The 144,179-nt window shown below is 39.7% G+C and overlaps 2 protein-coding genes across 3 annotated transcripts; one reads left to right on the forward strand and one right to left on the reverse strand.

Annotated features, from left to right (window-relative positions):
• Nucleotides 1-68,462: 68,462 nt before the first annotated feature.
• On the forward strand, nt 68,463-74,060 carry LOC308697958 (uncharacterized protein). Its single transcript, XM_081377695.1, has 4 exons — nt 68,463-68,593; nt 68,666-68,935; nt 72,644-72,685; nt 73,593-74,060. Exons 1-4 carry the CDS (start codon nt 68,536-68,538, stop codon nt 73,793-73,795), a joined length of 573 nt encoding a protein of 190 aa, XP_081233821.1. The 5' UTR covers nt 68,463-68,535; the 3' UTR covers nt 73,796-74,060.
• Nucleotides 74,061-75,641: 1,581 nt separating this feature from the next.
• Nucleotides 75,642-118,265, reverse strand: slc39a7 (solute carrier family 39 member 7). 2 transcript variants are annotated; one of them, XM_081376737.1, is made up of 8 exons: nt 117,772-118,265; nt 96,126-96,463; nt 91,254-91,422; nt 83,119-83,208; nt 82,791-82,913; nt 82,021-82,125; nt 81,721-81,917; nt 75,642-77,036 (listed from the first exon to the last, which is right to left on the reverse strand). In XM_081376737.1, the coding sequence occupies exons 2-8, from the start codon at nt 96,456-96,458 to the stop codon at nt 76,782-76,784; spliced, it is 1,272 nt and encodes a 423-aa protein (XP_081232863.1). In that variant the 5' UTR covers nt 96,459-96,463; nt 117,772-118,265; the 3' UTR covers nt 75,642-76,781. The 2 variants fall into 2 exon arrangements, with proteins under 2 accessions (XP_081232863.1, XP_081232864.1); XM_081376738.1 differs by lacking the exons at nt 96,126-96,463; nt 117,772-118,265 and adding exons at nt 93,399-93,435; nt 93,956-94,009.
• Nucleotides 118,266-144,179: the final 25,914 nt, after the last annotated feature.

Consider the following 144,179-nt stretch of genomic DNA (forward strand, 5'->3'; position numbering starts at 1 on the left):
AGCAGCTCTTTGTTTCCTTCGGCGGACGCACCAAAGGTCTTGCCGCCTCGAAGCAGAGCTTGTCCAGGTGGATAGTGGACGCGATAGCAGCAGCTTATGCCTCCAAACACCTGCAGTGCCCTCTGGGCATCAGAGCCCATTCCACTAGAGGCATGGCCTCGTCGTGGGCCTGGTCCAGCGGAATTTCTATCCACGACATTTGTATGGCGGCGGGCTGGGCCTCCCCGTCTACATTCGTGAGGTTTTATAACCTGGAAGTTCCTGCCCTACAGGCAAAAATATTGTCGGTATAAGTGACATGTATGCTCTGCCCAGCTCCCGTGTGCAGACTACGTTCATATGCTGGCGCTATTCTGGTAACTACTCAGGGTGAAGTGTTTGACTCAGACCGGCTGTTCCGTTCTGTTTCCTATTTCCCGTTACGCGCTGTTATCGGTGCTGGCCCGCGCTGCTGGCCGCCCGCATTTATTTCTGCCGCACGGGAATTTTTCTCTTCATGTGAAACCGACTATGTCGTTTTCTCCTACCCTTATGAGTGCTTATGTACTGTATGGGCTCGCTCCGCCGGCCCTACTGTTTGTACTGCTATGTTTATAGACCGGCCGCGCCGCTCTATTTCATATGCTGCATGAAGTGCATGTACTACGCTAGCCCGTCTCTCCGACCGGCCACATTTCCCAGCAGAGTGTTTTCCCCGGTTCCCCTGGGATTCATGGGCTGGATGCTCGGCGCACACGGCGTTGACAAAGGGTTCCCGATGCGTAAGCTACTTACGCAATACGAGAGAACCTCTCGTAAGAGAACGTACTCGGTTACTAACGTAACCTCGGTTCTCTCTAGAAGAGGGCACGAGTATTGCGTAACCTGCCGTGTCGCGCCACGAGCTTTTGCGCTTCAGACTGCGAAAACCAGAATTTTAGCCTGTGAGCGCTGAATATATACACGCTGGCCACGCCCATTCTGACGGTTAGAAGGGTGTGGAGGGCGCGAAGCGCCCTCATTGGTTGCCGCGTTCAGAGCGCTCACCGATAGGCTTAAGCAGTTGCAGCCGAGCAGCCAATGAGCACGCTTATACAGCCTGCCTAGGTCTGTCGGCTGCTGCACTGCGTTGACAATGAATACAAAATTAAGGATAATTTTTTGGCTTCAGATCTCGAAGAAAGAAGACTTTCCCGATGCGTAAGCTACTTACGCAATACTCGTTCCCTCTTCTAGAGAGAACCGAGGTTACGTTAGTAACCGAGTACGATTTATCGTTTGCACTATATATTTTTACATTAAGCACCAACACTTCAAAAGAAGTATATTTAAAACTAGATTTCTTAGTGGTTTTGAAAATATTACTATAAATTACAGCAACACCTCCCCCTTTGCGTGTCAGACGAGGTTCATGTTTATAACAGTAATCTTGCAGGGTGGACTCATTTAAAGTAATGTAATCGTTTGGTTTTAGCCAGGTTTCTGTCAAACACAGCACATCTAGGTTATTATCTGAAATCATATCATTAACAATGAGTGCTTTTGGAGTAAGCGATCGAATATTCAGCAACCCAAGCTTTAGCATTTGCTCATCTGTATTATATCTGTTTTTTATTTGTTGAACATCAATTAAATTTCTAACCTTAGATGGGTTTGGATGTTTTTTGGATTTCCAAATTCGGGGAACAGACACAGTCTGTATATGATTATATCTAGGTGAAAGAGGCTCTATGTGATGGGATTTATCTGACCTTGGTGACGCGAGGCCGCTAGCAGACAGTCGGTTAAGCCAGTCTGTCTGCTTCCTGACCTGAGGCCCAGATTGTCATGTTTGTGCTCTAAGACTATGTGCCATATTACTAGAGAGAAGAGCAGCACCATCCCAGGAGGGATGAATACGATCTCTTTTCAACAGGTCAGGTCTGCCCAAAAAACTTTTCCAATTGTCTATGAATTCTATATTATTACGCGGACACCACCTCGACAACCAGCCATTGAGTGAACACAATCTACTAACTATCTCATCACTCCTACTAACAGGAAGGGGGCCAGAGCAAATTACAGTGCTTGACATCGTACTTGCGAGTTCACACACCTCTTTAATATTCATTTTGGTGATCTCCGACTGGCTGAGTCGAACATCATTAGTGCCGACGTGAATAATGATCTTAGAGAATTTACGATTAGCATTAGCCAGCACTTTTAAATTTGCTTTGATGTCAGGCGCTCTGGCTCCCGGCAAACATGTGACTATGGTGGCTGGTGTCTCTATTTTCACGTTCCGTGTAATAGAATCGCCAATAACTAGGGCACAATCATCCTCAGTGGGTGTTTCACTGAGCGGGGCAAATCGATTTGTTATGGTAATCAGAACAGAAGAGTGGTTTTGTGATCCGCGGCTAGAGCGATCCCTCACTGTCACCCATTTGCCTTGCTGCGCAGGCACTAACTCAGCCGGAACCGCATCGTGTAAAGAGTTAACTATGCTAGGCGCATCCAAAATAGTATCTAAAGCTCTAGCACTCTTACGATCCTCAATTAAAGTTTGGATGCGTGTCTCTAGTTCTGTCTCCTTGCATTTATCACATATAAATCCTATATTGCCGACAGAGAAGGCTATGCTAAACATGTGACATGAAGTGCAGGTGACAATAACAGGACAAGACATTACTCACCGTGTTTGTTAAACTGATTCTTACTCACTTGGGCTTTTTATGAACTCAAAGGTGCGGGTGCACGAGATAAAAAAAAATAAAATAAATAACTGAGCGCACGGGTGGCGCGTTAACAGGCTAGCGAATTACTAGTGTGTTGTGCTAATAATAACAGAAGATAGCAATGTCAGGTTAATCTGAGATGTTGGGTAAGCTGTATTTATAAACAACTAGAAATGATAGTAAATGATGGTTCAAAACAGAAAGAAATACGAGGCTAAGACGGAGCTTACAGCACCGAAGCAAACAAACTCACAGCAGGCAGCGAGGCAGACAGGAGCAATCGATCAGCGAATAGAACGACTTACAGTCATAAAACCAACTGTAAAGTGTTCATAGGTGTCAGACATAATGCGCACCCTTTGGATTTTTTATATTTATTCAAATAAATTGAAGTTTGCTATTGAAGTTAGAAACGTGTATGCCAATGTTGTATGCAACTTTAGAGACGGCCCCTAAATGTGCGAATGTCCATAGATTATACTCTTACTCATACTATATATGGGTCATTCTTCAATTGGGGTGGCAAATGAGAGGCAGAAATTGTAAAAATGCTTGTTTGTTTTCTTTTAATAAAATGTCTTGCCATGTATTTAAAATTAGTTTAATATTCTATATCCATTACAATTGAAGCTTAATAACATTTAGATTTTTAAATAATTTGAATCAAACACTGGTGAAACAACCACTTATGTCTATGGTGTTACCAATATTTGAAGAAAAATTTTGGTTTGTTCTGAAATGAGCAGGGATATCGTTAGCCTCATAGCATAATTGCCTAATTCATTTTTTAATTAATTATTTCTTAGGCAATTATGCTATGAGGCTAACGATATGCAACTTTAGGTAATAATTAATAAATACATAAATTACTTTAAGGACTCAGTTTCATTGATCATTTAAATTTTCATTTCAGATTATTTTCCATTTCCATAAATATGTATCTAGTAGTAAAGCTAATGCAAGGGCTAGAAATCTATTAATCTTTTGCTGATACTTCCTTAGCTGTGTCTGAAACCGCTCACTCGTTCACTAATCCCTACATAATGAATGGCAGTTGAGTGCACTACATCAGCAAAGAATTCGGACGCTGACATACTTATCACGCGCCAGAGAGCTCGGACAATTTGTCATAAACATTACCTACCCATCTTTAATATTTCCTTTTTTTGGCTGTATAAATTGTATGTAACAATTGTATGTATGAATTTTTCACGTTTATTGCGTTATTTGATTAAAAAAAGATAATAAAAACACTTGCTTGTCATATTTATTTACTTTTTACATTTATTTGTGAAAATAAAAGAGAACAAAACACTACACAACACATTTGTTTATTCAAATATAGATATAACGGTATATATAAATAAATAACCAGGCGTCTGGTCTTATAAATGATTGTTTTCTAACTCGCGTGCACCGTTGCCATGGTGACATTTTTGTTTATTTTTCATTCGCGCTCTATCGCCTTATCGTGTTGGATTGTGGGAAATAGTGTCTCAGCAAGTGTACATCCAAAGAGTATAGAGGTGCGTTCCATTTGACCGTAAGTGGACTGTGAAATGGACTTCACAGGGTATTCCGCCATCTTAAGTGAGATTCCAATCCGAAGGGAGCGAACATGTTCAGTTCGAAGGGCACTTCGCACGGCATAGGGAATAAGGGAACATCGATACATCACTTCACAGGAAGTGGAGAGCGATGATCACTCAACTGTCATTTCGCGCACCACGTCATCACCAGTCAGAACGGTCATAACTAACGATGGAGGAGTTTACGTATGTGTGTAAGTATTCATACATTTCGCCATTGTTCTACAAATGACAGTATTTTTAACGGCTATTGTTGTGAATATTACATATACTATTTTTGATGATTATAATTTACCTCAGTGAAACAGCTTAGCTAGTTTGTGAAGTAAAGTGATTTTATTTTAGGTAGTTGTAAAATAGTGCAATATAATTGTAAATATATAATATAATAATAAAAATTAAAATATGAATGTAGTCATATATATATTTATGTTATATCATAATCTGCGCGACCCCGTCGTTGACTTTCTTTGATGACATTTGCAGGGCGTTTCAAATGAGCGGTTATTGTCAGTGAAGTCCACTTCAACTGATATACCGTGCTCAGGGAGTAGGGGAGCAGTGAACACTGCGTATGGACCCTGTCGAATGGAACGTACCTTAGAAGTAACAAGAGGCGAAACTCCGTTGCAGTTTTGACAACAGCCACTAGGTGGCGCTTCGGTAGCGCGGCCGCCATTTTGGACTGAACCAACGGCTTTACTGGTAGCACAACTACTGTACAGCATTAACATTATGTCTGGAAATAATTGCAAACAAAGAAAACAGTGTTGTGCCATCAACTGCAACAACTACCAGTGTACAACCAATCAACTAGCATTTCATAGATTCCCCAAAGATCCAGAGAGGTAAAGTAGAAAAGGTTTTATTAACTTTAAAGTGAGCTAACGTCAACGATAACAGGTGTTGTAACGTTAATGTAAGCAATCCCATAACCGCAGTAACAGTTTGCTAACGTTATGTATTTGGTCGAAATTGTCAAGACTCGAAATGGGCTTTTTAAATCGCATACTTTCAGAGATATATGAACACCTAACCTGGCAAATGACCGCTTTATTAATTCATTGTTATCACTAAATTAACCCTTTAACTGTCACCTTTTTTTCGCATAAACATGAAAATCACTATCCAAACTTAAATGGTTGTAACGTTAATATGGTTGTAATACTATGGTTGGTCTTGTTTTAATTTGTCAGATTATTGTTGAAGTGAAATAAATTATGAAAGTGAAACAGAAAAAAGTTATATAAGTTTGAGTTTATTAAAATGTACAAATTTTAAAATATAATTATTTATATTTTATATAAAATATATATATTACAAAATATATTTTACTCTACAACTGCAAGAAAATGAAAGCAAAAAATCTGAACAAGTTGTGTTCCACATTTTAGGTTGATATGTTGATATCTCGCTTCCTCACCCTTTCTGCCGTGTGCTCTAACGTTACACGGTTTGGAGCTGCGCGCTCTTGCTCGCTCGCTATAGATTCCGGGTGATTTTAGCCAATTTGCGGGCATCAGGGAGCCGCTATCAATATGCGGGAGACTCCCGGATCTTCCGGGAGACATGGGATGTCTGCTCTAGAGATATTAAAAACTAGAAACTACTTTTTAGTTAATTTAACCGCTTTTGAATTTGAACCGGTATCGTTCAATCCTATGACAGCTGTGTTGCGTTCAGTCCAAGATGGCGGAGCTGCAGCTCTGCGCATGGGTGAGTTTGTTGCAATGGAACGTTCTATTGAGTTTCGCCTCTTGTTACTTCTATACTCGTATGCAGAGCCGTAGAGAGAGAGCATAGATATAAACACTAGATGTCGCCTGGGCTACGGCAGTTCATTGGAACGAATGCGTCAATAGAGCCGCCATCTTGGAACATCCTCTTTAATGCATCAGCGTCAATGTAGGCAAAGGTCTAACGGAAATAAAATCACCTATAAAACCTAATAAAATCACATTTGGTTCGTTCCAACAGTCAGACATGTATTTATCATTGAGTCCAGAGAAAATTTAAGGTTTTGCTATTAAGATAATCTATTTCTTTTTCAAAATATAATGCATAGTGCTAGTAGGTCTAAGTTTATTAGTCACATTCTTCAACTTGAGTAAACTTAGAATTAACTATGGCTACTTACCTTAGCCTACTGCATGCAAAATGACTACAATGGTGTGACTATACATGTTAATTTAAACATTTTCAAGCAGAGAAATGTACACTTGACTTATAAAAAACGACTACTACCATCCACACAGTAACTAGACTGATCATATTTCTTTAAGCCATGTTTTGCGTGAATGGGGTTACTTTAACTGTACAAAATCAATATTGTCAGAAATAAACATTTTGTCGACCTTGAAAAGAGACATTTTTTCAAATTTACATTTGACGTGTTTCATGGAAGTGGCTGGCCTGAGAAGTTTTGAGGTCTGCATCTGAAGCTTATTGCCAAAACCTGACTGGAACTACACAAATACGATATACATTATTGTGCATGTCCAGTTCTCTGAATTGTTTAAGTACAATCTGGATTAAAGTAACAATATCTAGTAATCACCATCACATGTTCCAATGTATTGGGAATAAAAATATTAGAACATGAGCTAGACAACTTGGCTTATATTAGTCTCTTAACTGTTGGTTTCCAGTCTTGTGAAACAGAATCACATTCATACAGAACCCTCCTCCCCCCCTTAAATCAGTGTAGTGTTTTCAGGGACTTGCCTTGTTTTCAAATGCTATACAGCGCATGTCTAAACTCAACACACTTCTATATTGATTTTAGTTGCACATAAAGTCAAACAAACAATACAATGCAGTTGTGGCATTAATACTGACAAGTTTTAATTAAAGTTTAGTTAAAGTTTTAATAACAAGCTAGTCAGTATTACAAAACAATGCACTCCCCAAACCTAATATCCATCGCCTAGTAAACACAATATACATATAACAATACACAATATACATAGTAAATATGGTTCTAACATGGTTAGCACCTGACCTGTTATTGTTCCGTTGAAAAGCTGAGGTGGCAGAGAAAGAAAAGGAGTTCGAGGATAGCATAGAAAAACCAAAGTTTGACTCTGAGGCTGGACTTGTGTGTTATACTACAAAGCTAACTGGTGACATCCTTCCAAGACTGTCAGCTGAGTTAACCATTCTTAAAACTAAGTGTTTAGTATCCCTGCAACAACACTACCTTACACAGTTTCTTCCTTAGACTTTTGCTCTGCAGTTGCAGAGTATGAACCTTTGCCACATGGTGTTGTCTCAGCTTATGAAAGGTACAGACAACCAGTGAAATTAAGCTAAAGTGGTGGTTGTCTATGCCATCTTGTGTCTCAACAATGTGATCACGAAGACCAAATATGTCCTCAGACCCTACTTTCATGACTCTGTTTAATAGAGACACTGGGCACTGACGGGCTGCTGAGTTGATGTTAGAGGCTCGTCGGATGCAGTGCTCAGCCGAGCGAATCACTTTAACGGTACCTTGACTTGGTATTACTAGGCCTCCGTTGTTTCTGAGGGTAAGCAGATGGTATGTATCGCCAAAAGATGGTATGGTCGAAGCTACCAGACTACTACGGCATTCATTGCATGCAAGTTTTCTCATGACTTGCCTAACTACAAATCCCGCAATGTAAACAAGCGCATTGTCAGTTAGGCACCCAAAGTTTGTTGCTAAATAGCTATGGTCCAACACAACACCAGTGACTTGCTCAAAGGTAGAGGATGCAATGTTGTCGTCATCATGGTCCTCAGCTGGCACCACAGATGACATGTCAACAGCTGAGAGACACATGGTGTCATCCTGTGGTTGAACGTTGCCTGTCGTCCCTGGAGCAATCATCATGGTGAAGGAGTCAATGTTGATGACAAAACCAGTCACAGATAGATACCTTTAAAATAAAGAAAAAAAACTTCAATATTCCAACACTGACTATACAAAACCATAAACTTAGTCTGTTAAAATTTACTTTAAATATGTTACATATCATTGTATTATTTGAACTGGGACATTCAAGGTAAGTGAGACAAATTAAAGGGAAAATGATCTAAATGCAAATGTCAGGTCAGAGTGAGTCTAATTAGTGTCTGACTCCTGTCTCTGCCTCAATCTGACTAATAAAACTGACTAATCAATATCAAAATAGTTGGCGATTAATTTAATTAAAATAATTTATAATCTTTGCAGTTCTAATGCAGTGCATGTGTAATCTCTTTACTCATTTATCCAAGGTTTCCCTTTCATTTCTCACCTATCTGTGCATGTAAAATGGATGCAACGTGACCTTGTTGAGAATTTTTTTTTTTAAAAGTCACAAGAACATTGAGTAGAAGGAAAGAGAAAGATAGCAATGCGGTAGACCTATGATGTGGAATGATGGAAATAACCTCTCAATACATTACCCAAAATTTTCTCTGCAATGAAGTCCACATATTTTTTACGTAAACACTTCGCTAAAGGAACCAAACAACACTGGAACAGCAAGCAGACGTTTTTTTGAACACAACGTCAAAGGAAAGGATATGAAGTGAACCAAAAACTTGATCAAGACGTTTTAAAGAGTAAATCTGTAAGTGATTGCTTTGGGTCAAAGACCATAGTTTGTAACAAATCCAGACTCTCAATCTACTCTATGGTTGTATTGTTACTCTTTAAAACTCTTGTTCTCTTACTCCTTATAATGCAAGTGAAGGTAAATACCTGGTATGCTAATGGTATGCTAATGTTTTGGGGGCAATGAGAAGCTTGGCTACCTCAATACTGCTTGCAGCTAGATTTGGCAATGTTTTCTTCTTAAATACTGACGTCCTATTAATAGTTTATTTACTCTATTTATATTACCCAGTGAGATGGTTGATGTTAAGATTAATATATATTAATAATAAAAAAATTACATAATTAATTATTAATCATATAATTAATATATATTTTCCCTTGCACTAACTGGTACTATTAGATTCTACTTTTACATAATGCTCAGACTTGCTGATAGCATCTTTAATTAGTATATCTAATGCAAAGTATACAATGATACACTCTTAAGGTATTTACCTTACTTGTGGAAAACAAAAACTAAACTAAACAAAAAAACCTCTTTGAGCGATGAAGTGGAGTGCCATCGTTCAGCCTCAACTTGGTCAAGTAAGCTCGGGCTTCAGTCGTAAAACCTAACGTGTCTTCCCAGTTGCGGAAACCTAGTGGAGCCTTGAAGCCTCCCGCACGTGGGTTTTTGCTGTTCATAATGTCGAACAATCTGTCAATCACCTTTAACACAAATATTCCTCATTACAGCTGGTTATGATTTACAGTTCAAAGATCTATAGAAGGTAGACCTGTTAGGATAGAGCAGATGTTAGCAGTTGGTTGCTTCTTCAGGAGAATGACAGGATATAACAACTCTGCGTTGGGGAAAACAGGCTTTAGGTCAGGAGGCATGATTGGCTAGCATCTCTGTGCTATTGTGGTAGCCTGGAAGAATCAGCTGCTGTTAGGTAAGGGAAAAGGTTGATTGAGCAAAGACCATGTTGATGCCACAGGCATTGGCAGAGAGGAAAGACTGTTCGAAAGGATTAAGTGCTTGAACCACCAGCTGAGGGATGGATGGCGCTGATGATTTAGGACAAGAGCAGAAATGTCCACTTTTAGAAAACAATTATTAATCAACTATCATACTTTTTGCACATTTCATTTCCAACTAAAAAAAAATAATTACCTGAAGAAATTCGATCGTAGGAGAACATTCTTCAAACTGCGGACATCCAGCTTCCATGAGCACGCGAAGAGCCATCGCCACCGATCGACTCAGTGTCTGGGCCGCCACTGACACCTTCATCTTCTGCCCCTCAAAGTTGATGTGTTTTCTGGTGATTTTGTTGGCCGCATGAAGACCCTCGTGTTCCTGAACATCATTCAACTCTGATATGTATTTCCATTTAACTGTTCCTGCGGGACTGACAATGGAGCTGTAAGCTTGCAACATGTTCCTAGCCAATTTTAACATATGGCAAGGGTCCATGATCACAAACACATTTTCCCCTGAAGAAGGGTGGGCAAAATATGTCTTGAGAGGCTGATTCAGCTTTAGCTGGCATCCGAGCATCGTACACATGTTAATGTTCGATATATGTCCATCCATTGTGACACACACAACTTTGATGCCACGTTCATGAAGTGCCTCCAAGGCGTGTAGAAGCACAATCCTTTGTGTATCTGGTCTAAGTGAGCTTATGAAATAAAAGGCAATGGGCATTTTCCAGTGACCTTGTAATCCAACTACCATGAGCACTAGGGCTTCACTTGCCACGCTGGTCTCATCTATCCCACTGCCAAGATCCAAAAAAACCAATCATTGTCTGTTTGTGTGGATCGTACTGCACTTGTCTCCTTATAGACATGCCATCCAAAACAAGACACACTCGACCATACCTAACAGGGTCTTCGTTTTTCCGTCTCTGTAGAATGTCTAACAGCGATGTGTTTAACCCAGGCTTGGCATCCACAGTCTGCAACCATCTGTTACAGGTAAAGCAATAAACAGAACACATATTGACATATCAGTTTCATCTATTTCTGACAAATGTGAAGTTGTAGAAAATATTATATTTACTTTAGAAGAGTGTGAGGATGTGGGAGTGGTATCTTCATGGTTTCCCTCAAGTAAGTGTAGGCTTTAGGTCCATGCAAATGCAGCGTTAAAGCAAATTCCCTTTGAGCTGGAGTGAAGGCATGGTCGTGCTTGAACAGTTCAACTGGAAGGTCTGGAAGGTTCAGGGAAATAATTTAATAATAATAAAATTATAGTTTCACAGAGACATATTTCAGATTGATTTAGAGACAACTTGATCATATGCATTGTTTTTTTATATGACCAACAGAAAAACATTTCACAGGTAACAATATTGAGACAGCAATCAAACTGTGTGAGATGAGACATACTACTAAAACAGGGCTCCAGACTAACTTTTTTGTATTGGTTGCACTGGTGCGCCAAACTTGTTTTATTTAGATGCACCAGCATAAAATTTAGGTGCACCAAAATTTGATGTAAAAGTTTGTAATCAGTTGTGTAGCTTATTTCTGAACAGTGAGCCTAAATTAACTAAATTCCATAGCCTAGGCAGGTTAGCAACACAAACTTGAGAGGTGCAATATAGCAAATCAACTCAACTTAACTTGTTGCTGCAAGGCACGCAGCTGCAGGTTAAAAATTGTAGTTGTACTGATAAAATTGGTCGCACTCTAGAGCCCTGCACACAATTAAAAATGCTACACATGCAAAAGAGAGAGGGAGAATCGAGTCAGCCAACCAGAGTAGAAATTCAGCTTTTGTTCCAGTTCCTCCGTCAGCATCTTGTTATTTTTCAAATCCTCCAACAAGGAGCCCACTGTCTTTTTTTTTTTCTTCTTTCCCTGTCCTTCGCATTTCTCAAGTCCAGTTGTAACTTCTCCACGTTCTCCTGAGACACAGCCAACTTCTCTTTTGCTTTAACTGGGTCAAAGGCATACTGATGATCCTGAAAAATATTTACAAAGTCAGTAACTTCAATCATGTATCCTAACTTCTGAAAATGTCACTGTTACATCCACCAAACATCCAAAGGTGTTTAAATAATTTCACTTACTAAGGACTGATCAAAGAGGTCTGGTCTTTCAAACCCCCTGACAGGTGTGTTGGACCATGGGTGTGGAGATTCTTCTGTTGCTTTGTTTGAAGTTCTGCTTAACCTGGATGAACTAGGCTGCTGGAGAAAAGGGAAATTGTTTGAGCTTTTATGAACACGTAATCAATTACAAAATGTTGTGTTAAAAAAATTGCTGTGACAAACTTTTGAAAGATGATCAGGAAAATTAAAAATGGATGAGGTCGCTCCTTGCCGTAAACGGATGGTCTGTCCAGTCCTGTCAAAATCTTCAGGCCGAAAATGACAGCTGCACAGTAAGGTGCGGTCTTTTGGCTCGAAGCCCTCTCTCCTGAGTGCTATTGTCCATAACTGACGTCTCTGTTTATCACTTGGGAATCTACAAACAAAACAAATCCATAAGCGTAGTAGAACGCTAACTTAGCTCGAAATAGACGGAGACTGAACTCGGCGACACAGCGCCAGTCGGAGAAACTATTGAATAGAGACCAAAACAACTGTCCACATTTCCAACATCTTACGATCATATTACATTGATATAAATACATTCTGTTCATTGTCGGGTTTCCTAACTGTCAAAAACTAATGGGTAAGTTAATAGAGACCAAAACAACTGTCCACATTTCCAACATCTTACGATCATATTACATTGATATAAATACATTCTGTTCATTGTCGGGTTTCCTAACTGTCAAAAACTAATGGGTAAGTTAACTAGATAGCTAACTAGCATGGATTAGGCTAGCTGCGGTCGTTAACCAAGGACTGAAACAAACCAACGTAAGTTAACCAGAAATATAATTTCGTATCATTCAATATCATAAAACACATTCTCACTTGTGAAATGTAATCCCTTGTTGTCTGGTTTTTAGATTTCTTTCGTGTGAACACCCATACGCAGCACAAAAGTCCGGCATCATTCATATCGATTCAAAGTACAGGCGGAGATAGCAGCGTTTGAGCGTTACCTAGCTACTTCCTATGACAAGACCCCTGTCCCAAGATGGCGGCGGTTTTGACGCATGCTTAGAACCCCCAGGCGACATCTAGTGTTTATATCTATGGAGAGAGAGAGTTGCGACAACGGAAGTTCGAAATGCTTAGTTGTCACGTGATTCGCGTAGACCTCAGATAGTTCCAGGAAGTGCTTCAGCGCCAATTCAAATCGATGGAGTTAGAGAGCAGAACTTTGATTTTTGGTAGTTCTATCTATCTATTCATCTATCTATCTATCTATCTATCTATCTATCTATCTATCTATCTATCTATCTATCTATCTTGATATTGGCTGTCTGATCGATTGCTCCTGTCTGCCTCGCTGCCTGCTGTGAGTGTGTTTGTTTGATTCGGTGCGATAAGCTCCGTCTTAGCCATATATTTCTTTGTTTTGAACCATCATTTTACTACCATTTCTAGTTGTTTATACTACTACATTTTACCCAACATCTCAGATTAACCTGACATCGCTAGCTTTTGTTATTAGTACTACTAGCACAAAACGCTAGTAATTCGCTAGCCTGTTAACGCGCCACCCGTGCGCTCAGCTATTTTATTTATTTATTTTTCTCTCGCGCGTCCGCGCCTTTGAGTTCATAAAAAGCTCAGGTGAGTAAGACTCACTCAACAAACACGGTGAGTAATGTCTTGTCCTGTTATTGTCACTTGCACTTCATGTCACATGTTTAGTATAGGCTTCTCTGTCGACAATATAGGATTTATATGCGATAAATGTAAGGAGAAGGTTAGGTTGACAGAGAAGATTTCAGAATTAGAAACACGCATCCAAACTTTAATTGAGGATAGTAAGAGTGCTAGTGCTTTAGATGTTTTGGATGCGCATAGAATAGTGCACACTTTACATGAGTCGGTTCTGGCTGAAGTAGAGCCCGTGCAGCCGGGCAAATGGGTGACAGTGAGGGATCGCTCTAGTCGCGGATCTAAAAACCACTCTTCCGTTCCGATTACCATAACAAATCGATTTGCCCCGCTCAGTGAAACACCCACTGAGAATGATTGTGCCCTAGTTATTGGCGATTCTATTACACGGAACGTGAAAATAGAGACACCAACCACCATAGTCACATGTTTGCCGGGAGCCAGAGCGCCTGACATCAAAGCAAATTTAAAAGTGCTGGCTAATGCTAATCGTAAATTCTCTAAGATCATTATTCATGTCGGCACTAATGATGTTCGACTCCGCCAGTCGGAGATCACCAAAATTAATATTAAAGAGGTGTGTGAACTTGCAAGTACGATGTCAAGGACTGTAATTTGCTCTGGCCCCCTTCCTGTTCGCAGGAGTGATGAGATAGTTAGTAGATTATGTTCGCTTAACGGTTGGCTGTCGAAGTGGTGTCCGCTTAATAATATAGAATTCATAGACAATTGGAAAAGTTTTTGGGGCAAACCTGACCTGTTGAAAAGAGATGGTATTCATCCCTCCTGGGATGGTGCTGCTCTTCTCTCTAGTAATATGGCTCATAGTCTTAGAGCTCAAACATGACAATCTGGGGCTCAGGTCAGGAAGCAGACAGACTGGCTTAACGGACTGTCTGCTAGCGGCCTCGCGTCACCAAGGTCAGATAAATCCCATCACATAGAGCCTCTCTCACCTAGCTATCATCATATAGAGACTGTGTCTGTTCCCCGAATTTGGAAATCCAAAAAACGTTTAAACCCAACTAAGGTTAAAAATTTAATTGATGTTCAACAAATAAAAAACAGCTATAATACAGATGAGCAAATGCTAAAGCTTGGGTTGCTGAATATTCGATCGCTTACTTCAAAAGCACTCGTTGTTAACGATATGATTTCAGATAATAACCTAGATGTGCTGTGTTTGACAGAAACCTGGCTAAAACCAAACGATTACATTACTTTAAATGAATCAACCCCACAAGATTACTGTTATAAACATGAGCCTCGTCTGAAACGCAAAGGGGGTGGTGTTGCTGTAATTTATAGTAATAGTTTCAAAACCACTAAGAAATCAAGTTTTAAATATAATTCTTTTGAAGCATTGGTGCTTAATGTAAAAATATATAGTGTAAACGATAAATCACGTTTGAGATTTGTGCTGGCTACTGTATACAGGCCACCAGGGCACCATACAGACTTTATCAAAGAATTTGCGGACTTTCTATCAGAATTAATATTGACTGCAGATAAAGTACTAATTGTTGGTGATTTTAATATAAACATCGATAATGAAAAAGATGCATTGGGATTGGCATTTAAAGACATTGTAAATTCAATTGGAGTTAGACAACACGTGTCAGGACCTACTCATCGTCGTAATCATACTCTAGATTTAATATTATCACACGGAATAGATGTGGATGCCGTTGAAATTCTGCAGCAGAGCGATGACATCTCAGATCATTATCTAGTCTTGTGTAATTTGCATTTAGCCAAGGCTGCAAAGCCGACTCCGTGTTTCAAATATGTGAGACCTATCACTTCTGCTACTAAAGATTGCTTTATTAATAATCTTCCTAATCAGTTTCATCATCTCAGCATCTCAGATAGCTTAGAAGAACTAGATATTACAACAGAAACGTTTAACTCTCTCTTTTCCAGCACTTTAGACACAGTTGCTCCGTTGCGCTTAAAGAAGATTAAAGAAAATAGTCCAACGCCGTGGTACAACGAGCACACTCGGGCCCTTAAGAGAGCAGCCAGAAAAATGGAGCGCAACTGGAATAAAACAAAACTAGAGGTATTTCGCATTTCATGGAAGGAGAGCTCAATTACTTATAGAGAGGCTTTAAGAGCTGCTAGATCTGCTTATTTTTCAACCCTATTAGAAGAAAATAAACATAATCCTAGGTATTTATTTGAAACGGTGGCTAAACTAACGAAAAATAAAGCTTCAAGCACCGAAGTTTCCAAGCAACACAGCAGTAATGACTTTATGAACTTCTTCACTTATAAGATTGATAATATCAGGGACAAAATTATAACTATGCAACCGTCTACTACAGTATCGCATCAGGCAGTGTATTGTAGTCTCCCTGAGGAAAAATTTGATTCATTCGTTGCTATAGGAGAGGAAGAATTTACTAAACTCATTAAATCATCTAAATCTACAACATGTATGTTAGACCCTATACCGACTAAGCTACTGAAAGAAATACTTCCAGAGGTCATAGATCCTCTTCTTAATATCATTAATTCATCTTTGTCTCTAGGATACGTACCAAAAAACTTTAAGCTGGCTTTGATTAAACCGCTTGTTAAAAAAACGCAACTTGATCCTTCAGAATTAGTCAATTACAGGCCGATCTCGAATCTACCTTTTCTGTCAAAGATATTAGAAAAAGCAGTATCCTCACAACTGTGTTCCTTTCTTGAAAGAAATGATATCTGCGAGGATTTCCAGTCCGGATTTAGACCGTACCATAGTACCGAAACAGCTCTCGTTAGAGTCACAAATGATTTGCTCTTATCATCCGATCGTGGTTGTATCTCTCTATTAGTGTTACTCGATCTTAGCGCTGCATTTGACACCATCGACCACAACGTTCTTTTAAATAGATTAGAACATTATGTTGGCATTACGGGAAATGCACTAGCATGGTTTAAATCATACTTATCTGACCGTTATCAGTTTGTAGCAGTAAATGATCAGATGTCTCATCGATCACAAGTTCAGTATGGCGTACCACAAGGCTCAGTACTAGGACCGCTGCTGTTCACTCTGTACATGCTACCCTTAGGAGATATCATTAGGAAACATGGCATTAGCTTTCACTGTTATGCCGATGATACTCAGCTCTATATTTCTTCAAAACCTAACGAAACTTATCAATTCACAAAATTAACGGAATGCATAGCGGATATAAAAAATTGGATGACTTGTAATTTCCTACTTCTAAATTCTGAAAAAACAGAGTTTCTAATTATTGGACAAAAAACTTCCTCACGTAATAACCTAGAATACTGTCTAACACTTGATGGCTGCTCTGTTAAGTCTTCGTCGTCGGTTAGGAACCTGGGTGTGCTCTTTGATACCAATCTTTCATTTGAAAGTCACGTGTCTAGTATCTGTAAAACTGCATTTTTCCATCTTAAAAATATATCTAAATTACGTCATATGCTCTCATTGACAAATGCGGAACAATTAGTTCATGCGTTCATGACCTCAAGGCTAGATTATTGTAATGCTCTACTAGGTGGTTGCCCTGCACGCTTAATAAACAAACTACAGCTGGTTCAAAACGCAGCAGCTCGAGTTCTTACCAGAACCAGGAAGTATGACCATATTAGCCCGGTTCTGTCAAAACTGCATTGGCTCCCTATTAAACATCGCATAAATTTTAAAATATTGCTGATTACTTACAAAGCACTGAATTGTTTAGCTCCGCAGTACTTGAGCGAGCTCTTAACACATTATAGTCCGTCACGTCTATTGCGATCTCAAAATTCCGGCCAGTTGATTATACCTAGAATATCAAAATCCACTGCTGGCGGTAGATCCTTTTCCTATTTAGCACCAAAACTCTGGAACAGTCTTCCTACCATTGTCCGGGAAGCAGACACACTCTGTCAGTTCAAAGCCAGATTAAAGACACATCTCTTTGACCTAGCTTTCACATAATACATTATAGACTTCTATAATTTAATATTATGCTGCATAGATTAGGTCAGCCGGAACCGGAAACACTTCCCAAAAATCCTGATGTACTCGTTACATCATGAGAAGAATGGCATCTACGCTAATTTTAGTGTCTGTGTTTATCCCAAGGTTTTTCCTGCAGCCTGCCGGATCCAGGCCGTATCCAGGTCTGACGAAGGACCTTCGCCTGGACCGATGACAACGCAGTGCTGAAGTGCCAACTAGTCTCTCCCTATGGAGGATCCCACTACCACTCTACAGATAAGGCGTTGTCGGGAAAATTCGTCTCACGGTCCTACCCCAAAGCAACAAATAAAATAAAATTCCTTATCAAAATTTATAAGGAAAGACAAGTATTTTGTTTAGGCTTGGCTTGTAGGGAATTCCAAACCTGCGTATATTCAAACGCACATAACTATAGAACCCATTCTAAATGCGCATGTGAACGCCATCAGCGTTTCTCACAGGTTCGCGTTTAAAGTCTGTGTAGAGAGAATGGTGTCGTCTTAGCGGCCCCTAAATTAATAACAAATGATCATTGCGACGGAACCAAATCAATTAAAACTAACTTTAGATGGAAATAACTTAACTCTGCTGTAAAGCCGAAACAATCTCTGTTACCTTAAATTATACGCTTATCTCTGTAAAGCTGCTTTGAGACAATCTACATTGTTAAAAGCGCTATATAAATGAAGATGACTTGACTTGACTTGACTAGTTTGTAGTCAATAAATTAATTGATTTACAATATTTATATAATACACTGATATGTGAATGTAGTATGTGTTTGTAGTTACAGTAATGTTATTTTTAAAAGATAAAAATCTGCTAGTATTTAATGTTTATAGTGGTCAACCAGCGTTGCCTGCCGTTTGTTAACATATTTCTGGCTAACGTTACCTTGGTTAAAAACCATGTTGCAGTTGTTTTGAAGTATTTCAAGTATTTCATTTAGGTTCGCGTTTAAAGTCTGTAGAGAGAATGGTGTCGTCTTAGCGGCCCCTAATTTAATAACAAATGATCATTCCGACGGAAGCGAATCAATGAACATTAACTTTAGCTGGAAAATAACTTTATTAAAGAACCGCTATAAAGCCAAAACAATCTCTGTTACCATTAATTATACGTTTATCTCTGTAAAGCTGCTTTGAAACAATCTACATTGTTAAAAGCGCTATATAAATGAAGATGACTTGACTTGACTGTTTTTTGTTCTTAAACTAGAATGTTATTTATCACGTAATGTTCACGTTTCACAAGGACAGAGACTTGCAGGTAACAGGTGATTGTCTTAAATCCATTGCAAACAAGTAAAATGTAGAATTTATTAAATGAAATTTCATTAATCTTAATGTTTACAATGCTTATGCACCCCATGCACTTATTACTGTATAAATGAATACATAATATATTAATGTATAATATTACATTTTCAAACAAAACATGATTATACACACACAAATTATTTCATTAGTGTCCATGTGCATTATTTACTTTTAACATAATTTGATAAATTCATGACCTACATTTCTTTAATCTATAAAACCTATTTATTTGGTTATTTTATTATAGTAATTACAGTATACATTATAAATAATGCATCGTCCAGAGGAGCCTTAATGATTAGTGAAAAGGGTTGTAGATCTCTCTCAAATACTGGTAAAAACTGCTTTCAAGTATCATGGGTAGGTTGGTACACTTTCCATGTCAGGTGAATTTAAACACTAGTTTAACAGTTTATATATATATATATATATATATATATATATATATATATATATATATATATATATATATATATATATATATATACGTTTGCATTGATTTAGCACAATGGGATTTATAAATGTCTAATAAACTGCACGTCAAGCGTGTTGTCTGTCATTTCCTCTATGTTGTTCTTGTGGTGTCTGACACAGAGAGGAGAAAATATGCTGAAACTGATGGTGAGGGTACAGCGTCAGTGCAGGGAGTCTTCATGATCCACTGAATCCCTTTGAGCTTCTTGTGTTGAAAGAGATAAAGGAGACAAAAACGGGACAAATTATATACAGTAGTAGTATATATTACATGTTGTGGTATTTAGTATTATTCCCCATTTAGTCTAGTGTGATTTGTTTTTTAAAATGGCTTGCTGATTTTAAGCATTGTTTTTAATCTCACAAATAAACTTGCATTTCCCTTTCCCATCAATCCAAAAATCAGCTGAGCTGAAACATAATATAGACAGCCTAAAAGTCAACAGAAACACAATGTCTAAAAAACTCCACCCATACGTTTTTGTTACTCAAAAATGCAATCTAAAATAAGGATTTTTTTGTTGTTGTTGTTATTGCGCATTTAATGGGGAATGAAACGGATATTCTCATTTTATCACTTCCAAATATCACACTCCCCAATGTTATATTTAACCCCTGTTTAGAAGCCTTTCCCTCTTATTACACAACAAAGGATAAAACTGCATTAAAAGAACGGGTTTAACCATTAATAGGCTGTTCGTGGTTTGTTATGCGCTACTAACTTTATCCAATGACCTATCTTTTATCTGATAACGTCCCCTAAAACTACTAATTTAGAGAGCAATAATCAACTAGCATGCTTTAATACAAGTTAATTTAATTCAGATGTACTGATAATATACAATCGTATTCTTTAAACGTCTCACCTTTTATAAAAGTCCATCACAAACGGTCTGTTCTACCGCGCTGCTGCTACTTCCGGGAACTATTGAGAGGCTCCACGAGCCGCCATTGCTGTAAAAAAAGCGTTCTATTGTAGTCAATGGAGTTGTCGCAACTCTCTCTCTCTATGGCTCTGATCGTATGTACACTCGAATTCAGAGAGGATTGTGGGTAAAAGTAGTGAAGAATATAGGGAATGATGTCGTTCACTCAGAATTCGGACACCACTACAAAATGGCCGACACCCTAAATAGTGCACTATATAGTGGATAGGGAGCGATTTCAGACACAGCTCTTGTCATCATGGAGAGCGCAGTTCATGGTTGCATAGCAACGACAGACGCCACAGGAGAAGAAGCGTTTGTGGAAAGGAGACAGCGGAGCGCCAGCGCTTTCCACTTGTTTTTACACATCTAAGGTGCGTTCCATTCGACAGGGTCCATACTCTCCATACAGGGTTCACTGCTCCCCTACTCCCTGACGGTATATCAGTTGAAGTGGACTTCACTGACAATAACCGCTCATTTGAAACGCCCTGCAAATGTCATCAAAGAAAGTCAACGACGGAGTCGCGCAGATTATGATATAACATAAATATATATAGGACTACATTCATATTTAAATTTTTATTATTATATTATATATTTACAATTATATTGCACTATTTTACAACTACCTAAAATAAAATCACTTTACTTCACAAACTAGCTAAGCTGGCTGCATTCACTGAGGTAAATTATAATCATCAAAAATAGTAGATGTAATATTCACAACAATAACCGTTAAAAATACTGTCATTTGTATAACAATGGCGAAATGTATGAATACTTACACACATACGTAAACTCATCCATCGTTAGTTATGACCGTTCTGACTGGTGATGACGTGGTGCGCGAAATGACAGTTGGGTGATCATCGCTCTCCACTTCCTGTGAAGTGATGTATCGATGTTCCCTTATTCCCCATGCCGTGCGCAGTGCCCTTCGAACTGAACATGTTCGCTCCCTTCGGATTAGAATCTAACTTAAGATGGCGGAAAACCCTGTGAAGTCCACTTCGCAGTCCACTTACGGTCAAATGGAACGCACCTCTAGAGCGACGTTGTTGATTGTTTGAGCATGTGACTGCGCGTTTCTCCTTGTTTTCTATTGTTATGCGCAGCATATTTCCCGTGCGCACAAACACAGCCACAGAGAATGAATTGTTTGTTCGGTTAGCGAAGAAGAGCATGATGTATTTTGTATAAAGTTTTTTTTTTTTTTTTTTTTATTAACTGCTTTGAGAACTGGAAATGCACAATTCATGCATACAAATATCTATATAAATAAATGAAAATTATTAAATTAGACCAATGCAAAAAACTAAATTCATGCCTGCATTTATTAAGACAAACCTAGTAAAAACGAATGCAGTCTATACTGACTTGGCAGCTCTGTGAAATGTAATACAACAGTGCCACCTACTGTCTAAATGCATTAACATTAAATCTAACTCTTGCATAGACATAGGTAAATGGGTTTGTCTATAAGCCTAAAATATATATATATATATTTTTTTAAAAATCAGATCTTGTGCTTCCTCACATTGGAGTGTCGAGTTCATGTACAAAGTTTGGTTTCTATACGTGACAGAGTTCCTGAGATATGGACGACTTCCTGTTTGGCGACTACGCCGCTGAATTCGTTTGGCTGTGACGGGAAAACGCTTCCGAAAATCTAAAATCCTTCTAATAACTTTTGTGAGGCTTGGTCCAAGGATCATGTACGTCCAGTTTCGTGAAGTTTGGACCAAATTTGTGACCTGTGAAAATTTAGTTTCGCTTTCTGTTCAATCCAATATTGCGGACAAACGACATGGACTCGTGATGTCATCTTCGCGAGCAACTTACACCGGTACTGACCGTACGTTTTAAAGTTGGAACGGTGTCTCTGTCTCAAAGGGCCTAGGCGCAGGAGCTGGCCAAACAGCTGGGTGGGGGGGTTGCCAAATAATGTAAAATTTTGTAATGTTTTTTTTTTATTTTTTATCTTGTACATCCTCACATTGGAGTCTCGAGTTAATGTACAAAGTTTGGTTTCGATACGTGACAGCGTTCCTGAAATATGAACTACTTCCTGTTTTGGCGACTACGCCGCTGATTTCGTTTGGCTGTGACGGGCAAACGCTTCCGAAAATGAAAAATCCTTCTAGTAACTTTTGTGAGGCTTGGTCCAAGGATCATGTACGTCTAGTTTCGTGAAGTTCGGACCAAATTTGTGACCTGTGAAACTTTAGTTTCGCTTTCTGTTCAATCCACTATGGCGGACAAACGACATGGACTCGTGATGTCATCTTCGCGAGCAACTTACACCGGTACTGACCGAACGTTTTAAAGTTGGAATGGTGTCTCTGCCTAAAAGGGCCTAGGCGCAGGAGCTGGCCAAAATTTTTCTCCCGGGAATAATAATAATGATAATAATAAGAAAACTTAAGAAGAACAATAAGTGTGCTGCTTTCAGCAAGCACACTTAATTATAAGATTAAATGGCTCTGAAGGAAAGAAATTTCAGATGAAGTAAGTAACACCACAGATGTAATATTTCATAAAAGGTTTAACAATTTAAAGTTTGAGCAAAATAATGAAATTCATCATGAGTAGGATTACAAGAACTATCTACTCTGATAAAAGAACATTTAGAGAAAAACTGAATAAAAAAAAAATTATTAAAACAACCTTTTTCTCACTCTCTCAAAAATTGTCTGCACAATGGATTGTGCTGCAATCACAATGTGTGATCTGTTTCAATAGAGAATAAAAAAAAACTGTCAACAGACTTATTTAACACAAAAATAAATAAATAAATAAATAAATAAATAAATAAATAAAATCAGAACATCTTCAGTGAATAAATATTCACTGAAGATGTTCTGATTTTTTTTTTTTTTTTTTTTTTAATTACATGAAATTTTTCATGATTTTTTTTTTTTTTTTTTTTTTTTTAATGTGAATTTATGTCATCTCTGGGGCTTGGCCCAGATTAAAAAGATTAATGGTCTGGCGTCGACTAATGAAAATCGCCCAGCTCAAGGGGCGGCACCAAGCATGCATTTGAAAATCTCACTGCACGCAATTGGATAACACTACGACCAATCACAACAATAAAGCCCATACGCTTAGCTACCAGCGGAGCTAACTGGTAGATTATACTCTTACCATATCCGGTCGGCAAAACAGCAAAAATGGCCTTCTTGCAAAGGAACGATTCGAGTGGCGTCTTCTGTTCCTGTTTTAGATAAAAAGCCAAGTCTAACTCGATCATTGTTGCGGCCAAAGCCGTGCATAAATTTGTTTGACCCTCTCTTTTTTTGCTGCAGAATATCTTGCCTTTATTTCACTTAAAAGAGAGAAGTGAAACCTAAGGGTTTTTTTGACCAGTGATGAGGCATTGCTTCCCTTAAAAATGTTTATTGTTTTGGTTGTGGGGCTCTGAGGATTCTTTTTCAGCATTTTCTTTAGACGGGCACACTTTGTTTTGTATTTTGCAGCTTTTTTTTCTCCATTTCAAGTTTATGTTGCAGTTTTTTCCAGTTGTCGGTAACATTGCCTTCTCTCTCTGTGTATTTTCTTTTTTCCATGGATTTTTTGCCTGAAATACGTCAAAATACGATTAAGCCACAAGCCATCACCTACAAATGGTTAAATATAATTTGAATTATTTACATACAAAATATGATTTACAGTTACAATCCCTTTTATTCGTCCTAAAACCTAACCTGGATGTGCTGGGTATCCTCCTTGGACTATCTGAACTTAATGGTGTGTCTGGTGGAGTCAAGGTGCCCTGTTGTGGCTCTGTGCTTTCTTGCCCTGTATTCTGCCTTATATATTCTCCAGTGCTTCCTTGCTGCTCTCTTTCCCCTCTCTGGGAGATCTCCTATTCTCAGTCTTTTTTTGCACTGAATGTTTTTAAGTAGGTCTGCTGTTTCTTTTGAAGGAACTCTGCTCTTCGGGTCTGCATCTGCAAACTGGGTCTGCATCTCTGCGCTGTCTATAAAGATGCTGCTTTTCAGCAGCAGTTAATTTTGCCATACCTGATCTGAGAGATGCAATTATATGATTATGGCTGTCCTATGTGTTTTATTAAAAATACAACATTTCTGGTTGTATATTGTCTGTGGAGTTACTATAGAGTATGTGGTGTTACCAGGAAATGCAGTAACACCACAGACAGTAACACCACAGACAAATTAGCCTAAATCCAAACTTTTCTAAAAATGGAGGCTGCCATCATGATGATTTAAAGATCAGGGGATATTTTGGAGATATGAATAGGTATGTATTTATCAAAATTTTGATTAAAATATGTAAAATCTGCAAGTTATCAGCATAACACCACAGACACTAATAAAGTGTGACACATGAAATTGTCAGGAATTTAGCTAACTTTAAGAAAATTAATAAGAAAGAATGTACTCACCATGCACCCCTCAGATCAAACAGCACCTGCAATGACCTTTACACACAGAAAGTAGTCCAAATAGATTTCCCCCTTTTCTTAAAGGGACGATATCCATTAATGTAACACCACAGACATGAATTTGTGGGACACTACTTTTTTCTTAGATATTACAAAATATTTATTTTTAAAAACAATTTAATAAAATTGTACATGTTAAATCAAATCTATATTCACAATATAACCACTTTATTTGTGTTAAAAAAATTATATTGTTGCAATTACATTCCATGATACCTCTCTGAGGTATGGCGGGAACATGCATATTTTGTTACAAATGCAATCTCTCAAACTCAATTAAATATGTATTTTAAAACAAAAATGTAATTATTAGTAGTGCACAAATTGTGTTTATCCTACAGAATACAAAAATGCAAAAAATGAACCACAACAAATGAAGAATGACCCACATATATATATATATATATATATATATATATATATATATAGAGAGAGAGAGAGAGAGAGAGAGAGAGAGAGAAAGAGAATAGAAGAGAAGAGAAAGTGTTAGTATTAATTGATCAAGTGTTGATTTTATGCCAGTATATCACAAAACACTCAGCATGAAACTTTGCACGTTAAGTTCATATTCTGAGTCCATCTGCTTGCCTGTAGCCTATAGCTTACAGCCTACATCCCCAATAAGGTGTGAGTTTGGTCTTTTATATCACCAGGGTCCCCGCGGATCCTTAAAAAGTCTTAAAAAGTCTTAAATTCAAATTTCAGTTTTTAAGGCCTAAAAAAGTCTTAAAATTTATGGAATGTCTTGAATTTTCGCAAGGGAGGTATTAAATTCCGTATATGGGACCGAGCGAGTGAAATGTCTCCGTCCAGATTCCTGTATTTTTTAGACGCAGTTTTATAACTGACCAGCGTACCTTGGGGGCAGTATTTGTTCTGTGCGGGTGTCATCTGCATTCCGTAGATAGAAGGCTACTGGAGGAAGTGTAGTGGTTGCAGAGTGAGAGATATGCAGGCTATGCAGGTACGCGAGTGAGTGGGAGGAGTTTGTAAGCCAGTTAGCGAAGCGTTTAGTGTGACATTATGGGCAAATGTATGTTTAACGACAAGTGGTTGGAGGATGATAAAAATAAGGGTTGGTTGAAGAAAACTGGCCAGTTGAAAGAGGCACGATGTGATCTCTGCAAAAAAAATATACAGTTGGGGACAATGGGTCAAACTGCCCTAGATTCCCACGCAAAAAGCGAGAAACACAAGCGCTACATTGCGGATCAGTCGGGTAGTTTACCTATTCAAATGTTTACAACGCCATCACCCAGTGCTCAGCCAAGTACATCTGCTACTAGTAGGCCTATTGCGTCTACCTCCGGTGCGTCTACCTCTGCCTTCACTACGTTCTCTAACACGGCCACGTTAAAGGCAGAAATACTCTGGGTTTTACGCACAGTTAGCCACCACCAATCTTACACGTCAAACGAGGACATTCACACCGTCTTCCAGGCGATGTTCCCGGACTCCGAGTGTGCGAGCGCGTTTAGTTGTGGCAGAGACAAGACGGCATATCTTGCGCGATTTGGCATTGCTCCATTTGTGAAAAAGGAGCTTATAGCACGGACAAATCAGGGAAACTTTGTCATCATGTTTGATGAAAGCATGAACAGAGCAACAAAGAGTAAACAGTTGGACCTGCATGTCAGACACTGGGTAACTGACCATACTGGCACTCACGTTCAGTCCCGTTATTTTGGGTCTCAATTCATGGGCCATTCTACGGCAGAGGATTTGTTGGAACATTTTAAGGTAAGCATTTCATCTACTAGCCTTTTACTAACCAAAATGTGTAGACATAGTGTTTTTATATAATTTTAATGCTCTAGTGTAGAAAAAAAAATCCCGCTGTAATCAAGCATTTTCCTTGCAATGAATTTGTGGTGGTGGGTAAGTGTGACATCTAGTGGATGAAGGGAAAATAACACTTGCCCTGGAAGTAAATAAGTAAAATGGTTTGTTTTATAAAAGTATACTTCTATTTTAGGAATCTCAAGTCATTTTGACACAAAAGCATATCAAATAGGCTAATATGTCTTACTCGTAATCTTAAGATAGTAATTCTCCTGTACTAACATATTGTAATATATTGTTAGAAACCATATCTGAGTGAACACATAAATGGAAACATTAATAAAATAACACAGCGATTAGTGTTAATAAAATTGGCTTTATTTCTATTGTGTTTTTATTTTTCGTGATTTCAGGAGTGTACCAAAGATCTCAACTTGAGGAACATGATCTCTTTGTCGATGGATGGACCCTCTGTTAATTGGAGATTTGTGAACCTCCTACAGCAGGAGCATGGCGTACAATTTGGGGGGGTTCAACTCATAATTGTTGGAAGTTGTGGTCTGCATACCCTCCATAACGCTTTCAAGAGTGGATTTGAGGTGTGGCAGATACAGAAGGTGCTTAAATCTCTGCACTATCTTTTTCACAATGCCCCAGCCAGGAGAGAGGATTTCACTTCATCAACGTCATCAACAACATTCCCTTTACCATTCTGTGGTCATCGGTGGCTTGAGAACTTGCCAGCTGTGCAAAGAGCAATAGATATTTGGCCCGCCATTGAGAAGTTTGTGGACCAGGTGAAGACAAAAGTGGTGAAGAACCCAGGGACATCATCATATGACACCCTCTCTGAGGCTCGACTGGATCCCCTTCTGCAGGCCAAGCTCCATTTTTTCATTGCCATATCAAGAGCTTTCCAACCTTTTCTGGAGAAATACCAGACTGATGCTCCAATGATGCCTTTTTTGTGGAAAGATCTGGAGGATTTGATCAGGGTAATTATTCATCGTAAAAATGCACAACACACTTAAATGGCCAGGACATAGGAAAGGTTTAACTTTAATTATTATCTTTAGAGTCTTCTCAAACGATTTATGAAGCGTGATGCACTGCCCAGTACTCCATATAAGCTGGTAAGGCTTGAAGTCACAAACCAGAAGCTTTGGCTTAGTCCAAATGATGTCGACATAGGCATGGGTGCAGCAGCTGTCATCAAGGTGAGACATCCAGTATATTGATTACATTAACCATTTAGAGAAATTCACTAATGACTCATCTTCAGATGTATGGAAATGTGAGGTCAAGTCGAATATGTCAGGCTATTTGAGAATGTTTTAGAGCTGTGTTTAGAATATCTTTCAAATAGTCTAATCTGGACAGTTCATGCTAACTTACTGTTGAGCATTTAGAGAAAGTTTGGAAATTTGACAAACCATTTTTCTTTGTCAGGAACTCACAAAAGCAGGGGCCAAAAGCTGTGTAAGCGAGCTTGGTGTCCTGCAGTTTAAGAAAGACTGCCAGATTGCACTTGAGAAGTGCCCCCTGAAGTACGCCATAGTCCACAACATGACATGCTTGGATCCAGGCAAAATGTGCACCAACCCTGACGAGTGCCTTCAGAAAATGAAGTGCCTCATTCAGAAGTTTGTGCAAGACAAACAACTGCCAGGCGGGATATCTGCTGGTAAATGATAGGAATAAGAATAGAATGGAATATAAGGGAATAGATTTTTATCTTAATATGACACCACCTCTCATTTGTATCAACATCATGAATGGTATATGAACATTAACACATGAACACTAGTCTAGTACATGGTTTGAAAGGGTGTAGATCAATACATTTATGTTGTGATTTCAGTGATCAGAGATACTTGATATGCTGTACACTGACTTCAAATTATGGTTCATTTCTGATACAATGGGACAGTTAAGTTGCATGTTATTTACAAGAAATTAACTTTGTCTTTCATATTTGATATCACTTTATAATAACGTTCGGTTGTAAAGTCATTTAAGAGTGGTTAGTTAATGATGAACTAATCATTTACAGAACATTCATAAATGATTAGCAAGTGATATACTACATTTTATGTATATTTTGTAAGTCATTTAGAAGTGATTAGTGGGGGGTCACGTGACGCACTCAATGGAGTAGACGTGTTGACGACGAGCTCCGGCAAAGCCTTCGAAAATCTCCCTCCTTAAACGCGATATAATTTTTGAGGGGGCTGAAATTGAATGTAGAAGTGACAAGATATGCCAAAGAAACAACTTAAATCCAGTCATAGACTTTGTAACAACGACGTAACGAATTCTAACACGCGCTCCTCTCCGAAAATGTCGGATGCTCCAATGAATCCTAGCGACATGGACGCACTTGTAAAGAAAATAACAGCAGAAGTCCTAGCTGGCGTCGATAAGGCCTTGGATAACAAGATTGACCCAGTGCTAGAGAAATTGTCTGCGGTAGCGACACATGTCGAGCAGATGGAGAACCGAGTCACTGAAGCTGAAACGCGTATTTCGGCGGTGGAAGACACGGTCTCAAGAGACAGCGCGGACGTAAACGATATGAAAAAAAAGCTCGACGCGGCCCTGGAAAAGATAGATGACCTGGAAAATAGGAGCAGGCGATGTAACTTACGAAATATAGGCCTACCTGAAGGAGAAGAAGGGACGAACCCGGTCGCGTTTCTCAGGACCTGGCTGCCTAATCTACTCAACGTCGAATTCAAGGACCATCAGGTAAAGATTGAACGCGCGCATCGTGTCCCTTCGCGCCCTCCAACATCAGGAGAAAGACCGAGGGCGTTGATGCTAAAACTGCATAATTTTCAAGACAAGGTGCGCATTCTACAGGCAGCGAGAGTTGCGAGGCAGCTGACCTTTAAACGCCACAACATCTCTATCTTTGAAGACTTTTCTGTGGCTATAGTGAGAAAAAGACAAGCCTTTGGAAATGTGAAGAAACGACTCCACGAACGAGGAATTCGCTTCGCTATGATATATCCAGCGACTCTTCGAGTACAGCACAACGGCGGCGAAAAGTTCTTCAAACAGCCGACAGAGGTTGAGTCTTTTCTGGACGGTCTGCCCGAGCCATCATCAACCACAACTATCTCAACCCCAAATCACCCCGGAGAGGCTAAATGATACGGTATTAGTTTGCTCATGTGCTCTATGACTTAACGTCACTTCTGCGTTCTTTTTTTTTCTCTTTTTTTTTTCTCTTTCTCTCTTGGTTTTTTCTCTCTTCTTTTATATTTTAAGGAGTGCAACTGGACTTAAGTATTGAGACTTAACTAAGCAGTAGCCCACTTGTAATAACTTTTTATTTAGGGCATACGTTTAAAGGAAAAATAAAAGAAGAATATAACGACGGTATGATTTAAACTATTGAATTAATAAGTATAGAAGGTTTGCTGTCTCAGCGATTTGATAATCATTATATCAAAGCTCTTTCATCTTGCGGTGTTCCTTTTGAATACCTTGCACTGTTTGTTTGTTCAATCTAAGCTTCGGTCATGTAATGTTTCCAAGGAGACAGAGTGTCGATCACTTTTGTTCTCAAATGTGAAACTGACCAGCGTCAGACTTCCCTTGTCTTTTTGTAAAAATGTCTGTAAGTTGGTAAATGTAAATAGTTCTATGTTTTATGTTCGACATGCAGGGCGACACAACATTTTAATTTATTTCTTTTTTAATTTATTTTTTTCTCATATCATACATGCTACCATTGTCTATTCAACTTCTATGGATATATCTTTCCTGTGTCTCATAATTGAGCGGACTAGATGCACTTCAAAATATGGTAGGACATCTCGCATATCGGTGCAGCTGGTATATTAAACTATCCTATGGCTATGTCAACAAATAAAACAATATTAAACATATGTAGTTGGAATGTAAAGGGTGTTAATAACCCAGTAAAAAGAAAAAAGATTCTAAATTACTTAAAAAAAGAACAAATTCATATTGCATTTCTGCAGGAGACGCACCTAACAGACAGTGAGCATGTCAAATTGAAGAGAGACTGGGTAGGACAAGTGTATGGCTCATCATTCACCAGTAAAAGTAGGGGAGTTGTCATTCTTGTAAATAAATGTATACCACTATCAGATATTAACACATATTCCGATAAATCAGGCCGGTATATCCTGCTTAAAGCAACACTATCTGGACAACCCATTACCCTTATGAATGTCTATATCCCCCTATTCAATCCAATGAATTAATTACACAGGTTTTTTCCAAATTTGCTGAATGGCAATGTGAACATAGTATAATTGCTGGTGATTTTAATTGTACACTCCTACCAAAACTTGACAAAACGATATCATCTAATGATAAGCCCTCAAACAGAGCACAAGCTCTGAATGAGATGTGTGAAGAAATTGGTCTGATAGATGTTTGGCGTGCTCTGCATCCCAGAGATAGAGAATACACATTCTTTTCTGGTGTCCATAAAACTGCAAGCAGAATAGACTACTTTTTCTCTCCCAAAACTTCACTTCAAAATGTAATTGACTGTAATATTGGCAACATTATAATCTCGGATCATGCTCCCGTTTTTCTTAGATTAGGCCTATCCAACCAAATATGTTATCCGGCTTCATGGAAATTCAAACCATGGCTCGTACATGACCCAAATTTTGAATCCTACCTGAAAGAACAAATTAAACTATTTATTATGGACAATAGAACCCCAGAAGTATCTCCCAACTTGCTCTGGGACACTGCTAAAGCATATATTAGGGGATTGATTATTTCCTATGTATCTAATCAGAAAAAAAGCAGCTGGCAGATCAGAGAAAATTAGAAATTATGCTCCATGATTTAAAAAAATAAATATAATATTTGCCCGTCAGATGTGCTACTGGCCGAGATAGAAACCATTAAAACCTCTCTTGAAGCAATTCTTACAAATAAAGCTGAAAAATCTGTGTTCTTTGCTAGACAGCGAATGTATGAATTTGCCAATAAACCTAACAAATATCTAGCTAATTTACTGCGGAGCCGATCCCAAGCCCAGGTTATATCCAGCATCAAAGATAAAGAAGGCAAGTGCCATCACGATAACAAAGTAATTAACAAAATCTTTAGGGCATTTTATAAAAGGCTTTATTCATCCCAATCAGGGTTTTTTTCTGGTAATGATATGGATAAATTCCTTGCAAACCTTAATCTACGTGAATCAACTGAGGAGCAAAGACAGATGTTAAACAAACCAATTGGAATTAGCGAAATTTTGAATTGTATTAATAGCCTTCCTAAAGGAAAAGCCCCAGGGCCTGATGGGTTTACAGTGGAATTTTTTCAGAAATTTAAAATGGAGCTAGGGAGCCTAATGCATGAAATGATACAGTATTCATTTGATTCTGATAGGCTTCCTGACTCCATGACAGAAGCCAACATATGTGTTTTTCTAAAAAAAGGCAAATGCCCTGAGGAGTGCGGTTCTTATCGCCCTATTTCTCTGCTTAATGTGGACACAAAAATTGTGGCGAAGATATTAGCCATTCGACTTGAGTCAATTCTTCCTAAAATAATTGATCCTGATCAGACAGGCTTTGTCAAAGGTAGATCCTCAGCCCATAATATTAGAAGGCTTTTTAATATAATTCAATATTCAAATCAATATGCAAATTCAGGATTAGTCATCTCATTAGATGCTGAGAAGGCATTCGATAGGGTCGAATGGCCATATTTATTTTCAGTACTCTCTAAATTTAAATTGGGTGATGCATTTATTAAATGGGTTAGGATATTGTACTCTTCCCCCACAGCGAGAGTCATTACTAATGGTCTTAAATCCCCTGGTTTTGCTCTAGCACGTAGTACTAGGCAAGGATGCCCAATGTCGCCACTGCTATTCGCACTGGCTATTGAACCGCTGGCTGCAGCCATTAGAGATAACCCATCCATTGAAGGACTTAGACTGGGAGAGAAAATGTATAAAATCTCGCTGTACGCGGATGACATCTTAATTTACCTCGCCTCTCCACAAGAATCAATTCCACATCTTATTGATACAATTTCTAATTTTGGCTCATTCTCTGGGTATAAAATTAATCTTTCAAAGTCAGAAGCAATGCCGTTAAGTAAATCACATTCCCACAATCCTACAGCCTCTCAACCATTTAAATGGTCTCCTGCAGGCTTTGTTTATTTGGGTATAAAAATTACACCGAAGCTAGAAAGTCTATATAAAAGCAATTTTGTCCCTATTTTAACTAAAATCAGATCAGATCTAGATAGATGGTGTAATCTTCCTTTATCCTTACTGGGTCGTGTTCACCTGGTCAAAATGAATATTTTACCCCGCCTTCTTTACCCATTTCAAATGCTACCAGTTCTTATTCCTAACAAAGCACTTAAACAGTTAGGTGGCTCCATTATTTCCTTTATCTGGCGAAAAAAAAGACCTAGATTGAGATACAGTTTCTTAACACTTTTGAGTAAATGTGGAGGACTAGCGGCCCCAGACATGAAGCTATATCAGCTTGCTACCCAACTTCGTTTTACACTGGAATGGCACTTGAATGATCCAAACTCAACTTGGATTAGTGCAGAGTCCACAACTCTCGGTCAAATCCCTCTACGAAATCTACTATATGTGTCTTCCAAAAATCAGAGAACTTTAACTAAAGATAATTTTATTCTTAAAAATATGATTAAAATGTGGAGATTAGTACGCAAAACAGAAGGGTTTAATTCTCACCTATCACTACTCACACCCTTGCATAACAACCCAGATTTCCCCCCGGGGATGAATGACGGTTTAATATATTTGAAAGACAAAGGAATACATGTCATAGGAGATCTGACAGAGAATAAACAGCTTATGACCTTTGAACAATTCACTGCAAAATATACTCTTAATAAGAAGTACTTTTTGGTTTACCACCAAATACGTAGTTTCATTAAAAAAAAATCTCAGAGTCTATTCAAATGGTCTCGGTGTATCCCCAATTGAGGAACACTTAAATAAACTTACATCATCTCGATCTGCATCAAAAAATTTCTATACTACTTTGATAAGGGCAAATACAGACAACTCAGATAAAACCAGGGTGTTATGGGAAAAGGACTTTGGGGAAGAAATTCAGACATCTGATTGGAAAGCCATATGTGAGATGCCCTCCTATCTTGCCAACAATTCAGCATGGGAAATGCAATTTAAAATTGTTCATCGTTTGCATGTGACTCCAGCCCAAAGACATAAAGTAAACCCAAAATTCTCTAACCTATGTAACAAATGTAAAAGGATAGAAGGGACCCTCTTTCACTGTTTCTGGAGCTGCTCGGCAATACAACAATTCTGGATGGGTGTCTTAAGGGAACTTGAAAGAATATTTCGCTGCTCATTACAATTAGGACCAAAGACATGTTTGCTTGGTATGAGCCAGGAACTCCCATCCAAATTCCAAGGGACCCACCTCCTTCAAATTCTACTACACTGTGCCCGCAAATGCATACTTGTGTGTTGGATAACAGACCAAGCCCCATCAATAGCACAGTGGATGAATAATGCTAAAGGCCTTATTCCATATGAAGCTTTTTCAACAGCATTAAAAGATAAACCTTTTAAATTTTATAAAATATGGGACCCCTTACTTAATTATCTTGGGGAGGAGGAGACACATATGCTAGCGCTGGGAATGCAGAACCTGGCATGGAAGGACTGAATAACCACCCAATGATGATGTAATATATTGATATGCTTATTATTATTATTCTCTTTTATATATTTTTATTTATTATTATTATTTTATTTTTGTTAATGTACTGTAATGTGTACTTTGTAGAAAATGCAAATGTATAGCCACCTGGGCATGTTGTATTAGCTCAAATGTGGCAAATGTGTTTAAACCCTGTTAATGTCAAAACTTGAAAAAAAAAAAAAAAAAAAAGTCACTGGGAAAAAAAAAAAAAAAAGTGATTAGTAAGTGATTAACTAATTATTTACGAAACATGACAATGCGTTCATAAATAAATTATTATTAAGTGATATGTTAATTATTGTATGTATGTTTTGTAGATTCAGTTAGAAGTCATTACAATTGATTAGTAAATTATTAACTAATCATTTACAAAACATAAATATGCGTTTCATAAATTGTTTTTTTTGTATGTAACTATTAAAGGGTGCAGAAAGTGTTGTAAATACCTTGTATACACGTACAGATCATTTGTAACAGGCAAGTAACAGTGTTCAACACAATGATGTGTAAACGCATGAGTAAATCATTTACAGCACTTGAAGTCTTGAAGTGTAAACTATTCTTCACATACATACAAAAAATAATTTATTAAACCTTGTATGAAATGCATATTCATGTTTTGTAAATGATTAGTTAATCATTTACTAATAAATTGTAAATTAATTGTAACGGAATTTACAAAACATACATAAAATGTTAGTATATCACTTGCTAATCATTTATGAATGTTCTGTAAATGATTAGTTCATCATTAAATAACCACTTAAAAATGACTTGTGTTACCTGTGTATCATATACTTTTCTTCAAATGTACTGAAAATATTTTTTTGTGCATTATTACAGGTGATGTGATTGCACAGCAATTTGAAAAGGTCCTTTTCAATGAGGCCAAAGCTGCTGAATTCATGTCCTTCAGGCCCTCGGAGAAGTCCAGAGTGGATGTATTTTTGCGACAATATCTTCAGTCCTACCCTGAACTCTGGACATTTTGTCAGTCACTTCTTCTTCTGTCCCATGGACAGGCAGAAGTTGAGCGTGGGTTTTTCACCAATAAAGAGGTGGAAACATGTAATATGGCAGAGGACACAGTGATCACCCAGAGGCTGATTTGTGACCACGTTAAAGTTTGTGGGGGGGTAGCGGCAGTGCCTCTGACCAAGGAGCTCATCAGTTACTGTGCTTCGGCACGCAGTCGCTACAGGGAGCACTTAGAGGAGGAAAGACGCAAAAAGGAAAAAGAGGAACAGTCCAAGAAGAGGAAAAACATTGAAGAGGATCTGGAAGGGCTGAAGAAAAAGAAGAGGTCCATTGAGGAGGTTTGTAAGTCACTTGAAAGTGATGCAGACCGAATGGCAGAACAGGCAGAAAATTCTGCAGGCTCCAAAATGGCCACACTGATTACAAAGTCTAACACAATGAGAAGATGAGCCAAAGAGAAGCAGGAGGAGTTGAAGGGAGTAAATGGACAAATTGAGGACAAACTCTCTGAGCTCAAAAATATTTAACACCTCAATCTTATTTTTTATTTTTTAAATGGCACTTTATTTTATTTTTATCTTTATAATTTTTTATACTGATTTTGTTACCATTTGCAGTGGATATTTTCTTATTTATGTACTTTGAGGTGTCAAAGAGGTTACAAGACTTGGCTTATCTAAACTGTTTGCATGTATAAAAGTTGACATTTATGCACCCTGTTGTTCACCAAATGTGTGCTAAAGTTAGTAAAAAAACTATTACAGAAAACAGTTTTAAGTTGTCATATTTATCTTTTTTTGCCGTGGTATAGTCTTAATTTTTCCATTTAGATGTCTTGAAAAGGTCTTAAAAGTCTTTAAATTTGCATTTGAAAAATGTGCAGATACCCTGATCACTGTATTAGTCCATTAAGCTACGTTAGGTGTTTTGTCCCGACGGAAGGGGAATCCTTGAGTATGATGAGGTATTGAGGGAAACCGATTATAATCCCGTTTATGGTAGAGAAAGCTAATAACATGTAGGCTACACAGGGAAAGTAACAATGAAGTTATTGAATGAAACATAAACACAGCTTTTGTGTCTTTATCATCTTTTCCGCATATATACTGACACAGATAATCATTTTCATTTTATGAATGAATGGCTTGTTCTAACTGTTGCTGGTCTTCGTCAACAACATGCGCTTTTGCACCCCCTGCTGGTGAGATCGACTAACAGCAGATGGAGAGTATGCTCGGCAATCTACTGCTTTTCCTACAGTTCCTGGTCAATGTTGAATTTACTGTCGAATTTGAACCACTGAATTTGTGGAAGCGAATTTGCAAAGCGAAATAAAATGGACCGAAAATTGCCAGTTGAATATTATAGGCTGTATTTTTAAACAGTTTGAATATTTTGGAAGTGAAATATGAAAGGTGAATATAGATTATTGAATTTTTAATAATGAAAATGTATTTGAAATGTTTTGAATTGAAATATTCACAGCTTAGATATTCAACCATGTTGAATTTCAGCCCATAAAAATGCAAGCCCTAAAAATACAATGCATTAAAATGCAAACATGGTGTCACGGTTCATGAATCGGCTGTCTCATGCTGATGTGTCTGTGTGAATGTAATTGTGTGGGTGTGGTTACTCGTTGTGTTGAATAGTGTCTCCAGCTGTCATCAATCCCAGTTCCCTTTATATGCCCAGTAATTTCCCTCTCATGTTGTCAGATCGTTGTGGTTGTTCCTCGGTGTGTGTCCTGTTCCTGTGCCTCGTCTGCTAAGTTCTTCGTCTGGATTTCGTCAGTTTCTTCGTGTCGTCTGGATGTTCCACGGTTCCTGGTTGTTCACTCGAGCATGCTGTTCACCGCACCACCACCGGATCGCCATCTCGTCCCTGCTTCATTTCCACCTGAGTGTTTGTCTCCAACCTGTGTCTTCATCTGACCGTTTACAAATAAACTGAGATTTTACTTGCATTTTGCATCCTCCTGTTATTTCCTCACAGAACGATCTGACCACATCATGGATGCAGCAAGCACGTCCCAGATCAACGATTTCATCGCTCACAGTATCTCACGTATGGACCAACAAGAGGAGAGCGTCTCGGGCACAGGTCGTGCGGTGCAAGCACTCGTGAAGCAGGTGTCCGAGCTCACCTAACAAGTACAACTTCTACGGAGTCCCACTGCGCCCCCCACGCCGACCGTTCTCCCACCATCAGCGCCCGCAGCAGCGGAAGGATCGGAGCCACACCTACCCCCACCAGAGGGATATTCCGGTGAGCCTGAATATTGCAGAGCGTTCCTCACGAAATGTTCCATGCATTTTGCCTTACAGCCACGCACTTTCCAGAGCGAACAGGCAAGGGTGGCATTTGTATTAACCCTGCTGTCAGGGAAAGCAGCGCTTTGGGGAACGGCGGTGTGGGAGAACGGAGACAACTGCTGCACCTCGTTCCAGGCACTCTCCGGAGAGATGAAGAGAGTTTTCGATCGTGCAGTGGCGGGTAAGGAGGCGGCCAGATTACTCGCCGAACTGCGACAGGGAGAAGGCTCGGTGGCGGACTTTTCCATTCGGTTCCGCACCCTGGCCGCAGAGTGCCGTTGGAACGAGGAGGCGCAGTGGGATAGGTTCCTGCATGGGCTGGCTGACCGCGTTCAGAGAGAAATTTACGCGATGGACTTACCGGAGACGTTGAACGGACTGGTGGAACTAGCTCTGAGAGTGGACGCTCGACTGAATCGTGTGACCAGATTGACGCGTCCCAGCCATCCACAGTCCAGCACGGAGGACCACCAGCCCGGTGGTGCGAGCGCGGTCAGCCCCGCATTCGACCGCGAGCCCATGCAGGTGGGGAGAGCTCGGCTTTCCCGGGAGGAGAGGGAGAGGCGGAGATCCCAAGGACTCTGCCTATACTGTGGCCGGGCGGGCCACTTCATCCACTCCTGCCCGGTAAAGGAGCAAGGCCCGGTAGTAAGTATGAGGCTACTATCGGGTGGGATCTCCGCCGAGAAGACCTCATCACCATCATCGACCCTCCTCCCGGTAAGACTGAGATGGCGAACATCGACGCACTGCACCAACGCACTATTGGATTCGGGAGCGGAGGGAAATTTCATGGACTTCAAACTTGCACTTAAGCTTCAGATCCCCGTCACTCCCCTCTCGCACCAGATTACCGTCAACGCACTCAATGGACAAGAGCTTCCCTGGATTACTCATTCTACTGAAAACATCACCCTCATCACCTCTGGCAATCACACAGAACTTATCTCATTCCTGCTCATGGACTCACCACTTGCACCAGTGGTTTTGGGACACCCGTGGCTTTCCAGACACAACCCCCATGTCGACTGGTGCACTAACACTGTTTCCACATGGAGTAACCACTGTCATGAGTCCTGTTTAGTGTCTGCCTGTCCCTCTGTGTCTGGTTCTGTGTTTCAGAGTGAGGCAGCGGATTTGTCTAACGTGCCCGCGGAGTACCTCGACCTGAAGGAGGTATTCAGTAAGTCTCGTGCTGCTTCTCTCCCTCCGCATCGTTCCTATGACTGTGCAATAGATCTACTGCCAAGTAAATCTCCGCCTAAGGGCAAACTTTACTCTCTTTCTGTTCCCGAGAGGGAGGCCATGGAGAAATATATTTCTGATTCTCTAGCCTCTGGGTTCATCCAACCTTCCTCTTCTCCTGCGGGGGCGGGGTTCTTTTTCGTTGGAAAGAAGGATGGTTCTCTGCGACCTTGCATTGATTACAGAGAGCTGAACAACATCACGGTAAAGAATTCTTATCCTTTGCCGTTGATGTCTTCAGCTTTCGAGAGGTTGCAAGGAGCATCTATTTTCACGAAACTGGACTTACGTAATGCATATCATTTGGTTCGCATCAGGAAGGGGGATGGAAAACCGCTTTTAATACCCCTAGAGGACACTTTGAATATTTGGTTATGCCCTTCGGGCTTTCCAACAGTCCAGCGGTTTTCCAGGCACTCGTTAATGACGTGTTGAGAGACATGGTAGATCAGTTCATATATGTTTACCTGGATGACATATTGATTTTTTCTTCGTCTCTCCAGGAACACGTTCAACACGTCAGACGAGTGCTCCAGAGGTTGTTATAGAATGGGCTTTTTGTCAAGGCGGAGAAATGCGCGTTTCATGCACAGTCTGTTCCTTTCCTAGGGTACATCATCTCTTCTGAGGGAGTGCGCATGGATCCTGACAAGGTTAACCCTCTGAGGTCTGAGCTGTTTTCTGGGCCCTGGAGGTGTTCTGACATGCTCTGACATTTGTGGTTATTTCTGTTACTTGTGACATTTTCATGGCTAAAGTCTAATTACACTGTATTCAGCACAAACTCTGCTACAATAATATATCAGCAGCATGTATGTAAAAGTTTGTAGTTTTGAGATAATGACATTTATGCGTGGTTTGTGAAAATACAAAAATAAATTCTCACTGAAATAAGGTCATGAAACCCATACTGATTATTTCTTCACAAGACTTTTGAAAATTGTATCACGTAGCCTAGAATATTTGCTCTAAAACTATGTGAGAATCACCCTGACTGCTCATTCAGAGAAGACAATATATTGATTTAAAAATTTTACGACGTGTTTTGTGTTAGAAAGCAATATGCGAAGGGGCGGATCACCTCATTAATATGAAAGCTTTCCACACCTGAGAAAGACAAAGAACCTCCCTAATGGCCCTATTAGGAGCTTATCAGGGCCCATCATTCTGACCAACCTTGCACAAAGAATGAGGAGATTTAAAAAAGAATGGCTTTTAAAATTGTTTGGATTTATTTACAACACAACATAATCCAAAGATACACAACAAAAAAGCACTTATTGAAGAAAGAGACCTTTGTGCCATTCCTAAAAACATTGTACATACCTTTCATTTTCTAAGGTGTTTGATTTTCACTTTACCATGTTCATGTACAGAGACATGTACTGTGAATGTTGAAGTCAGCAGGACTCAGTGGCATCTGGGCCCTGAAAAAAAAAAAGTGAACATACTGATATCAAGAGAAAGGCCTGCACGATTTTGGGAATACATTTTAGATTTTTCTTGTTAAAATTGCTTTTTAATTCACAGAATACACACACACACACACACACAAATGTTTCCAACAATATATAATGAACACCAGGTTTGTTGTGCCTTGTAGGTATAGGCTATGCGCAGTGCTGCATAAAATAATAACAATATAGCAGCCTATATATATTTTCAAAAAGATTTCAGTAACAACTAAGCTAGAGAAAAATATATTGATTATCATGTTACTTCAAATGTTTCCATTCGTTATGATATGAAATGAGATAATAGTAAAAACATGAAGCCGTTTGGAGCGTTTTGCTTTTCCAAAATATGATACATTCAAACGCGATCGCGATCAAAAATATGATACATTAAAACGCGATCGCGATCAAAAATATGATACATTAAAACGCGATTGCGATCAAATATAAAACATTATGGTTAGGCCTACCATATACATAGCCTATCTACGTTTGAGCAGATATCCACAAACACAGTAACAGTAAACACGGGTCTAAATATTATAATATTCACCATATATCTAGCAACAGTTCAACTGCAATGTGAAATTTATGCAACAATAGCAAACTAATATGTAAGAATTTCTTACCTTATCTTTCTTGTCTTCAAATATCGTTCTTCTCCTTCTGATGTAAATCCAATGTAAGCTCAGGCACGTCTTTCAAACTCGACGAAAAGTGAAGTGAAGTGTTTTGTTGTTGAGGTAATGAGGGCGATCGCGTTCCATGTGGAGATTTGCATGTGAATATCTTTTGCGCGAGTGGGCGTGGCCGAATTAAAAATAATTAGGAAGCGTTTGAGAAGCTGGAAATCTTGTTGGTTTTATACAAATTACTTAAACAGAGAATATTTGTTTTCGTTTTGAATCCGATCATTTAAAAGTACACACTTAAATGTTTATAAAGGTGTATGGCTCATAAATGTGTAACAAGTATTCGCTGAGTTTTGTTTCAGTTTATAGACGTGCTCAAGAAAAAAAAGTTCACCGCGACGGAGAGGCAGAACGCACACACTGTTTATTTTCTTTATTTTACAAAAGCACAATGTTTTGATTTGATTGGAAGTGGACACATACAAAAGTAGAAATGCCACAGATTCTTTTTTTATATTTATTTTTTCTGTATGACCATAAATGACGGAGAAATTTAAGTTTAAAGTGCTACAATGTGGAGAAAATCCAGCAAAACGCGCCGGCGCGTTTGTCGACCTCAGAGGGTTAAGGCTGTGGTAGATTGGCCAAGTCCAGATTCCCGTAAGGCCCTACAGCGGTTTCTGGGGTTCGCCAATTTTTACCGGCGTTTCATTCGCAATTTCAGCCAACTAGTCGCACCTCTGACTGCCTTGACCTCCCCCCGAACGACGTTCAGGTGGTCGAACACTGCCGAGGCAGTGTTCAACAACCTCAAGAGTCGCTTCGTTTCGGCTCCCATTCTTGTCACCCCTGATCCCACACGTCAGTTTGTGGTGGAGGTCGACGCGTCAGAGGTGGGAGTAGGAGCAGTGCTTTCACAACGCGCTTCCTCAGACGACAAGATGCATCCCTGCGCGTTTTTCTCTCATCGACTATCGCCTGCCGAACGTAATTATGACATTGGTAACAGAGAGTTGTTGGCAGTCAAGTTAGCGTTGGAGGAGTGGCGTCATTGGTTAGAGGGTTCGGGGGTACCCTTTATCGTCTGGACCGATCATAAGAATCTTGAGTACATCAGATCGGCTAAAAGACTCAACTCCAGGCAGGCTCGGTGGGCTCTTTTTTTCGGACGTTTTGATTTTGTTCTCTCGTACCGCCCGGGTTCCAAAAACATAAAACCCGATTCTTTATCTCGTATTTTTGATCCATCCGAACGCCCGGTGACTCCCGAGTGTATTTTACCTGAGAAGGTTGTCATCTCCACTCTAGTATGGGAGGTCGAATCGAGGGTCAAGACAGCCCTAGAAGGGGTAACGCCTCCGCCTGGTTGCCCACCGGGTCGTTTGTTTGTTCCGGAGGGGTTACGGTCCGACGTTATTCGATGGGGTCATTGCTCCAACGTGGCTTGTCATCCAGGAGTGACGCAAACCAGTTTTTTAGTTAAACAACGATTCTGGTGGCCATTAATGGCTCGCGACATTCACGATTTTGTGTTGGGTTGCTCAGTTTGTGCCACTGGTAAGACATCTAACCAGCCCCCAGATGGGTTACTTCGACCGCTGTCTGTCCCTTCGAGACCCTGGTCCCACATCGCTCTAGATTTTGTCACCGCCCTCCCGCCCTCCAGAGGCATGACGGTTGTTTTAACCGTAGTGGACCGGTTCTCGAAGGCGGCACATTTCATCCCCTTGCCCAAATTACCTTCAGCCAAGGAGACAGCGGTCACAGTCATAGATCACGTCTTTCGGTTACATGGCCTCCCGATGGACGTGGTCTCTGACAGAGGTTCCCAATTCGTGTCCAAATTCTGGCGAGAATTTTGTAAGTTACTGGGGGCCACGGTCAGTCTGTCCTCGGGCTATCACCCCCAGAGCAATGGCCAGTCTGAGCGAGCCAATCAGGACCTCGAGAGAATGTTGCGATGTTTGGTTGCCAAGAATCCTTCGTCCTGGAGCCAACAGCTTTCTATGGTGGAGTACGCCCACAATTCGTTACCAGTGTCATCCACGGGCCTCTCGCCATTTGAGTGTAGTTTAGGTTACCAGCCACCAATTTTTCCTAGTCTGGAATCCGAAGTCGCGGTCCCCTCCGCTCACGCATTCGTCCAGAGGTGTTGCCATACTTGGACTAGAGCCCGTGAGACTCTACTCCAAGCAGGGCGGCGCATGAAGGCCAAGGCCGACCGCCACCGGTCAAAGCCTCCCGTTTACGTCGTGGGTCAAAAGGTGTGGCTTTCTACCAAGAATATTCCGCTCCGCTCCGTGTCTAACAAGTTAGCTCCCAAATTCATTGGCCCGTTTCCTGTCACCAAAATTATTAGTCCGGTGACAGTCCGACTCAAACTTCCTCCTGCGTACAGGAGAATTCACTCCGCCTTCCATGTGTCTAAAATCAAGCCCGTGTTTCATTCTCACATTAATCCGCCTGCCCCGGTTCCCCCCCCGCCGCGACTCGTAGATGGGGAACCCACTTATTTGGTACATCGTATTCTGGACTCGAGACGGAGGGGACGCGGATTTCAGTACTTGGTGGACTGGGAGGGTTACGGTCCGGAGGAGAGAAGTTGGGTACCTGCTAGAGACATTCTGGATCACTCCCTTATCGATGATTACAATCGACAGGTAAGGTTGTCTGGGAACGCCAGGAGGCGTTCCTAGGGAGGGGGGTACTGTCACGTTTCATGAATCGGCTGTCTCATGCTGATGTGTCTGTGTGAATGTAATTGTGTGGGTGTGGTTACTCGTTGTGTTGATTAGTGTCTCCAGCTGTCATCAATCCCAGTTCCCTTTATAGGCCCAGTAATTTCCCTCTCATGTTGTCAGATCGTTGTGGTTGTTCCTCGGTGTGTGTCCTGTTCCTGTGCCTCGTCTGCTAAGTTCTTCGTCTGGATTTCGTCAGTTTCTTCGTGTCGTCTGGATGTTCCACGGTTCCTGGTTGTTCACTCGAGCATGCTGTTCACCGCACCACCACCGGATCGCCATCTCGTCCCTGCTTCATTTCCACCTGAGTGTTTGTCCCCGACCTGTGTCTTCATCTGACCGTTTACAAATAAACTGAGATTTTACTTGCATTTTGCATCCTCCTGTTATTTCCTCACACATGGTTAATGCAATGCCTCAAGTAGTGCAATTCAATAGGCTTTTTTGTTTCAAAAACATTTGGCATTATTTTACTTCCATATTTTCTCCCCCACCTTCACTTGAAGTGGAGGTGGGTGAATTGTCTGCGGACACAGGGCCAGAGCCATATCAGTTCAAGCCGCTGGCTCAAACTGCGGTCTTAAAGGGTTAGTTCACCCAAGAATGAAAATTATGTCATTAATGACTCACCCTCATGTCGTTCCAAGCCCGTAAGACCTCCGTTCATCTTCGGAACACAGTTTAAGATATTTTAGATCTCTCTCTGGGCCTCGAGTTTTTTCACGTAGTATAACTGCGTAGCGCTTCTGGGTTGTACGTCACATGTAGGCTCACTATTGGCCAACGCTGGTCATGTGTGTGATGCGTGTGACGTACAACCCAGAAGCGATACGCAGTTATACTACGTGAACTAACTCGAGGCCCAGAGAGAAGGAAATTAATAATGGAATAAAGTCGTTATTTTTGTTGTTTTTTGCGCACAAAAAGTATTCTCGTCACTTTATAAACTTAAGATTGAGCCACTGTAGTCACTTGGACTACTTTGATGATGTCTGTATTACCTTTTCTGGACATGGACAGTATACCGTATATACATTTTCAATGGAGGGACAGAAAGTTCTCGGACTAAATCTAAAATATTTTAAAGGGGGGGTGAATTACTGTTTCATGCATACTGAGTTTTTTACACTGTTAAAGAGTTGGATTCCCATGCTAAACATGGTCAAAGTTTCAAAAGTTAAGTTGTACGTTTGAAGGAGTATTTTTGTTCCAAAAATTGTCCTTCCGGTTTGTCACAAGTTTCGGAAAGTTTTTTTCGAGTATGGCTCTGTCTGACGTAAGAGAGGGCGGAATTTCCTTATATGGGTCCTAAGGGCACTTCTCCGGTAAGATCGCGGGCGCGCGCGCACTCGTAAAACAGAGCAAGAGAGTGAAAGCAGTTCGCCATCAAAGCGCCCTGCCCGGCTTTTGGGAAGTCAGTGTCACCAAAGAAGTGTGTTTTTGGTTGCCAGGGCAAGACAACCCTGCACAGATTCCCAAAGAACCCAGCGTTAAGGCACCCGTGGATGGAGTTTGTTTTCCTGAGCATAAACGGAGTTGTGCAAGACTGTTGTTCCCTGCATTTCGACGATGATTGTTTTATAAACAAAGCCCAGATCGTCTAATGCTTAAGGATCGAGCAGTCACAATGATAAAGGTTCGCGGTCGTGCGTTGGAACGGTGAGTAAAACTGTTGAACAAATGTCTCTGTGTGTTGTTAGCTCGGCGCGTTAGCACAGCTTTAGCTTCGCCCACACGGCCCGCCCCCAGCCGCTCTTTTTTTTCCGGAAAGACTCGGTACAGCCAATCTTTCAATTAAAAATATAATAAAACAAAAGACTTTTTGGAGATATGAAGGATGCAATATTACTCTATAGGTACTCAAGATTAACAGGAGATTGAGTGAAAATGAGCATTTCACCCCCCCTTTAAACTGTGTTCCGAAGATGAACGGCGGTCTTATGGGCTTGGAACGACATGAGGGTGAGTCATTAATGACATAATTTTCATTTTTGGGTGAACTAACCCTTTAACTCCTGCATCACGATTGGCATCCGACGATGCTAGCGAAGCAGCCGCGCACGGGAGAATGGGGCCAGTGTCTGAGTGGTAAAACATTAGCATTATGGCTAAATTAGGCTAATGCTCATAGCAAATGCTGACGAACTATCACAAATTTAAAACCCATGCATTTAGGTTAATTTTGGTATGATTTAGTGTTAATAATTAAGCGAAAACAGAGATTTCAAGTCTCCCTCTACAAATGATGTTTTATAAACAAAGTTCGGGAGGAGCACGTTCAAATAATCAATCCAATCAACTTGTCATCAAACAATTACTATGTCTACCCTATCAGCACGAGAAGAAGCATATATATATTCACTCTGTCAACTCACCTAACATTCCTTGACAGTTTTTCAGCATCCCTCCACCACCCCGACTCCTCACTCTTGGCTCGGGCCGAATACCGAGCTCGGAGCCCTCTCCTCGGACAGCACGCCAAATACGCTTTTATTCTATCTGACTTATTTGTAAGTGTGAACTCTTGAATTACAAATTATTCTGTCTCAACAGGTCCACCTGTGGGCACTGCAGCTCATTGTCCCTGGTAGATAATGTTTGTTGTAGGGAGATACCCAAGGTATAGTTATGCAATATGACAAAACCAGAGTGTTAAGTACTTATTAAATTAATTAACTGGACTATACACAAAACCAGGCTTCATCCAGGTAAATAGGTCAACAAAAATAAACAAATTAAACAAAAAGGTACAAAATAAAGTGCAGCAGATGCAATGACTGTGGAAACTTTAACCATTGAAAGGTTACTATGACAAAGAGATCACATTCAAACAGATTTTCCACCTTATGAATATGATTGACCTGAAGATACTTGGATATTTATGAACAATATCACACTCGTAGCCATGCAAAATGGCTCTAAAGCTTCAGCCTATCTGATAAAGATATAATTTAGTGTGAAAATATTGCTTTATCAATAAAATTAAACACTAATTTCACAAATATTGTCTTTCAATAATTTAAGTTCTATTTCATAAATCATAAATTTCAAGTCAAATTCAAGTACTTCAAGCATTTTAAGCACCTTGTACGAACCCTGAAAAAAACACACAACCTCCACATACCAAATATTAAATAAATCATCCTAACAAAGTAGTAATAAACATTCTCATGTTGTAGGCAGTACACAGGTGTGACCAGATTGGTGGAGTGGGCTGTGTAACAGCACATCCAGGCTTTGAGCCAGTTGCACTAAACCCCTATGTGTTACAAGCTGTATATGGCACTTACATCCAGTTATATGGTGAGATGGAAGAGACAGTTATAAACAGGTTAGTTCCAGGAAGAAAGGTTAAATTTTATATAAATAAATATAAATAAATAAATGTATATAAAAATAAATAAATAAACAATTTATAAAAAAAAATTACCCACCACTTCAACATACATGTGCACCACCTCTCTTTCAGCGCTTGTAGACACCATGCATACTCATCATTGAAGGCCTTAGACTTTCTATCTTGTAATAGAACAGCAATAGAGAAGGATACAGGCACACTGGGTTCCCGCTTGTTCTGTAAACATTTGAGAAAGTTGCCTTGCAACTTGCAAGTGTTGCCTTGCAACACCTTGCATACTCATCATCATGATGAGTCGACATCATCGACTCATCATTCATGTGGGGAAGAATGATATTCATAAAGAGCAGTCAGAACTCCTTAAGAAGGATTTCAATGAACTTTTTGAAACACTTAAAAGACTGAAAGTTCAAACATTCATCAGTGGACCATTCCCAGCAAGAGGAACAAACAGGTTTTCACGGTTGCTTGGGCTTAATACATGGCTGCAAAAAACCTGCACTATAAAAGGAGTGAACTTCATTGACAACTTCAATCTTTTCTGGAGTCAGAGACAACTGTTTCATCGGGATGGCCATCACCCAAACAAACTTGGTTCAAGAGTGTTAAAGGACAATATCTACTTCTCCCTCAATCATCCTTCTGCAGTGTGTGCCAATCTGAATGGCACACACACACCTGGACACAGTATGAATGACCACGGGACTTCACTTCAGCAGCAAAATGGACATGCGGTTGACATATCACACAAGGACAATGATAACACCACTCAGCCACAACAACCTCTGCTCACGGACACAATCTCAGCTGAGCCTTGCCCACAGAGCTCACCACAGACAGACATAATAGAACTGCTCCAAGATTCAGCACCCAAGGACGACTTCCTGGAACAGCCAGGGAAGCCAGGACAGCATATTACAGCCTCCGATAACACCAGAGCAACAACCCCTTTCACCAGACACTTTATCCCTCTCTCCAGCATCTCCACTTCTGTGCTTCTCACAGAAAATGGAGGAACTGGTGTATGCTGGAACTAGACTATCCCACTCTTTTGCTGCAAGCCCCCAGATATCAACCAAAAAACGGCAGGCACCTCAACCACCAAAGCCTGCGGACCCAGCTCGCCCTCCCCCTCCTCCTGTGAGAGCTCTTCGGCCTCTGCCACAACGCCAGGGCCCACACCCTCCTCCATCTGCTCGAGGTGAACCAAAAACAACTGATACCAGCTCTCAGTGATATGTGTTGTGTCCCTGCCATGATAACACTAACTTTATCAAATGTTTACAGAACAAGCGGGAACCTAGTGTGCCTGTATCCTTCTCTATTGCTGTTCTATTACAAAATAGAAAATCTAAGGCCTTCAATAGCCGTACAGCAAACCCAACTAATCTGGTGCCTATTACATGTCAAACTAAGATTGCTCTGGGGACAAAAAGTAAGACTGTTAAATTAGCACTTTTAAACATTCACTCACTTAAAAATAAATCACTTCTAGTCAACGACTTAACCACAAACAACCTGGATTTTATGTTTCTAAATGAAACCTGGCTAGAAGACAGCTGCAGTGCAACAATCCTCAATGAAGCAGCCCCTCCTAACTTTACTTTTATGAGTGTCTGCAGAGCTGTTAAGAGAGGTGGGGGTCTAGCTGCTCTTTTTAAAGATATCTATCAATGTAAGCAAATATCATTTGGGAATTACCCGTCTTTCGAATATATGGGTACTGTGTTAAAAGGTGCTCCACACATTTTACTTATCATTATTTACAGGCCTCCAAAATATTCTCCAACCTTTGCTGAGGACTTTACAGAACTGTTATCAACAATTACCTCAGAGTTTGACTGTTTTGCCATTGCTGGAGATTTTAACATTCACATAGACAATGCAGAAAACAATATGGCAAAAGAAATCAAAACTGTTTTAAAAACTTTTGATCTGACTCAGCATGTACATGGACCCACACACAATCGTAGACACACTCTAGATTTACTTATCAGTAAGGGTCTAAACATTTCATCGATTGTTATTAAGGATGCATTGTCTGTAGCATTGTCTGATCATTTCTGTATTTTCTTTGATATATTGATCTCTCCTGCCACTGAAGCTAGATCTGGGTCTGTCAAGAAGAGATGCTTAAATGAGAACACTAGTGTACTATTTATGAAGGCTATATCCTTAACACCAAGCATATCTGCTGACTCTGTTGATTTTCTCCTTGATTCTTTTAACTCAAAAGTTAAAAGTGTAATTGATGATATTGCTCCTGTTAAAGTCAGGAAGAAGAGTGGCAGACAAAAAAGCACCTTGGAGAAACTCAACAGCAGTGCAAAATATGAAAAGACAATGCAGAAAAGCAGAGCGCATGTGGCGGAAGACAAAACTTGTAGTCCATTATAACATCTACAAAGACAGCCTTCATGCTTTCAATATGGAACTAGGCAAAGCTAGACAGACTTTCTTCTCAAATATTATAAACAGCAATTTAAACAACACATGCACTCTTTTTGCTACTGTAGAGAGACTGACAAACCCCCCAAGCCAGATTCCCAGTGAAATGCTCTCAGACAACAAGTGCAGTGAGTTTGCTTCTTTCTTCTCTGAGAAAATCAATAATATCAGAAAGGTGATCAGCACATCCTTGAGTTGCGCTGGGGTCAGACAGATCAGACCACCTGAGAAAGTAGTTACTATGTCTGATTTCAAAGAAATTGATGGCAAAATTTTGGAAGAAACCATACAGCACCTTAAAACATCAACCTGCGCTCTTGACACACTTCCCACATCTTTTTTCAAAAGTGTGTTAAACAATTTAGAAGCAGATCTTCTAGAAGTGGTAAATGCCTCACTTCTCTCTGGGAGTTTTCCAAACTCCCTGAAAACCGCAGTTGTCAAGCCCCTCCTGAAAAAGAGCAATCTGGATAAGACCAAATTAAGCAACTATAGGCCGATTTCAAATCTTCCTTTCATAGGCAAGATCATTGAAAAAGTTGTCTTCAATCAGTTGAACAAATTCTTATGCTCGAATGGATACTTTGACAATTTTCAATCTGGTTTCCGACCGCACCACAGCACAGAGACAGCACTCATAAAGATAATAAACGATACTCGCTTAAATACTGATACAGGCAAATTGCTGCATTTGACACTGTCGATCATAACATACTTCTTGACAGGCTGGAAAACTGGGTGGGGCTTTCTGGGATAGTCCTAAAATGGTTCAGGTCATACTTAGATGGGAGAGGTTATTATATGAGTATAGGAGACCATAAGTCTGAGTGGACATCCATGACATGCGGAGTCCCTCAAGGCTCAATTCTTGCGCCACTCCTATTCAACCTATATATGCTCCCAATGAGCCAAATAATGAGAAAGAACCAAATTGCTTACCGCAGCTTTGCAGACGACACACAGATTTACTTAGCCCTATCGCCTAACGATTACAGCCCCATTGGCTCCCTGTGCCAATGCATTGATGAAGTCAACAGTTGGATGTGCCAAAAATTTCTTCAGTTAAACAAAGACAAAACTGAAGTCATTGCGTTTGGAAACAAAGATGAAGTTCTCAAGGTGAACGCATACCTTCACTCTAGGGGTCAAACAACTAAAAATCAAGTCAGGAATCTTGGTGTGACACTAGAGTCAGACCTTAGTTTCAGTAGTCATGTCAAAGCAATAACTAAATCAGCATACTATCATCTGAAAAATATTGCAAGAATTAGATGCTTTGTTTCCAGACAAGACTTAGAGAAACTTGTTCATGCTTTCCTCACCAGCAGGGTGGATTATTGTAATGGACTCCTCACTGGCCTTCCCAAAAAGACCATAAGACAGTTGCAGCTCATACAGAACGCTGCCGCCAGGATTCTGAGCAGAACCAACATATCACACCAGTCCTCAGGCCTTACACTGGCTCCCAGTTAGACTTAGGATTGATTTTAAAGTATTATTACTGGTATATAAATCATTCAATAGCCTAGGACCTCAATATATTGCAGATATGCTCACTGAATATAAACCCAACAGATCACTCAGATCATTAGGATCATATCAGCTAGAAATACCAAGGGTTCACTCTAAGCATGGCGAGTCCGCTTTTAGCTATTATGCCAGCCGCAGCTGGAACTAGCTTCCAGAGGAGATCAGATGTGCTCCTACAGTAGTCACATTCAAATCCAGACTCAAAACACTTCTGTTTAGCTATGCATTTACTGAATGAGCACTGTGCCACTGTTTGTCCAACTGTTTGTACTGTACTGTATTTTATTTTATTTTTCTAAACTGTTTTAATTATTCTTAATTTTTTTTTTTTTTCGTCTATGTAAAGCACTTTGAATTGCCATTGTGTATGAAATGTGCTATATAAATAAACTTGCCTTGCCTTGCCTTGCCTTGCATATCGCAGTGTCGTTAGGTGGTGTTGGGGGTACCTTGGCCAACACGTTCGGATAGTCATACCTTCATACGCTGTGACACGGATCAGGGAAGAGTTTCCTGAAGAAGGACCATACAGAGGTTTCCTTCCCCCACTCGATTTTTGAATATTTTCCACACTACACAATTTTTTAAAAATCAGCTACAAAACTCAAAATCAATATGTACCAACCCATTTCTACCCTCTTTAGACTAAATTTGAATCAGTAGCGCTTACACACTGGACTACCACCAAAAAAAAAAAAAAAAGTGAAAACCATTTTTATTGAATGTTGTAGATGACAGACAGGTGTGTCCAAGCTGGCAGAGTGGGTATAACATCCATACCAAGCTTTAAGTAGCTCTATACCTTGCGTTTGATATACCCACTCGTTTCCACTGAGTGTTACGGTACGGTACAATACGCAATTATTTCTGTTTCCACTGTCAAAACTTGTGAATGGTACCAAAATGTTGAACCGTACCGTAACACTTTTTCAGTACCCTTCCGTTGGGGTACCTAGCACAGTGGTACGGTACTAAAAGGTGGAGCTAGACTCAGAACGTTGATTGGTTGACAGAGTATCGTCACTTGCGCGTGCTACAAGGGGAATGACAACATAAGAAGCACCATTTTTTAATATACAGTTGAAATATAATACTACTGTTATTGTGTCACGAAATGTAGTTTTAATAGTTTTTCAGGCGAGAATGTAGTTGTTTAAAGCTCAAATCTGTGGTTTATTTATAAAAATTTATGAAAATTTGATCCAGGTTGTGAGATCCAGGCGATCACCGGGCGCTCGGCGCTCATGTACCCCGCCTGGAACAGCCTTTCCTAGTCGTTCTGACGTTTGCCGTTGACTCTGACGTCTCAGTAGTGATTAAACATGAGATATAATTCGTCTTGTGTATATCAAACTGGCGATATTTGGTCTCGTGAATCTATAATTTGTTCCATGGTCAACCGTTTTGGCTGAGGGCTAAGTGAAGTTTCATAACTTTATATATTTAAGCTATTTAACTTTACCGTTGTAAGGTTAGACTAGAGCGCTGACTTTGTATGTTTGACTGAATTGTTTGCTTTATTTCTTATTGTATAGCTTCTTGTACCTTTTACTTATACTTTTATAATGGCTAATATTGATAAAACTGAAATTTAACAAAAAGAGACTGGGTTGAGTTTTGACATTTTTCATTTTATTACAGTGAAGATGATCACTGTAATGTTGTTTACTGCAACATCTGTTGTTTAGTACGAATGCACATATTCTCTGGACCATATTACATTTTTTATATATTTTTATATTATATTTAAACGAAAATAGGCAGGGTTGACTTTTATATTTCGTTTTGTTATAAATAGGCTTACGTTATGCATGCAGTGAATATAATACGCGTTGCCTGAACCACATTTGTGTGGCTATAATGTTTAAGATTTCTTTAATTGAAAACGAAAAGAGGCAGAGTGGTGTTTTATTACATAGTTCGTTTTATTGTTTGCTAAAATGTACAGAGATAACCGGAGTAGCAGAGCGAGCTGAGTGACGCTTTCAAGAAAGCATGGTTCCATTTGCAGAATTACCGGACTCGTGTCCTCATGAGCCATTCTCCTGAGTCGGACTTTGCGTACTTGGTATTGAGAAACACTTAATGTCGGTGCTTGGCTTCTTGTGACAAACAGCCACATGCCGAGAAGCAAGAACAAGATCTGCTGTATGTCATCCATTGTAGTTTACTATGTCGCTTTCTTCTTCGCGTGAAAATGACGTCGATCGCTTCTTTCTGGCAGTGGCTACGCCGCGCCTTTTAAGTAAGAGTACTGTTGGCAGTGGAAACGCAAGCCAGATCAGGGTTTACCATCCCGAACCGTACCGTACTGTACTGTACCGTACCGTACCACTCAGTGGAAACGAGCCATTATTGGTAACCTACAGTGTTGAAAAGCAAGAGCCAGTGTTAAACAGGCTGATTCCATAAAGAAGAGAATTTGCTTGGTGGGGGATACCAAGAGCAACCTGAACAAGTGATCATAACTTCATGCGCTGTTTCACAATTAGAGATTATCACAGACCTCATGTGTTTTTAAAGAACATTGACCTGTGTCTGCTTACTGCCTCCTCCTTGTCGGGCCTTGTCGGGCCTTGTCGGGCAGTTTTTCTGGTACAGCCATTTTTCCAGAGAAGTCCAGGTACGGCTGTGGGTCTTCCACCACATGGTAATTCACATAACAAAATGTTTTCATTGTGTAGTTGTAGTTGTTAGTTGGATGTCTATGACCCTATTGGCTTTGAGGTCCATCATGATGTAGCTGCCATATTTTGCTGAATGTCCTACAATTGTGTTATTTGCACTTTAGTCAACAAAGCCTGACAGCAGTCTATATGCTTTATTAAGTCCAGAGTCAACACAGCCGTCTACCATGGCATTTTAGAGCACTTCATGTTTCCTTTAGCAGATAAGCTTTATGGAGATGCTGACTTTATTTTCCAGCAGGACTTGGTATCTGCCCACACTGCCAAAAGAACCAAAACCTGGTTCAATGACCATGGGATTACTGTGCTTGATTGGCCAGCAAACTCGCCTGACCTTAACCCCATAGAGAATCTATGGGGCATTGCCAAGAGAAAGATGAGAGACATGAGACAGAACAATGCATAAGAGCTGAAGGCCGCTATTGAAGCATCCTGGTCTTCCATTACACCTCAGCAGTGCCACAGGCTGATAGCATCCATGCCACTCCGCATTGAGGCAGTAATTCACGCAAAAAGGCCCCAGACCAAGAACTGAGTACATGTGCATGATTATACTTTTCAGAGGGCCGACATTTCTGTATTTAAAATACTTTTTTTTTTATTGATTTCATGTAATATTCTAATTTTCTGAGATTTTGAATTTGGGGTTTTCATAAGCTATAAGCCATAATCATCAAAATTATAACAAATAAAGGTTTGAAATATCTCACTTTGCATGAAATGAGTCTATATAATATATTAGTTTCACCTTTTAAGTTGAATTACTGAAATAAATGAACTTTTGCACGATATTCTAATTTTTTGAGTTTCACATGACATCGCTAGGATCTGTGATTCAGAAACATGGCTTTTCCTATCACTGCTACCTGTACGCTGATGATACACAACTCTACCTGTCACAGTTCTGTTCTGTTTGAGTGTTTTTGTCACTGGTCACATGTCTTCCTTTGTTCTGTTTTCCCGCCACTCCTTGGTTTCCATGGTTACCCTCATTAGTTCATTTGTATCACCTGGTTCCTCGTTAGTCTTGTCAGCTGTGTCTTGTTTCCCTGATCTGTTCTCCCCTGTATTTAAGCCCTGAGTGTTTCAGTCTTCACTTGTCGGTCAATGTTTTATGTTAGGCGATCTTTGCCTGAGCACATGCTCCCTGTTCCTTGTTTTTGTGAGATTGTGAATTAAAACCTTGGATTACTTCATCTGCGAGTTTGCCTCCTACTTCATCTACCCTGCAGCCTGACAGATTGACCGACCTAAAAAGGAATATGGAGGAAGACGAATTTGAGGCTTTTTTATTTAATCAGAATGGGAGTTCATTGGAGGAGTTTGTTGAAGTGTACCTGCATCTGCATCAGGATGTTTACTGGGAGGAGGAATTTTTAAAGCAGCGTTTCTGGTGCGGGTTAGAAGATCCACTCGCCCAGATTCTGCTGACTGAGTACCTGCACCTACCCTTTATTAAATTTATGGACAAAGCTCTTTGGGTTTGTGGGTCCTCTCTCACCGTAACACCAGCCGATCCCGATCCAGCTGAACCTGCACATCACGCCAGTCCAATCGAGCCTGCACTTCACGCCAGTCCAGCCGAGCCCGCACTTCACGCCAAATCTGCTGAGACCAAAGTAGTATGCGTCGTGCCCGCCGCCCCTGAGACTGTGAGTGTCATGCCCGCCGTGTCTGGGACAGCAAGCGTCATGTCTGCCAGGTCTGGGTCTCTTCACATCAGGCCTGACACTAGATCGGTTTTTCACAAACTGCTATCGAGCCTGGCAGATCCTCCGCTGATGTCAGTGCGATCTGCCAAGATGGCAGCTCCTCCAGAGTTTCGTCCAGCCGTCGCCTGCCCGCCAGAGCCTGTCGCCTGCCCGCCAGAGCCAGAGAGCATCGTTCTCCCCGAGCCAGAGACTTTCCGCCCAGTATCTCCTGTTCCTGTCCTCAGCCAGAGTCCGGACGAGAAGGACTTAATTGACCTGTTTTCAGAGCTTCCTTCGCCGCTGGTCCTGTCCAGCTCAGAGCCCTCTTCGCCGCTGGTCCCGCCCAGCTCAGAGCCCTCTTCGCCGCTGGTCCCGCCCAGCTCAGAGCCCTCTTCGCCGCTGGTCCCGCGTCCCGCCCAGCTCAGAGCCCTCTTCGCCGCTGGTCCCGCCCAGCTCAGAGCCCTCTTCGCCGCTGGTCCCGCCCAGCTCAGAGCCCTCTTCGCCGCTGGTCCCGCCCAGCTCAGAGCCCTCTTCGCCGCTGGTCCCGCCCAGCTCAGAGCCCTCTTCGCCGCTGGTCCCGCCCAGCTCAGAGCCCTCTTCGCCGCTGGTCCCGCCCAGCTCAGAGCCCTCTTCGCCGCTGGTCCCGCCCAGCTCAGAGCCCTCTTCGCCGCTGGTCCCGCCCAGCTCAGAGCCCTCTTCGCCGCTGGTCCCGCCCAGCTCAGAGCCCTCTTCGCCGCTGGTCCCGCCCAGCTCAGAGCCCTCTTCGCCGCTGGTCCCGCCCAGCTCAGAGCCCTCTTCGCCGCTGGTCCCGCCCAGCTCAGAGCCCTCTTCGCCGCTGGTCCCGCCCAGCTCAGAGCCCTCTTCGCCGCTGGTCCCGCCCAGCTCAGAGCCCTCACCGCTGGTCCTGCCCAGCACAAAGCCTTCACCGCTGGTCCTGCCCAGCACAAAGCCTTCACCGCTGGTCCTGCCCAGCACAAAGCCTTCACCGCTGGTCCAGCCCAGCACAAAGCCTTCACCGCTGGTCCTGCCCAGCACAAAGCCCTCACCGCTGGATCTGCCCAGCACAAGGCCCTCACCGCTGGATCTGCCCAGCACAAAGCCCTCGTCGCTGGATCTGCCCAGCACCGAGCCCTCGTCGCTGGATCTGCCCAGCACCGAGCCCTCGTCGCTGGATCTGCCCAGCACCGAGCCCTCGTCGCTGGATCTGCCCAGCACCGAGCCCTCGTCGCTGGATCTGCCCAGCACCGAGCCCTCGTCGCTGCCCTGCACCGAGCCCTCTCTGGTACCCGGGACTTTTCCCAAGTATTTTTTGGGGGGGGGCCATAGGGCTCCGTCCTGGCCACTCGAGGGGCCATGGCCACCTGAGGGGTCCTCACCACCATGGCCACCTGAAGGGTCTTCACCACCATGGCCACCTGAAGGGTCTCCACCACCATGGCCACCTGAAGGGTCTTCACCACCATGGCCACCTGAAGGGTCTTCACCACCATGGCCACCCGAAGGGTCTTCTCCGCCATGGCCACCTGAAGGGTCTTCTCCGCCATGGCCACCCGAGGGGTCTTCTCCGCCGTGGCCACCCGAGGGGTCTTCACCGCCGTGGCCACCCGAGGCGTCTTCACCGCCGTGGCCACCCGAGGGGTCGTCTCCGCCATGGCCACCTGAAGGGTCTTCTCCGCCATGGCCACCCGAGGGGTCTTCTCCGCCGTGGCCACCCGAGGGGTCTTTACCGCCGTGGCCACCCGAGGGGTCGTCTCCGCCATGGCCACCTGAGGGGTCGTCTCCGCCATGGCCACCCGAAGGGTCCGCACCGCCATGGCCGCCCGAGGGGTTGTCTCCGCCATGGCCGCCTGAAAGGCTGTCTTCGCCCTGGTCACCTGAACTGCCAGCTCCGCCCTGGAGGCTCCCTGTCCTGCCAAGCCACGCCCTTGTCAGCCTCCAGGGCGCCCACCCTCCCACCCTATTTGTTGGTCTGTCTACGGCGCGAGGACGCGCCTACCGGGAGGGGGGAGTTATGTCACAGTTCTGTTCTGTTTGAGTGTTTTTGTCACTGGTCACATGTCTTCCTTTGTTCTGTTTTCCCGCCACTCCTTGGTTTCCATGGTTACCCTCATTAGTTCATTTGTATCACCTGGTTCCTCGTTAGTCTTGTCAGCTGTGTCTTGTTTCCCTGATCTGTTCTCCCCTGTATTTAAGCCCTGAGTGTTTCAGTCTTCACTTGTCGGTCAATGTTTTATGTTAGGCGATCTTTGCCTGAGCACATGCTCCCTGTTCCTTGTTTTTGTGAGATTGTGAATTAAAACCTTGGATTACTTCATCTGCGAGTTTGCCTCCTACTTCATCTACCCTGCAGCCTGACACTACCTCTCATTCCAGCCTGATGATCTGATGGTAGCTGCTCGCATCTCAGCCTGCCTGACAGACATTTCTGGCTGGATGAAGGACCAACACCTTCAACTTAACCTTGCGAAGACAGAGCTGCTTGTGGTCCTGGCCAACCCAACAATACACCACAACTTCTCCATTCATCTAGGTTCATCATCCATAACTCCATCAAGGTCAACCAGGAACCTTTGAGTTGTGATTGATGATCAATTGAAACACATTGCTAGAACTGTTCGGTCCTGCAGATTTGCCTTATACAACATTAGGAGGATCAGGCACTTCCTATCAAAGCATGCTACACAACTCCTTGTCCAAGCGCTTGTTCTATCCAGACTGGACTATTGTTATGCTCTCCTGACTGGTCTTCCAGCTTGCACAGTCAAACCTCTGCAACTGATCCAAAATGCTGCAGCTAGAGTGGTCTTTAACGAGCCGAAGAGAGCACACGTCACTCCTCTCCTCACAAAATTGCACTGGATACCAGTTGCTGCTCGCATCAAATTCAAGTCACTGACGTTTGCTTACAGAACAACCACTGGCTCTGTTCCCTTTTACCTCAACTCATTACTTCAGACTTATGTGCCATCCAGAAACTTGCGCTCTGCAAGTGAACTTCATCTTGTGGTGCCATCTCAAAGAGGCACAAAATCTCTTTCTCTGACCTTTACCTAGACTGTAAACTGATAAAGTATTTTAAAAAAAGTATCAGACATTTGTCAATTTGATTCAGAGATGAATAATAATGTTGTCCAGGGGGAAGCCACAGGATAGCAAATCCTTTAAGATCACAGTTAATAATAATTCATTTATAATGCTAACTTTGTTTTAAATGGTTGATATAAAAACTTTTAGATTGTTAGATTTATTCTAATATTCATATTAGATTCCATATCGCGATTAGAACAAAGCAATTAAGAATAATGAACTTAATAATGCTCCTCGAAGTGAAACCGAAACCAGCACTTCTGAGGTAAATTTTCCAGGATTATTATTACGATAGTATTATTCCTCACATTGTAGCAAGACGATGTAAAGTACATGAATCTGATTAAACTTGATGTGTTTTATCGAGCTGATGTGGGCGTTGACAAATGAGCTGAAATGAGAATGACTGACATCTCTCTCTTTTCATACAGATTACACAAACAGAGAATATTTGTTTTCATTTTGAATTAAATAATTTAATAGTGGACACTCGTCCCAGGCCAGAAGGTGTTGCTCCTCCTGCCAACTTCAGACAATGGTCTGCTTGCAAAGTGGCAAGGGCCTTATGAGGTCCTTGAGACTCAGGTATTCCATGATAAATATCCATGATTATAAAGAAATATTGCTCATGCCTGGGTGAATAGTATTTGCTGAGTTTTGTTTAAGTTTAGAGACTTGCTCCAGAAAAATAGTTCACGGAGATTGAGACAGAGATGCAGAAAGCACACCCTGTTTATTTTCTTTATCTTGCAAAAGCACAATGTTTTGTTTCGATTGTAAGTGGACACATAAAAAAGTAGACATTTTACAGTTTATTTTTTCATATTCCTTAAGTCTGTATGACCATAAATTAGTATTTTAAGTTGCTATGTGAAAAAAATCGAGCAAAATGCGCTGGCGCGTTTGCCGACCCCAGAGGGTTAATCAACTTGAGACCTTCCTTACTGATAATACTATCATATGGGGGGGAGTTGAGAATGAAAAGAGGACAGAGTCTTTTTTTGTTTTTTATTTATTAGAACAAAACTGTGTGGTCCAATGAATGCAGTGCCACATTTCATACCATCTATATTAGGGCACAGGGCATTGCAAATATTTTTGAAATCGTGCTTAATGTTTTCTAAACAAGTATTTATTTCCAGTTGAATTTTCTGATTTCCCATGGGCCCCCCCTCACTGGTTCTTGGTCCCCCCTGTGCCACCCCCCCATTTATAAAATCCTGGAATCGCCCCTGCATCTTGTTGGTTTTATACAAATTACTTAAACAGAGAATATTTGTTTTCAGTTTGAACCCGATCATTTAAAAGTACACATGTTTATAAAGATATATGGCTCATAAATGTGTGACAAGTATTCGCTGAGTTTTGTTTCAGTTTATAGATGTGCTCAAGAAAAAAAAGTTCACCGAGATGGAGAGGCAGAAAGCACACCCTGTTTATTTTCTTTATTTTACAAGAGCACAATGTTTTGATTTGATTGTAAGTGGACACATACAAAAGTAGACATCTCACAGATTCTTTTTTCATATTTCTTTTTTATGTATGACCATAAATGACGGAGTAATTAAAGTTTATTGTGCTACTATGTGAAGAAAATCCAGCAAAACGCGCCGGTGCATTTGCCAACCTCAGAGGATTAATGTACTGTCCTTCTTCGGTACAAGGACAACAGGATTGCACCACTCGCTCTTTGATTGTTCAATCACCTGTAGATCCAGCTTGACCTGAATTTCCTTATTCAGGTCTGAGACAAGAAGTGCTGGAACTCTGCAGAAAGTCTGACGGATAGGCCCTTGTGCCAGAAGACGAATGTCATGCCGTGTCACATCAGTCCTTCCAGGCTTGTCACTGAATAGACCTCTTCGTATCTTAGCTTCGATCTGCTGTTTCTGCTTCAAGGAATGATGGCTCAGGTTGGGTAAGGTGGTAGGGCCTTGATTAGTTGGAAAGTACTGTTCGCTAACCTCCACCTCGTCCTCTACTCTCCGTGGCCATAACTACTCCGCCACAGAACACTTTCTGTCCAGCCATGGCCTGTGCAAGGTAACATGGAAAAAATAAACTGTAAAATGTCTACTTTTTTATGTGTCCACTTACAATCAAAACAAAACTTTGTGCTTTTGCAAAATAAAGAAAATAAACAGGGTGTGCTTTCTGCATCTCGATCTCTTTGAACTATTTTTCTGGAGCATGCCTCTAAACTTAAACAAAACTCAGCAAATACTATTCACCCAGGCATGAGCAATATTTCTTTATAATCATGGATATTTATCATGGAATACCTGAGTCTTTTTGCGACGATCTGGCAGGCTGATCACATAATTAGTTTCTCCCACCTTTCTTAGGACCTCATAAGACCCTTGCCACTTTGCAAGCAGACCATTGTCTGAAGTTGGCATGAGGAGCAACATCTTCTGGCCTGGGACGAGTGTCCTTTTCCTTGAAGACTTGTCATACCATGTTTTCTGTTGCTGTTGGGCTCTAGTAATGTTGTCATGGACTAGTTCTGACATAGCGTCTTATTTCCAAAACAGTCTTATTTCCAAAACAGAAGTTTTTCTGTTCAGATGGGAGAAGGTATGTCGACTTCAGCGCCTTTATCCTGTGGTATTCCACAAGGATCTATTTTAGTACCAGTCTTTTTTCTCTTTATATGCTTCCATTAGGTCAGATCATGGATAAATATGGTGTGTGTTTTCACTTTTACGCAGATGACACCCAGCTATATCTACCTTTGAAGCCAACTGTTTCTATTGTTGTAGAAAGACTGCTAGAATGTTTTGGGGAGATTAAGACGTGGATGTCTGCTAATTTTCTGTGCCTAAATGAATCAAAGACAGAGTCTGTTGATACATCCAAAATTGAGTTGGGTACACTATCCCCTTTTCGGATGCATCATGTAAAAAATGTAGGTATAGTTTGCGATAGTGCATTGAAATTTGAGAAACATATAAATTAAGTCGTCAAAATTTGTTTTGTTTTTTTCCAGTTGAGACTAATCTCTAAAATTAAGGCCTTTTTATCACGGAAGGACCTGGAAAAGGTAATTCATGCTTTTATTTTTTCTAGATTAGATTCTGGTAATGCACTGTACTATGGTGTTCAAAACAAACACTTAAGACAGACTACAGCTGGTCCAAAATGCAGCCGCAAGTCTTCTGACAGGCACTCGGAAAAATGAGCATATTACTCCGGTATTAAAAGAACTACATTGGCTGCCAGTTTCCTATAGGATTGATTTTAAGATACTATTATTTGTTTTTAAAGCCTTACATGATAATGCTCCAACATATATAGCTGATCTGATCTAGGTGAAGAAACCAAAGAGAACGTTACGCTCTGAGTCATTAAACCTCTTAGTGGTCCAGTGGACGTACCGGAAAATGAGAGGAGACCGCTCCTTTGCAGCTGCTGCTCCTAGGCTGTGGAATTTTTTACCTCATTACATCCGGCAGCGTTCCTCTCTTAGAGATTTTAAACGACATTTAAAATCGTATTTTTTTTGTTCTAGTGTTTGGTCATACATGAGTGTTGTGTTAGTGGTGTAACAGGTTTTTATTGAATCCTCGTTGATTTTCCGTTTTTTATCTTTGACTTTGTTGTAATGAAATAGAATATGAATGTGATTTTATGTCCCATGTACAGCACTGTGGTCAACTGTGGTTGTATTAATATGTGTTTTATAAATAAATTGAACATTGAACATTAAACAAGAGTATCTTTCACTCTGTCCCCAGCATTTCAGCCAAGCAAAAGGTTCAAGATAACGTGTTCCTTTAAAGCTAAGAATTTGGGCTTGGCCAAACATTCACATCCACTTACCCTTCTGCAAAGGAAATACCAGCATCTCAGAGGACTGCCTCTTCATGCCTTTGCCCAGGTTCAGCCATTGTTGCTTATAGGTTCTGATCATCACCACTTGATTATCCCCATGGAGCCAGTGTGCTTCAGCCCAACAGGCGGGCCAGCTGCTATAAGGACCAGATAAGGCTGGACACTGCAAGGGTCAGCTAATGTCCTCCAGCACCAAATCCCAGAGCAACAATGCGTTTTCACATCTGTGACTTCCACCTCGTGTTGTGGTTTCTCTTTTTTGTGAAATCACTTCTCAGAGATCTTTGATGCCAGATATACAGTATTAGACTTTATTTTACAACAAAGCCGTCGCCGAACACTTTCTGCAGTTTCTCTCTTTTGTGAAATCACTTTTCAGAGATCTTTGATGCCAGAAATATTAGATTTTTTTTTTACAACAAAGTCGAGCACCTTCTGCAGAAGGTCGCTCCAGATTTTTGCTCAGTTCACACATACCATACATCCTTTTCCAAAGATGGTAACACACCCTATAGATATTTTTGGGTAAATGGTTTTGTACCATGTGACATACTAGAATAGAATTCTCTGCTGCATGCAAGCAACATTCCAGGCCTTTCTTCAGGCTTCAGAAAGCCAAACCAAAGTCACACACAGAGGAAATAATAGTGTACAAATATATAGCTAAATTACTTATTTTCTAAACAATAAAATCTTCTACATTCCCTCCTCTGGGGCTTATTTAAGCCCCACTTTCACTATCCTTTGCCAGCCCCCTCAGTTATGCTACCTAAGTTATACTAAATTGAGTCACCCATCCTCCTTTCCAATGACTAGATTATGCCACCACACTCCGGAGGAGCATAAGAACCAAACATCTCTCTCCATACATTTTTCTTTCTTTCAGTGGACAGAGTAAAAGATTTTTCACTCCTTAATCAAAAAAATTAAACATTGTTATAAGCGTGTAAACACTTGGTTCAGCATTGCCTGTTATTATCACAGTTATGTAGAGTATGTCAAATGTGACCGGTCTTCATTTCACTCTGCGTTGTGTTTGTTAGATGAAGGAGACCAGGCAACAGAAATAACTCAAGCCGGATTTTATTCTTTATGAATAAAAGTAAAGATTATTACAAGCTTGAGTCTGTGGCCTTCTCTCACAGTTCAGCCTCTCTTCAGTCGCATTTACCGCGAACTGAAGCACATTTTACTCATTTGACATATATTTCAGTTTATCAAATAAACAACTCAAAGTGTTTAACATATTTCATCAATAAAATAAAACATTTTACATAAATTAAAAACAATATTAAAAGAAACATGAAAGTGAACATACCTGCATGAATAAAAGTAAAGATTATTACAAGCTTGAGTCTGTGGCCTTCTCTCACAGTTCAGCCTGTCAGTGAAAGGCATTATTTTAGCCAACAGAGCTTGCACACTCATGCTTAAATTAATAAATTCTCTCCGAAAATACATGCTATAACTCATAACATCATTCACACAAACTTCATACATGTTTGAATAAGATTTAAAGTGCTTTTTAGAACAAATTACATGTTATATTACAAAAAACAAAACTCATTTCAGACTTTTTAGACAGAGCGTCTCTTCAACCCACCCATCTCTCTTTACCGCGAACTGAAGGAGAGCAACTGGAACTGGAACATGAGTCTTAAAGGAGCCACAGACCGTATTTAACAATACTGCAAAATGACCATGATGTAACCATAGAAATATGACATCTCAATAAATAGAACTCAATATTAGAGGAATAAATGAAATTCCAGAATACAAAATAATGAAAGAAATATAACAAATGATAATAACAAAGGGAGATTTTGAGTGAAATTAATTAATAAATATAACACCCGTTACACAAACATAAAAATCCATTATACTATTAAAAGTTTTTCTTGCGGTGTAGAGATCTTCTTTGACCCAGGCACTTTGTGCATCGTAGAGGATCACCCTTGGGGAGGGGTTAGGCTAGCACATACACCCAGGGTTTGTCTCATCAATCATCTTCTTCGCCATCATTAGAGGTACTTGAATCAACATCCAATGTTTGTAAATATCAGTTTAGTTTACAAGACCAATCTTAATAATATATGATTTGGTTGCCCTCTAAAATTAGTTTTCCTTATCTTGATATTTCAGCATTTCCATTAATTGGTTTTGACAAATAATGATCTTAATATGGGAAGTACACAACAGAATAATTACCCCCTTTCAATATTGCAACTCCAAAAAACATTCCTAATTTAGCAAACCATGCTTATAATTCTCCAAACTTTAAATCAAGTTTTCCTTAACTTCTGCTCTTAAGCTTTTTTTACTCGTATTATCGTATTCGCCAAATTTTCTAAAGAATCTCCAAACATAGATCTCTGCTGATTATAATAAATATAATTGATCCATTCTGCGTTTTTGTTTGCGTGATCCATATGAATATATTTTTATTTTTATAAAGGAATATCAATTCTTAAATTCGAAGATTCAATCTTTTAGTCAGTAATTTTTAGTTGATGAACGAACAGAACATTGTAGTGCACCTTCAATCCAATAAATTGCAGTTTGCTTTTGTGCTTTGTAATAAAGTTTCAGATTTCAAATTATGTCAATATTATTATCAAATTTAAACAATAAATACCATTTTGACATTTTTAATGTCGCGTGTTGTAGCTCCTCCGACCTCATTGTAGCTAAGTTCAAGCGGTTCTTGACTGAATACCATTTCTTACTTTTTACTAATTATAAACTATCATGAATAAACTAATCATGTCTCATGTAATCACTCAAACTAAGAAAGCTTGAGAGCAATGTTACATTTACCTCATAAAAGTCATTCAATAAACTCATTAGATAATAAGAAAAAATAACTCAAGAAAATAACTTATTACATATTAATTATATGTAGCCTACATTTCTTTTTCTGTATATCTGAATAAATCTAACAATCTAAAAGTTTTTATATCAACCATTTACAACAAATTTAGCATTATAACTTAAATATTATTAACTGTGATCTTAAAGCAACACTGAAGAAAATTTTTTTTTACCTTAAAATAATGTTTCCAAAATCGTTTCAGTGGTTCATCAAGTCGTAACAGGGTGCATTCGCTTTGTGGCCCTATATCTGCTATAACCGCACTATGCAAGTTTGCCAGATCGGGTAGCGTTTCTGTAGTTCGAATGAGACATAATAAACTACAAATTTGACTTGCTTTACAGCAAGCGTTACAATAGTCATTATTTTGTTTTTCTTCTTTTCTGATGTCGCAATACTCATAAACTCATGCAACATACTCTACCTTGTCTGTGGACATTGTTCATTCCAAAGCCGGTGCTGGATAAACAGCGAGCGTGCGTAAGACAGTAGGCTGCGGAAAGCTAAATTATTTACGACAGCGGTAATGGACAATTCCGCTTCCAACCTGTAGGGCGACCGAAGAGGAAAAGTTATTTTAGTGTTGCTTTAAAGGATTTGCTATCCTGTGGCTCCCTCTGGTGGACAACAATAGTATTCATCTCTGAATCGAATTGACATAAATGTCTGATACTTTTTTTTTTAACGATTACATTTTTTAATGATTATTTTATTACTGATAATATAGCCACATAAAACTCAAATTCACTGATTTATGGTACCTTATTTCATGCTTTAACGGTTGAATTTTAAACTTCTATTTTGTAGCTAAGCAGTAATGATACATTATTACATTATTTAATAATTGGGTCAATGACGTGATGGCTCATTTTTAAAAATTTTTATACATTTATATATTTTTTAATATATTATATAATGACCGGACTACAAAAAATAGCTTATAAATCACTTATGCTATATTATCACCCAATATTGGATTCAATCTTTTTGTCAACCTGTTCTCTTTCAATTAGGACTGGTTTTATATTTCTATTTGCATCTGATTAATTGTAGGCCTCATTTATTTGATAGTAGGCATCTCATTTTTTGAGCACAAAAAAATATTATTTTTGAATAATTTTGGAAATATTAAATAAAATCTGAAGAAAATTGGCACTGTTGATCACACTAGTCTATTTTAATTTTTTCACCAGGAATTTTGTTTTGAAAAACTTTAATTTTGTACAAAATGGCACATTGTCACACTTGTGGTGTTCCCGGTCAAAAATGACCGGCCTACAAAAAATAGCTTATAAATCACTTGTTATGCTATATTATCACCCAATATTGGATTCAATCTTTTTGTCAACTTGTTCTCTTTCAATTAGGACTGGTTTTTTATTTCTATTTGCATCTGATTCATTGTAGGCCTAATTTATTTGAGAGTAGGCATCTCATTTTTTGAGTAAAAAAAAAAACATTATTTTTGAATTATTTTGGAAATATTAAATAAAATCTGAAGAAAATTTGTGAGATTTGAGAGATTAATAAGTTATTTTTTATAGTCCGGTCATTTTTGACCGAGAACATCACGGGTGTTATAGGGTTTTGAACACCACACAAGGGATAATATCATTAACAATATGAGTTGTATGTAATATGTTCGTTCCAATAACAATGAAATCAAGCGGAGCGTTAGTTCTGGCAGGTCACGTTAGTCAAGCTCTCATCAGTGACTCTCAGCTGATCCACGTCTACCTATAGGAATATGACGCCTATCACTGTATAATAAGCTCATTCAGTATTATCAACAGCTATCGCGTTTCTCAGGAGCTGACCTTCCTCCCTTCCCTAGCTCCTCCTCTCGTCAGTCAGGATTTGGCATTCTGATTCCCCTTTCAATCAGACTAAATTCTTGAATTATGTTGTACATTAAAATCTTGAATTAATGATATCTGCATACATACAAAACTTAATTGTGGACAATTGTTAACCTTATTTAACTAAACGGAATTGGATTAACCTTATGTAATTAACTTAAGTTAATTGAAATAAATAATGTTACATGAATCCAATGTAACCTAGTTACGTGGGACCTGTTGACATAAAACAGTTAATTAAAGCCAACATAGCAATTTTTTAGAGTAGAACACACTCAACATGCATACACACACACACTTAGGTGGGTCATATAATGAACATTTTGTTTTTTTAACCCCCCCCCCCCACACACACACACACACACACACAAAAGCAAAATAAATGGTTCTGCTGTCCACCATACTAACTTGAAACTTCAGTATAAATATAAAAACAGCTCAAAACTAAAACAAAAAATGCTAAAACTTTACCCCGCAAAAATATTTTTATAATATCTAAATATATACCTGAAGTAATAAACTGAAGAAAAACTGACTTTAGGACCCAGGGGAACAGTTAATTTGCTCCATATAGATCTATAAGGCCAACCAGTGGCAAGAGTCATGAAATATCATTATATTAATTTGTTTTTCCACAAGAGGTCAGCAGAGACACCCAATGTGAGACTTGTTTTACTCGATGTGAGCTGTTTTAACAAGCTTTTGCATGCACTGGAGTTATTTTGTATTTATGAATGCTACAGCTACATGAGGAGAGCATAAAGTTAAGTTACTCTGCGTGCCTTCCGGGAACATGGTGACCTAACAAGACATGCTAGGGTACATTTTGTCTGGAGTGCATCTTTAAATGGTTCCAAGAGAAGTATTAAGAACTTTTAATGGGTACTTCCCCTCGTCCCTCCCTGTAATGTTTGCACAGCATATAAAATGTTTCAGAAGACTCTGGGCTTCTTCTCTTTTTCCCTTTTCTTGCATTCTGCAGATATCTTACTTCTCTATATACTCTGATGCTCACAAATTTCATGTTAGATACAATACTTTGGATGTTTTTATAATCTATTGACTAGATTTGTTTTATAAATTTATCTTGAAACTTATTTGCTATTACAAATCTAATATTTACTTGATTCATTTGTAGGCTTTATAAATTAAAGTTTTATTTAATACAATTTGTTATTCTAAACTTTGATCTCTGAAATATTCATTGCTCGTCTGCTTGGATCACACTGCATCAGTTTGTACTTCAGAAAAATGCCTTAAGACTAAGAAGATTATCTTTAAATTTTTTATCATGTTTTATGAACTAATGCTGGAACTCTGCTTAAAGAAGTAACCAGCTCAACATGTTTAAAGAATTCTGTCTAAATCCCAAATTGATACTTCTAGGTTATTATAAATAAAAAGCAACAAAAAATGACAATGACTGTTCAGAATGACCACATGACCTACCACACCATATAAATGTTTCATGGCGTAAGAGTAAAAAAGAGATAGAGGAACAGTGTTTTAGAGAGACAGTACATCAACCAGATCACATCTATGAGACCATGAGTGTCATTGGTTTACTCTATCTTTCGTTTTATGGGTTCATTCTGACAACACATGGTATGTCTGCTTTTTACCATTAATAATGCTCTTGTCTTAAATGAGTTGAATTGTTATTCTGTGTTGTGTCAGCTCTCCTGCATCAGCGAGTCCGACCCAATGGCATGGCTATTCTTCCGTGTGGTGACCTGAAGGTCGGAAAAGTGACCTGGAGCAGAGAAATGAAAGGACATCAAGTGTCCATCCTCAGCACTGATAATGGAGAGATAATCAGACACATGAATAATAACAATCATAACCTATTGTCAGACCTGTCTCTGATTATCTGGTTTGTCTCAATTTGGGATGAAGGCTTGTATTATTGCAATGGGACACCTGTGGCATGTCTAACAGTGAAAACAGGTAAGAAACCAGAACCTCATCATGATATACACTGAAAAACAAACAAAACAAACAAACAAACCAAAAACTGTTTTGAATCTTATGGTATACATTTCATATATGTAATATATTAAATGTTGTGGAATAACATGGTGGAATTGGTACCAAACGTTTTTTTAAATGCAGCTATTTTGCTAATATATATTTTGTGGTTGCAAAGTAACGAATGATTTAAAAAAAAAAGAGCATAATATGGAATCCTCTCTGTTAAATCTATGATCCAGGATGTTGAAAGGCTGTAGCTATTTGTCATATATTTTAAAGTTTTGGAATAAATTTTTAATTGATTGCTTGCTTGCTAATGAATTGAATTAATTGCTAATGAAATTTTGCCTAACAGAGCATAATGTGTACAAGGGGGACAAATAAGATGGTAAAACATCACGTTCGACTTAGTTGATCGTACCGACTGATGGGATCACGCCAGGGAGCCAGATGTCTTCGATATAGTATACAAATCAAGCCAAATGAGCTTTGGCAGGTGCGCAATCCACGCTCCGCCCTGCACCGCGGGTATAACAGGGAAGTGGATGCACCCACCATTCATTCTTTTCGCTTCGGAGCCGATCGGTTGTTATCTCGATATCTCTGAAAGTGTACTTTAATAACAAGCCTATGTGTGTCGGCACTTCTGTTGGAAGCTCTCCCAGTGCTGACGTTACAGCGTGTGGCAGCGGTGATTGCGAGCTTCTGAATCTCTTAACTGCTGTTCTCACAGCAACCTTTGTGTTTGTTGGCTGACGGTCGGTTTAAGGGCGAGGAAAGTGAGTGCTTCACTGACGGGGTTTCCCGTCAGTGTCGCCGTGGACATCCCTGTGTGCTCCAGCACTGTTGAAGGGCGTTATTCCAAGGAAGTAAACACGGGGTGAGTTTTTCATCTTTCTTCTCTGGAAGAAGGATGTCTTTCCACTTGTGCGCTGCTGGATGTGGTCGTTCCCTAGCCCTCTGTGATGGTCACAATTTCTGGTCACAATGTCGCGTGTTGGGGCATACAACACGCTGAGGCAGCTTTTGTGGATGGTGCATGTTTTCTGTGTGAAAATATGCCTATCTCGGTGTTGAGATCTATACTCTCGTTCGCTCGCGAATGTAGAGTCCCTGATTTTGCGCCACTCCTTCACGGGCGTTCAAGATTATAATACTCAAGGACATATGCAGATGTGTCCGTCCAGGAGATTGGTTTGCAGCGGTAGACTGGGTCAACTGGGAAAAGAGCAAGCTCACCCCCGGCCCCGGGCAGAGCATCTCTTTTCTCGATAATGGAGTTGGACTCGGTCAAACAGACAGCACGTCTAACGGAGGATCATGCCCAGTTGATGCTGAACTGCTTGGATACATTCAAGAGCAGGAAGGTGGTTCCACTGAAATACTTTCAGAGGCTCCTGAGGCATATGGCTTCCGCAGCGGCAGTCACACCGCTGGGGTTGTTACATATGAGACCACTTCAGCATTGGCTTCTTGGCCGGGTCCCATGGAGGGCGTGGAAAGACGGCAGGTTCCCGGTTGCGATTTCTCGAACTTGCCGGAAAACCTTCCAACCTTGGTCAGACGCTGTGTTTCTCCGGTCCGGTGTGTCCATGATACAAGCGTCATGCAGTGGTGTTCACAGATGCCTCCAAGACAGGTTGGGGGGCCACGCACGACGGGTATGCAGTAGCAGGACGCTGGACAGGTCCTCAGCTGAATTGGCATATCAATTGCCTCGAGTTGTTAGCGGTACTACTTGGTTTGAGACGCCTCAAAACGGAGGACCTTCTCTCTCAGGGGCAGGTTCTGAGGGGTCTACCACAAGCTGTCGTAGACACTATCACCTCTGCTAGAGCCCCCTCCACGAGACTTATGCTTATGCATCGAGGTGGAACCTGTTCGTCGATTGGTGTTCTTCTCACGGAGAAAACCCCCGAGTTTGTTCGGTCGGATCGGTGCTTTCTTTCTTGCAAGAGGGGTTGGAGCGAGAGCTGTCTCCCTCCACCCTCAAAGTGTATGTTGCCTCTATTGCCGCACATCACGATGCAGTTGGTGAGAAATCCCTGGTGAAGCACGACCTGATCGTCAGGTTCCTTAAGGGAGCAAGGAGGTTGAACCCTCCTCGCATCTCTTCCATACCCTCTTGGGACCTATCTCTGGTGTTAACAGCACTTCAGAGACCTCCCTTTGAGCCCCTGTGGACAGTGGGGTTAAAAATTCTGTCTCTCAAGACAGTTCTCTTGCTTGCACTGGCTTCTATCAAGAGGGTAGGGGACCTGCATGCTTTCTCGGTAGACAAATCGTGCCTGGAATTCGGGCCGGCTGACTCTCAGGTGACACTGAGACTTCGGCCATTATATGTGCCGAAAGTTCCCACTACTCCCTTTCGAGATCAAGTGATGAACTTGCAAGCGCTGCCCCTGGAGGAGGCAGACTCAACCCTAGCTTTTCTCTGTCCAGCTCGCGCCTTACAGACTTATCTGGACTGAACGCAAAGCTTTAGAACCTCAGGTCAGCTCTTCATCTGTTTCGGAGGCCTGCAGAAAGGGAAGGCAGTCTCTAAGCAAAGGCTGGCCCACTGGATAGTGGATGCCATCATCTTGGCGTACGATACCCAAGGTGTACCTTGTCCCCCAGGGTTGCATGCCCACTCCACCCGGAGTGTTGCTACTTCCTGGGTGCTGGCGCAGGGTGCCTCGCTGGCAGATGTTTGTAGAGCTGCGGGTTGGGCAACGCCTAATACGTTACTCTCTTCAAATAGAGGGCACCCTTGAGTCAAGCACGCTCATGTCAGCTTGCTACGTCTCGGTTACCAATGTAACCTCGTTCCCTGAAAGAGGGAACGGAGACTTAGTCTCCTTGCCACTATTACTGGACCACCGCTGACCGGGTTCCGCTCGGCTCCTCAGCGAAAAAAATTAATGGTGGGTGCATCCACTTCACTGTTATACCCACGCTGCAGGGCGGGGTGTCGATTGCACACCTGCCAAAGCTCATTTGGCTTGATTTGTATACTATATTGAAGACATCTGGCTCCCTGGCGTGATCCCATCAGTCAGTACGATCGATTAAGTCTCCGTTCCCTCCTTCAGGGAACGAGGGTTACATTGATAACCGAGACGATTTTAGTAACATTTTGAAAAAAATGTTTCATTTGTTTATAAAATAATTTCACAACAAGGGACAAACACTTTTCTTCTGATATGAAAGTGAGTAAAACGAATGAAAAAAATAAAAATACTATATATATAGCCTGTCAGGATAACGTTGTGTCTTGAGTTAATTTCATTTCTGTGTGTTGGTTTTATATGCTTCAGTTCAGTCTTAATCACCTGCTAGTTAGTCTCCTTGGTTACTGATTACTTTCAGCTGTCTGTCCTTAAGTTCCTTGTGTATTTATACCCCCTGTTTCGTTTAGTTCGTTGTTGGTTCTCTTCTATATCTGAGTAGTGAGTGTGATTGTTCTCTCTGCCTTATCTTCGTGTTTATTAAAGAAACTTAGTATTTAATCTTTCTTGTCTTCATTCTGAGAACTACCACATCAGTTGTGACATACCTTTATAAAAACAAGTCTCTTGGGAGTGGTTTCAGTCAAATTTAATATTATTTTTCTCTTATGAATTAACTGATGAGAACAAAATTTTACTTTGTTGTATTTAATACTTGTTATAATAGCCTATGTTCTGAATATGATTTACACAGCAGATGGACAGAACAGGACAGATCTGACTGAATGTCTCAAAGGTCAGTAAGAAATTAAGTGTATCGTTCTTGAATTTTAACTGCTGCTTAACTAATTTCCTTTTTTTTTTTTTTTTTTTTTTTTTACAAAAATCAAAGCAAATACTGCACAGCTGTTGGGGTTCTCTCTGTGTTTTGATGGAATTCAGAGCCAACTTGTGTAATAAAGAGACTCCAGATCATCATTCATTTAATTCATATTTTCGCTTCCTCATTATGAGTGTTTTCACTGTAAGAAAATAAATGAGGATTTATGAAAGGGTTGTGTCAAATAAAAGACACAAAGAGAAAACCTGCTTTATAAATGGAAAGTTGTGCTATCCTGGGACTGGATTCACAACATATTATTCTTAATTATTTAGTTTTAATTCTCTAATTTAAAAATGTTATGAATACATTGTAAAAAGCAATGCACTTTTAAAAAAAAGTAAGGTAAGATGTTGGATTTATTGAGTTGTTTCAAATATTAAGCATTAAACAATAAAATGCTAGCTACATGTAAGACATTAGTACTGTGATATTTTACTTTTATAATCTAGCATACTTTTAGGCTAATTGAATGTTTGTGTTTCTGATGGAAATACTACAGGTTATTAAGAGGAAGAAATCTTCCGTTCTCCTCACCCTCCCTGACTTTTCCCCTCAAGGCTAAATTGTTACCATAAAGAAATTTCTCCTATGATATTGTTATACGAATCATCTTACATATTTTAAGAATTTTTCAAGAAATGCACTTAGGAGCATTCTTAAATAAAATTCCAGTTTGATTCACTAACGATTCAAGATGGACACCATTCACTGATAATAAAAAGTAGGTTTGCTATTGTAGGCCAGAATATGTCCTATGGTGAGAATTACATTTAAATAGTTTTTTTTTGTTGTTGTTTTTTTTTTTTTTTTTTATCTTCAGGTACTGTCCATGTGAATGTGATGGAGCAAGTGTTGATGTTTGGAGGTGTTGGACTGGCAGCTCTGATGTTTTTCTTTGCTACTGCGGCTGCAGTGCAAGCTTTATACTCTTCTGTCAATGTAAAGCAAAGAGCTCACACTACAGACCACGTTCAGACACAGGAGACTGATCTGTATTACATTAACCTGAGAGAACAGAGTTGACAGAACCTGAGAGAATCACCTTCAAGAAAGCTTTTGACAATTAAAATGACCTTAAATTGTCATGTAACTTGTTGAGAATATTATTTTAAGTGACCAGCATAAAAAAAATCTCCAGCTGAACAATAAAGTGGGAAATGAGACTTACACAGGCCGATCTATCTAGAAAACCAGAATATCTTATTTTTATGTATGATGATATATGATTACTCAACTGACTGTTTCAACATATATCTGTGATGAAATAAAATGCAGAAATGATTCAAGGATTTTGTTTCTCCTGTTCTATTTCCGTTTCACGCTATATGTCACAAGACAACTGAGTGGCAAACAAGAAGCATTGCAAAAGCACATGGATATGAAATGAGTACTGAAGTGGTGATATTTTTATAATCATTATCATTAGTATCATTGTAGCCCAAGTAATTATATAAATGTGTAAAAACATCTGTACACCTCCATGAACATGCAGATGAGATCATTTTAACTGAACTATCATTAAAAAGGCAAAAAAGCAACAAAAAAAATATAGTATAGAGGTATATGTGGTTATCACATGAATACTTTTTAAAAGTTTTTAAAACAGGATTATGGTTGAAAATCAAAAACTTTCACAATAATTATACTCATAACTGCAGTTCACTATAGTGCTGTTTTTTTTTTATTATAGATTGTCAGTCTATAAAAAATACCACATTTGTAATGCTCGTTGTTACTGTCACTTTCATTATGAAAACATTGTCTTAATAATATTATAAAATTAATCACATTGGTGAAATAAATGGGAAGGAATGAAATCTGTGTAGAAGGGTTCAAGCACAAAGGGTTCAATGGTTTAAGGGTTCAAGCACGAAGTGCTGAAACCCTATTGTAATTGTAAGGATTAAAATTAAATCGTAAGGCCTAGAGACTTGAAACTTAGCCAGATGGTAGGTCTCAATTTGGGGATAGACTGAAAAGGTATGACCCCGATTGGCCAATAGGGGGCTACAGGGATTAAAAATGCGAAACTGCTCATAACTCCTAGACCGTTTTACGTAGACTCAAGTGCCTTATATTATTGGGACTTAATCCATAGGTAAGATGAACAAAACATATATTTCCGATTTCATTTCCGGCATGATTTTTATTTTATTTTCAAAAAAAGTTGAAATTTCAATTCACTGTCGCTAAGGGGTGCCAAAAACTTTTAAAGTGGCCAGTGGCCAGGTAAAATGTTAGAGGCAGACCAGTACCCCCACCCAGTCAGGAGAGGGGTGTGTGAAAAGGTTAAATTAGTGGAGAGGGCTGCAGGTGTGGCAGTGTCCTATGGTCTGATCCAGGTCTCAGTCACTGCTATGAGGTTGAGACCTGAGTAATAGATATAATAAAGTCTGCTTTGTTTACAACAGACTGGCAATGAGAGCAATGAACTAAAGGACATAGGGAAAGTACACAGGTTAGAATTGCGCTGCTTCCATCGTGTGACATGCTTTGTGAGTGTTAGTATTAGAAGGGATTTGGAAGCACATAGTGAAAACAGGTCACAAAAACAAACAGATGAGAACAAGCTGTAGAAAAGAGGAAGTGGAGAAAGCAAGAGTGATTTCAGTATTTGTTACCACAATAAACAAAACAATGTTTCCAAGCATCGACAACCACACTAAAATCAAATGAGAAAAAAAAAAAAAAAAAAAAAAAAAAACTTACACGCTGCTGTACACTTCTGTTTTTTGACTGCTTCTCCTGTTAGAAGGTTTGAACCGGTTTAAAAGTTTTGAAATAAGTATGTAAATGTGCATATTGGCCTGTAGTTACATTGAGTTTTGGCAGTGGTTGTATTTGAGTGAGAAAAGAATGAATGCAATTTGACAGTAGTCACTGAACACATTTAATGCCAAAGCAATGGAAAATGATTAACAGTTTAGCCAACATAGATAGTCTGTTGTGGCCATTGTGTGAAGATGATGGAAATGTTAGCAAGTTATTTTTACAATTTAGGGAGTTTTCTGGCCTCATGACAGCAGTTTCATAATCATTCATCAGGAAGCCTTGTCCTATGAGAAATTGCTTTCTCAATTATTCATGACAGCCATTTTGTTTGCTGTACTAAGGCAGAATAGAGACTGCTAGAGATGTACCACAATTGTTTTATTTAACTGTAATTGAACAAAACATTTCCTCCATTTCTGATTTTGAAGCGATATGCTTGTTTTACACAGAAAACGTAAAGGGTTTACACTAAACAAATTCAAGACATGGTTAAAACAACTGCATGAATAAGGTTACAGACTTTAAGAAAAAAAAAAACACCACCAGCTAAAATTCAGTAAGTACTGTTTGCCTCTTCTGAAGAACCATCACCAATGATAATGTGAAACTATAGATTACTCTGCAATATGTGTGTGTGTATTAAATTGTGGAGAGCCACAGTTACTTTCATTGAGTACACAGTTACTATTACTGAGTAACAGCTATACCTGAAACAACTATTTCAGCAGAGGAAATCAAAGAAACTCCATGGCAAAGAGATAGCGCACATTGCTTTTAAAAGAATCACATAAACCTTTATTGTGTGAACAGCAGTCAAATGACAAAGATAACACAACCGATATTTCTTTAAAAGCAATCTACTGATGAGCATTTGCTTCAGGTGACAATACATCTTGGGATCATAATGGTCGAAGAGTCCCCACATTTCGAACCCGACCTTATCAGTATAATGAACTGAACATGATTTTCTAGCTGTTGGTCCCTGGGAAGGTTGGTTCATGTGCCTAAGATGACTTAAGTGATCCATTCATGTTGGTCTCTGGGTAAATTAGTGCAGTTCTCCATTTTCTTTCACTCTCTCCCACTTCATTTTGCTTTTCTTTTTTTTTCTTTTTTGTGGACCATGTCAACATTCATCTCAAAACACTAATTTCAAGGTCTTTAGTCTCTAAAGGTTCTGGTGCCCATGCATTGGTTTCTACACCCCAATTTATTCTTTCAAACATCACTTCCTCTCTCACTCGTACTCTGCGATCAACACCATCATTCCCACACCAAACAGCAGAGCTAGGATCTCCAGCATTGATTGCCATATACTAGACCGTCCAACCAGCAGCTCTGGGAGAACCGTGACAGTTGCGATATAAACAAAGCCTCCGGCGGTGAAGGGGAGGATCCAGGCTGTGGCCGCAGCACCCACTCCTTCAGCCAATAAGGAGCAGGCAGTTCCAGCTAACGCACCAATGGCGGTGAGAAGCTGAAGACACATGGCCTGATGAAAACAAGAAGAGTTAAGAATAATGGTAAAGTAAAAACAGTGATGTTTAATAAAAATCAACATGAAACTTTTTGTAACCAATTTAACTTTTGCTATATTCTTTGAAGTGGCTTTATAAGCACAGTTTTCCTCCATGTTTCGATCCAAAACATTTCAACACATTAAGGGGGACAGGACCTATAAAAGAGCTTGTCTATCTCTCTCTCTTTTTAAATAGCCAATAGCGTTTAGTTTATTTCACAGAACAGCAAAGCCAAATCTGACAGCTTGTGACAGCCAGATTCTTATGAAAAATAGTTTAATTTCTTGAAACTATAACATTTCTATTAATTTTTGGGGCAGTTGTGGCCTAATGGTTAGAGAGTCGGACTTGTAACCCGAAGGTCGGACACCTAACCCCAATAGCTCCCAAGGCATCGCAGTGAATGGCTGCCCACTGCTAAGTGAGTGTTTCCACGGTTTGCAGTTTGTGTGTTCACTACTAACTCCTAATGTGTGTGTGCACTGGATGAAATGAAGTACAATTTCCGAGAATGGGTTACCATACTTGGCCTTCACGTCACTTCACTTCAAATAATGGTAATGTTGTAGTTTGAAAAATCTTGTAACAGCTGTCTCCTGTTCTCTTTTTCAGTGTTTATAATACCAAGGCTCTCTAGCCACTGGGGATGTTTGGGCTCCTAAATAGCACTCTAAATTACAATATTCTGTGCAGAATTCAAATGGGTCTGGAATGCGAGAGGGAAGACTGGCTGAATCGTGCATATGATACACTCTGCAGCACGGTAGTAGAAACGGGCAATATAAATTTGACAATCAGTTGAAATGTTGGATTATAGTCTCACAAAAGCTCATCATTTGCATGCATTTTTAAGTCTTGCCAGTTTAAAAGTTATTCTTATTGCGAATAATGGTCAAATAAGCACGTAAACAGCAGACAAATATACCTCAATGCATAAAAGAGAAAAAAAAAAAAATCTCTGCTGTTGACTAAATAACTTTTGTAACAACCTTATTTAAATCAGAAAGAAGTGAACAAGTAACCAATTTTAAATTAAGTTCCCTTATCAAATCGGTCCTTCGACATTACGTATGGGGAAATCCATTTTCCTCGAAATGCTGAAGCCTGATTTGATTAACTCTTTTGCTTGCAAATAGCCAACAGCGCCCGCACCCTCGCCTGATTGGCTGACAGCCTCCAATATAGGCGACGTCAGGCGCCAAAAACCTCAGAATCTTTCTTCTTCACCTGGATCCTGGTTTCGCCATAGACTCACGCAAACAGAGTGGACAACGTGGAATTATCCCCTCTCGCGTTCCGGCAGATTTTTTGCTAGGAAAACCAACTAAGAAAATGACTCTTTGCCGCATGTGTGGTGGACCTATCTGCTTCTCGGACGCACACGAGCAGTGTGTGCTGTGTCTGGGTCGGGCCCACGCGGAAACAGCGCTCGAAGGATCAGGTTTTCGAGCCTGCGAGGAACTCCCCATCAAGACCCTTCGCGCAAGGCTGGCGGCGGCGAAAAGGCCGTGTTCCTGCTCAGAGTTCCCTCGGCAACCAACAGAGAAGCCCGAGAATGTGTGTGTAAATGCTGTTATGAAACCGCTGGGTTGTGTTTCAATAAACACAAAGCATTACATGTCTCAGCAAAAGAGCTCTTTTCCTCCCCTAACTATTACCCATGAGAGAAGCGAAGCCTCTCCCCCGGGAGGCGCTTCACAGAGCGGAAGCCCGGGGCAACCCGAGGATGTGAGTGCGTGTGTCCCTGTGCAAAAAGCCGCGGACGAGTCACCCGTTATTCATATAGCTGTCAATGCTTCTCCGGTGACTGGCGCGCAGCCCCCACCGCAGCATGCATTAATGCCCCCCCTGTTGAGCCACCTGAGCGCGTGGTCGACACTCCCATTGGCGTCAGATTGGGTAATCAACACTGTAAACCATATACGCTTCAGTTCGCTTGCAGACCACCCTACTTCGGCGGCGTGATTATGTCAGAAGCATCAGAACAGAGCACTCTGCTGCTACGGGCAGAAATCTCCTCCCTCCTGGCCTAACAGGCAGTAGAGATAGTGCCCGGGAAACAGAAAAATTGCGGGTTTTACAGACGTTTTTTTTCTAGTCCAGAAAATGGACGGAGGTATGCGCCCTATCTTAGATCTGAGATTACTGAACAAAGCGCTCGCGAAACGCACGTTCAATATGATTACTGTGATCCAAATCCTCGCGCACATTCAGCCGAGTACTACTTCATTGCAGTGGATCTAAAGGATGCGTATTTTCAAATTCAGATAGCCCCGCATCACAGGCGCTTTCAGCGTTTTGCATTCGAAGGTGTTGCATACCAATTCAAAGTGTTGCCGTTTGGGGTGTCTTTAGCCCCCCGCGTGTTCACAATGTGCATGAATGCAGCGCTCGCACCCCTGAAGCTCAGTGCTGAACTATCTCGACGACTGTCGGACTGTCTGTGAACATGCAGAAGAGCACGCTTCAGCCGTGTCAGTACCTTCCTGGGTATGGATCTGGACTCGCGCATGATGAGCGCGTGCTCATCAGAGCCGAGGATCCAGTCCATTCGCAATACACTAGCCCTCTGCATTCAAGGCAGAGCTGTCCCCTTGAAAACGTTTCAGAGGCTACTGGGTCTGATGGCAGCCACAGCCTTTGTCTGCAAACTGGGCGTGCTGCATATTAGACCGCTGCAGCACTGATTGCAGAACCGAGCGTAGCCGCAGGCGTGGAGAGCTGGGACAGAGCACCTTGTCATAACACGATCATGTCTCGAGACTCTGGCACCTTGGTCCGGCATGACCACGTACGAACAGGGTGCTGCTACGGGCAGAGTGGTCAGGCGGGTAGTGGTCACTACGGATGCATCACTATCAGGCTGGGGAGCCCCCTGCGATGGCAGACCAGCATTCAGTACGTGGGCGGGGGACCAGAAGCGCTGGCATATAAACTGCTTGGAGATGGAAGCGGTTCGTCTGGCTCTGCAGAGCTTCCTTCCGTTTGTGAAAGACTGTCATGTTCTCATCAGAACAGACAACACAGTGGTGGTAGCGTACATCAATCGCCAGGGAGGGTTGCGCTCGCGTTCCCTACAGGGCTTAGCGAGGCAGTTGCTCTTGTGGACGGATCGGGTACTTCTTTCGATCCGAGCAGTACATGTTCCGGGCAGTTTGAATTGTGGTGCGGACATGCTGTCCAGGGATGGCATTGTGCACGGAGAGTGGAGACTACACTCTCAAACTATAAATTTGATCTCTTTGGCGAGGCGGAGATCGACCTCTTTGCTTCAGAGGAGAATGCCCACTGCCCGCTGTACTTTGCGCTGACAACGGCTCCTCTGGGAGGGGACACGCTGTCGAGCCACTGGCCCAAGGGTCGAAACAGCCCCCTTTATTATGCCCGCATTCATAAGCTGGCAGTATTCTCAAGCACCAACATGTTTGCTGCATTTCCCCCCATATCACACCAGTAAGTGTTGCTTAACTGGGTACGGGGAGATACTGATGGTGTCAGCGCTGAGTTGGCTCTGTACCAGAGTGCATCTGGGTATTTCAACCAGGTCCAGTACCTGACCTAGAGGGCTAGCGCGCTATAGTCTGAGGGCTTAGTGCTTAGCACTTGTGCTCTACAGGGGCACGATGCGATCTGGGCCAGCCAATTTTCCACACGGCGGGGGTTTTATACGTTCCCCATACGTAATGTGGAGGGACCAACTCGATAAGGGAATGTCTCTGGTTACTCAACGTAACCGTAGTTCCCTGAGAGGAGGGAACGAGACATTACGTAAACTGCCGTGTGAAAAGCCTTTTCAGCCTTAATAGCTCTCGTTCAGTTGAAAGATTCTGAGGTTTTTGGTGCCCAACCAAAATATTGGAGGCTGCCTGACAGCCTATATTGGAGGCTGTCAGCCAATCAGGCGAGGGCGAAGGCGCCACTGGCTATTTGCAAGCAAAAGAGTTATTCAAATCAGGCTTCAGCATTTCGAGGAAAATGGATTTCCCCATACGTAGTCTCGTTCCCTCCTCTCAGGGAACTACGGTAACGTTGAGGAATTTTAATTTTCTGCAGGCATTTTTCTGATGTGTCTCAGGCTCAACCTGTGATGTCATAATTTGCCTCTGTTTTCAGAAGATATACAGTTTTTAAATCTGTAGTCTCTTCTGACTAAACAAACACATTTAAATTCTTTTAAAAGTACATCAGTTGACTGCCAGATTATCCTAAAGCTAGCAGATATGGACAACCAGCAAAACCTTAATTTTGATTTTGTAGGGTCTTAAAAGACAATTTAAGTTCATATTACATAAGCAATTTATAGTCTTTATAGATATTAACTACACTGACAACTGGATGATGAAAGCCTTGACAATGATGAAAAAATTAAAGTTCTGTTTAATTGTTTTTTTTTACTCGCCCTCATGTCATTCCAAACCCATTTGACTTTCTTCAGCGGAACACAAAATATATTTTGTAGAATGTTTTTGAAGAACAGTTTTGCTTACCACTGACTTGCATTGTGTGGAGAGAGGAAAAAAAGCACTGATATTTCTCAAAATATTTTCTTTTATGTTCAACAGAAAAAAATAAAAGTCATACAGGTTTGGACATGAGGGCGAGTAAATGATAATAGAATTGTTTTGGGTGACAAATCCACTCTCTGGAGCTCCATACCTTCTTCTTTGTGCAGCCTGATTGGACAAGAATTGCAAAGTCTCCAATCTCGTGAGGTACTTCATGTAAGAGGATGGTGATGGTGGTAACAGTACCAACTGCTGGACCTACAAGGAATGACGCTCCAATCGCAAGACCATCCGTGAAATTGTGGGTGAAATCAGCAGCCAGGTTCAGATAACCAGACACTTTAATATCTGTAGAGACAAAGAGAAGTTGAGTTATTCTGTCAGCAAGACAGCAGCACTGACAGACAGAAATAAAAACTCAAATACTTTTTTTAGACATGAGTTTCCATACCAGAACTTGTCTCTACAGGTTTCTTATTCGAGACTTTTTTCTCTTTTTCTCCCTTCTCTCTTTTCTTGTCATCCTCTTCATCACTATCCTTTGCCTTTGCAGCAGCTAAAAACAAGACAAGAAAATATTTTTATTGTATTTGGAAACCTGTCAAGAATGTCCAGATCACTCTCTAAATAAATACATAAAAATAAGAAATTATATTTTTATATTATTTTAGCACCAGCAACATTGTTAGTAATATGACATTATTTTCTTGGCCTGCATGCCACTCCGCTATGCGACTGGGAACAGCCGCTTCATTGTGAGCACTGATGAAAGCAGTGTGTTGAAATTTTTGCTATTATTGGTCTGGCCTTTACCTCACTTACACATTTACTATGCAAAATAAAAATAAAAGTTTTTTAGGTTTTTTTTTGGCTAGACCTTGAGTCTTTATTCAGATTATTCAATCTATGTTTATGAAATTTAATTCTCAGAGAAGATCTGTAGATTAACAGCCTAAAGAGACAAACACACATTCTCAGTGTTATGGTGCACTTTTTCTTATTTCGGCAAGAAAATTTGTTTGGTCCAAATTCTGAGAATTGTTTGGTCCTCTGCTATTCTTAATTGGTGAGTGTTCCGAAAGGAGAAGCGATTTCATCAAAAATAGTCAGCAGGTTACAATCCTGATTAAAACAGTTGTTCCAATTCTAGAGGGATGCTGCATTAAGAATATGTGAAATGTTTTTAATGCACACGTAATTTTATTAATTCAAGACTCTTACCATGAGAGTGAGAGTGTGAGTGTCCTCCCTTCAAAAGACGGACAAATTTCTCAACCACTAGAAATGCAACAATGCCACCCAGCACCCACAGACCAACTGACATCATGTGACCATGGGCATCACCTGTGACAGAAATTAAGCATTTATTGACACTGCACAAATTTTTTTTTTAATAAATTCCATTCTTGTATTTAATTTGACCAGACTGCATAAAAAGTAGTCCTTTAATAAATTATATTCTTGTATTTAATTTGACCAGACTATAACCTCTGTAGAAAAAAAGTAGAAGTAGAAAAACACCAATTTCAATAACTGAACAATGACCCACCATGGGAGTGACCATGTGACTCCTCACTACCATGTGAATGAACATGTGACTCCTCGCTGCTGTGTGATTGACCGTGATGAGAATGAGGTTCTGTGTTGAGATAAAATCAAAAGGTGAAGGTCAGGCTGGTTAGTATGGGCCAGTTACTCAGATGGTAACTACATTTAGTCAAAAGATCAAAAGTCGCCATGACTTAGACTAGTTATTATAGACCAGTGTTACTCAACCAGTTGGCTGAGACAGAAAAGCTGGTTGCAATACCGTTTTGAGCGAGTGTGCAACAAAAATGTAATTCTAAACTTTTTTTTGTGTGTGTGAGACTATTTTTGAAAGATGTGTATGAAAGCATTGACTCTTCTGTCAGATGTAGTTGAAGTAAAGATTGTCTGAGAAAAAAAGTGTTGTGCTGATTTTGGTATCTGCTGTCAGATGAGATGTTGTCAGGCTTTATGTCATTGTCATTATTCTAATGTTAATTTCGTAACTTGAAATAAAAAGTCTCTCCTCAGAAAAAAAAAACCTTTTCTGTCCTGTCAGACATTATACTGTGCTCGCAAAACTTCACTATATATAAAGAGCAGATGAAATTACAAGCATGCAGCATCATAGTTACATTGTCAATTGGTAAGTCTGCATGAAATTGCCAAAGAGTACCAATAAATTACGTAAAGTATGTTGTGTGTTAGCTGGAAAGGATTTACATGCAGGTATGACAATTATATATATATATATATATATATATATATATATATATATATATATATATATATATATATATATATATATATATATATATATATATATATATATATATATATATATAATTATATATTCAATTAATCAGGATCAGTTTCCATATGTTTTAATAACAGTTCATGCTAGTATTGTGTAATTAGGTAACTCTAGTTTCCATTTCCCCAATACATACATATATACACACATTAGCATCTAAAAACGCTCTCCTTCTTTCCATGGCGTCTGTCGTTGCTATGCAACCATGAACTGCGCTCTCCATGATGACGAGGAACTATCAGAAAAGGATTAATGATTTCTAGCCCTTGCGTTAGCTTTACAACTAGATATATTTATGGAGATGAGAAATAAAAACCCAGCCTGTACAGCTATGATCAGCTGTTCAGCCGAGCTTACGATGTTGTTACGGAAATGAAAGCGTATTTGTTGTTTTTTGTCTCATGACCTTGTGCCATTCTGAAAAGTTAAGATGTTTTCATCTCGCCTGGAAAAACGAGCACACCACGACCGCGTCACTTCCATTATGAGCGTGCTTGCCGCACGCCTACATTTGAAATAACACACTTGAGCGCGCAAAAGACGCCATATGTGAATTTCAGCATTTATTAGTGCAAACAAAATGAAGGGCATTTTCCAGTATTTTCCAATGAGCTACTATCTTTGATGACAGAATACCTAATTCGAAGTGTAATCTATTGTCATAAGGTGGCAGCAGCAACAGCATTATGGTGCAATAGTAGTGACAGTCACACAACATGAGTCAAATGTAAGCAAAGAAAAAAGTAGCCTTGGTACAAGTTGGTAGTGTTTCCCTGGATATTATAAGTAAAAGTATAACATAACTTCGTAACATTTTAGTTTTAACAATAACTAAAGTAAATTAACCTTGTAACTCTTCAGGAGCCTACACAATATTGTCACCTAATAAAATTTAACAAAATTTTTAACTACAAATGTAAACAAACAGCAGCAATCCAAACAAAATGGATTTATTGCAGTTTATCACTGAGAGGGTTTGATCGCAGATTTAGTCGCAGCAAACAGCGCAAACAGCTCATTACGGTGACTGGGAGGGGACATGTTCGGTTCACTTAGTTCCCTTATCGAGTCAGTCCTTCGACATTACATATGGGGAAATCCATTTTCCTCGAAATGCTGAAGGCTGATTTGAATAACTCTTTTGCTTGCAAATAGCCAATGGCGACCGTGCCCTCATCTGATTGGCTGGCAGCCTCCAATATAGGTGACGTCGGGCGCCAAAAAACCTCAGAATCTTTCTTCTTCACCTGGAGCCTGGTTTCACTGTGGATTCACGCAAACAGAGTGGACAATTTGGAATTATCCCCTCTAACGTTCTGGCGGATTTTTTGCTAGGAAACCAACAAAAAAAAAAGTCTCTTTGCCGCATGTGTGGTGGTCCAATCGACTTCCCGGACGCACATGAGCAGTGTGTGCTGTGTCTGGGTCGGGCCCACGCAGAAGCGGCACTTGAAGGATCAGGTTGTCGGGCCTGTGAGGAACTTCCCATCAAGATCCTTCGCGCAAGGCTGGCCATTACCCGTAACGGTGGCCTTATGACTCCTGCCTTTCCTCCGCCCGCCACCGTCGAGCCGCGGACCGGGAGACTACAGAAAGCTACGTCAATAGACTGTCGAGGAGTTAGCGTCGGCCCAGCGGCCACACCGCCCTCATGTGTCAGAACGCTGAGGCTAGTAACCGCCCTCCGAAGGAAGCGCGGGAAATTGTCTCTTTCGGATGTGGTGAGGACGACACCATGTCCACGAGTGCCTCCGACCCTGGAGCTTGGTCTGAGGCTCCTTCAGAAGCCACCCCGGCCTCGCTGGACGCGGAGTTCATGGCTATCCTCATAGAGGCAGTAGCGGAGCTGGAGCTGGACTGGGCAGGCCCCAAAGAACAGCCGTCTAGGAAGTGGATAGACGGGTCCTTCCTCGGCACGGGCCGCCAGGCGGACGCCCTGCAGAGACCCGTGCCTTTCTTCCCTGAGCTCCATGAGCTCACCCCGAGCCCATGCACTACCCAGCTGCAGATGACAGTGGAAGGGGCGGAGAAATTGGGTTACACGCGACCACCTCCCGTCCAGGAGTCCTTCTCCCGGATGGAAAACCACCTCATTGCATTCAAAGCCATGTCGAGCCACTGCCCACATCACTGAGAAGGCATATATTTCGGCTGGACATACAGCATCTGCCCTCCACACGATGGCAATTCTAAGGGAATCGGCCGCAATATGGGCAGCCTCAGGGTTCTGCACCACCATCTGTGGCTGACGCTGACCAGAGCGCACGTGATCTTCTCTTCTGCCTTAATACCAGTTACCGCGCGAAAAAAACATGAATGAGCATCTGAAAGTGTGTTAAAAGGTAGAGTACAACTGCACAACTCTGTATCATGTGACATGGAATCGCTCAATCAGTGTTTCAACCGTGGAAAGACGTCAGTAAATCAGCTTGTAAACAATGTCATAACGTCACATTTACCTCAGAAAAACCATATCCAGTGACCATAAACTCGTTAGTCAGCTAGAAAAATTAACTCTAGAGAAGAGCATTTTGCTAAATATATGCACCATATTACATATTCATTATAATTTTTAAAATTCTTCAATTTTTAATGCGTTTTTGAATAAATCTGGCAGGTTTTTATGACAGCCACCATTTAAATGTTTATATTTCATATAACTTTATTATTATAAAAATAAATAAAAGTGTAATTTAAGTGTTTGTATACAAATCAGTTAATTTTTACCTTCAATATTATAGTAGGCTAATGAAGCCTATAGGCTACCACTGACTCCCATAGTTTACAGCATTAGTTAAGAGATTTGTTTTCCTTGAGAAAATTTGCCATGTATTGTGCCTGATATACAAAATAATCAATATTGAATCAAATCGAAATCGTATCGAATTGCAAGCTTGTGAATCGAAATCGAATCGAATTGAATTGTGAAATTTGTGTCAATACCCAGCCCTAGTGGCCACAACATATAAACTCATGGGAACGTGATGTTAAGTCGAGGGAACGTCATAATATCTCATGGGCATGAGATGGTGTTGAGGGAACGGCATCCGTTTCTCATGGCCACCAGTTTTATAACAAGTGGGAAACAAATCTTCACACGCGATACGGGCTCCTCCTTTTACCCCGGTCATAATTTACTTTGTTATTTGTTTATTTAAGTTTCTCATAATTTGTTTTTGTTTATTGCCTTAAAAGGAAATTTATTCGTGACCCGAATGTTTCATTCTAGCCAGCAAATTTCCGACGAAAAAGCCCATTCAACTTAAGAATGCACTTCAGGTGTCTTTCACTTACGTACCCATGTCTTAAAGCCAGAGACCACACTATATCTTTATATGACATTCCTAATTCAATGTAAAATGTTATTTCATCAGTCATCTCCATCTCCGACTGCTGTATATGGTTACAGTATTGACCGGTGTGGTTCCCTCAACATAACTCTTGGCTACGAGAAATAGTTGTCGTTCTCTCAAAATATGAAGTCGTGGCCACGAGAAAAATATATCGTTCCCTCAACATATGATCTCGAGGCCACGACTTTACATCGCGTGGCCACGACATAATGATGTCGTTACTTCAACAAAATGATCTTGTGGCAACAACATATCACGTTCCCACGAGTTTATATGTTGTGGCCACGACAAAACTAAGTGAACCGAACATGTCCCCTCCTGGTCACTGTACAAAACTGCAGTTACTTGTTTTGTCATCTTTTCAGATCACCCGCGCTTCTTCAGCAGTGTAGAGAGTCAAGTCAAGTCAAGTCATCTTCATTTATATAGCGCTTTTAACAATGTAGATTGTTTCAAAGCGGCTTTACAGTAACAAACGGATAATTTATGGTAACAGAGATTCTTTTGGCTTTATAGCGGTTCTTGAATAAAGATATTATCCAGCTAAAATTAGTTTTGATTGATTCACTTCCGTCGCAAGGATCATTAGTTATTAAATTAAATTAGAGGCCGCTAAGACGACATCGTTCTCTCTACACAGACTTTAAACGCGAACCTGTGAGAAACGCTGATGCCGCTCACGTGCGCATCAAGAATTAATTCTATAGTTATGCGCATTTGAATATATGTGCACAGGTTTATAATTCCCTACAAACCAAGCCTTAAACTACTTGTCTGGCCTTAAAATTTTGATACAGAATTTTATCACTTCGGGGTAGATACACAAAACCGAAATTATCCCGACAACGCTTTATCTGTAGAGTGGGAAAGGGATCCTTCACAGGGAGAGACTAGTTGGCACTTAAGAGAGAGCCCACGCGCAGGGTTGCCAGATTGCAAAGATTAAGTAAAACATCGGGAAGAAAACGTGTTCTTTTAACAGAAAAGCTCTGATTTTGTGTATTTAAATTGTTGAAATCTGGCAACCGCATGCAAGAATGCTCATAAAGCGGTAATTTTTTGCCGTCTTTTTTTTTTTTCTGACAAAAACAAAGAGTGATTTTGGTCAAGTTTTTATTTTTTTAACTACATGTAGACTTGTCTTTCGTCAAGTATATTGCATGCTTATTTAGTCAGTTGTCGTTTAATGACGTTGGTGTTATATCTCGTCTTCTCAAGAAAAAAAGGTTGTCAACCAACATTTTTTGTCATAGATTTCATGAACGAAATGAACACTACCAGTATATGCTGGTTAGCTTATACGGGGTAGAACAGAGGTGCGTGCTCACTCATAGGCCGTGTGGTCTTAGTCCCGCCCCTCCTCCACTGTGATTGGGCGGTTGGGTAAAACGTGACAGTGATGAGCGCTGCGTTTTACCCAAAGTTGAACATTCTTAAACTCTCGGTGACCTGTAAAGACGCTGAACGCTCAGCGCTTCAGCGTGAAAAAAAAAAAAAACGCTCAGTGCCTCATTACGCTCATGGCGTTTTAAAAATGCGGCGCTCCCATTGAAAAAATACGCCAGCCGCGTGAAAAAAACGCTTTGGTGGACACACGGCCTAAATGTTTCATTCTAGTTGTATAGTTAAATACTCAAACTTATTTGTGTTAATGTTGTCTTTGTAAGATTGTAGCTTCCATAGAATTCCTACTTTGTTCTCAAAATATTACGACTTCAGTCCAGTATTGCTACGACTTTATTCTCGTAATCTTAGATTTATTTATTTTTACGTTGCGGTTCAGGGCTTCCGTATGACAGCACTGGGCAGGATGTGGAATAACATTGTTTAAAATAATGGAATAAAATCATTTTTTTATTAACCTGTTAACCGTTGCCAGAGCGCGGGCGCACTGAAGCGTTTTTTTTTTATAAATAGTTCAAAGTTACTATCAGATTTAATGTTATACCTTGACAAACTATACATTATTACAAAGACATAAGACTCAAGTTTCAGAATTTGACCACTATTGTATTTTGAGAAACTTATAGCGACAGTTATTTCTTAATTTGTGTCAGGAGTTATGAAATGAAAAAATGAGTCGATACCTTTGATATGAATTATGCGCGTCAGCCGCTTTCATTCATAAAAAAACTCCCGTGCCGTCGTCATGACAGCGATACACAAAACAACGTCCTTCCGGGCTTTTAGCTAAAAAATGTGCAGATTTGGAGAAATATTGATATATTCTCATAGGTTTACATCAGATTTCTATAGACAGGAATAATATTTATTGAATTTATACCCAAATGCGTCGACGTAATCATTATGAGCGTTTGCATACTCTGTTAATGTGTTTTCAATTCATACCAATAGTCTGAGGGCGCCCTCGCCGCCCTGTGCACAGTATTAGAACATGAAGAAGTGCCATAATCATGTGACAATCCAGGAAGCCTCGAACACACACACAGCTAACAAGAGATCGCGCTGTAACTATGGCTGTAACATGCAGATACAGACATTTTGAAGACAATAAACATGTTTGCTATGATATTTGAGTTACCTGTGTTTTTCAATCCATGCCAGGTATTTCCATAATTATAGATTATATTTATAATGTAATGCTAATCTATATAGACTATCAATGTGCAGAACAGTATACAATAGTATATTTTCTGTCTGATTTTTTTATCTGAAGCCAAATTAGATCACAGAAAATTATTTAGAATACTCGATTTGCTTTATAAAGTAAGTTTATAAGCACAAACATGGTTTTAATCTCATAAATTGTCGTGTATTGATGGTGTGCTAAGCTAACATGCTAGCTAGCCCTAGGTGCACCTGCCACCTAGAAGTTATATTTTTATTATTTTTTGAATGCTTACTGAAATGTTTCTTTATTCAAGAAATGCATTTAAAACAGTTTAGAATGTAAGGGTGAACTTTGAGAAAAGAAATTAGTGACTGAAACCATATGAATATCATGTGAATAGCCAGTCGTTAGTAACTATAATGCAGACAAAAGAAATGCATATTTAGAGCCATAGCCAGGCTGGAGAAGTGTGAATGTGTGCAGGGGGAGACTGAGACTGAATGGGGATCGTTTGCACCACAAAACAATAAAGACAATATACTGCATAAATGGTAAGAAGATGACAATAAATATCAGTAGCATTTTAGCATCAAATCAAAATAAAGTCACATGACATGGTCTTGAAAAACATTTCACTAAATACAGAGTTTTGGTCTTATTATCTTAAGATTTTAAACATAAAATGTTTAGACATGTGGCATTAGCTGTAGTGCATTTCTAGATTGCTCCAGGGCCAACTTCAATTTTATTTTCATGAGGATGTTTCATAAAAAATAATTTCTAATAACTTTACAAAACTTTGAAGCTATTTATAACAATTTTTGTCATTATGACAATTATTAATTCTACATTACAATAAACTGCCAGGTGTCAGCTTTCAAATGAGATCATACTTGTGCTTTTAGTACAAAGGGTTCATGAACTGTATCTGTTTCAGTTTGGGTATGTCATTTCTTGGGATTTTTCAAAAGTGGGGTTGCAGCTTAACAGGTTAACAAAAATATTTTTAATGTATAATAATTTTTCATAAACATCTTTCATAAACATCATCCGATTAATCGAAAAAAATAATTGACAGATTCATATCTCTCTCTCTCATACATACACAAGATACGGAGTAACGCGCTTTATATCTTTCATATTGAGATTCATCTCTCTCTCTCTCTCATACATACACAATCTACAATATTTATACACAATCTTTGCTATCTACAATAGCAAAACTAAGAATGATTTTTAAACACCTCAAAATACACAATCCAATATGCTAATAGATTTATATAGTCTGGTCAGACACAGACAGAACTAAAGCCAAAGGTAATTGTCAAAAATAGCAGAAAGCATATTCTGTGCAGTATGGGAATTAGTTTATGTGACAGGGTGTTATAGTTACATGACCTCAAATTGTGCTAACTCACCCAGCGCATGAGGAATGAGATGAAGGAATGCATCTCCAAGCAAACCACCAGATGCAAAACTCAAGAGCACTTTGAGTAGTTTCTGGTGCTGGTCCGTGTTTGACTGCACTGGAATGAGGAAAAGGATGAGGAAGGGCGCAGCACTGATGAGCAGGGTGGCTCCAATTGCCTAAAACCAGTAAAAAGAAAAAGTCTTAAAGCCATGGTTGTTTTCCAAGCTACAGACCCCTGGAGGTTAAAAAGGTACTGCAGAAGCAGGTCTGTAGACTGCTATATAATGCAAAAAAAAAAAAAAAAAAAAATCTTTGAAATAAACAGAATATTAACACCCTTTTTCATGATTAAACAAATGCTTAAGATTGTATTGCAGTCAACTGCATTGACACCATTGTAGGAGAACTGAAGTGAGCTGGACGATGCCATCACTGTTTTCTCCAGAGCTGCTGTATAGAACTAAATTAACAACTAATGATATTTACAACCGAAATGAATCAACATTGAACTTACTTAAGCTGGACAATGACACTGTTTTCTTATAGAGCTGCTGAACAGCCGGAAAAAAACCTGTGTTGCATTATTTTCCTGTTTTCACTGTTAAACTGCTATAAAACAATCTGTATTGTAAAAAGCGCTAGGCCTATATAAATAAAGGAGACTTGACTTTATTCAATTTTGGCAAAACAAAAAAACACGTTTACTTTCATAAGCCATCACGTATTTTAGAGCTTTCGCGGTAATGTCTTAAGTGAGAACGAGAAGTTTAAAGGTTGTATCAGCGAATTCAGGCCCAAACATAAATGATCACATTCATCTAATCTTTCCTAACGATCCGCTAGCTACCCGCCCCAAAAGCATGCCGTCAAAAAAAAGCGTCTCTGTAGGCAGCCTAGGCTCTGATATCTGCAAACAAAAACATTTGGTTTCACCACCTCTCAAAACCAAAATAAATAGTGTTACAACCAATCACCGACAGGGGTGGGCGTTGTGAGGTTTTGCGCTCATGCACGGCTGCCTATGACAGCTGCACGCGAAAACCTCACAACACCCACCCATGGGCATTACGGCATGTTTTCTATGTACGATGTTCTCAATATAATTCATAATCCCACGTTTATAATGAACAACGCGTTATGGTTGTTGTGTTATTGTGTTACAAACGGTGTAGAACAGAGGGGCGGGGGGAGCAAAGCTCATTATCATTTAAAGACACATGCACTTAAACGGCGTGCTGAAAACAGAGCTGTTTTTGACCATGTAAAATGAGTGTTTTCTTACAATACTAATGAGAATTTTGTATTAAAGTATATTACAGACTTTTAATTTAGACCCTAAAGAATCATATTAGCTTGTACAAAAATGGCATTATATGACCCCTTTAAATGGGACGGTCTAGCCTTGTCTCCTAGCAACTCTAACAGCTGCCATTGATGAGCGGCAGTTACATTTGAACTGGACTTTTTATATTCAACTGCCTACATATTTTAACCTTGGTGCATTTATGTAAACAATAAAGAGCATAAACTATTTAAAAATGCATCTAGAAAGATATAAATCAACATTTGAACCACTTTGTAGTGGTACGACTGACACATTGCGGCAACATGCCGGGTGCATTTGTTATGCAGAAGACGGTTCAGTAAACGTACATTTGAATCTACACCATGCATTTCAGTGTCTTTAACAGTTTGGTAGAACATCACACTGGCAACTAGAATAAAAATCTATGTGCAGGAACTGTGACAACATTGACGCTGACAAGCAAAAACAGTAAGACGATAACATGGCAATTACCCTGCACTCATTCCCAGCGTTTGATATAGAAAGTGAACCACACTCTGTCGAACTTCATTGGATCAAATGGGTGTAAATATTCGACAACTATGTTACTGCAATGAACATTAGTGGCGAAACGAGACTTGAGGCCCTTCTGCTACATCTGTCTGGAGAAAAGGTAGACGACATATGACACGCTTGCTGAAGCAGCAGATAAATACGCAGATGTAAAGACTAAGTTTACCAACCATTTTGCACCAAAGAAAAACATGCAATATGAAGTGTATGTATTCAGAAATGCAACACAACAGAAAAATCTAGACACATTCCACACAGGACTTAAAAATTAAAATTCTGTCGCCATTTACTCACCCTCAACTTGTTCCAAACCTGTATAAATTTCATTGTTCTGTTGAACAAAAAGGAATATATTTTGAAGAATGTTGGTAACCAAACAGATCTTGGTTACAAGATCTGCTTGGTTACAAATAGGGATGCACCGATACCACTTTTTCCAGAATTAACATTAAAACATTGTTTGATTAACATTAAAATACAGCAACAGGTTTATTAAACTGCTGCCCCTTTAAGACAGAACGCACAGACCCCTTTTGAATATACTGTCTATGTTCGCTTGAGATAACCGACTTTGTTTAAATGGGATACTCGCCAAGACGGGCGTTTTTACATAAACTTGTGTGAATTCGATCGTACAAGCGCAAGACGTGAAGGACAATTCAATTCAGTATTCGCTCGCTGTCTATCAAGATGTTGGTTTTCGAAGCGGTCGCTTTGGATGTTTCGTTCATGGAACTTCTTGACCTGCAAACGTCCTGTAATAATGTAGGGAACCACCCATTATACATAAATCAGGTAACAGTTCAACAGTTCTCGCTCTCGTCAGTTAACGTTAATAATAAGCTACATGCCTCGTTTTACTTTCTTTGCCATTGACATCCAACTGAACTACAAACTTTCCACTGACGTCTGTGAAAAAGGGATGCGCTTGCCAAGCTTGCACGCGTCTGTGCCGCTGCGTGTTTTTCTCTTATCAGCTCGCCCCAAAGCGAGATTTTGTGTCAACATGCAGCAAGCTAACATGGTTATCAATCGTGAACACCACTTCAGGCTTGCTGTGATAGTACTGGGTTACATCACTTGCCCACCGCGGCACCGTTGTTTATCTTTTTTATAGTAATAAAAAAAACATTTAATTCAGTTAGATAACAGAAATAAACGTGTCTGCTCAATTCAGCGTGAACAAGAGTAACAACAGCACAGATCAGCAGCAGGAGTCAGATTTCACCTCACTGCGCCCATTTCGCCTCACTGACAAGACGATGGAAGAAGATTTGGTTTCAAAGCAAAGTGGAAAAGCGCCTCTTTAAACGAGTTTGTCATAGTACTGTTTTTTTTTTTTTATTAAGAATAATAATGAACCCACTAGAGCTGCATTATTCAGGCTAAAATGAGAATCACGATTTTTTTTACTTGGAATAAAGATCTTGGAATAAAGCTTTATTATTTTAAATATCTACAAATCCTGAACATTATGTTACCAAACAAGATAGAAACAAAATAAGACATAATACTTTTGCTTCAGTGAAATAAATTAAATAAATGCAGTAAACAAAAAGAATGTAATATTTAAATAAATAATGACAATTAAACATTGACAACATTCAAAGGTATTATGCCAGGCTAGACCTATTAAATATTCTTAGCAAGAAACACTAGCCTATCAACATTTTTGGGTATGGTGTTGCGTTGAATAGCGTTGCTTTCATAGACGTTTGTTTCATCTGGCCGCTGGTACTTTGTGATTGAGTTTCATTTTAACCATCTCATACTGTAGTTTAAGATAAGTTTTTAACTGAGAAGTTTTATAATAGTTTTGCTTTTCATTTATTACTTAAAGCTCACTTGAAGTTTTTCGATAGCTACTACATTAAAAACTACTAGCCTAACTGATAAAGTTCACATATTATTTAAAACAAGTGAACAGTCAGTAATAAAATAAGAACAAATACAAAAAAAAAAACAAAAAAAAAAAAACAAGCAGAGATGAATACTAAATAACAAAGTTAACAAAGTCTAACAGTATATTCAGGTACAAAAATTAATAATTAAGCCTAAATGTAAAATAACACTATTTGTTCACTGTATAAATTAAATATACTTTAATCTTCGTTAAAGCTGTATTTTATTGTTTTATTTATATCAATGACACAGAAAACAGAATATATATATATATATATTATTATTAAGTGTGTGCTGTCACTTTCAGACTGCACGGAACGAAAAAAAAACCTGACAAACATCCGTTTCTTTCTCAGCTGTTTACATATGACATAAACGAGAGAATACTTGTCGAGACGGTCATTTAGACAATTTTGTGTTTATGTGTCCATTCAAGGGTAAGGAAATGCGAAAGAGGAATCAATTCTGCATTCGAGCGCTGTCTGACACGCCACCCTCTCCCTCTGCCTCTCCCTCTCCGCTGCGAGTGTGTGTGGCTGGGGGCTGTGCGCACAGATAATGCGCGAGTCCCGTTTTTCGGCTCTTCTTCCGCAATTAAAATTGTTTGAATGTGTAAATTGGCAAGACAATACACGTTCAAATTATAAACTTTCACTCTATGATGGTTTAATTTAACAGTTAATCCGCGAATCACATGCATGCCGAACCGAATCTAGTGCGATCCGTTCCACTCCTAGCGCGTTTTATCTCATTGAATATCATTGGCAGAATTGTAGAAATGCAGGATTAAGATCGCATGGGGGGTTGAATCGAGATCGCGATCTTTTAACAATTAATCGTGCAGCTCTAGAACCCACCAATCAAACAATTGCCACCCCCGAATTGGCGCTAATTCAAAAGCGAAAGTAAAATGCACATGAGCATTCAGAATTAACTATAAGGTTGCAAAAGATTTATAAGTACTTTATTACTGTATGCTCAAATGTTCATTAATTTAACAAAATACATTTGATCCCAAAAGACATATCCCTGACATATTGTAACAACTGATAAGGAATACAATAACCCTAGAGGCATCATATGAATCTATTAGTATACTAATCTATCATCATGTTTTACCTGCATCCATAGCTCCACCATGTTCCGTCTCCCTGCTTCTACATGGCTTTTCAATCGCTCAGCTCCATGATCATGTGTGTGCCCGTGGTCGTGTGTGTGCCCGTGGTCGTGCGTGTGTCCGTGATCGTGGTGCTCCTCTTTGTCATGGGGCAGGTTAGCTTCAGCACTCCATTTGCTTGCCCCATGATGCATCTTCCCCCCACCATGCGAGTGACCGTGGCAACCCCCATCACCATGGGAGTGTCCATGATGATGGTGGGAGTGAGCGAGTATCTGCTGGGACATTAAGATCCCAGCAGTGAATAGCAATAGAGATTTGCTGAAGGTCCACATTCCTCCTGAAAAGAAAGGAAACATTGTTTTTAAACTCACACAAACATATTCTGAATCATCAGTGCCATAATATGAGTGGATTTCAGTATCTGGTTAGTTGATGCATGACATGTCTATGCACTTATTATTCCTTAAAAGATACTTTCATTGTTAAATTAAAACTGCCCGTCATGGCAGCAAGTCACTGTTAATGAGTGAGTCATTGAGTTTCAACCGATTCATTCAAACGGCTGATTCATTCAGGAACAAAACATTTGACTGAGTGAGTCATTCAAACAAATCATTAATTGGGGGATGACGTCAAAATGACTAATTCGCCCCTGGTTAGGGGTGGCCGATATAGCCTCAAAATTATATCACGATATTTCAAGAATATTTGCGATAATGATATTTATGACAATATAGACTTATTTTTTTAGAAAATGTTCTTATCACATTTATCTCACTTAAATGTTTGCTCACTCATTGCGTTTTTACAATGGGGTAATTTTATTGTTAAGAGTTTACACAACACAAGAAAGCTTGATTTCAATATTTGAATTAAATTGAAAGAAGTAGCAAAAATGTATATAAAATAATAAAGATACAAATAAAGAAAAAAGTTGTTGGGTAGGTCTAACACTAGTATTCAGAAATACTACAGAAACTGAATAAAGTAATCAAATGTAAAATAACAGTCTTTTAGTTCTGATTCCTGACTAAATTAAATACATATGCTATTAATTCTCATTTCTTACAATTAAAGCTATCTTTTGTTATTTTGACGACAACATTGATGACAGACACATATGGCTGCTGTCACTTTTACTGCTAGTACACAGATTGTTGCGGCGATCTGCCGGGAGGTGTGTCTGCGCGCGGGCGCATATGACAGCAGCCTTGATTCTACATGCGCGTAACAGCGAGCGTGCAGCTCCGCAGCGCGCCTCAGCAGGTGAGCGAAATTAGGTTAATTAGTAGCACACGCCAGAAACCTTCAGACAATAGAAGTGGCGTGAGTTTGTTCAGGTTGGCAACGCAGCTAAGAACAGCAGAGGAAAGAAGTCGCTAAAGAATCACGGATTTAAAACTTATGGGAAAAGGAAAAGATCAAAAGGGCTACCGGTAAGATTACATCTTTACTGGACTGAAGACTGTTTAAATGTGATTGCTGGCTACATAGTCTGTATGGGCAAGTGAAATGTATAGTCTGTTGATAGAGATGCATTGTTAAGTGCACTATTAATTGCACTATTAATAGATTGAAGCTAAAACATTTCTGTATATTGGGTAAATGTTTAGCTTTGTACAAAGAGACTTAACCATTTCTGAACAGAAGTAATCTTATGCTAATCCATAGTAAAATCATTTAGAATGCTTGATTACATTTAGGTTGAAATTATAAATGAAATATGTCATATATAAATTCTGTATAGAATGGTCTAGGTTAAACAAAGGGAACAGGTTAATTTAAAAGTAAATGGGTCTAAAAGTAGAGCTGGCTTTCTGGTAATTCAATGCCTGATTTACATTGTTTACCTGGGTTGATAAATAATGAATTAATGGTTAATCTAAGTGTAAAATATACATACCCTTTGCCTGATGTACTTTGCTGTGCTTTATTGTATTTGATGTGAAATATTGAACTTTATTTAATTTGTTTTATTTGTTGTATGTTTAAAGGTTTTTCACCTTCCTTGTTTACTGGTCAAATAAATTGAAGAACGAGTGAAATCCTGAGTCTGATCAAGTCCTTCCTTTTTTAAGTGTGGGAAGCCATGATGTTTTGAATACACTTGACAGTGAAAAACCGCCGTGACCAGTGACCATCGGAGATTCGCGAAGATTCTGCTTGCGGCCACAACCGAGAGGGAAGACACTCCACTTGGGGCCTGAAGGATAAAGCTGCTGTTCGTCAATTGAAGAGAGCAAAATGGCAAAGTCACTTGATGATTTGAAAGTGGAGAGGACCACAGCTAAGAGACTTTTCTCCCGTCTTGCCAATAGCATTACGAGGACCCACACAGAGATGTCTATAGAGGAGTTAAAGGAGAACTTCAAGAAGCTTACACTAGAGAGCTCCAGAGTCATGGAAGCAAACGAAGAGATCGAGGCCGCTTACATGGCAGAGTCCAATGCAGCTGCTGCAGAGGAGCTGAGTGACTTACTGAGAGCCGACGTAGAAAAGACGGAGGAATATTGTAAGCAAAAGACTAAAGAAGTTAAACTCCTAATTCGAGAGACACTCTGGGTCGTATATGGAGAAAAAGAACTGTTCCTAGCTCTACATGTTGCAGAGAGTGAGTGCAAAAATGTCTCCTCCACCCAGCTAGACGTAACTCTGGAGGCTTATGAGTTCATGCTGGCCCACTTAGAGAAGTTGGTGCTCAAGGCAAAGGAAGCGCACCAAAACTGGAACCGCTGGGCTTCGCCAGCCGAGCAAGGAGACGCTGATGGCCGCCTAAGAGCACTTGAGGTGCACTTTCCCCAGCTGGTGTCGCGGAAGGCCGCCTTCATCAAAGCAGCAAGAATAAAACCAGACACTGAAGAACCCCCAGGCCGCCGTTTAGCTCCAGTGGCAGCGATAAAGCTGAAAGCCACAGCTCTACCAAAGTTTGCCGGTAACCAGCGAGGCTACTACAGATGGAGGCAAGAATGGGAGGCTCTGCAGAGACAAGGCGAACCAACCGGCTCCAAAGAGGTAAAGAAATTTCAACTGCTTGATAGCCTTGATGAGAAGGTGGCCAGGGATCTATGCCTGTCAACATACAACTCATCAGACGAGATCTTCCGAATCCTGGAGAACCGGTTTGGGAACCAAGTCACCATCGCTCTCGAGATCATCGAGGAGCTACAAGCAACTCCACCAGTCAGGAGTGGCCAGCCAAGAAAAGTCATAGAGCTCATCCAAACTGTGGAAAAGGCCCTTTATGATTTAGGTGAACTGGATAATGTAGATGCCATAAAGAACCCGATAGTGACTAAATCCATCGAGGGCAAGCTCCCAGAAACACTGAAGAAGGACTGGCTTACCTATGCTGCTGATGAGAGAAACGCTGTTAACCGTCAGAACCGTTTCGACAAGCTTATCACGTACCTGAAATCACAAGAATCCATATATGAACAACTAGATCAGCTGAAAGACGTCGTCGAACCCACCAAGGAGAAGACCAAGTCTCTTAAGTATGCCAGAACAAAGACAACCAAGACCAGCAGTGAAACAGCAGGCTGCATCATTTGTGGTGACCCAAAGCACAGAAAGAAACTATATTTCTGCAGAAAGTTTAGGGCTAACCTAAAGCCAGCGGAGAAGAGGGACGCAGCGTAACAAATCGGTGCCTGCAAGAGATGCCTTGAAGTCCACAACGACGACTACTGCAGGAAAACTACTTACCTGTGCGGGAATCCAGAGTGTAAAGAACAACACCACTTTCTTCTTTGTCCAGTTGCCAGATCCCAGCCTCAAAGAACACCCAAGTCCAGTCCAGTGGGAACTGAGGGCAAAAGATATACTGAAATTCAAGAAAAGTTCCTCTCCAAACTTACACCGGAGCTGGCGCAGCAATGTCAAGACGCCTTCTGCAACGTAGCATCCAGGGCATACAACTCCACTGTAGCTGAAAGAGGTCTTCTGGAGGACAACTGCTTAAAGGAGTACCCAGTGATCCTAATGCTCCTTGACGTCACTGCCAACGATGGAAAAAGAATAGGGACCCTCATTGATTTGGCATCAGACACGAACTACATAACACACAGAGCTGCGAGCAAGTTGAACCTGAGAAGTGAAGATGTGACTCTGGTGGTTTACGGGGTTGGAGGGATGAAAGTGTCTGTCGCAACCAAGCGTTACCTCCTTAGGATACGTGTTGGCACTCCCAGAGGGACCCTCAGGTCACACCAATTGATCTGCTATGGACTTGATAAAATTGCAGAAGTTCACAGGCATGTTCCAGCTGTCAAGTTACAGAAGATATTCCCAGATATTTCCCTCAAAGACCTCGCAAGACCGAGGGAAATACAACTCCTGATCAGCCACAAAGAAGGGCAGCTGGTACCCCAGAAAGTTCGTTCCGTCTGTGACCTGGTGCTCTGGGACGGCCCGCTCGGTAAGACCATCGGAGGCACGCACCCGGACCTCTTTGAAGAAGTCACATTAATGGCCCATACGTCAAAGACGCACTTCGCAAGATCCATGAGAACCGCAGCAGTCAATTACACTGAACTCACCTGTAAAAATCCAGTCTCTTGCCAGTCTCCCGACCAATCCAGCACCCAGTCCAATACAGCCACTAGCAGCAGAGACTTTTTAAAGTGGTGGAAATGGGAAAGCATCGGAGCCGCTTGTGAGCTGAGATGTGGAGGATGTCGCTGCGGGAATTGCCAACCTGGGGGGAAAGAAATGACGCTGGCTGAAGAACGAGAGATGGAGAGGGTGAGAGATGGCTTGACGTATGTGAAAAGAGATCACCACAGCCCTGAACCACACTGGCATGTCAAGTATCCATGGACAGAGGATCCAACATTGCTCCCCAACAACAGGAGAGCAGTTGAAGCCACATTTCACAGAACGGAGAAGCAGCTGGCAAAAGAACCCGAGTGGAAAATGGCCTATGCTTCACAAGTCCATGAAATGGTTAATCGCGAAGCTGCAGTGAAGCTGTCCAAAGAAGAGCTGCAGAGCTGGACGGGGCCAGCGTGGTACATAAGTCATCTGATTGCACTAAATCCACACTCAGTCTCTACCCCAGTGAGGCTAGTGTGGAACAGCAGCCAGAGGTACAGAGGCCTAAGCTTGAACGATATACTGATCAAAGGTCCTGACGTCCTGAATCCGATCAGAGCCGTCCTGCTGAGGTTCCGAGCTGGTGTCTTTGCTGCCCTTGGTGACATCCGCAAGATGTACAACTCTGTCTGGCTGGAGGAAAGAGAGGTCCACCTGCACAGGTTCCTGTGGCGCGACACTGAAGATGCAGAGATAGAGGATTTCGCCATAACAAGTGTCAACATCGGAGACAAAGCTGCTGGTTGCATAGCTCAAGTCGCCATGCGAGAGACCGCCAACTTACCTCTATTCAGCCACTTCAAAGAGGAGAAACGTGTGCTGGAGGAAGATGTATATGTTGATGACATCATAACTTCTCACAACAACCTTGACCACCTGAAACTCCTCACGTCCAACATCGAGCAAATCCTTAAAGCAGGAGGATTCTTTATGAAGCCCTGGGTCTACTCCGATCAAAGTGGGAGGAAAGGGCAGAGAGGTGAGAAGATGGAGTCAAAGACCGTGATCCTGCCAAACCAGTTAACTGAAGAGGATAACAAAGCCCTTGGCCTCGGTTACACCATTGAAGACGACAAGTTACACGTCATGGTTGCAGTGAACTTCTCCAAGAAAAGGAGAAAAATGCGCCTTGGCCAGGACTTACTGAGGGAAGAAGTAAGAAGCCAAACCCCAGACCCACTCACCAGAAGAGAACTGCTAAGCCAAGTCTCTGGTCTTTATGATCCCCTCGGCCTTGTGGCTCCAGCAAAACAGAAGGGAGCCATCCTGATCCGAAAAGCTTTTCAAGAAGCGAAAGTGATGCACTGCATAGAAGACACCTGGGATGCCACCTTGTCCAAAGAACTCAGAGAAGACGCAGTAAAGCTCCTCGAAGAGTATGCTGACCTGAGGCTACTCAGATTCACCAGAGCCCTCACACCGCCAGATCCAGATGGACGACCATGTGGCATCACCTTCTCTGACGGTAGTGAGCATGCATATGGCGCCGTGCTGTACCTTCGTTGGAGCTGCAGCCATGGTGTCGTTGTGAGGCTAGTCGAATCTAAGGCCAAGCTGACCCCTCTAGACCACAAGGGTGACCCTGTGAAAGCCGAGTTGTGCGGAGCAGTCTTTGCAGCTCGGCTGAAAAACTACTTCCAGAAACACTGCAGAATCGATGTCGAGAGGTGGTACCATCTCGTCGACAGTCAGACCATCTTGGGCGCAATACAGCGTGAAAGTTATGGTTATCAGACCTTCTTTGCGAATCGAGTTGGCGAGATCCAGAGCAGTACTGACATCCGAGATTGGTTGTGGATTCCAGGGTCGGCGAACATTGCAGATATCATCACCAGAGGGGCCAGTCCTGATAATCTAACGGAGGAATCCGAGTGGCAGTCGGGTCCACAGTTCCTTCAGCTTCCTGAGAGTGAGTGGCTGAAAAAATCAGCCAAAGATATTGCTGCACAGGCAGGAGACAATATCACAAAAATGCAGAAGAAAACATTTGTTGCAGTACTCACCCGAAGTCAACAGAAAGCGAAAGATCCAATCAGAGTCCAGGAGACAGAGTCCAAGTCCAGAAGACCACCGGCAGTAGCAGCAGTCCAAAAGCTATTGGACGAAAGGCGCTTCAGCAGTCTAAGACGGCTGGTCGGGGCGGTGGCATGGACTTGGAGAGCAGCTAAGAAGTTCCTGTGTACTAAGATTGGAGAGAAAGAAAAGTGGGAGGTAGTAGAGTCATCTGGTGTCATCACGGTCAATGAAAGAGAAGAAGTGTTCCGGAACCTATGCCTGGCAGCACAAGAGGGCGTACACTTTCCGAATACAACAACGGACAGACTGGTTGTTTACAAGGATCAAACAAGTGGACTCCTGATGTGTGGTGGCAGGATCCAAACCTTCAAAGAGGACCAGAAAGCTGTTCCCCTGCTACCTTTCCAGACCTGGATCTCCACCCTCCTAGCCCGAGAAGCACACAGTGAGGGACATGATGGAGTGGCAGGGACTTTGCTGCGGATGCGAAAAAAAGCATGGGTCATCAGGGGAAGAATTATCGCCCAAAAAATCGTTGACAAGTGTGTCATTTGCAAGAAGGCAAAAGCAAAAACCTGTCAGCAAATAATGGGAAACTTACCTGAGGAGAGGTCAAGCCCGGCTGTACCATTTCAATTCACGTCTGTTGACCTGTTCGGACCGTACCAAGTGAAGGATGATGTCAAAAGGAGAGTGAGCATGAAAGTATGGGGTGTACTCTTTTGCTGCATGTCGAGCCGAGCCATCCATGTCGAACTGGCAAGCACGCTAACAACAGAGAGCTTTCTACTTGCTTACCAGAGGTTCACTTCTGTCCGAGGCCATCCTCAGAAGATCTGGTCCGATCCAGGTACAAATTTTATTGGAGCAAAACTTGCCCTACAAGAGATGTACACTTACCTGAGACAACAAAGCAAAGGGTCACTTGAAGAATATGCTGCCAAGAATGGGACTTACTGGGCATGGAAAATCCTTCCAGCCAACTCACCTCACCGAAATGGCGCTGCCGAAGCTGCTGTCAAGATCACCAAAAAAGCTCTCCAAAGTCTTGGTAAAGGAGGAGGCCTTACCTACGGCGAATTCCTGATGGTGCTCAAGCTAGCTGCCAACCTTGCCAATGAAAGGCCTATCGACGCCAGAGTCCAGAGCCGTGAAGACCGCATCCAATACATCAGTCCGAACACCCTGTTGCTTGGTCGAGCCACACAAAGTGGAGATTTCAAAGCATTCGACTACACTACTTACCCCTTCAAAAGGTTACAAGAGATGCAAACTCAAGTTAACTACTTTTGGAAGTCCTGGAGCCAGCTTGCAGGTCCAAACCTGTTCATCCGCAGCAAGTGGCATACTGCCGAAAGAAATGTTGCCATTGGAGACATAGTTTGGCTCTGCGACCAAAATGCACTAAGGGGGCAGTTCAAGCTGGCAAGAGTCATCAGTGTGAATGCAGATTCCAAAGGCATCGTCCGGGATGTCCACGTGAAAGTCTCTCCAAGTGGGTGTGTTCAGGCGAAGACTCCAAAACCTCTTACCAAAGAGTCTGGGTCTAAGGAGAAGGATTTCCAGGGTACCATACTGCATCGGGACGTGCGGCGCCTCGTCGTCCTCGTCCCAGCAGAAGATCAATTCGACGGGGATCAGCTCGCCTGAGAGGTGCGATCTTTCCGGTCGCACCGCGCAAAGATCGAGTGGGAGGTGTTGCGGCGATCTGCCGGGAGGTGTGTCTGCGCGCGGGCGCATATGACAGCAGCCTTGATTCTACATGCGCGTAACAGCGAGCGTGCAGCTCCGCAGCGCGCCTCAGCAGGTGAGCGAAATTAGGTTAATTAGTAGCACACGCCAGAAACCTTCAGACAATAGAAGTGGCGTGAGTTTGTTCAGGTTGGCAACGCAGCTAAGAACAGCAGAGGAAAGAAGTCGCTAAAGAATCACGGATTTAAAACTTATGGGAAAAGGAAAAGATCAAAAGGGCTACCGGTAAGCTCACATCTTTACTGGACTCTGAAGACTGTTTAAATGTGATTGCTGGCTACATAGTCTGTATGGGCAAGTGAAATGTATAGTCTGTTGATAGAGATGCATTGTTAAGTGCACTATTAATTGCACTATTAATAGATTGAAGCTAAAACATTTCTGTATATTGGGTAAATGTTTAGCTTTGTACAAAGAGACTTAACCATTTCTGAACAGAAGTAATCTTATGCTAATCCATAGTAAAATCGTTTAGAATGCTTGATTACATTTAGGTTGAAATTATAAATGAAATATGTCATATATAAATTCTGTATAGAATGGTCTAGGTTAAACAAAGGGAACAGGTTAATTTAAAAGTAAATGGGTCTAAAAGTAGAGCTGGCTTTCTGGTAATTCAATGCCTGATTTACATTGTTTACCTGGGTTGATAAATAATGAATTAATGGTTAATCTAAGTGTAAAATATACATACCCTTTGCCTGATGTACTTTGCTGTGCTTTATTGTATTTGATGTGAAATATTGAACTTTATTTAATTTGTTTTATTTGTTGTATGTTTAAAGGTTTTTCACCTTCCTTGTTTACTGGTCAAATAAATTGAAGAACGAGTGAAATCCTGAGTCTGATCAAGTCCTTCCTTTTTCAAGTGTGGGAAGCCATGATGTTTTGAATACACTTGACACAGATCCATTGCTGTTTTCATTATACTGTCTGTCACACTGTCACATGTGTTTTATACATAACCGACTGTGTTTACAAGAATACTTACCAAGACCGTAATTTTGACACAATTTTGAACAATTGAACAATTTTTTTTTGTGCATATTTTGCAAAATATTGTGCTTTGTTGGAGGTCAGGGGCCGTATTCACAAAGCATTTTATCTTACCACTAGGAGTACTCCTAAATCGCACTAAAAGATTTTAGCTAGGAGTTTTCTCTTAAAAGTTATTCACAACGCCTTTCAGACCGACTCTTAGTAAAGAAAAATGACAATTCCTAAACTAAGAGTGAGTCTTTGTTGCTATGGATGACGTCATTACTCATGCACGAGCTTGACTGAAGTGACCACCTTGATTGGCTGATGATTGTAACGCGGGAATGATTCCAAACACCTCCCCTACGATGATGAGTGACAGGTGACAGGTCTGAGAATGCGTGCGCTACACAAGTAGTGCGAAGGACGGAAGATGATGAATAACTGAATAAATAGCCTAAATGAATAAAGAGTAAGGCCAAACAAATAGCCTATAGCCTAATGAAACATATGGATTGATGCAATATCTTTGCAACATTATTGAATTAATCTGACTGTCACTATATGCCTCTGCCTACGTTTGCAAAGAGAAGAACATTTTAATTTGATTCACAATGAAACGTTACAAATAGTTTGCATGTAATGAGTAGCCTAGTTTTGGTTGTTGTTGGTGGCGTTATTGCATCCCTAGTTATGCCTACAATGCAAAATTGTTCCCTCGCGATTGGAAGCTCCTGTAGCCGCCGCATACGCATTTCAAAACATCGCAACGTGAAATGCCACAAAAAGCGGTTTGTGAATAGGTCTTAGTGAGTTAGGAGTCCTCTCGACTTCTTTTAAGCTGTCCCAGGCTTAGGTGCTACTTTTAGGGCTAAAATGCTTCGTGAATTACTCTTAGTCAAAAAAATTAGGAGTCCTAAAGTTACGAGTGACACGCCCATTATTTTTAGGAGTTGCTCCTAAATTCGCCAGTTAGGAGCTACTTTTAGCCTTAAAATTCTTTGTGAATACGGCCCCTGACCTCTTGTAACCAAACCACTTCCATTATATTGAAGTAGCTCCCTTTTTATGTACTAATCGGAGGCTGACAGGCTGCTCTTATTCTCAGACAGGTGTTGTTGTTGTGTGCGCTAGAGAACGTAAATGCGCCATACGTCATCATTGATATCGCAATATGACACTTTTTTTATCATGTAAAAATTTATACCGGTATTATCGTGGACGGTATGATATGGCACACCCCTACCCCTTGTTCCCTCAAGATTTTCCTATGATGTTTTATAGTGGGGTGGGGTGGGGGTGATGTGCTATTCAATTTATGAGTAAAATAAAGCCTGTGGTAAACATAACTTGACGATACTCAAATTAAATTAGGCTGGGTTTACACAAGTCTTGCAAGTCTTGATGCACAGATCTGGGGCCGTATTCACAAAACATCTTAAGGCTAAAAGTAGCTCCTAACTTGCCGATTTAGGAGAAACTCTTAAAAATATAGATAGCCTAACATAAAAAATATAAACATTTTAGGACTGAAAATTTTTAGAATCTGTGAATTTTTTTTTTTTAATCTGTGAAAAGTTAGGAGTAGGCAATAGGCAATAGAGCCTTGGGTGCTGAGCCTTTTCTTCATAAATGCAATAAATATTTTGATTTATAGATTTTTATCTGTGATGACATAAAGGTTAATTTATGTACAGGCAAAATGCATTGAATGATGGAGAAAAAGACATTGCGATCAAGTTGAAAATAATGTCGTATCATCAGCTCTGATAGACTTGTGGTCAGCTCGAGTCACCTGTGTTAGTTGTTTTCACAAGTTCACACTTACAAATGATCAAATAGAGTTAAAGAATATAATAAGCGTATATGGCGTGCTGTCCGAGGAGATCGAGGGCTCCGAGCTCGGAATTTAGCCCAAACCCAGAGAGTACTTCCTCGTATCCCCAGCTGAGAGTGAGTCGGGGAGGCAGAGGGGTGCAGAAAACTGTTGAGGTAACTAGGTCGGCTGTGTGTGTATATATTTTATATATATATGCCTCCTCTCAAACTGATTTGAATGTGCTCCTCCAGAACTTTGTTAATAAAACATAATTTGTTGCTTGAATTCTGCAATCTCTTGAGATGCAGACGTGTAAGAGGCTGACAATTAGCTGAACATTTACTTGTTTAATAGTGACACTTAGTCTTCATTTTTTAATCTTTATTGAATATGGCAAAATGATACCTGATATGTTATGATAGTTCTACAATATTTATGATTAAATCACTGACAGAGACACCTCCTCTATCAGCCAATCACTGGAAGCGTATTGACATCATCCATAGCAATGAGGTCAACCCCGCCCTTTTTCTTAGCTTAAGACTTTTCTCTATTCCTTAGTAAAAGTTGGGCTCAGCAGCTTTGTAAATAGGTTAAGAGAAAACTCTTAACTAAGAACTTTTACTGCTATTTAGGAGAACTCTTAGTGGTAAGATAAAATGTTTAGTGAATATGGCCCCAGATGTCCAGATATCGGATATGTATTGGATAAAACCACATTTTGAAGTAGCTCAGAACAGATGCAAAAAAAAAAAAAACGAATCTTGTGTGGATTTTGTGGTGTGCAAAGAAATTCCGATCCGTGTCAGATTAGAGTAAAAAAAAAGAAATATCCGATTTTATTTTTTTGTGCCAGTGAAAACGCAGCCTTACTTCTGGGTTTTGTAGGCCAAAATCACGGACGGAAGTTAGCATTTTAGCAGTTCCGGTTCCATCGTCCCAAAGTCAATGGGTTTTTTAATGGGATTTTGGTTAGGCTAAATGGCTGACATAAGGTCTGTGGTGAACACAAGCTCAAGTCAAGACACTTTCATATTTTATTCTACGACATAAAATACATCAGTATTACCCCACTCATGATTTTTTTATTGCTGTTATGTGTCTTGAAAAGGCTGTTGCTAACAAGTGGCTGAATGGGACTACAGAGGCAGTCAGGAACATGAAACGTCATCACGTTGAAAAGGTAAGCTCAGTCTGCTTTTACTCAACTTTATTTCTAGAGCACTTTTAAAGTCCTCAATGGGTACCAAAGTGCTGTACATAAAAATAACAAAATTAAACAAATACCTACAACCAAAAATACATAGAAATTACAGCACATTATTAAAACCTAAGCAAAATAAATAAGTTTTTAACTTTCTCTGAAAAGACCCTAGAGGAGATGTTTTTAAAGACAATGGGAGCTCATCCCAGAGTCTGGGTGCTGGCACAGAAAAAGCTCTATTAACCTCTACATTTCAAATGCGATCGAGGAACCGTCAGACACAGCTGATCATTGGAGCGAAGCGATCTCAAAGGTTGATGTAAACTGATTAAATCAGAGATATACTTAAGTGCTAAGTCATGGAGAGATTTGTAAATATAATAATACTTTATACTGGATTCTGTATCGAATTGGTAACCAATGTAATGAAATCAATAACGGAGCAGCCGAGAGAGGAGTCCTGACTCACACCCAGGTACAAAGCGTTACAGTAATCCAAATGAGAAGACACAAATGCGTGAACCTTCTCCAAATCATTAAAAGAGAGGAAAGACTTCAACTTGGCTATAGATCTCAGATTTAAAAAAAAAAGAAACTATTTTTAACAACTGCATTTATTTGATTGTCAAATTTAAGCTCAGAGTAAAAAATAAAGCCAAGGTTTTTCACAAAGTAATGTTTTTTTTTTTTTTTTCTGGAAGCAATGACAGATTGTCATTAGTATCCATACCATTTCCCTTTTGACCAAAGACAATACATTTTGACTTGCCCTCGACTTGGAGAAACTTGGAGAAAGTTATTTGCCAACCAACACTTCACATCAGCCAAACAGTTAGGCTATACAAAGACTCAAGAGAGGATTGCTCACCATATTTTATAGGGAAATACATTTGAGAATCATCAGCATATAGATGGTAATACCATGCTTATCAAAATCTTTCCTAATGGAACCAAATAAAGGGAAAATAAAAAGTCCCAAAATCGAGCCCTGAGGAACACCACACGTTAGTGGCACTACAGATGACGAGCAGTTTCCCAAACTGGCTGAAATGGTTCTACCCTTAAGATATGAGGAAGACCAATCCAAGGCTAGACCCTGGATACCAACTTGGTCTTTAAAGGTCCCATTCCATGGATTATTTTATTATTTTATAATGTTTCCTGTAGGGGTGTCCATGGTTAACCGATTAACCGTTAAAAATTGCGTAACCGAGTGAAACATTTTGCTCGGTTAAGTGGCGTCAATGGCGTGCATTGAATTTAGTTGTAATACATTTTTGCACCACCAGAGACCGCTAGACCAGTTTTCTAATATGAAGCGGGCAAAGAAAGCGCACGTCCGAGAGTGAAGGCTGTGCGCGAGCCAGAAACAAATATAGTCAGTCAGTATCCGCGCCACTGATCGCAGAGCCGCAGAGCCACAGCTTTACACCAGCAGTTTAAACCCCGCGCATGCGCAGTTTCATCACAACAGTTTTACCCGCAGAGTCCGTTTACTGTTACATTAACCCATACAATTTGTATTATGCATTTCCTAAACATGTACTTGCTAATCAAACACTTTATATGAACAAACTACTAATCTATAAAACACAATCGGTCTTCTGACCTTTTACTATTGTGTTGATATGCGCGAGGGAGAGAGAGCAATACAGCGCTCGTGTTGTTTGAAGGCGGTGAGTGCGCGCGCGCGGCCGGGGCTCTCTCACTGTTTGTTCTTATGCGCCCTGTCCACTGATCTAAATAATTTGTTACGACGACTTATTTGTTCCCTCGTTTTAATAAATCGTGGACACGTTGAACTAATTCCCTCCCTCATTTTGATTTAACGAATTACAACGTGGCCAAAAACAGTTTTTTTGTGAATTGGTGAATATTCAGGTGAATTGTTTCGTGGCCATGAATTAATAATACCACAGCACGTTTTACAAGACCCTTCTCGATCGCAGCGGCAACGAGCACTTTGATCACTTGATTTAAAAAACAAAACATTTCAGCGCTAGATCGCCAAAAAAAAAAAACGAAACGAAATCTCTGCTAGTTAACTGGAGATGTTTTGTTTATTTGTATTCTTATTCGTGCCGCGAGATGTTTCAAAAGTGGTGGGGACAATATCGACCTTAGAAAATAGTGGTGGGGACATGTCCCACCCGCAAATTTCGCCTATCTCGGGGTTGCGGTGCGCACACTATGGTTAACCGAGTATTAACCGCTAAGGGCCTCGGTTAACGGTTAATGGACTTGAAAACGTGCAGCTGTAGTTTCCTGGGGTGCCCTTATAATGTTAGTATGTTTTTTAGATCAAAAATTGTTATAATTTAGAAATAAAAGGCATATTTCCTAGCCTGATTTCATCCCCTGATTTGAACGCTCTGTTTGAAGGGGCGTGTCTGCTGAGAGACTTCAGCGTAAACGCCCTCTGCTGTGATTGGCTGACATGCTTGCATATGAAATGTCTGGCATTACATGTGGAACTATCTGGAAAACTTTTACTATTACAGCTATTATACGTTTTTACTATTACAGCTATCGGGATTAACGAATCCTGAGAAGTTTAGGCCTAAGTATTTAGATCTATTTCAATCACATAAAAGGTTGCAGTGATGAGCATTGAGCAGATGACAGTCTGTTGATCGCATGAAAAAAGATCTTATCATTGCAACGCAGTTTCTGCACTCACTAATGATTTCACCAATGCAAACATGAGGTATATAAATACAGTAAGAGATTCGTTGTGCAGTGTAACAGCGTCATTGATTTCATAACGAGTTTTGGCAAGTGTCCAGATAAACTCGCGCTGTGTGATTGACAGCTTGGGCGATTGGAAAGGGATTGTTCTTTGATCGCTTTCTGTAGCCTATATTAATCACAGTTTAAGTAAGATTATTTTCATCCTACTAAGAGAAACGATGTGAAGTTGATCGCTACTTCCATAGTAAATCACTACTTAGGCTACCGCTTGCTGGAATATAGTTGAAATTGCCCCCTTCGTCAGTATGAAACGCTGAGAGAAGCCTGCTTGATATTATCCCAGGTTAGAAAAACAGTCCGTGGTGAAATGGACAGAGCAAACTAACAACTTCGAATTAAACTTTTGCGGTATCCGACTATAGATAAACATCAACCACGTCTGTTGACATTTCGCCATCAATACGCCTGTATTCCTGTGGGCGGAGGTTAGTCAAAACACGGTTTTAAAGACGTCATTAAAGAAGGAAGTAGAGGGGTGTAGTCCAATCCAGCCGTTTGATGTAGTCAACTTCTGTTAAATAAAATATCTCGCTTGGCATTTAACTTTGAGCTTCATAATTTTACAGATATTATTTATACTCTTACTTATACTCAGACTCTGTACTATGACCAACTCTGAAGACTGATTGAAATCTGTCAAGAATATTATTACTAACTAAAAAATCATTAAGTTGTGCAAACACAATCTTCTCTAATATTTTTTAAATAAAAGACAATTTTGAGATTGGACGGAAATTATTCATGTCAGAGGAATCAAGATTTGCTTTCCTAAGAAGGGGTTGAATGATAGCATGTTTGAAGCTACTTGGAACAATACCTGTAGACAATCAACTATTGACAAATAGATAGCACACTTGGACCAACTGAGTCCACAAACTCTTTAAATAAAGCAGATGGGATAACATCACATGAAGAACAAGTAGGCCTAGGCTTCACATGTGCAACTAGGCTATGTCTTTAAGTTGTGACAGAGACACAGGAACAAAACAGGACAATTGTTTCAAAGGAGCAACAAAGGTAACAGGATCATTACTAAAAGATAAAATCCGAAAACGAATTCCAACAATCTTACCAGTCATTTTCTTTATTTAAACTTTTCACATGTGTCCACGGAAAAAGAAATTGAGGGAAGGATAGCAGGTTTAAGTGCTATATTAATTAGGGATGCACGATTTATCGACCACATATCGATATCGGCCGATAAATTATCATTTTTGATGTTATCATTATCGATCCGATAAGAAAATTAGGCCGATATATCAAAGCCGATAGATAATTATTTAGCCTACTTCAGTTGAGAGATGCACGCTGTTCGCCATGATGGTTTTGAATGATTGGAATAACTTCGAAAAGGAAGATACAGGTAAGTGCAACATGTGCAGCACAAATCTGTCATATAAGCTACATTATAATGAAAAAAAAAACTACTGTAAAAGAATGCCAGTGTTTCAGCGCGACGAGCGCGTTGTGGCGGAAAGAGCACGTCTATGGAGTCAAGCAGCACAGTCAAGTTCGCTTGAGCACTCACAGTATTTTGTGCCATTGTTGTGTATATATATGATTAATCTCAATAGAATGCGTTTGGTTGAGTTAATGAACGATGCAGTAAAGCGCTTCATAGTAGCCTACTGGTGATCAACTTTAGCGTGCGCAGCTCAAACAGCAATGCACATTTATAACTATAATTGGGACTGTCATATACATGCCATTATAATGAGAACACTATTGTAATAAAACGTTATCTGGGTTAGTTGCCGTTTCAGCGCGTTGTTGTGTGAATAGCGCGTCCAGAACAGGGATTACACGTTCTGACCAGCACAGTCAAGTTCGCTTGTGCAGCATTCACGTAATTTTGTGCAGATATAAGTCGTAAAATTAACGTAAAATTAAAATTAATTAATATCTGATTAATCTCACATAGGATGCGTTTCGTTGAGTTAAAAACCCCACTACAAAAGTTCTTCAGTTTTCCGGTGCTCATTCTCTTCAGGTTCGGTGCGCACGATTAAACTGTAATGCAAAATATTAAAAGCTATAATTGGGACTGCATATACATATCATTATTTTTGTAATGAAATAGTTGTAAATTATTTGAGTATAGTTACATTCTTCAGCAACCGTTGAGTTCATTAACCTTCTAGCAAAGCGGTTCAGTTTACAGGTGTTCATTCTCTTCAGCTTCAGCGAACGCAGCTCAAACCGAAATGATGTAATTTGAAACAGTAGCCTAATATTAAAGATGTTTACTATTATTGTAATTTCAAAAACATTGATGCGTTATTATTAATAACTAGCACTTTTTTGTTCTCGAATTATTTTCATCAACAATATGGTTTGATTACAATTATTTCCGTGCGGAGGCAATTCCATTTTATTTATCCATGGCACATGCATTTTGTTTCTTTATATGCAGCCCAAGGTTATCAAATGACTTGTTTGCATTACCATTTTGTCTATTTAAATGGAGAAAAATCTATCATAACTTCAGTAAACTATGGAGTGCCGCAATGATCTGTGTTAGGCCCTCTGTTATTCTCAATATATATGCTTCCACTTGGAAATATTATAAAGAAACATGGAATTAGTTTCCATTGTTATGCTGATGACACTCAAATCTATATTTCATCACGGCCGGATGAAAACGCTAAATTATCCAAACTGACAGAGTGTGTTAAAGATATAAAAGATTGGATGACGCGCAATTTTCTTTTATTAAATCCAGACAAGACAGAGGTACTAATCATCGGTTCAAAAAAACGCCCACAAAACCTCTCACAATACAACTTTAACATAGTAGGATCATCCTGTTACTTTATCATCTACAGTAAAAGACCTGGGTGTTATATTAGACTGCAACCTGTCTTTTGATAATAATATTTCATATGTTACAAGAACAGCCTTTTTCCACCTTAGAAACATTGCTAAGCTACGTAACATGCTATCAGTTTCTGATGCAGAAAAGTTAGTTCATGCATTCATGACCTCGAGACTAGATTACTGTAATGCTTTATTAGCTGGTTGTCCTGCATCCTCAATAAACAAGCTACAGTTAGTCCAAAATGCAGCCGCTAGAGTTCTTACTAGATCAAGAAAATATGATCATATAACACCAATTTTATCATCACTACATTGGCTATAAAGTTCCCTATTAATTACAAGGTATTGCTACTGACTTATAAAGCCCTAAACGGCTTAGCTCCAGTTTATTTAACGGATCTTCTATCGCCCTATAATCCATCGCACTCTTTAAGATCACTAAATTCTAGGCTTTTGGTCATACCTAGGATATCTAGGTCCACCAAAGGAGGGAGAGCATTTTCACATTTAGCTCCAAAACTTCCTGATACTGTTCGTTGCTCAAACTCGCTCTCCCAGTTTAAAACTAGATTAAAGACGCATCTCTTCAGCCAGGCATTCATATAATACTTTTAATCTTACAGTTAAATCCGACCTGTAGTTTATAAACACCAGAGGAGAACTGGCCCCCGACTGAGCCTGGGTTCTCCCAAGGTTTTTTTTTTTTTTCTCCATTAGGTCACCTGATGGAGTTTTTCGGTTCCTTGCCACTGTTGCCTTTGGCTTGCTCAGTTGGGGATATTTGGGGATATTATTTTATTTTATTTAATTAATCAATCAACAATACTATTGATCAGCATTACCAAACGTGGACGTTTTCCACTAGAAACAAACATTGATGTATTATTTTAATTTAATACTGTGAAGCTGCTTTGATACAACCTGTGTTGTGAAAAGCGCTATATAAATAAACTTGACTTGACTTGATTATTTAGGTAGGCTATTCTATTTTAATTGTATTTAAATTTTTTGTTAGGCAATAGATTTTTTGGTAACACTTTACAATAAGGTCTCATTTATTAACTAACATGAACTTAACAGAGAGCAATAGCCTTTGTTAATGTTAGTTAATAAGAAGTCAGCACATGGTGCTAGGCCTGTCACGATAACAAATTTTGCTGGACGATAAATTGTCCAAGAAATTATTGCGATAAACGATAATATTGTCGTTCGAGACCATTTTCATCTAATGTAATGATAATGGCATAATAATGCAGGTACACCTTTTCAAAGATCTATAAACTTGTATTTCTTAAGAATATTAAACATTGAAAACGGAAAAACATTTTAAATATCCACAAAAAATGAACAAAACTAACAAAAACAATAAAAGCAATGGACTCTAAATGTCTGTTAACAAAAAAATTCACCTGAATAAATACCAAAAACAATAAATAAAATGGATGTAAACAAAATTGCACTTCAAAAAATATTAAACTATAGGCTCAGACATATAGTGATACATTCCATAACAGGCAAAACTGCTGGTTAGGACCTTTGTAAACAAATTTAAAAAAAGCCTCAACAGGATACCACAGCATTTTGTCCTCCTGTTACATGTCGACTAAACAAACGCCCGAGTGATTTTGTAATTTACTGCCGGGAAGACGGAGACGCGCTTTATTGCGTGTATATGCTACGCACTGAAAATACTTGGTTAGGATTAGGGGTAAGGTGTGCGTGCGTATTACACGCCATAAAGTGCAAAAACTATTTTTGGCGTATAAATGGCACGAGAAATAACATTCGTGGTATAGATACGCATTTTCATGAGATTGGGCTCGATGTCGCGTTTGGCTTTAAAACCAATTCCATCTTTTTCTTTTTTTCCCCCTCCAACTCACAACTAGCGTCTTCTCTCTCTCCCGGCAGTCCCGCCTGCGCTTTCCCATACAAAGACCATGTGACTGACAAGCGCCGCGGCGCCGCCTCCCCACACAAAAACCATGCAACTGACAAGAGGGTTTCCTCCTATACGCTAAGGAACCGAGAGTGGTCATCCAGTCTATTTGGTAGAGAGAGATAGAGACGAGGAAAACAAACAAGCATGCAAATGGAATTATCGTGGCCGGAAAAATTATCGAGTTTTTTTTTTTTTATCGTGCGATTAATTGATTTATTGACTATCGCGACAGGCCTACATGGTGCTGCACCATGGCTCCAAAAATGTGAAAAATGTAATGACAGACTCACACCTTTTTATCAATTTCCTTGTTGAGCACCCAATTTGAGCAACATACTGCTTTGCTGTGGATGCACACATTGGATATGATTTTAATGTTAGTTAATAAAATATTTGCGTTAATGTTAGTTCACAGTGCATTATTAACTAATGTTAACAGATACAACTTTGGATCTTAAAAATGTCTTAGAAAATGTTGAGCTTAACATTAACTAAGATTAATAAATGCTGTAGAAGTATTGTTCATTAATTGTTGGTTCATGTTAACTAATGCTATCAAAATGAAACCTTATTATAAAGTGTTACCATTTTTTAATAAAGAAAGTTGGCCATAGGAGTGTAACATTCATTTTAAAAGTTAAGGACTCTTACACTGGTTCAAACTAGGCTACTGTATTTGATTTATGTTGAAGTGTTTGGGCCATGCCTTTTAATGGTGAACATTTTGGTTTTTGTATTCAGGATATCAAAGTATATACAAATTTGAAATGTTTTAAATGCTTTCAAATGTAAAGAATTATCGGTTATCAGTATCGGCCACAATTTTCATATCGGTGCATCCCTAATATTAATAATAGAGAAAACAGCTTAATTATACTCATAATTGCGATCTTATAAACTTTTCTAACTCAAACGTTCTGGGAAAATGTTTTTAGATAAAAACTGAAAGAGTTGTCGGAAGCTTGGTGATGAGTGACGTTAAATTCGTGGGGCCGTGGAATAGGCCTAGTTCCTTTATAGTCAACCTTTAGCTTTTTACTTCTGACGACTGCATTTAGGCTTTTGGGTTGTGTTCGTCTGTGATAATTAAGTTACCTTGATGGACAAGTGCAAGTATCAAACTTTTGATCACAGAGGTTGTTTTTAGCAATAATCCAAAAGGAGCCAGTGTGATGCTAACTGCCGATTGGCCTATAAAGTGACGTCATAACTGACATATCAGAATAACATTCTCCCCCAAAGTGGACCTGACAGGAAGATCACACACATTTATAAGAAAAACAATGACATTTCAAGAGGGCAGTTATTATAAGATGATACTTATTAAATAGCAATGCCCATCCAAATAAATATTTACAGACTCAAGCATAACGAGGAAAACATAACTATGACTTACTAAAAGTGATTTATCTTAAAACCGTGGGAAACCTGGAGTCAACAGACAGACAATTACTTAACCAAGCCAAACAATCTTAAAATAAATATTCAGAGTATAAAAACACTTGTTTTTCAGTAACCACGCTAAAGAGAAAATGGTGTTAAATAAAAAGCATCTGTTGGTGATGGATCGGCTCCAGTAAAATATTAGAGATAGATAAATCAAGACCCAGGTCTTATCACTATGATCTTGTGTATTTAAAAAAGATTATCACTTATCTGCAGTATCAACAAACAGCAAATAAATCTACCTATAGAGTGAACAGACCAGTGATCAGTATAGTAAACACACGACACGATTAGTCTCACATAGTGCAATGATCATCGTGTAAATACCTGCTGCTGATGAAAACGCCTTGTAGACTGCGCACTGTATCACAATCAACAGTCTACTAGCCGTGCACGCGTCTAGTAATATTATAATTTGCAAAGACTTCGATTATTTTCACTGTCGGTGGAGTAGAGACCATGAGATGCTACTACTGCTCACACTCAAACCGACGTGGCATATTGTCAACGCAGTAAAGTGCCGCGAGACTTTAGAGTTGTGTGTTCAAAAAGACATGAGACAATGAAATAACGCGATATTACAGCCACGCGTCAAGCCAGATCATAGAGCCGGATGCGAATGGTGTAGGCTACGTTAAATACTACTGAACCATTAAAAAAACTATGTATCACTTGTATTATTTTAAAGGTATCTTTCTGTAGTTGTACACGATTAGAGGGGTGAATCAGAGAAAGATGATTATATTCTAAGAAAATTACTGCAATATTTGGGCGGCAAATGTTGTTCACTGTTTCCTGCGACGAGACATAGTTATTACTCCACCAGTGGGCGCGCGGGGACTTTCAGGTGCATTAAACGAAATTCAAATTGTGGGACCTTTTGTTCCTTTGGAGGAATTTGCAATCTAATAATAGGCTAAGTACTAACTCAAAGAATATTATACAGTGTTTTCCCCCCAGCAGTAAAGATTTTGTCTATAAAATAACTGTCCACTTATCATAATTGATTGTTTTTCTTACAACTTAGCCAGTAAAATCTCAATAACAACTTCATAATTCATCTTGAATTCAATATATATATATATATATATATATATATATATATATATATATATATATATATATATATATGAATGAAAGCCCAGAAATGCAAGCCCATGTAAAGAAGTTTTACATTATGCTGTGTATGAAAGTTCAAGTCTGATGAATTGTGACCTGTGAATTCGCATGATGAGAAAATGTGTAACCAATAGATGATAAATGTAACTTTCAGAGTGTATTGAAAGCATGTGCTGAAATTTAATCAAGTTATGACAGCTACCTGCCATGCTACTGTAGTTGTCGGATAGCAACATATAGTGGGGGACATGAAGATCTGACAGGATTTAAGGGATAAGAATCCCAATAGTGAAAAAGGGAGACAAAGGGACTAACAGTGATGAAGATGCGATTTGTCATTAAATCTAATGATATGGTTAATTTTGCAGGAATTTTGTGACTATAGTGATGATCATGATTAATTATATGATAGGCTATATAATTATGACATATCTATGTTTAGTCAGATGTACATATTAAAAAACAAGTAATAAAAACCATAGACTGTAAAAAAATCAGTGAGTGTTTTAGCGCAATTTTCTCACGTCATGGGATCACAACACTAAGAGATAGTAAATCTTTTCCTGGATTTTTTTTTGTGCGTTCCCGAGATTAGACCTTCCTTAAAGGAACACTCCGACTTTTTGGGACTTTAGCTTATTCACAGTATCCCCCAGAGTTAGATAAGTCCATACATACCTTTTTCATTTCTGTGCGTTCTGTAAGTGTTATTTGATGCACCCACCGCTAGCCTAGCTTAGCACAAAGACTGGACGTAAATGGATAATGGTAGCATACTAATCCCAATAAGTGACAAAATAATGCAAACATTTTCCTATTTACATGTTGTGATCTGTATAGTCACAGCATGTACAAATAACAAGGCTATACGAGACAGAGACCATTTTTAATCGTATAAATACTGGGAACTATATTCTCACTAGGCGTAGGAGGAGTGGCTACTTGGGCGGAGTGATTAGCGCAGCACACGAGACGCCCTGTTGATGGTTCCGTAAACAAAACAAACGTGACTAACTAGCTAGACGTGACTCGTGATCATGGCTGACTTTGAGGAATTGTCAGAGGAATTTTACTGTGTATCAAACCAAGATCCAGAACCATATAGTTTTGAGCCAGAATACACAGACGAGGAGTTACAAACTTTGGAAGCTGTAAAAAAGATGCCGAACAGATTGATGTCGAAGGGAGAATCAGAACGAACACGGACTGGTGGTGTAAATGTGGAACATGCCAACCTATGCCGACAGAAACTAGTGCCTTTGTTGTAAAGAATGGGACCGGGTATTGCCATCAATGTCAAGGCTTGATGTGTGATGACAATCAAAATATTTGCGTCACTACCACGGAAGATTTCTCTGCCCTAATACACCCGGCAATTGTCGTTTTTTTCCCCCATTGTGACAAGATCAACTGGAAGAAACGCCCCATGCCGAGTGAACCTAATGGTCAGCTGTCCATTTTGTGATTTTGTTATAATGATCATTCATAGTTCAATGGATCTGGCGCCTTATATTAATGTCTGTAAAACAACCGCTGAATTGTTTATACTTTCGCCTGGCACCGGAGCGCGAGCCTCCGCTGACTGCGCGCGCACCTCCCCAAACAGGCGAGGCATTTATACTTGACGCAACTGTTTTGTTTTAGACTGAACACCAGACCATAAAACTGATTTAGACGCGCAAACTGGGTGCCGGTGTGATGAGATGTATCCGTCTGCTCGGGCAGATTCGGCTCAAAGTCGTGCATCTTCGGATGCGGAGGCGCGCGCGCTGTTACAATGACGTCGTTTTTGCCGCGCACCGGATTATTCACCTTATTTTTAACGGAAATACGGACGCAGCCAGTTGACGGTATTTTGTGCGAGACTTCCGGTCAGGCACTTCCGGTCACTGGCGCGCTAACTCACTTTTCACCATAGCGGTTAATTAAACAAGTGTTCGTAACAACTAACTTATCGTTATGGCTTCGGGGAAGACCGGGATTGTTTGTGCAGTTAGAGGTTGTCATAATAACTGGTACAAAAGAAAGGTTTACTTGGAGCAGGAGTGTTGTAATCATCGAAATCATTGACATTTTAATTATCAGGCGCCCTACGACCAGAGACACACTGGCTGCGTGGCGTTTCTGTTGCGTGGCGTTTTACATGTCTTTGCACACCAGAAACGTGTCTGACGCGGCACTGCTAGGTGACATGATAAGCCTCATTCATTGGTGATTATATTCGACATAATGGGGAGAGAGTTGTGGAAGGCCTATACTTAATGTTAAACATAAATATATAGCAGCAAAGACAACGTCGGCAGTATTGACGGCAAAATAGGCTACAGAATATTTCGTTCTGTATTGACAGGTGCAATATTAGAAAATCGATTTTTGCATTGCATTTATATCTGCATTTGTCAAAACCTAAACTTTCAAACATCAAAATGTCATTTATTAATATGTATTCATGTCAAAATGAAATACAAACATCTTTTCCTATTCTATTTTGCCTGGAAACGCTTCCAAAACGCTTGCGTGTAGCGTGAAAAATAGGCGTCGATTCTAATGCACGCGTTTTCCGCGCCTATGAGACGCGCGCGTCACGCAGGCAGTGTGCACGTTCTGTTAACATGGGAGCCAAAATAAAAATGGACACGCCACGCAGAGTGTCGCCGGCCTGCGGAATCCCTTCGCCTGCGGTTAAAAGCTTTACATTTGAAGAAACCATCGAAACGACCGTATGTTTGTTCTTTTCATTTCGTGAACACAAGACCGACAGAAGACCACCCGATACCAGAAAAGTGGCTGGCTATGAAGTCTCAATAATAAACCATGATAAAAACTCCAAGGAGAAAAAAAATCATTATAGTAGCTGCTAACCCCTGTATAAAATATAGTGATCATGGCATAATGGCATGATCATGACATTTATTTTGTATGATTTCCTATTATTTATAGCGATCTACTTATTGCTATCCTATGCTTTGGTTGCACTCTGATGGCATTAAATACATTTGACATGACAAAATACCTCCAGATATATTAGTCCAGCGCTGGCTCGACCGTGTTTAGGGCGGTGCTGAAGGCGCCAGCGAAGTTTTGGCACTCTGCCAGCTAGATGCATGAGTGTTTTCAACCAGGTCCGGTACCCTGAGTGAGGCGGAGCTTTAGTTCTTTGTAGTATTAATCTGCTACGGCATGTGTAACATTTTTCTGTCAACTCTGCATAATCCTTCGCGATCGATATCGTTATTTAGCACAGGGAAGCGAGGAAACGGAAGTGCCGCACAAAAACCGGATATTGGACCCATGTTTACTTCCGCGTTCGAAAATAAGGTGAATAAGGCGCACCTTCAATAAATGGCCTATTTTAGAACTGTTTTCATATATAGGACGCACCGGATTATAAGGCGCATAGAATAGAAGATACTGCAGTCAAACGTTTGACTGGGTTTGCGTTGCAGTGGTCACCAACCTTTTCAAGCCTAAGATGTGGTGCGGAAAATACGGTACATTAGCATGGCACTGATACAGTATGGCTAATATTAGTCATCTCAAAACATAACGGAACACTTACCGCAGCAACAGGTGATCCAATTTGTCCTGTCTTTATTATCGATGGGATGGCTGTATTCTTTAGCACACGTTTCATGGTCCGTGTGGCAACTTGCATTTTTTCAAAATAGTCGTCTACAGTAAAATGTTCAGAGCAAACGAAATACTTCTGTTTACATGTGTGTTTGGATCTATACCCAGAACAAGTAGCCATTGATTCATCAGGTCAGCGTTTTTGGTTGGAATTCTATGAAACATCATAGTAATACCTGGTCTCCCCTGTTTATTGTCACAGCTCTTTACAATACAGCGAACACCCATGATTGTAAACTATAAATTTACTATCTAGTAATTGCTGACTCTATTACTCCAACTCTGAGTGAACTCTCTGCTCCTCACCACAGGGCGTCTCGTGTGCTGCGCTAATTACTCCCTCACTCCGCCCAATTAGCCACTCCGCCCAAGTAACGTTAGCTGTGCTCCTACGCCTAGTGAGAATATAGTTCCCAGTATTTATATGATTAAAAATGGTCTCTGTCTCATATAGCTGTTATTTGTACACGCTGTGACTATACAGATCACAACATGTAAATAGGAAAATGTTTGCATTATTTTGTCACTTATTGGGATTAGTATGCTACCATTATCCATTTACATCCAGTCTTTGTGCTAAGCTAGGCTAGCGGTGGGTGCGTCAAATAACACTTACAGAACGCACAGAAATGAAAAAGGTATGTATGGACTTATCTAACTCTGGGGGATACTGTGAATAAGCTAAAGTCCCAAAAAGTCGGAGTGTTCCTTTAACATAATGCCGAAAACCCGAAGTCTCTAGGTGGTCTGGTTGAGGAGTAGATAGAAGTGCAAGATTGGTGCGCACAGACAGAACAGTAATCATGAGTTAACAATCGCAATTTTGTCCGGTGGAAAATTGCGCTAAAAAATTCCCTTTCTGGAAAACAAACCAAAATTGCTATTGGATGACTACTGATTTTACTAGTAGGCCGCTGTACGTGAGCTGTATCGTTCAGTTTCGTTCCACCAAGTGGGGCACTAATTTTTCTTTTGCTCAATATGTTCAACGTTAATAAAAGGTATCCAAGCAAAAAGTTCTCCACGCATTATCCTGCAGTTAATGAGAAATTGTAATTTATTGGCGCACTATATTGATTGCGTATTGAGACATATAAAACGGTTGAGCTCGATTTTCAACCAATCAGCATCGAAAATGTAAGTAGGTCACAGCCGAAATCAAGCCAATATCACTACGCACATGTAAACAGAGGAGGACGTAAGCAGCGCATCTTCATCTGATAGCGGCGATCAAGCTCGATTAACACCTGTAAAGTGTATTCTTCATGTCGGAAAAGATGGTGGGAAAGGACCGCAGCCCTTTACTGAAGTCCGATGGGAAAAAATCAAGCAATGTGCGTAGGAATGGCTCAAAACGTCGGACACTACGGAGCTAACGTTAGCTATTGCTAATAAACATGTTGCCCTCCTGGACAAACTGGTCTCTGATGTCCCAACAACTACGGGTTTCACCCGGCCTGATATCGGCGTTTTATAGACAAAAAAAAACGCTTGACTTGTGTGTATGTGCGTGATGGGTAGGTTAAGGGGTCGGGTTAGTGTGTGGGTGTGTGTGTGTGAGAGAGAGAGAGATGGGTAGGTTTAGGGGTCAGGTTAGTGTGTGAGTGTGTGTGTGAGTGTGTGTGTGTGTGTGGGAGAGAGAGATGGGTAGGTTTAGGGGTTGGGTTCGTGTGTGTGTGTGAGAGAGATGGGTAGGTAAATAAATAAATCAAATTAAATCTTGTTTACAATAATCATTCCTGTGAATATGTACATGTAGTGCAGTTACTGCTCGTGTATGCAAATTAACAATTCACCATTAAATGTGTTATTTTTAAAAGTGTTTTTCTTTGTATACTTTTGAGTTTAACTTGGAGTGGGGGGGGGGTTTGCAAAAAAAAAAACTTGCATCACAATAAGTGTATTGTGATTGTCAAAACATTTTAGTAACTAAACTGAATTTTGACAACATGTTACAATGTTCATATGGTACAATTTCTGGTAAGCTAAGTTTTTTTTTTTTTTTTTTTTACAAATTTCTTAAAGAAATTTCACGATTTCAATTCAATTCTTGTGATTTGATTTAATGTTGACTCATTTGGATAAATATTAGGTACACAAGATAGGCGTTCGTTCATTTTTCTCAAGAAAAATAGGCTACACACAGACAGCCCTATCAGCTGGTAGTATTATTTAAGGTTAAAAATAACTCAAATTAAATATAATGTGTTTTTTATTATAATAACAACTTTATTTAATGATATAAGTACAAATATAATAAATATGTAATATAGTACACATATTTAGCAAAATACTCTCTATAGCTCTTTTTCTAGCCAACTAACGTGCCTATATTATGGTCAATAAATGGCTTTCCTGAGAATGGATGTGTGGTGTGAGAGCGTGTGAAAAGTGTCAATTGCGTGAGTCTCACGGTGAATGCGTGAGAGTTGGGAGTTCTGTTATTATATTTTGGCTTAATTCTATTTGTTATTCAGATTTTACCTCAGATATTACCTTTGAATTGGAACAACATAATGAGAAGTAATTGGGATGTTAATGTTACAGTAGAAGTTTTCTTGATAATCTTATCATGTTTACTGTCCCTAGATAGCAACTTCAGGTATATCACACATTTCAAACTGTTTTAAAATTTCAAAATTTTATTTTGTACTTCAAGTGGTAATTCGGCATTTTTGGGTTTATATGATAACAGGTTTGTTTTCCCTTTTTTTCAAAATGGGCACCTTTAGAATAATTTTTCTCAAAAACTGCAAGATTGTGTGTGGAGAACTTTTTCCTAAGGAATCTCTATATATTTCTGATATTATGTGGAACGAAACCCTATTTCTAGGCCTCTTTTAGGCTACTGACAGCAGCCTATCTCTCTCTCCTCACACACACTCACACACTAACCTGACCCCTAAACCTATCCATCTCTCTCTCTCTCTCTCTCTCTCTCTCTCTCTCTCTCTCTCTCTCTCTCTCTCTCTCTCTCTCTCTCTCTCTCTCTCACACACACACACACACACACACACACTAACCCGACCCCTAAACCTACCCATCTCTCTCTCTCTCACACACACACATGCGCGTAATTTGCACGGGGGTTACGGGGGTTATGACCCCCCCAAAAATCTGATCCAGCTAATATAACCCCCCCCCCCCCCCCCCCCATATTAAAATAAATATGAAATATTCCGAATGAATACTTTTGTTCGTTTTCTTTATTTCATTTGCCAGCAAGAAAGATAGTATCATATTTTAAATAATCTGTAATGTACTTCCCGCCCACCGCACCGCCGACTACTTGGTATTACCCAACCCGCTTTCTCTACCAAGTTTGTTCACTATATTGCGCAGTCGCTGGGATGAATGGTTGGAGAAAGCTGACGGTGCATGCTAACGGATGGAAAGATGAAAAAGGACACTGAAAGGCAGCCAGACAACGATTTTTCATTGTTGGTCGACACCATTTTTTACAGTCTATGGTCGACACCAGCCAAAAAGAGGAAAAATCCTGACCAAACGGAGGTGCGTTTCTCAAAGTGTGAGGCGCGGGCGCGTGCGCGGCCCACTGCTGGGGGGGAATAGAGACATGACAAATGGGGCGCGACAAACAGGTTTTGTGCCCATCTTTTTAATTCCTTTATTTATTGACCATACACTCAAAACAAAACAAAGACACATTTAAATGTAAGCCTTGCTGAACCTTTTTACACGTAAGTTTAAAAGTAGTAGCTAGGCTATCACTTTATGCCCTTGTCAAAAAATCCTAAAGGATTCCAATAAGAAAATTGTACAGGATTCTAATTAGAATTTCTATCATATTTTGGAACCATTCCTATAGGATTTCCAATAGGAATTGTCCTATAGGACTATACATAAATATCCTATAGGATTCCGATAGAAATTGTCTTAAAGGACAATACATAAATATCCTTTAGGATTTTCTACAGGATTTTAATGGGATCCAATTGGGTCACTACTCCGATTTATATGAGATTTCCTTTTTTTTTTTAAGAATCCTAAAGGTGCACTTTACTAATGTTTTTCTTTTACTAATAGTAGTTTTTTGATTGTGTCTTGCAGTTTGCTCACCAAACTCACCTCAATGTAGACATTGTTCACTGTTTAATGTATGTTGTGCAACCTGCAGTCACATTATAAACAACATGGCAGGTGATTTGGGAAATAAAAACAACAAATGCATTTTCTGTTATTTTAATTTCATTAGTATTTTATTTATTCATTTCTTCTTTCATAACTAATGAATTTATGACTTTTTACAAGATTATATTCATAACAGACTTACACACACATACACTCAAACACACTTTCTCAGACACACACACACACACACACACACACACACACACACACACAACGATAACTGAAATACAACATTAAACATATCCTGAACAAATCAGTCTGATTCACACAAACTCGCATACGCACACACTCACACAAACACACACACACACACAAACACACACACACACACACACACACCAATTGTGAAATGCAATATTAAACATCCTGAACAAATCAGTTTGATTCAAACAAACTCACACACAATCATTGTGGCGCCTTTTTGACATCTTGCATTCATCGGCACATTTCTGTGAGATGGCCTTCTTAATTATACTTGCTTCAATATTGAATTTATTTTTGATGTAGGCTGTAAGGAAAGAAATAAACAGAACATGCGTTAACAAACCATAATGATTAATGAGGAATGGTATTGGGCATCTATGTTCACAATAGAACTCCTCAAGGGAAGCCTGTGCCTATATTCTTGTTCACTATCCGCTAACCCCGCTGGACCTCTGGGTTGAAAAATCGTCAATGCAAGTGAATGGGAGAAAATAATTATTTTCTGATCCCGTTTGAATTGTGCCATGAATGTGAACATATGTTGTCTTTGAATTTTTTTATATAATCTTTCGTGTAAAGAATGCTACAATTTAGTGGGTAGAAGTTGGATACGGTTAGACTTTGTGTGAGAGCACTTTGTGGACTACAACTCGACGCGTTTGAAACGTCAACACCACTAGCACACGGACACTAGCTCACGGATCCCGCTAAACATGTCTGTGTCTTTGGTGCACTTCACCGCCTTCTTTCAGGGAGAGGACAAAATCGTTGAGGTTGGTGAAAACCACGGGTAAGTCAACTTTATGGGGTGACGTCACATAGGCGACATGTAGTCTTTCTCGTTATGTCTTTTCCACAACTGCTAGCCGAAGAATCATACCATATACTGTCAAACTCATAACATGAAAGATTATATAAAAAATTCAGAGACAACATATGTTCACATACGGATGGGCGGGACTTACCAGCTCTATTACGTACTAGGGATTAGGGTTGAGAGAAAAAAATCGCTTCACCTAGCTATTGCAAAACATTTTTTTACGATTCTAAAATATTTTTTTTTATTCCAGAATCAATATTAATTCAAATTCAATTGCTTTATTTTTGTCCTTGCTTGTAGATGAGGTCGACAGAAGTTAGTCACTTTCGTTCCAACAGAACAGAGGATGAAATATGTCGTTATCTATGTGTGATAATAATACATATTATCTTGTATTTGAGTGACGTAATATCCCAAGTGGACGCGTGAAAGTCACGTGAGACTGAACACACTGAAAAGTCCTCGCGCTACTCATATGCTAAGAGAGAGATAAGACAGTAGAGCTGCACAATTCATCTTTAAAATACTGTGATCTCCATTCAAACACCCACATGATCTTCTTTAAATTTGTCTGTCTATTAAACTTTGACAAAATCACATCGCAACATCACTGAGGCACAGAAAAGAACCCATGACCATGTCATTGAATGTGGGCAGAGGGCCATTGAGAACGATGTTGACCATGTGTTTGGGGTGAAGACAGTTTCACCATTAGTCCTCCTGAATCCCTCCACTGGTTTTGACATTGTGAACAGCTTTCCAATTGACTACATGCACTGTGTTGCCTTGGGAGTGACAAAGCAATTCTTGGACTTGTGGTTCAATAGCAAGTACCATGAGAGCCCATGGTACATTGGGACATCACATAAGCTTGTTGATCAAAGGCTGCTTACCATCAAACCTCCATCTGATATACCAAGAATACCACGAACTGTGAAAGTTGCGCAAAGGTGGAAGGCTGCAGAATGCAGAAGCTGGCTATTATTCTACAGTGGTCCTGTTCTGTACAAGATTCTTCCAACTAAATTTTTGAAACATTGGCTACTTCTGGTCACTGCCATGTTTTGCTTTCTGAAAGACACTGTCACAGAAAATGACTTGGTAGCAGCAACATCCAAGATCACAAAGTTTGTGCAGGAGATACCAACGACATATGGCTTGTGCCAAATGTCCTTCAATGTCCATCAACTTACACATTTGCCCTTCTCTGTCAAGATGTATGGACCTCTTTGGTGTACATCTGCATTTTCATTTGAGGGTCACAACCAGAAACTGAAGAGGTTGTGTCATGGAACAAATTGTATTCCATCTCAAATTGCACGCCAATTCAACATACTTCAGTCAATTCCCCAACTACTTAAACGAACAACGACTAGTGCTGATGTCTCAAATAGGGTGGGCAAACTTGTCAATGACTGGCTAGGTGTTTATCCTCTTGTTGCTAAGGCGCAAAAGCTAGAGGGTCTTGTTTTGCTGGGATGTTCTCGACAAAAAATGTTAGATCACAAAGAGAAGTTCTTAATGCTCCCAGTCTGTGACCTATCTGAAAATGATGAGTACTCTGCAGAGACATATGACAGAGCAATTGTGAATGGAAAACTGTTAACGACAGAGAAATATGGAAAGGAGTACAAACACAACAGTTTTACTGTCCAGCTAAATAATGGTTGCATTGGAAAGATTGAGTCAATTGTAAATATCATACATGATCACAAAAACAATCCGCTCATCCAAGTTCAGCTTTTACAAACCACACTTGCTGGTTTTGTGTCTGAAGGATCTCCTTCCCATATAAAAGAAGTGGTGGCAACTCCAACACGTATGATTGTAAAACCTCTGGAAATTGTCCGCAAGGTTGTGCACATTTGCTTTAAAAAAACATGCTATATTGCATTACAACCAAACAGCATCGAGCTTGACTGATGTAGGCCTAGCATAAAGCTCAGCTGATGGCTGAATATTTTACAGTAACTGAGCTGCATGGTGTTCCTGCAAGTGTAAATAAATCCTGTTATTGTGTCTACTATATGACATTCTACCTAAATTGTATTTATATCATTTTATTTATGAATCTATCTATAATGTAGGCCTATATAATATTTGAATTGAAATGATTAAAATAATCTTGCTGTATAAATGTTTATAATATTTAATATTATATATTTAATGTTTAATATTATATATTTAATTTAATATATGTAATATTTAATGGTGTTCCTGTAAGTGTAAATAAATCATTTTATTGTGTCGACTACATGACATTCTACCTAAATTGTATTTATATTCTTTTATTTATGAATCTATCTATAATGTATATAATTTCTGAATTGAAATGATTAAAATGATCTTGCTGTATAAATGTTTATAATATTTAATTGTAATTACCTGGAAAAACAGCACAACATATAGAAATACAGATATAAAAAATATACTACAGGACAAACTGAAATTCCATGAAAATAATTCTGAATGAAGGATTCTAAGAATCTAATAAGATCCTATAAGAATCCAAATAGATCCTACAGGACAACGTGAAATTCCATTAAAATTAATCAAAATGTCCAATAGGATTATAAGAATCTAATAAGATCCTATTGGAATCCAATAAGATCCTACAGGATAAACTGAAATTCCAATAGGATTTTTTGACAAGGGTGGTTCCCATGGAGACGCGTCATTCATTGCGCGTCATTCATTGCCGCAGCCACAATAGCGCTGAATGAATGACTGATGATCTGCTTTTATTTCTTTTTATTCAAAATTTCACAAATTTGTTAGCTATAGCAGGATATATCTGATATTCCGATTGTCAAATATGTGCAAGTGGATGTGTTTTGTTGTTTAAACACCTTTATAACGATCGCGTTAGTTGTATGCGCAACGTATTTTAGGTAAGTTATCTTAAAATACCTAAAAACAAAAATACGTAAATTATTAGGAATTTACCACCTCCGGCTCAATTTGAGATTATTATCATTATTTTTATTTTTTTATAATTTTTTTGTTCTTTTTGCAGTTTGCAAAGTGACAAAATGAATCAAAGCACAACTAGTCCACACTTTCCCAGTTTCTGAATTTGATGTTATCAGAGGCTAAATGCAAACACAATTTTTTTTTATCTACTTTTGAGTCTTATTTCATGCAAAGTGATAATATAATTGCACTTTCATTTTCTCTCTTTGAAAGTTTTTAATGCTGTTATTTGATGTTAAGTTTTTAAAATGTGATGTTAATAAAATACATTTTAACAGATAAACTTAAAGATTTTGTTAGTGGATGGTGAGTTTTGGTGATGCCCACCAATATGTGAAATCTGTTCAGAATAAAGGTGCAAGCTGCACTCCAGTGTGCCACCCTATATTGTAATATTGAGAGTTGAATTGTGCATAATACATTTGCTGCATGTAGGTGCCAATACAGTGATGCAATTGATTAATCTTTAAGGTTTTTTTTTTTTTTTTTTTTTTTTTTATAAGATATTGAACACACAAAAAATCAATTAATTGGAAGCTGCCACTGCTGGCTAGTGCTTAAACACTGTGTCATTATGGCATAAATAGTCAAGTGAACAACTGCATTTACGTTAAGTAGCCTAAATCAGTAAAAGTATCACAATGTATTTCTAAAACAGGAACGGCAAATTACCTTTTACACAAGAAAATTATTCAATAAATAAATTAATAAATATGCAGCGAGTTTAACCCCCCCAATGGTAGACCCAAAGCTACGCCCTTGCACACACACACACACACACACACACACACACCCACACACTAACCCGACCCCTTAACCTACCCATCACGCACATACACACAAGTCAAGCGTTTTTTTTTTTTTTGTCTATAAAACGCCGATATCAGGCCGGGTGAAACCCGTAGTTGTTGGCAGGGCCGGCTCTAGACATTTGGAGGCCCTAGGCAAAATTCATGTTGGAGGCCCCCAAACCCCCAATAAAAAACACTTGAAACAAATATGATTCCTAACCTTTTTATTTATACAACATTTAATTTTAAATTTTGTATATTTTGACTTACACAGTACATTTGGACACATTACTATTTTTAATGTTTTTGAAAGAAGTCTCTTATGCTCATCAAGCCTGGATTTATTTGATCAAAAATACAGAAAAATAATATAGTGAAATATTACAATTTAAAATAATGGTTTTCTATTTTACTATAAAATATATTTCTGTGATGCAAAGCTGAATTTAGTGTCACGTGATCCTTCAGAAAACTTTATAATATTCTGATTTATTATCAAATGTTAGAAATGGTGCTTAATATTTATTTTATAACATGTGATACTGTTTTTCAGGATTTTTGATTATTAAAAAGTTGTTTTAAAAAAGTCTTCACTATCACTTTTATATATTTAACACATCCTTGCTGAATATTCCTGTTTTTTTCTGTATTTTTGATCAAATAAATGCAGGCTTGTACAGCATAATAATAAACTTCTTTCAAAAACATTAAAAATAGTAATGGGTCCAGACTTTTTACTGGTAGCAAATTTTATCTAAGGTAATCTCTTTTTTGTTTAATGAAGATGTTATTGTTGTTGTTGTTATTGTACTGTTTTATTCAGTTTATTCACAGTTCCAGAATACCACTCCAGTAGATGAACATGAACGTGCTTTTATAATTTTTTTCATAGCTGCGTTATGGGCAGGATTTTTCCCTCCCATTTAATCAATATTGACTGCAGATATTGTCATATTATTAATATCATTAATATGTTATTATGTATTGCATTGCTACCTTAAATATGCTATACACAAATCAAGTGGAAGAGAAAGATACGATCGCTACTGAGCAGAAAAAAAAATCTAAACTAATATTCGTATAGGCTATGATGTCAGGGTATTATGTAATCATCAGCATCAGAATATAGAAGATAGACCCATAGATATGAGATCCTTTATTTGAAACATTTAAAAATGTTGCAGTGTGTTAACTTTTAACTTTGAATACAGACGTCTTGTCTTTTCATTTTGTAGCTTTTTTACTAGTCAGCTCCCAACGCGATGTTATTCATTGTACGCGCAAATTCAAAGCGTCGCGTCTGGGCACGTTAATGACGCTCGCGCTCTTTTAAACTCGTAGACTAACAAAGCGGTGAATGATTTTTCCAGAAATGACGCTGATCTACAGTAGCCCACAAGTTTATATTTAAAATACATTCCAATCACTCCAAAATCGATGACCTGCATTACGAGCTATGCTTCTTTGCGTGCCTATTTATCTTGTAGATAGGACATTTGTACATATTTTTTTTTTCCCTCTGTCTGGGCCCCATCCCGCCAATCGGGCCCTAGGCACGTGCCTAGTTTGCCTTTGCGTTAATCCGGCTCTGGTTGTTGGGACATCAGAGACCAGGGGCTCGTTCTTCGTACGTTGCTTACATCCGAGATCAAATGACACATCCAAGATGATATCATCGTGCTAATCATGATCCGGCTAATTGGGTTCTTCGAACTCACCTGTTGTTTATGATTAGTATCGCTGGATAGAGTTATCTGAGATAACTGCGCGTTCATGCGCTGGTTTAAAAGGGGATATGTATCGATCGTAGAAACATTGATCAGCAACGCTGCTATTGGCTGTTCAGCGTGGCCAAAGAGCGCGCACAGTTTTTCTCCTCAGCAGAGAAAGAACTAATAATCGAAGTTTATTCGGAATTTTAATGTTTAATCAAAACGCCAGGGAACACAAAGTCTGCAAAAGCCAGGAGAGAGGGCTGGCAAAAAGTAGCAGACAATTTAAATCTGTTAGAAGTGGCCATGTTAGATGTTTTTATCACTTATTAGCCTTTTTTGTATTTTGCATAATTAGGCTACTTTGTTCATTGTAATGTCAGAGTCACCACACTAGAACATGGGAACAAATAAAAGTGAAGTACAAAAATATTCTACATAGCCTAATGGTAATTTTTAGTTATTATAGTCTCTTCTCTTCTATAAAAGGCACTGTTAAATAAATGGTTGTCTGTTTATAAAAGCAACCAAGAAAAAGGCTGAAAAAAAGAAAAGATCTTAGTAGCCTACACTGTAAAATAATTGTACAAATATTGCTGCATTAAATGAAGGCCGCATTAAAAGTAATGATGAATTGCTTTGACTTGTGAAAGTGAAAACTGATAAACTTATGTTAATGTAAAAATATTGATCACAATTTCCTGAGTGTAGTTCATTGTAATGACTTTGTGTTTTCCTCTTTTGTGCACTTTTACATAATACACCAACACTTGTATCTGTTCCCAAGAAAGTGGTGGCTGAAATATGTGCAGTAAGTGGACATTTTCTAACTTTCCCAAAGGAAAGAAAGTATAAGACTTTGTAATGTCTATTTGTTTCCATTGCACTGGACAGTGAATAAACCCTCTCAGATAACTGTCATATGAAGGAACTAGCCTACCTGCAAGTGCATAAATAACTTTACTTCATTTATACTTGTATGCTTTATGGCTGCAATATAAGTTGCAGGATTCCACATCTACAGAAAGGCCTACAGAAGAGTCTACACAGACAGAGGAGACATAGGCCTACAGGTGGTCAGTGTATAGCCAACTTTTCCTTTTTATTTGTTGCTTGAGGCATGTGTCTAATATCTCTTGTTGCAGGCACTTGACCACTGGCTTTTCTTTACAAAGAACACTTGAAATAAAACTCAAGGAACTAAGCATATTTGTCTTTTATTAAACATTTAATGATTTTTTTTTTTTTTTTTTGGCAATGTTGTGAAATATGGCACATGCAACAATGTCACAGGCCCTGTCAGGTGTGCAACCCCTCAGACTTTTCAGACACTGAAATCTTCCCTTTATTAGCCAAAGTTCATTTCATTGTGTGCCTTTGTCCTGGCTAGAGCTGCATTGTAACTGGTTTGGGTCAGGGAATGGGGTCATAAAACACCTGTCTGCAGGAACATGTCATAATCACCTATGAAAAAATGCAGTTCTGTTATAGGATCAATAAGTGTATGTAATACAGTGAGCTTGATATTTAATTGTGGAACTTTCCTTACCACTTTCAAATAATGTGCAGGAATGTGAATCTCTGAAAATTCTTAAGTCATGCACAGAAGTTTGCTGACTTCCTGTTTCGAATGCGCATGCGTCGCGTCTGAGCGCGTTGTTGTCTTTGGAGCTCCATCGATTGATTTATAATTCTTGATTTCTCTTTAAACTCACTTACAACGAACATTTTCTACTTTTCCTCACCTCATAGTTATAACGCGGATTGTTGAGCAGACGCGTCTCAAGCCTTGTGATCCAACGCTGGATACTCTTATAGGTTACGTCCGTGGATCACGGCTGAACGCGTCTTCTCCGCACTCATTTAAGTTACAAACAAACATTTTTTCGCCTATCGTGCGTATACTCTACACCCGTACCACTGAAAAGACGGATTATATCCAAGACTTAAGCCATAAATTAGTATTAATATTGATAGCACCACTGGTAGCGTCGTTGCTAACTTAACTTACTGTCCATCTGTTAAAATGGCGAATATATCAAATGTAAGTAGTCTACACTGTAAAAAAAACCTGTAAATTTACAGGAAACGGTCTGTATTTTTTAACAGAATTTTGTCGTTTTGTCATTATACAGTGAATACCTGTTATTTTACAGATATTTGTTGTAATTTAAAGGTCCACTATTAAATTTACAGGTAATTGCTTTTATTTTGGTTTTACATTAATTTTACGTTTTTAAAAGGAAATTCTCTGTAATTTTATAGGGTTATGTGTAATTTTACATAAAAAATTAAGTAATATTTTACAGATTATTTCTGTGGAATTAGAAAACAAAGAAAATAAGGTATAACTGCAGAAATCAGCAGTCACTAAACATGTTTTCCTTAAAGATTATTAAGCATGTGGGGGTTAAAGTGAGTTTTAAGATTTGTACACACATTAGGCAAGCCTATTTAATTATTTATAGTCTTTTAATTTTGTCTTGCAAATAGATGTTCATTTTGATCATCATTTGTAGGCTATTTGCCCGAAAATTTCATTTAGGCCTATATTTTATGTCTTATGAATCGTTTTTCCAAATCTGCGTGGCTTTGTGTGCGTTTGTATGTATGTGTGTGTGTGTGTGTGTGTGCCCGCGCGCGCGCGCAGATTCAAATTATCCGCCATTACGTTTCGTTGCTGCTAGTCCCGCCCACAACAGTTAGCTACAGATCTGTCTCTGTCGTCGATCTGTGTCAAGGGCAAGCGGGAGATTTGAAGTTTCAGTCTACGCTCGTGAAGTAGTCGTGGATTGTGATCACAGTGGTTCAAAGCTATAATCGTATTCGACAGAAGCAACCAGCCGTGAGCAGGAGCGCTGAACACATATTAGTTGTTTGTAGTCTGTCAGTCAGTCCAGAAATAATGCGCCCTTTTTCAGTGAGCCTGGTTCGTCGTCACAGCGGACCTCATCCCGACCGATCAACGGCTGAGGTAAGAGTCTCATACTACATGTGTGTACGATATTTTATATTACATTTGTGTTAAGTGGTTAGACAGTTTCCATGCTAACGTTAGCATTCTTAAATGATGTTCAGTTATAACTGGGTCAGGGCAAAACACTGAAAATGCAGCATGCGTTTTTAATTATCGATCTGTGTTAAGAAAGATCAGTTGAACCCAACCCACATCTCTACTTATTAACTTAAAGACCTAAAACAATCTTTAGTAGACTTGTTATTCATATTAAAGTCCATAATTGTGTATAAAATCTTCGTTATGATAGTCAGTAACATTAAATCAATAAATGGCGGGATATTTTGAAACACTGTCTGGAAGCTGAAAACTTTTCTCTTAAAAAAATACTTTATTTTATTATAATAAAATTGTAGTAAACACGTTTTTAGCTGATTTTTTACCATTGTAATAGCCACAGTTTTACTAAAAATAGGCCTACCGTGTTTCTTTTGTTTATTTCGTAATAGTTAACATGACTAACTTTATTAAGACCGTTAAGAAATCAAAATACTGTAACTTAAGGTACTTGTTGATGATACAGGAAAGCCTAGAACAGGAATACTAGAATATGAATACAACATGATGAACCCCTAGGACCTAGGTGTGCAGCTAGGTCACAGTAAATCATATTCATTTAACTTTACTTTTTCTATAAATGTAACTTAGCTAAAATCACATGGCAGCTCAAAATATTACTGTTAGCCTTTCCAGCTCAGCTTCAAGATCATAGTCATTTGAGTTTTTGCATTGTCCCAATGGAACATATTCTGACATGTGTAAATCTAATACTGAGTTTTAAAATAACTTGTGTGTGTGTGTGTGTGTGTGTGTGTGTGTGTGTGTGTGTGTGTGTGTGTGTGTGTGTGTGTGTGATTTCAGGTCACGTGGAAAGCAGATGATCATGGCAAACAAGGTATGGGAAGAATTCATTAAAACATAAAAATCATAACGGTTCTGATTCCATATGTTCATAACAGTCTTCTGATTCCATATGATTGCACTAAAAGTATGCACAAGGTTTGGATTTGCTACAGCAAGATTACGATTGTGTTAGATTCCACCCATCTTTCTTTATTTTTTTATTATTTTTTTAACTACCCACTAAGCAAAATTATGTCCGAAAGACTTCTTTTCAATGTCTTTGTTACAAAAATCAGACGTTGAAATGCCGTCCACTGAGGAGCCAGAATGAAAGTTATGACGTCTTTTTTTGACGTGTTCTGCACGTCCGATATAGACGTTCATCGAACCTTCGTACAAGGTTAAAACTAGTTCAGATGTGGCCATTGTGGACATATTTCAACATCATTTATGGTCTCATTTAGACATAATTACTTTGACTATTGCTGTCAGATGATCTTAGTGAGAATTAACAGAGGTTTAGATGTTGATATTAGTTTAATTTGAAGTGTCACCATTGTGGCGATCCGTGTTTGCTTTAGTTGGGCTCTTGGTCCCCGTTCCTTTTATTTGAGCTTTTCTTTGGCTGCTGTAACAGTGTGTTTGTGTAACACAATTGTTGTGGCAGGGAAAGCCTAGAAAAAGTATGAGGTGTTATCAGTTCAATGTTGATGATGACATAATTATCACAAAATGAGCCTTTAATATTGTGTTTAAAGTTTTGTGTTTATATTTGCCGTTAATAACCACCAACCTTTTGGAACTGCATTATTGGTGAAGGTGTATTTATTTGAAGGTGTGTAAAAAGCATGTGCACATTATGTTTTGAGCAAGAGTATCATACAGTCACACACAGACATCAAGATTTTGGATATGAATCACAACAACGGTGACAACCAAAAAAAGCTTGGGAATTAAGGATGAGTTTTGTACTATGAAAGCTACCCATCATGCATTGCAGCATGAAGCTTTTTTTTTAATTGTCACCATTGTTGGAAATCATATGCACAATCTTGATGTCTGTGTGTGACTGTATGATACTCTTGCTCAAAACATCATGTGCACATGCTTTTTACACACCTTCAAATAAATACACCTTCACCAATAATGCAGTTCCACAAGGTTGTTGGTTATTAATGGCAAATATAAACACAAAACTTTAAACACAATATTAAAGGCCCATTTTTGTGATAATTATGTCATCATCAACATTGAACTGATAACACCTCAAACTTTTTCTAGGCTTTCTCTGCCACAACAATTGTGTTACACAAACACACTGTTACAGCAGCCAAAGAAAAGTTAAAGTAAAAGGAACGGGGACCAAGAGCCCAACTAAAGCAAACACGGATCGCCACAATGGTGACACTTCAAATTAAACGAATATCAACATCTAAACCTCTGTTAATTCTCACTAAGATCATCTGACAGCAATAGTCAAAGTAATTATGTCTAAATGAGACCATAAATGATGTTGAAATATGTCCACAATGGCCACATTTTAACTAGTTTTAACCTTGTACGAAGGTTCGATGAACGTCTATATCGGACGTGCAGAACACGTCAAAAAAAGACTTCATAACTTTCATTCTGGCTCCTCAGTGGACGGCATTTCAACCTTTGATTTTTGTAACAAAGACATTGAAAAGACGTCTTTCGGACATCATTTTGCTTAGTGGGGCTCTGTCATTTAGAAACATGACTTTTCCTATCACTACTATCTTAATGACACATATCTTTTAATCCAGCTAGATGATCTGACGGTTGCTGCTCGCATCTCAGCCTACCTGATGGAAAATTCTTGCTGGATGAATGACCTTCACCTTTAAATCAGCCTTGCCAAGACAGAACTGCTTATGGTTCAGCTTTCAGCCAAAACATACTTGCTGTGATCCTGCTGATTTGCCTTATCATTAGGAGGATCAGGCCCTTCCTATCGGAGCTACACAACTCTCTTGTTCTATCCAGACTGGGCTATTGTAATGCCCTCCTGGCAGCTCTTCCAGTGTCAGTCAAACCTCTGCAACTGATCCAGATGCTGCAGCAAGAGTTGTCTTTAAAGGTAGCCCTATGCCTAAACTCACTACTTCAGATCTGTGTGTCTCCAGAAGCATGTGCTCTGCAAGTGAACGGCGCCTTGTGGTGCCATCATCCCAAAGAGACACAAAACCACTTTCACTGACATTTACCTGGACTGTTTCCTGGTGGTGGAATGACCGGCGCAACGCAACACATTTTCAAGAAACTGCTAAAGATCCATCTTTTTCATAAACACTTCACCCAATAATACTTAATCTTTGTTACAAAAAAAAAAAAAAAACACCTTTCTATGTGTACTGTACTAGACTAACTGGGACTTGTCACTGCACTTGTTGCTTTTTATTATCTTTAATTATTATCTTAATTGGTTAGTCACTTTGGATAAAATGTAATTGTAAATGTTAAAATAAGTTATACTGTAAAGGTATACGGTAATTGCTTTTTATTGTGGATATTTTTACATGTTCTAAATTATATACTAAGCTTCTATTTCCTATCAATCACTTATCTTGATGTTTAGTGTTTGTTCAATTACTAATACTTTAAATATGCAGGTAATTTGTACTCATACATTTAGTTAATTTAAAAGAAATTGACTGTACATTTGCTATTATTAAGAACGTAATTAGAGATGTTGTGAAATTGGATCTGTACAAATAAAAAATAAAACTGTAAATTTACAAACATTTGTATTTGAATTTATGTACTTGTGTGCATTTTTTATACATAATTTCATTGTTATTTTACACATAAAAACTATATTAAAAGAAAATTACTGTAGATAGACAGCATTATTATATAAAATAATTTTATAAAACCTTAAATTTACAGTATTTAATTGTTTTAAAGGTGTATATGACTTTTTAAAACATTAAAAATCCCAGTAATTACATAAGATTTAATGTAATATTAAAGATATAATCTGTTATTTAATTATGGAAAATTACTGTATTTTAACGTGATTGTTTTTTGCCGTTATTTTACGGTAATTTTCTGGCGCCCCAGCTGCCGGAATAATACCGTTTTTTTACAGGTTTTTTTTTTACAGTGTACCTTTTGGTGCAGGTGAGGACACATTTGAGCTGCACGCGGTGCAGTCTGAGCTGGAAGCTGTTGAGAAACAGATCCACGACCTTTTAGTAAGAAAAGCCGAGCTGATAGACCGGCGTTTGGCTCTCGAAACATCACGTGCCGAGGCACACAAATCAGAGATTAATGTTACTAACCCGCTGACTCCGAACTCGTCTACTCCGTGCGTTCCTCAACATCGGTCCCGAACGTCGAGGTCGCGATCAGCCATGGTCTGGTTCACTCCGGCTCCAACATGCCATCACGAAGCCTGGATTTTTCCGCAGCGGAAGTCGCGAGTCAGGTCTAGACCAAGAAAACTCTCTCCGACCCTCCCGGCTTTCGAGATATCCACACAAAACCGCTTCTCCCCTCTTCGCGAAACAGAACGCGATGCTGTGATCATCGGCGATTCCATCGTTCGACACGTACACGTTACGTTAAATAAAAGTAAGGTGCATAGTCACTGCTTTCCTGGTGCTCGTGTTTCTGAAATCGCTGCTCACGTTCCCGAGATTCTGAACGAGCGCGTCGGAACCGTTGTCCTGCACGCGGGAGGGGCCGACATCAGGCTGTGCCAGACGGAGGTTCTGAAGAAAGACTTCAGGAATCTGATTGATACGGTACGCAGCACATCGCCTGATATAACGATTATTGTGTCAGGACCGCTTCCCACGTACCGACTAGGTCATGAAAAGTTTAGTAGATTATTCGCGCTAAATGAATGGTTAATGTCATGGTGCACTGAGCAGAAACTTCTCTTTGTAAATAATTGGAATCTGTTTTGGGAGCGTCCTAGGCTTTACCGTGCTGATGGCTTACACCCAAGCAGATTCGGATCGGATCTTCTGTCAGATAACATCTCCAAAATGTTAAATACCTTTTGACTAGTAAACAAAAGTCCAAATCATAGTCTCTGCTGCACCAATTTAACTGATATAAATAGTGTAGAACATTGCATAGAAACTGTGTCTATTCCTCGTTTAGTGAGATCAAATCAGAAATCTACTGCAGGATCTAGAAAAAATCTAATTGTTATTAAACCAGAAAATGTTGCTATTGGTAATCAAAAACAATTTTTAAAGCTAGGTCTTCTAAACATTAGATCACTCACACCTAAGGCAGTTATTGTAAATGAAATAGTCACAGATAATAGCTTCGATGTACTTTGCCTTACTGAAACCTGGCTTAAACCAATGATTATTTTGGTTTAAATGAGTCTACTCCAGCAGGATACTCCTATAAGCACGAGCCCCGTCTGAATGGTCGTGGCGGCGGTGTTGCAACAATCTATAGAGATTTTCTCAATGTTACTCAGAAAACGGGTTATAAGTTTATTTCATTTGAAGTACTTGTACTAAATGTTACGCTCTTAGATGTTCGAAAAACATCCCTATTATCTCTAGCCTTGGCTACCGTATATAGACTGCCTGGGCCTTACGCTGATTTCCTAAAAGAATTTGCAGATTTTCTCTCAGACCTATTAGTTAACTTCGATAAAGCATTAATTGTTGGAGACTTTAATATCCATGTAGATAATCAAAATGATGCGTTAGGGGCTGCGTTTACAGATTTATTAAACTCCTTTGGGGTCAAGCAAAACATTACCGGACCGACTCATCGATTTAATCATACACTCGATTTAATTATATCACATGGAACCGATCCAACCGATATAGATATCATTCCACAAAGTGACGATGTCACTGACCATTACATGGTAACTTGCATATTACGTACTCCTGTAATATATCATGCTGCGCCGCGTTATCGATTAGGCAGAACAATCCTTCCATCCACCATAGATAATTTTTCAAACAGCTTATCGGATCTGTCTCAGCTGCTCAGTGAACCCAAACAAACAGATGAACTTGAGGAATTAACTAGCACTATGAGCACCATTCTCTCTGGATCATTGGATATTGTTGCGCCCATTAGATTAAAAAAGGTCAGAGAGAAAAGTAAAGCACCATGGTACAACAATACTACGCGTGTTCTAAAGAGAGAAACACGTAATTTAGAGCGTAAATGGAAACAAACCAACTTAGAGGTTTTTAGAATCGCATGGAAAGACAGTATGTCACGTTATAAAAAGGCCCTAAAAGCGGCCAGGGCTGAGCATCTACGCAAACTAATAGAAAACAACCATAACAATCCTAAGTTCTTATTTAACACCGTGGCGAGACTAACAAATAAACAGATGTCTCCTGAACAAAATATTCCATTACAGTTTAGTAGTAATGATTTCATGAAGTTCTTCACTGAGAAAATAGAAAACATCAGAACCACAATTGTAAACGTTCAATCCTCAATCGCGCCTTATAATTCAGCCTCAATTATCACCCCGCAAGAACAATTACAGTGCTTCACAACTATAGAACAAAAAGAGTTAAATAAACTTTTTACTTCATCTAAAACAACAACATGTTTACTAGATCCTATACCTACTAAGCTATTGAAAGAAGTGTTACCTGTAGTGGAAGAGCCTCTCCTCAATATTATTAACTCGTCTTTATCTTTAGGTTATGTTCCAAAAACATTTAAACTGGCAGTTATAAAACCTCTCATTAAGAAACCACAATTAGATCCGAATAATCTAGTAAATTATAGACCCATTTCAAATCTACCTTTTATGTCTAAAATACTAGAAAAAGTTGTGTCCGCTCAACTGGGCTCTTTCTTACAAGAAAATGACATCTATGAAAAGTTTCAGTCTGGATTTAGGCCGCACCATAGCACTGAAACTGCGCTCGTTAAAATCACAAATGACTTACTTTTAGCTTCTGACCAAGGCTGTATCTCAATATTAGTTTTACTTGATCTTAGTGCTGCGTTTGATACTATAGATCACACAATACTCTTAGATCGACTACAAAATTATACTGGTGTTCAAGGACAAGCATTAAGCTGGTTTAGATCGTATTTATCTGACCGCTACCATTTTGTTTATTTAAATGGAGAAAAATCTATCATAACTCCAGTAAACTATGGAGTGCCGCAGGGATCTGTGTTAGGCCCTCTATTATTCTCAATATATATGCTGCCACTTGGAAATATTATAAGGAAACATGGAATTAGTTTCCATTGTTATGCTGATGACACTCAAATCTATATTTCATCACGGCCAGATGAAAACGCTAAATTATCCAAATTGACAGAGTGTGTTAAAGATATAAAAGATTGGATGACGCATAATTTTCTTTTATTAAATCCAGACAAGACAGAGGTACTACTTATCGGTTCAAAAAACCACCCACAAAACCTCTCACAATACAACTTTAACATAGTAGGATGTCCTGTTACTTCATCCTCTACAGTAAAAGACCTGGGTGTTATATTAGACTGCAACCTGTCTTTTGAAAATCATATTTCATATGTTACAAGAACAGCCTTTTTCCACCTTAGAAACATTGCTAAGCTACGTAATATGCTATCAGTTTCTGACGCAGAAAAGTTAGTTAATGCATTCATGACCTCGAGACTAGATTACTGTAATGCGTTATTAGCCGGTTGTCCTGCATCCTCAATAAACAAGCTACAGTTAGTCCAAAATGCCGCCGCTAGAGTTCTAACTAGATCAAGAAAATATGATCATATAACACCGATTTTATCATCCCTACATTGGTTACCTATAAAGTCCCGTATTAATTACAAGGTATTGCTACTGACTTATAAAGCCCTAAACGGCTTAGCTCCAGTCTATTTAACGGATCTTCTATCGCCCTATAATCCATCGCGCTCTTTAAGGTCACTAAATTCGAGGCTTTTGGTCATACCTAGGATATCTAGGTCCACCAAAGGAGGGAGAGCATTTTCACATTTAGCACCAAAACTCTGGAATAGTCTTCCGGATACTGTTCGTTGCTCAGACTCGCTCTCCCAGTTTAAAACTAGATTAAAGACGCATCTCTTTAGCCAGGCATTCATATAATACTTTTAATCCTACAGTTAAATCTGACCTCTAGTTCATAAACGCCAGAGGTGAACTGGCCCCCGACTGAGCCTGGGTTCTCCCAAGGTTTTTTTTTTTCTCCATTAGGTCACCTGATGGAGTTTTTCGGTTCCTTGCCACTGTTGCCTTTGGCTTGCTCAGTTGGGGATATTTAATTTAATTAATCAATCAACGATACTATTGATCAGCATTACCAAACGTAGACGTTCCACTAGAAACAAACATTGATGTATTGTTCTAATTTATTACTGTGAAGCTGCTTTGATACAACCTGTGTTGTGAAAAGCGCTATATAAATAAACTTGACTTGACTTGACTTGACTTGACAGATCCTGGCCATTTTGCTTTCACATTTGTGATTATGGAAGATTTTAGT

Source organism: Scardinius erythrophthalmus (genome assembly GCF_964197995.2).
Source record: "Scardinius erythrophthalmus genome assembly, chromosome: 10".
Lineage (NCBI taxonomy): Eukaryota > Metazoa > Chordata > Actinopteri > Cypriniformes > Leuciscidae > Scardinius > Scardinius erythrophthalmus.

What these genes read in the sequence shown, in the direction of transcription:
- slc39a7 (XM_081376737.1), bottom strand. Translation starts at nt 96,458, where the DNA reads ATGTGGACCTTCAGCAAATCTCTATTGCTATTCACTGCTGGGATCTTA. An exon ending in TGGTGGAGCTATGGATGCAG is followed by an intron (nt 91,423 to 96,125) that starts GTAAAACATGAT and finishes TACTGGTTTTAG; the next exon opens with GCAATTGGAGCCACCCTGCT. An exon ending in ACCTGTAGAGACAAGTTCTG is followed by an intron (nt 81,918 to 82,020) that starts GTATGGAAACTC and finishes TTGTCTCTACAG; the next exon opens with ATATTAAAGTGTCTGGTTAT.
- LOC308697958 (XM_081377695.1), top strand. Translation starts at nt 68,536, where the DNA reads ATGAGTGTCATTGGTTTACTCTATCTTTCGTTTTATGGGTTCATTCTG. An exon ending in GTTCATTCTGACAACACATG is followed by an intron (nt 68,594 to 68,665) that starts GTATGTCTGCTT and finishes GTGTTGTGTCAG; the next exon opens with CTCTCCTGCATCAGCGAGTC. An exon ending in TCTGACTGAATGTCTCAAAG is followed by an intron (nt 72,686 to 73,592) that starts GTCAGTAAGAAA and finishes TTTTATCTTCAG; the next exon opens with GTACTGTCCATGTGAATGTG.